This window comes from Salvelinus alpinus, chromosome 26 (assembly GCF_045679555.1).
Source record: "Salvelinus alpinus chromosome 26, SLU_Salpinus.1, whole genome shotgun sequence".
Taxonomy (NCBI): domain Eukaryota; kingdom Metazoa; phylum Chordata; class Actinopteri; order Salmoniformes; family Salmonidae; genus Salvelinus; species Salvelinus alpinus.
The window spans coordinates 18,640,806-18,770,924 of NC_092111.1; the positions used below are offsets into that span (position 1 = coordinate 18,640,806).

At 47.0% G+C, this 130,119-nt stretch overlaps 1 protein-coding gene across 2 annotated transcripts; it reads right to left on the bottom strand.

The window, feature by feature from the left end:
- Positions 1–1,363: 1,363 nt before the first annotated feature.
- Positions 1,364–78,601, bottom strand: LOC139554866 (collagen alpha-1(XXII) chain-like). Of its 2 annotated transcripts, none has more exons than XM_071368086.1 (63): positions 78,295–78,601; positions 73,613–73,767; positions 72,770–73,336; positions 66,940–67,020; positions 49,484–49,595; positions 47,723–47,846; positions 43,863–44,138; positions 43,231–43,311; positions 42,834–42,953; positions 42,605–42,649; positions 42,418–42,480; positions 41,785–41,823; positions 38,037–38,090; positions 37,770–37,823; positions 37,610–37,663; positions 34,776–34,829; positions 34,601–34,645; positions 32,728–32,781; positions 32,551–32,604; positions 31,848–31,883; positions 31,627–31,656; positions 31,278–31,331; positions 31,060–31,113; positions 26,052–26,105; positions 22,842–22,895; positions 22,640–22,693; positions 22,454–22,507; positions 22,116–22,169; positions 21,615–21,659; positions 21,279–21,341; positions 21,099–21,152; positions 20,694–20,735; positions 20,228–20,260; positions 19,691–19,744; positions 18,800–18,853; positions 17,016–17,069; positions 16,873–16,926; positions 16,674–16,727; positions 16,380–16,484; positions 15,541–15,585; positions 14,840–14,917; positions 14,513–14,548; positions 14,295–14,393; positions 14,044–14,079; positions 13,815–13,928; positions 12,280–12,333; positions 11,997–12,104; positions 11,775–11,828; positions 11,516–11,569; positions 11,264–11,317; positions 10,995–11,048; positions 10,844–10,888; positions 10,113–10,166; positions 9,964–10,017; positions 9,648–9,701; positions 6,065–6,136; positions 5,825–5,860; positions 5,597–5,641; positions 5,327–5,506; positions 5,074–5,140; positions 4,766–4,948; positions 4,422–4,499; positions 1,364–4,209 (listed from the first exon to the last, which is right to left on the bottom strand). In XM_071368086.1, exons 2-63 carry the CDS (start codon positions 73,704–73,706, stop codon positions 4,016–4,018), a joined length of 4,875 nt encoding a protein of 1,624 aa, XP_071224187.1. In that variant the 5' UTR covers positions 73,707–73,767; positions 78,295–78,601; the 3' UTR covers positions 1,364–4,015. The 2 variants fall into 2 exon arrangements, with proteins under 2 accessions (XP_071224187.1, XP_071224188.1); XM_071368087.1 differs by lacking the exon at positions 78,295–78,601 and adding an exon at positions 73,986–74,044.
- Between the last annotated feature and the right edge of the window lie 51,518 nt (positions 78,602–130,119).

A 130,119-nucleotide genomic window follows, 5' to 3' on the forward strand; every position in this document is an offset into this window, starting at 1 on the left:
TCCCCTAAGCCGGACGGCACTGGGCCAATTGTGTGCCACCTCATGGGTCTCCCAGTCGCGGCTGGCTGCGCCACAGCCCGGGATCGAACCCGGATCTGTAGTGACGCCTCTGGTGTATAGACTCAGAGAATGGGATGTTGACTCTCCTCTCTCAGTAACTAGGCAACGGTGGACTGGAAGACCCTGCTGACGTTTGTAACAAAAACTGATCAAACTGGTCCCCTGGAGGTCTTGGTCCATCCCCTGGATGCCTTAGACCGCTGCGCCACCTGGGAGGCCCAAAATACTATGTATTGACAGCTTTGTGACTTTCAGCATTACGATTTGAGAGATGTTTTGTGACATCATGATTACCACTGGAGAGTTCTATCTGTTGAAGCTGTTACATCCAGGGGATGGACCAAGACCTCCTGGGTACCAGTTTGATCAGTTTTTGTTACAAACGTCAACAGGGTCTTCCAGTCCACCGTTGCCTAGTTACTGAGAGAGGAGAGCCAACATCCCATTCTCTGAGTCTATACACCAGAGATTCATTTATTGAGTCAATATGACCTTTAGAAGGTTGCTGGCCGCTGGCTGAAACTGGAGATTGGGCTACTGTAGGCTAGAACTAGCCTCCTCCTCCTCCCCCTCTTCCTCCACCTCCCTCCTCCTCCTCCACCTCCCCATTCCCCTCCTCCACCTCCTCCTCCCCCTCTTCCGCCTTCACCTCCTCCCCATCCCCCTCCTCCTTTTCCTCCTCCCCCTACTTCCCATCCCCCTCCCCCTTCCACCCCCTCCTCCACCTCCTCCTCCCCCTCCTCCTCCTCACCCTCCTTCTCCTCCTCCTCCTCTTCCCCCTCCTCCCCCTCACCCTCCTTCTCCTCCTCCTCCTCTTCCCCCTCCTCCCCATCCCCCTACTCTTCCTCCTCCCCCTCCAATCACCCCCCTCCTCCTCCGCCTCTCAACGGCATCTATTTGTCCTCATCCCTTAGAATAATAGGCGATAGGTTGTCCATAAAACACTAACATACCAACGACGGATCGTTTCAGAAAAATTACAATTCTGATTAACAATAAAAATTGGTTAGATATTTTACAGAACTGCCAATTGTGCATGCTATGCAAATGATAACGGGAGAACATTTTAAACTGAGCGATTACTGTTCATTTCAATGGGGCTGTAGAAGTTGCGATTGACATTCAAAAGAAGCAATGAACTTGTCACATGCCTGCAGGGTCTACCGGTAAATTAGCTGGTAGTATTAGACATTGAGCAAAGAGGTTAAGTAGGAAACTTAACAATTGAGAATTAAATTCATACCAGCACTTATAAGAGGACACAGAAAGACTACTCACAAAGAAAAGGAAAAGCCTTTTTCTAAAAAAAATGATCTGTTCCAGTCTTTATTACAACATGATACAGTACATAATACACCTTTCCAATACGTACAAGCATACCAGCCACTAATTTAGGATATTTTAGCACCAATATTTTAGGATAAACAGGTAAGGATTACCATCGTAAAAACATTTTTTACATTCCACATACGGTAAGCTACTGGTATTTCAAACTGTGAATAATTTAACAGTATAATTCACAAAAACTCTAAATCAGTTACATACAGTTGTTTGGTTTGAATTATCACAAATGTATATGAAATGAGGAAACAAGCCAAACATTATTAGAAACTTGCACCTTCTGCATTATTTTCTATGGGGAGCACTGGCAGCAAACATCAGACATTCTAATGCTCATATCAATGGGCTAACAAGCGTTTTCCATTTAATAAACCGTTATGTTACTATTATATTTCTCCTATTTGGCATTCTGAAATGTAATTCATAACGAAGTCCACACATCTCCACTGTGATGTGGTAGTAAAGTGTATGCAAGTCAGTGAAGAGTATACTGTCTCTGTTCCTTTGACTGCCATGGATCATGAGACACAGTTTTATAGGCTACAGTACAGTGGGCAATGTAGACACTGTATATTTAGCTATAAATATTCAGGAGAGCACTTTGGACGACCTTCAGTGAAGTGACCTGAGGTGCAGATGGCCAAACAGTGTTTTCACTGTGGCTGTTGGCTTAGGTTCTGGAACCCTGTGGCTGTTGGCCTGGGTTCTGGAACACTGTGGCTGTTGGCCTGGGTTCTGGAACACTGTGGGTGTTCTTACTGTGTTCTAGAAATACATGCTGGATCCAGGCTCACATCCATATAAGGAAGGCCTAAAAGACAATATATCTATTTTACTTTATTGGTGACCTGATGAACATTTCGGAACCTCAATGTTGATGTCTTAAATTTCTTCTCATTTTTCAAGCCAAAATAATTCCCCTCGAGTGAGCAGTGAATAATCTATTGTATTTTTTTTCACTGACTCTCCCTCGACTCATCTTGTGAGTTTTAGAGAGGGTATAATTGGTCCACCAGGGACGTGGGATGAGCGATGAGAGACATCCTTCAGACAGAATACTCACTGACTTTACCAATCACTAAACAGGGAAGAAGGAACTCATGTTGTATAGCACTTAACGATTTAGTTAAAACAATGTCTTTATTTGAGTCACTGTGTCCCTGGCCTGCCTGTGCCACAGGGGGAGTGGCTAATAAGCAGGAGGAAGTGACACGTTACAGAGAGCGTAGCGTGAAGCCAGGAAACAAGCAATGTTTGAGGAACGAGTGGAACAAAAGCTGTGGTTTTAATACCTTCTCTCTCCAGACGGGTTACTGGCAGACTCTGTGGAATCACCAGAGAAATGGGAAATGTAGTTTTCCTTTTGTAGTTTCCATTTCCTTTTGAAAGTCTTATGGGTCTACTTATGGGTCTACTTAAGGGCCTTACGCACATTCATGAAGTTGGATTCCCTTTGGAGGAATAATGAACAAACACTGTACAATATTCAATTAAAGCTGTCACCAATGGTTTTGTTGTTGACACACTATCTTAGATTGTAATAAAGGTCAAGATAGTCATTCTACAGATACCCAGAGAATGTGAAAGTTCAGTATTCACCATGTCCTGTACTGGTGGCCCGGCTCTCATTATTCAAGACAATTGCACTATTAGAAGCTTACAAGCAAGGCAAAACAAAGCATGTAGTTGTTCACCACCATCCACAGCCTCATTAAAGATCCGTCCATGAAACTTAATATTGACATTTCAGATTGTGCCTCATTCAGGCTAATGTTCCCTTCCCATCAATAGCAATAACTTGACTGGATCACTACCAGTTGACTCCAGAGGAGCTGACTACTGCTGGATCAATGATGTGGCTACTGACTGATGGGTTGAATCTAATGTTAAACCCATACCAGACTGACGACTGTGTACGTTGGGAGACTGACAACGCTATTATGGTATAAATGGCCGTTCTGTAACTGTGGCTCCATCTTTTACCAGACATGGGTACAGATGGTATTTGTTTTCTTTGAAATAGTTTTGAGCGTTTGATTGAGCCTGCCTAAAGTGCCAGATCAGCAGGGTTTGCACTTTTGACGACTATTCCATTGGTTCCATTGTGCCAGGCAAGCTCAATCAAGCGAAAACAAATCTTATTTGAACCCAGGCCCAGTAAGCCCAGTAAGCATGACTGTAGTCGGTGGTCTTATACATGGTCCTTCGAGCCGGATAGGAACAATGTCAGTCCGTCTAAGTTGAACAAATTACTTAATTCTTGATGATAACATTACCAAATATCAGACACTAACCAACCCTCCACACCCACTTCCCCTGGTCATTTCACCCTCAACCCCCACAACAAAAACAAAAACAAACTCATTCTGACCGGCAGGCAGGCAGAACACTTCTCTCGAGCTCCCTCCAAACTAAGGAGATATATTTTTATAGAAAGAAAAGTTCTTGGTTCATCCTGACACATCCCAGTTCATAAAACGCTGGACTTGTAGCTCTCTAACTGCATCCGAAATGGCATCCTATTCCCTTTATAGTGCACTACTTTTGACCAAAGTAGTGCACTATACAAGGAATTGGTTGCCATTTCGGAAGCAGTTAGTGTGTCTCTGTCTCTTTAAGTCCCCTTGACGTTCTTGGTGTGGGGTCGTGATCCCAGACTAGCGTAGTAGGCACACTGGGAGGGGTCACACTGTCCTGGGGGTCCGCTGGGGCCTGGCTGGCCATGGGGGCCAGGATTCCCTGCTTCTCCCTGAGCTCCAGCCACCCCGGGCTGCCCATCCTTACCATAGCCTGGCATACCTGCTGGACCTGGGGGGTGGAGTAGCAAAGTCACACTGAAGCAACTGCTGCTTTCTTAGGAAGTTCAAGTGTCAGTCACTCACCCCACTCGTGCTGGATAGTGCACAGTTTAGCAACTACGGATCTCAAGATGGACACAAACAATCATCCATTTAGAATGATATTGTAGTAATAGAGACATTTCATTGATATATTGCTGTAATAGATCAACAGTAGTGTACCTATAGGACCTGATGGTCCAGTCTCTCCTCTCTGTCCAACTCCGTTTTCTCCTTTGTCTCCTCTTGATCCTCTCTCACCTGGACGGCACAGAGATGACAGACAACACTCACATGACGTTCTTACAGACAGTGTCTGAATCAAGACTACCTAAATCAAGACCACCAAAGGCAACTAATATCAATGGTTGGCAAAAATGTGTTTTGTGGAAACCTGAAACCTCTCATGTAGTGGTTTAACAATATTACACCTTTTAGTAGTATGCTCTCACAGTGTCTGTATATCTGAATCAAGAAATACAGTACGTGTGACCAATAACAATGGGTCTTCACTTTGGATCAGTTACCTTTAGGACCCATGGGTCCCCTCATGCCGTCTCCTCCATTCTGCCCAGGCATGCCAGGCTCCCCTGGAGGTCCGGGGCGACCGTGGCTCCCGTCTTTCCCCGAGGGGCCTGGAGATCCTGGCCGACCTGCCGTGCTCTTCACATGGGCCGGCTGGATCTGGGCCATCAGGTACGCCATTTTTTCTGGAGGTGGAACACACGGACACACACGATTAGGACTTGCACAGCTCATATGAGGTCAAACATACATTGCATACATTGCAGATTGCACTAATGTCCCATTGTCCCTAACAATACGCCAGTCTCACCATCTAACGCTTTAGCTAGTTCCTCCTGGATCAGCCTTCTCATTGTTTCCAGTGATGTTGACTCTCCCTGTTGGAAGGAGAAATTAGCATGTTTACATCATCGAGTTGTAGATGTCTGTACTATTTTCTATAGCACTTTGACTGTGACTGGATATGAACCAGAGTATTCTGTAAACAACAAGACTGTGTTCGCCTGCTGAGCTAAAACCTGGCGGCTAACTCTGGGGAGTTAAGTACTCAAGTCACTACTCACCCGTGGTCCTGGTTGTCCGGGGTTTCCAGGTGTTCCCTGAGGCCCGGTAAGTCCCACCTCTCCTGGGGGCCCGGACATACCCATCATCCCTGTGTGGCCCTTATGGCCTGGGGGCCCCAGGTTACCAGGCATACCTGGATCTCCAACAGATCCCTTATCTCCCTTCCCACCTGAGTCGCCCTACAAAGACATCCAACAAAACACACTCAGAGACAATTTAAACAATGTTGTTTATGGTCTTTGGTTGGGCATGCTCCTGTATGTACTCACCCTCTCTCCTTTGACTCCACGTTCTCCTGCTCTGCCTGACATACCCTGTGAAACAGACAAGGAGTTTGTTTAATGTGTCGTTGGCAAGACATCTCCCAATCCATGTTCCACATCATATCCATTTCATAGTGAAAGATACTAAAAGTAGCTGATGAAAATTGAAATATGTCTCCAAAAATCTATCAACAAACGAACCAATCAATCAATCAATCACTCAATGGTTCTTACCTGTTTTCCCTCTGGGCCGACAGGACCAGCAGGACCCTAGATAGATAGAGAGACGGAAGGAAGGAAGAGACGTTTAAGTAGAAATACATTTGATCAAATCAGAAATGCTTGCATCACAACTTGAAATCCTCTTATGGCTGAACATCAACTCAGACTGTTCCAACATGAAGGACTAGGAGGTGTAGCAACAGTAGCTTAGCACACTAGTAATGACGTTGAGGAGCAGGAATCCGTATTTACCAAAGGTCCCTTTGGACCACTAAAGCCTGGTAATCCTGGGTTCCCAGGGTCTCCCTTGGCTCCAGCCGGACCCTGTAATACACACAGAGACACGGGGACTTATGACTTTCACATGGCGTAGTCATACTGTAGTTGAACACTCAAATCAAATCAAATTGTATTTGTCACATGCGCCGAATACAACAGGTGTAGACCTTACAGTGAAATGCATACTTGCAAGCCCTTAACTAAGAACGCAGTTTTAAGAAAAATGCACATAAAAACAAAAAACAAAGAAAGAGCAGTAGTAAAATGACAATAGCGAGGCTATATACAGGGGGTACCGGTAAAGAGTCAATGTGTGGGGGCATTTATGGCCTTCCTCTGACGCCGCCTAGTATAGAGGTCCTGGATGGCAGGAAGCTTGGCCCAGTGATGTAATGGGCCGTACACACTACCCTCTGTGGTGCCCTGCGGTCGGAGGCCGAGCAGTTGCTTTACCAGGCAGTGATGCAACCCGTCAGGATGCTCTCGATGGTGCAGCTGTAGAACCTTTTGAGGATCTGAGGACCCATGCCAAATCTCGAAGCTCTCAACCTGCTCCACTATAGCCCCGTCAATGAGAATGGGGGCGTACTCAGTCCTCCTTATCCTATAGTCCACAATCATCTCCTTTGTCTTGATCACGTTGAGGGAGAGGTTGTTGTCCTTGCACCACACGGTCAGGTCTCTGACCTCCTCCCTATAGGCTGTCTCATCGTTGTCGGTGATCAGGCCTACAACTGTGTCATTGGCAAACTTAATGATGGTGTTGGAGTTGTGCCTGGCCGTACAGTCATGAGTGTACAGGTGGGGACTGAGCATGCACCCCTGAGGGGCCCCCGTGTTGAGGATCAGCGTGGCGGATGTGTTGTTATCTACCTTTACCACCTGCGGGCAGCCCGTCAGGAAGTCCAGGATCCAGTTGCAGAGGGGGGTGTTTAGTCCCCAGGGCCCTTAGCTTAGTGATGAGCTCTGGAGGCACTATGGTGTTGAACGCTGAGCTGTAGTCAACAAAAAGCATTCTAACTTAGGTGTTCCTTTTGTCCAGGTGGGAAAGGGCAGTGTGGAGTGCAATAGAGATTGCATCATCTGTGGATCTGTTACGGCGGTATGCAAATTGGAATGGGGCTAGGGTTTCTGGGATAATGGGATAATGGTGTTGATGTGAACCATGACCAGCCTTTCAAAGCACTTCATGGCTACAGACGTGAGTACTACGGGCCGGTAGTCATTTAAGCAGGTTACCTTGGTGTTCTTGGGCACAGGGACAATGGTGGTCTGCTTGAAACATGTTGGTATTTCAGAATCAGACAGGGAGACGTTGAAAATGTCAGTGAAGACACTTGCCAGTTGGTCAGCGCGTGCTCAGAGTACACGTCCTGGTAATAAGTCTGGCCCTGCGGCCTTGTGAATGTTTCCTGTTTGCTTATGGTTGTATACAGCTCATTGAGTGCAGTCTTAGTGCCATCATCAGTTTGTGGTGGTAAATAGACAGCTACAAAGAATATAGATGAAAACTCTCTTGGTAGATAGTGTGGTCTACAGCTTATCATGAGATACTTTACCTCAGGCGAACAAAACCTCAAAACTTCCTTAGATATCATGCACCAGCTGTTGTTTTTCAAATATACTAGGACGCCACCCCTTGTCTTACTAGAGGCTGCTGTTCTATCCTGCCGGTACAGTGTATAACCCGCCAGCTGTATGTTATTCATGTCGTCGTTCAGCCACGACTCGGTGAAACATAAGATATCACAGTTTTTAATGTCCCGTTGGTAGGGTATATGCGCTTTTAGTTCGTCCATTTTATTATCCAGCGATTTTACGTTGGCCAATAGTACTGATGGCAAAGGCAGATTAGCCACTCATCGCCTGATCCTCACAAGGCACCCCGATCTCCTTCTGTGAAATCCTGTCTCTTTTCCTTCGAATGACGGGGATGAGGGCCTGTTTGGGTGTCTGAAGTAACTCCTTCTCGTCCGACTCATTAAAATTTCTCTAGGGTAGGGGGCAGCATTCGGAATTTTGGATGAAATGCATGCCCAAATTAAACTGCCTGCATCTCGGGCCCAGAAGATATGATATGCATATAACTGGTAGATTTGGATAGAAAACACTCTAAAGTTTCCAAAACTGTTAAAATAGTGTCTGTGAATATAACAGAACTGATTTGGCATTCGCAAAAACCTGAGAATTCAGGAAGTAGTTTTTTTTGTTGTTGTTGTTGTTTTCTATTCAATGCCATTACAGTATCCATTGACTTAGGACACAAATTGCAGTTTCTATGCCTTCCACTAGATGTCAACAGTCTTTAGAAATTGTTTCAGGCTTGTATTCTGAAAAATTAGGAAGTAAGAGCAGTCTGAATGAGTGGACCCTAAAGTGTCACAGAGCTTTTTCATGCGCACGACCGAGAGAGTGCCTTTCTTGTTTACCTTTTAAATTGACGACGTTATTGTCCGGTTGAAATATTATCGATTATTTAGGCTAAAAACAACCTGAGGATTGAATATAAACATCGTTTGACATGTTTCTATGAACTTTACGGATACAATTTTGATTTTTTGGTCTGCCTGTTTTGACTGCATTTGAGCCTGTGGATTACTGAAGAAAACGCACAAACAAAACGGAGGTGTTTGGATATAAAGAGACTTTATCGAACAAAAGGAACATTTATTGAGTAAATGAATGTCTGCTGAGTGCAACCATATGAAGATCATCAAAGGTAAGGAATTAATTTTATCTCTATTTCTGACTTGTGTAACTGTTCTACTTGGCTGGTTACTGTTTGTAATGATTTGTCAGCTGGGCTATGTTCTCAAATAATCGTAAGGTATGCTTTCGCCGTTTGGCATTTTAAAATCTGACACCGTGGTTGGATTCACAAGAAGTTCATCTTTAAACCTGTGTAAAATATGTTTTGTTTTCTGAATTTTTATAATGAGTATTTCTGTATTTGAATTTGGCGCCCAGCAGTTTCACTGGCTGTTGAAGAGGTGGGACGCTAACGTCTCACATACCCAAGAGAGGTTAAAGAAAAATTCTTCATCCAATTCAAGGTGAGTAATCGCTGTTCTGATGTCCAGAAGCTCTTTTTGGTCATAAGAGACAGTAGCAGCAACATTGTGTACAAAATAAGTTACAAACAATGCAAAAAAAATTATAATAATTGCACGGTTGGTTAAGATCCCATAAAACGGCAGCCATCCTTTCCGGGGCCATTATCTCACAGGCAGCACTACTCGTTATAAGGGACTAGGTGAGATTAACTTAACGTTTTGCTTTCTGACGTTCTTATGAACGTTGCTATTGTTGGAGGTAAATCTCCTAAAAGATCTTGCGGTGGAAGACTAAACAGCTGCAAGTGATTAATATTCATATTTACAAGGGCTTGGTGGGGCTTGATCTAGCTGGCTGTGGAGTACCAGATACATGGTAGAGGGAAGCTGCTGTGTTCGCGAAATACAAACAGCATTTCACTGTATGTGCATGTTTCTGTTTTCACAGAAGCAACGTCTGCAATGTTAAGAGCAGTTACTGCTGTATATAAATAATCACTCACAGGAGTACCAGGGGCTCCTGGCTTTCCTGAAGGTCCTGGTTCACCAGGTTTACCCTTGAGAGAGGTTGAGAGGTAGAGATGGAAGGAGGGAGGGAGAAAGAGAGAGGGCGAGAGAGCGAGAGAGCGAGAGAGGTAGAGAGTGAGAGAGAGAGGTAGAGAGGGAGAGTGAGAGAGAGTGAGAGAGGTAGAGAGGGAGAGAGAAATACAGACAGACATTAGTGTCACTTTCTATCAACCAGGTTGTCATCGTGCTAAGTCTGGTGTACTAAGTGTCAGCAGATAAAGGCTTGTCTACTGCAGTGTAAAGGTGACTTACATTCTCCCCTCTCCGGCCAGCAAGGCCCTCTGGTCCAAGTGGTCCAATATTACCCTTCAAAAACAAACACAACGCATATATTAGTGACACATTCCCTGTATGTTGATAATTACAGAGTTATGATTGGCTAAATTGGTGTTCTTACTCACGTCTTGGCCAGGTTTACCCACTGGTCCACTACGGCCTTCCTTTCCATCTTCACCCTGATTGGTTAAGGACAGAAATATATTAATTAATGCAATCAATCAATTCACAGTAGGCCTCTCTTTTCCTAATTTAGTTCTATAGAAAATGTTTTGATTACAGCTATAGAAAGGGGCTCCAATGGTCAAATCTATGGGGATTAGAGCAAAAGTCCAATGCCTTGACCTTGACGGTCTGGATGTACGAGTCTGGGGTCAAGGCGAGACACTCTTATACAGTACATCCAATGTGTTCTTTAAAATACATAGGTTGACGTGGAGGTAGAGAGGAGTCAATCCAACATAATCCAACATAATCCTCTGTTTTAAGAGAGGTGTTCTGGTGATGCACTTGGGCACTTGGTCCATCTCGGTCAGAGAAAAGGCTGGAGGGGATGTGAGCCTGGCACTGCGTTTCAGTGCCTCAGTGGTGTCTGTAATGAGGCATCCCATTGGTCACACTATAAAGGTCACACTATACTGAGACATGCTATTTGTCACACTGCTGTGGCAGATATCGTATCCTCGAGCTGAGAGCTGAGTGAGATTTAATGAGAGCAGTCGTGTCACAATTTTGAGAGAGAGATAATTTCATCTTGACAGACCAGGGAAGACATAAGCCCACGTTCATATTCAACACTTTATGGCCTAATCATCTAACGTGCTGACTATTGTGACATGGGAGTCAATGGACTGACCTTTGACCCTGGTGGTCCAGGCTCTCCTCTGTGACCCTTGAAGCCCTGCATGGAGATAAGCAGTAACATGAATACAGCAATATTACTAGTGTAATTATATTTTCATTAACCACACAGTTAAATAATCATCCCCATAGTTTTAGTTACTCACAGGCATTCCCCTGAGTCCTTGTTGTCCTGGTGGTCCTGGCTCTCCTTGTTTACCCTGAGATCACACCACATGGTTAGATTACACACACCAAGGGAATGATGTGCAGGTAAATATGCAGGGGACACATATTGTGCCATGTATAACCAGAGACCATTATGACTGATTATGTACAGAATGTATCCCTGGAAATGAAGCCCTAATTAGATATACAGTACAGGACATACAGAACATGTTGGGAATAATATCTTGGCCATATCATGTGTACTCACAGATTCTCCTTGTTCTCCTTGGCGGCCATCTTTGCCAATTTTGCCCATTTGACCCTGTGGAACAATCAGCTTTTAGAATTTAGACTTAATTTTCAAACTGTTTATTTACAGTCCACTCCATAAGTTCCACGTATGTTATCATGGTAAGCTTGAGATAGAGGTTGTACTAGTATTGTTACTATCAATAATATTTTATGTCTTCAGCAGGTAATTTCTACTCCTTCACAAAAGTTTATCAACAGCGTTTCTCACCATTAAGCCAGGTAGACCTGGTGGCCCCTGGATTCCCTTCATCCCCTCCTTGCCCTGCAGGGTGAAAACAGACACAAGATAGTTCCACAGATTCAACCATGATAAATCAACAACACTATGATGATTAATGACCTCTGCCAAAACAACACTCAGCCCAGTTGACCTATATGGCCAGCCAGTGGGACGAGGCCAATAGAAAACTGATGACATGTAGTGCAATATGTGGTCTGAAAATAAAACACATTGACAACATCCTGACTTTTTCTCCAGGGGCTCCTGGGGGACCGATGGGGCCGGGTTGACCGTTGTTACCCTACAGAGAGACGAAGAGGGAAGAGTCAGAAAGAACATTCATTCTACTGTAATGACCATAGGAGTTGGGGATACAGCACACAGGGATATGAGACTAGGCTACTAAATAGCAAAGATGATGGCCTATGGTAGGCACCGGTAGTACCACCAGGCAGGTATAGGTACTCACAGGATTCCCCATGATGCCAGCAGCACCGGGGTGGCCGGGGGGTCCGGTGTGGCCTATTTCACCTTTGTCTCCAGGCCCTCCTTGGGGTCCTCTATCACCTTTCACACCCTGTAGGACAAACAGTAAATAAATAATGCATATCACCTCTGGCCACTGTGTTGTATGGCAAGGGACATAACAGACACAAACCACTGGATGTTTCAGGTATTCAACTCAATAATTTATGTTCTATGGAAGGTAAAAGTGTGCGGGTGATAATCGGGTGTAGTTGAGGAGGACTTGCCTTTTCTCCGTTAGCTCCTGGGGGTCCAGTGGGTCCGGCCGGGCCTGCCTGGCCCTGCAATGATAATGACACAGACATCATCAGGTTCTGGCTAGCTAAAGGCTATCTCTCTATATCTCTCTTTCAGGTCTGTCTGTCTTTGTCTCTCCCCCTGGTTCTCCCTCTCTCTCCCTCTCCAAAAATACCATCAGCAGCCCTGTCTCCACGTCCTGATCATTCACTATACCCCCCAGAGGACAGGAAGCCTAACGATGCTGAGAGAGCCAGCCTGATACCTTCCCGCCACTTCAGTCAAACACAGTGTGATGAATACAGGAGACTCCTCGCTATTCTCCCAGGCCACTGTCTGAGGTATGCTACTTCTATGAAGTTAATAAATCTTCTTCAGGATAGGGTCTATTTTTCTCCACTTCCTGTCTGACTGACGTGCCCAATGTAAACTGCCTGTTACTCAGGCCCTGAAGCCAGGATATGCATATAATTGGTACCACTGGAAAGAAAACACTCTGAAGTTTGTAGAAATGTAAAAATAATGTAGGAGACTATAACACAATAGATATGGTAGTAGAAAATCCAAAAGAAAAACCAACCCGGAAATTATTTTTGGGAGAGGCCATGCTCTTCCATTCGAACATATAGGGAAAAAGTTCAATCAAGCTCCCAGATTGCAATTCCTATGGCTTCCACTAGATATCAACAGTCTTTGTTCAAGGTTTCAGGTGTGTTTCTTCCAAAACGAGGAAGAATTCTGAGTTTTGTACAGGAACACAGAGTTGGAAATCAGTCTGTGCGCACGCGATGAAGATGACGCGCACCTGCTAATATCACTTTTCTATTGAACATACTTCTTTCCGTATGAAATATTATAGTTTAATTACATTTTAGGGTACCTGAGGATTAAATATAAATCTATTTTGGCTTGTTTTAACAAAGTTTAGCGGTAGCTTTTTGGATTCCTTTCTATGCATGTTGAACGAGTGGATTACTCAAATCGATGGCGCCAACTAGACTTTTTGGGATATAAAGAAGGATTTTATTTAACAAAACAACACTACATGTTGTAGTTGGGACCCTTTGGATTGCAAATCAGAGGAAGATTTTCAAAAAGTAAGTGAATATTTAATCGCTATTTGTGAATTTATGAAACCTGTGCTGGTTGTAAAATATTTTGATGTGGGGCACCGTCCTCAAACAATCACATGGCATGCTTTCGCTGTAAAGCCTATTGTAAATCGGACAATGCAGTTAGATTAACAAGAATTATAAGATATAAAGATATAAGATACTTGTATGTACCTAAATGTTTAATATCCATAATTGTTATGATTATTTATTTGATTTGCGCGCCCTCCAATTTCACCGGAAGTTGCAGACAGGTGTTCCGCTGGCGGGCCGCCTAGCCGTAAGTTCTCTTTGTAGTGTTTAGAGTATGAAGAAGTGCTATGGAGAGGATCATATTATTCCTATTAACGATTCAGGATGTGCCTTTATCATACAACAGATGGAATAGCATGGTGCTCTGACTTTGCCCTTACTTGGTAACCGTCTTGTCCGTTCTTCCCTGGGGGTCCAGCTTGTCCCTTGTCCCCTGGTGTCCCTGGCAGACCAGGCTGTCCCGGGGCTCCGGCTGGGCAGTCTGAACACACATCCTGAAGGACAAGGAGAAACACTGAGTGATGAAAGAATCCTTCTGTCTCAGAATACACTGTATCATTGAACAAGAGGGAGGAAACAGTACTATGGTAATAGCGCTCTCCTCCTTACCTTCAGATTCAAATCCGACAAGTCTGCTGCTGCTCCCTGAAAGAGATGGTTTATATTAGTTTGATCTATTATTATACAAAGGTTGATTGGACTGAATTTCACATTATTTGTTTGAATACATCCCCATAGGTGTTCCATCATATCAGTGCAGTGATAACGAAGGTACAGTATAGTGAACGTACAGTATTTGGTCTGAGTTTGCAGTGTTGTTGGGATGTTTCCAACCCCATGTACTGTACTGGTCAACTTACTGGCTCTCCTGGGGATCCCTTCTCTCCTGGTCTTCCTGGTAAACCATTGTGTCCTGCAGGTCCCTGTGTACCAGCAACGCCTGACAGACCTCTCATGCCCTGAACCAGGAAACAAACAGCAGTCAGTTGAACTTTTCTTTGAACATTACTCAGTTCATGTTTTCACATTGACTTTGTCACTCTAAGACTGAGCATAATTATGACAAAAATGTTTTTACCGGCGGTCCAACTGCACCATTTGGCCCTGAAGGTCCCTGTAAAAGATAAAGATGTTCTCAATGTTCAAAATATGCTGCAAGATTGAATGTGTGTGTGTGTGGCGTGGTTATGTGTGTGTGTGTGGCGTGGTTATGTGTGTGTGTGTGGCGTGGTTATGTGTGTGTGTGGCGTGGCGTGGTTATGTGTGTGTGTGTGCCATGGTTATGTGTGTGTGTGTGGCGTGGTTATGTGTGTGTGTGTGGCGTGGTTATGTGTGTGTGTGTGGCGTGGTTATGTGTGTGTGTGTGGCGTGGTTATGTGTGTGTGTGTGGCGTGGTTGTCTATACCGGGGGTCCAACTTTGCCTTCTCCTGGAGGACCCCTGTTCCCTGGAACCCCCTGAAGTCCCTGGGATCCGGGTTGGCCCTGGAACACACAGACGCAACCTTGGTTATCATCCAATAAGACACCAACAGAACCTTGGTCACCATCCAACCAGCGGACACTGTGTCCTCTTAATGCAATCGCCAATACTCTCTGATGACATTCCTGCACTATCGTAATGTTTGGCTCAGAGAGTTCTGCTGTGCTGAGCAGAGTGGTTGTTGATCTTTGCAGGTCTTGGCTGCTCAGGCAAGATACATCACATTTGTGTTTATTTCTAACAACAGAGAATCCAATCTGAACTTTTAGTATTCAGTGTGGTGGTTGTAAAGGTGACCATGGAGGATGGTTTAACAACTACAGAGATGGAATCAACAGAATGTACATGCAAGGCCTCTACCTTGCATTATCCTCAATTAATTACTCTCTCTACCCCCCCCACTAATCTCCTGCTCCCAAAAAAGTTGTTGTTAAATCAGTGTGTCAGTCACGGTATGGTGGTCAAAGAAAATTGCTTTTGTCCAACCAAAATGGATTGTTTTCTTCCTAAACTAGAGAAAAAGAAAACATTTTTGTCACCAGAATCACCCCTGGCTTCAAGGCACTAATGTTTCTCTCTACCCCTCCCTCCCTTCCACCCCAACCCAACTTTAAAATTACATTACCTTCTGGCCAGGCGGTCCTTCAATTCCCTGCTGTCCAGGATCACCCTGTAATATAATATCACACATAACACTATTATGAGCCCACTGGCTGGTCAAATCAAACACTTGGCATTTAAAGTCTTATAGCATAAAATACATGGTCCTACAGTTCCCTGGACTAGGGTAATAGAAACCAATGTAACACATAGGAGAATAATCACTATGTATTTGTGCAAATAGTGTACTGTACTGGTGTATGCATGAGGGTTATATGTTATGTGTTATAGAGCAGCAGCTGACAGTAGTAAAATGGACACACACACACACACAGCACATGTCCCGCTGGGTTCATTCATTAGTTTAATGTGATAAAGCAGAACCTGTGTATGTTCTGTTTGTTTGCTTTCTCAGCATTATCACCATATGTTTGTGGTGTAGAAAATGAGTAAAAAGGTTCTAGGTCAAACCGTTGGCATAACTGTATAATGCGGGTTGTACCGCACTAACATAACCAGTCATACTGTAGTATGGTTGTATTTAAATGCATGTTGATTTATGTACATGTGCAGCCAATACCCGTACAGGATGTGAATGGCTTTTAATTTGAAACCCCAGAGCCTGAGCTCTTAATTTCCTGATTGGATATGTGCCAACAAACTCTGGTTCATATTTCTTAGAGTCTGGATAACAAGTTAGATGTGTGTTAATTCTGTAGTCAGGACTTTTTCCTGACTATGCCACAAGACCATGCAAAACTCTTGACCTTGGTTATAGTGGTCACACAGACAGGAGAAACTCGAGGTTTGAACGTAACAATGAGGTTTGAACGTCTTATACAGAGTGATGTTTCTGTGTCTTACGTTCTGTCCGTCTTTGCCCTTCCCTGGTAGGCCAGGGGGTCCTTGTATGCCTGCATCTCCAGGAGGGCCTGGGGCGCCACCACGACCCTCCTTACCCATCTCTCCCTGGAACACACCACACACAGGGAGATGAGCATAGTGTTGCATAGCATAGCTTAGTCATTCACACAGCACGAGTTACAATAGAAGGTCCCTAGAACACACGAGTTACGAGTTACAATATGATGTCCCTAGAACAACACATTTGAGATCACCTGTTCTTCCATATAGCAAAGCAGTGATACGGTTACTGACCCTCTCTCCTCTCTGTCCAGCTATTCCAGGTGGTCCAATGGTTCCAGGGATGCCCTGTGTCATAGACAGAGAGAGAAGTTCAGGGCACACATTAGGTGAAAGGTTAGTTTTAAAAATTAGGGATGTCCTCGAGCACCAACACACAAATTCCATATGTTTAAAATATTTGGGGGCTGTCATTTTCACAAAATGAACATACCACATTGCCAGGCAGTCCACGGGTGCCCTGTGTACCCTGCAATCCTGGAGGACCCTGGAATAGAAACAAGGCTTCATTCACAACTGTTTTATATGTAATAGTATTATCAGACAAATATACAGCAGTAAGGACCCAGAACTTACAGGCTCTCCTTGTCTCCCAGTCTCTCCTTTAGGGCCAATGTCACCTTTAGGTCCCTGAATTGAAGGGGATAACAAACAAGGCTATGAAAGGAAGCGGAAATCATTCAGTATAATATGTCAAATTATGTCGAGGTTTGATTTCTATTTTCCAATGGAGGACACCTTATGTAGGTTCTTATACAATCCGCGATGAAATTCGACAATATAAAAACAATGATTGAGCTCATAGGGAATCAACTAAATGTATTGAAAATGTATTAATTTGTCTAAGTTTATCATTAGACATGAACAGAATACATCAGCGATTCATATTTCCTGCAACTTTCTGAAGACCAGAATGCCCCTGTCTGTGTGCGTGCAGTCTACCACTTTTTATAAACTGGGTAGTTTGAGCCCTGAATTCTGATTGGCTGAAAGTCATGGTATATCAGACCGTATACCACGCGTATGACAAAACGTTTAGTTTTACTGCTCTAATTTCGTTGGTAACCAGTTTATAATAGCAATAAGGCTCCTCTGGGTTTGTGATATATGGCCTATATATATTTTTTTAATTATTTTAAATTTAACCTTTATTTAACTAAGCAATTCAGTTAAGAACAAATTCTTATTTATAATGACAGACAAACCCGGACGACGCTGGGCCAATTTTTGTGCGCCGCCCTATGAGACTCCCAATCACAGCCGGATGTGATACTGCCTGGATATATACCGCGTTGCGTCATGCACAAGAACAGTAGCCGTGGTATATTGGCCGTATACTACACCTCCTCGGGCCTTATTGCTTCAGTCTATCCGTTAGCGATGATGCCAAGGAAAACCGTCTTCTCAATTAAATGTTAACTACAAAGTTGGCTATGCTTTCCTGGCAAAATGCATTCATGATTATTTGCATAAATTCAGGGTATTTGTTTTGCAAACTCTACCATCACATGTGCGCTACAAAAACACAGCTAAACAACAGCCTCTTGCTAGGCTCGCACTTTAATTAAAGGGTCACTAAAATGTCTTAGAATTTTTCCCTGACCTCAAAAATGATCTCCTGATGTGGTTTAAAAAGCAACTTAACATATTGATTGCCATGTGTTTTTCTGTTGCTCATTAGAAAAATTAGATTTCAGTCTTAAATGAGTGTTTCCTGACCAATTAATGAAGTTTGTCCCCTATGAGACTCTGTAGATGCAGAAGTCTATTTCACTTCCTCAAAATCCCAAGAATGAATCTAAGATAACTCAAGAAATATGTAATTGATTTTGACGTTTTTGCCGAGGATGTTTTAGTTGCGCAATATTACATTAACTAAGGTGTTTGGTGCAGTATTTCTCAAGTAAAGAAATGGTGACGTGTTGCCTTATGTAAACAGTCGGAGCTGCTGGACAGGTCTGTCTCAATGTCTATGCTATTGGATAGAGAGCAATCACCGCAGCTGTTCACCCCATGTTATTGGGCGAATGGACAGACCTTAATTTACCCTTTGTGACACATGGTTGTTCCAAACTTTGTTTTAGACGAGACTGACTTTATGACCAAAATTATCCTATTTGCACTTTGTAGTCAATTTTGACGCTCAAATAACTTTTTATGACTGCTATTGATGCCACATAGGCCGCTTCAAATGGATTCTGTGCTTTTTAAAAGCAGTCATTCTTTAAGCGTTGTACAAAATGGTATCAGGCCAAAATATTCTACGGATTTTATAGGACCCTTATGTAATTGTCTCTACATGGGTTGTGAATAGATGAGTGTCCAATTATAAATACCATTTGATTGACTGAAGTCCTTACCTGTGGTCCGGGCAGTCCCGTAAAGCCTTGTTCACCAGGCACTCCTCGTTGACCCTTCAGACAACACGCAGGTTAGTAACATCCCCAGAATGATGTTCAACATCAAACAAATGATACCGTATTATGCAATGCCATATGATTCCTTTCAAAGCAAACCGTGTCCGTCCTAGTGGTAGAGCACTGTAACTGCAGCGGTGGTGTAAAGTACTTAAATAAAAATACTTTGAAGTACTACTTAAGTAATTTCTGGGGGTATCTGTACATTACTATAAATATTTTTGACAACTTTTACTTTTACTTCACCCCATTCCTAATGAAAATATGTACTTTTTACTCCCATACATTTTCCCTGACACCAAAAAGTCCTCACTACATTTTGAGTGCTCAGACAGGACAGCATTATGGTCCAATACACTCACCTATCAATATAACTCATTGTCATCTGATCTGCCTCAGATCTGGCGGACTCACTAAACACAAATACTGTGTTTGTAAATTATGTCTAAGTGTGGGAATTTGATGTATAGAATATACTTTGACTTATGACAATTGAATACTTTTTCCACCACTGTGCATAAGTACATTTTAAACCAGAACTTTTAGACTTTTACTCAGGTAGTATTTTCCTGGGTGACTTTCACTTTTACTTGAGTCATTTTCCATTAAGGTATCTTTACTTTTACTCAAGTATGACAGTTAAGTACTTTTTCCACCACGGAACTGCAGCATAGTTGATGTCCATCTGACTCTACCAAATAAAGGAGACACTTTCATCGACTCGCATCTCTTTTTGCATCCAGTGGAGAGTTTGGAGCACTGCTGATTTCCCCTAAATGCAGCCTAATGTTACTCCATTGGAACTGTAGAAGGTTCCCTCTATTCTGAACTCACAATATCTCCTGGATTCCCCTGCTCTCCCTTTTCTCCTCTCTCTCCAGGTGTTCCCTGGGGAGAAAGAAACAGGAGAGATGCACGTCCAGGTTGTGTAATATTTCTGTATAGTAATACGTGTTGTGTACAGTTTCTAGGACTGGCGACAATCAACTAAAGCCTACATAAAAAATGCCTAGACATGCATTAGGCCTGGAGAAAATGTCTAACACAGAGCAGTTTCTAACCAGCAAGGTTACACCAGATCGACTTCAGTATTCATTGTTTCTCCTGGTCCCCAGGATGTCGAGAAATGCCTTCAATAACCATCCGCTAGGGGCTACACGTGACCCAATTATATCTAGTAGGCTCACCGCCTTAAACCACACGCTCCGGCTCTGAGGATTGTGGGTTCAATCCCAGTGCTGGGTACTTATTTTTTCTGTTTTAACCCTATCCCAACCCGGAATCAATGCCTAAACTTAACCCTATCTCCCCGGACAAACGTTGAATACTGAAGTGAGACTGTGAGATCTTGTTGGTTTCTACAGTACTTACAGGCTCACCAGGCTCAGGGATAACATTGGCCACCTGAGAGAAAAACAGTGACAAGTTAGCCAACAAGCATCCTCAAATTGCAATGCATTTTTCCAGGAAGTTTTTGTTTGCTTAGTTGTACATGGATCCAAATGTTTTATTGTTTTGATATATGCATGACAAAAAGATGATTCGGTTCACAGACATGTCAATTTCCACTGTTCGAATTTACTCCAATACATCGTGTCCTTCCCTGAGCTATTTTTGCAGTGTATTAATATCAGTGGATGCTGCTGAGGGGAGGACGGCTCATAATAATGGAGCAAATAGAATGGCACCAAACACCTGGAAACCATGTATTTGATACCATTCCATCAATTTCGCTCCAGCCATTAGCATAAGCCCGTCCTCCCCAATTAAGGCGCCACTAACCTCCTGTGGTTGATATGGTCATTTGCACCAATCAACATCCCTTTACTTTACTCACATTTCCTGGTATTCCTGGAGTTCCCTTGGGTCCCGTGTCACCCTGAGGCGAGACACACACACACACAGAGAGTGTGTGAATGTTAATTAACTCATTACAAAACACTAGTCCCCTGGTGGTCCTTAGTGAGACAAAGTGAAGAGGAAGTCTCTGTGACAAACACACTCTCTGATACAAGCAGCAAACATCTTTCATGCAGCTAACATAGCTTTTATGCTAATAACCATGCTTATCCAATTACTCGTCAAACAAAACACACAGTAACAGGAATCTTGTTCATTGTTACTGACTGTCTAGTAATGGTAAAGGTAAGAGACTGTACAGCTTTTAGATGATGTTGTGACATACAGTAGCTAGCTGCTTACATGAGTCTTTGTGAATCAATGTCTCATATCTCTGTCTTACCTTGTCACCTTTGTCACCCTTTGGCCCGAGAGAGCCGCCTTGTCCCCGGTCACCCTAAAAATGAAAACACAAGACACAAACAGGAGCATAGTACACAAGGAGATTTAGATCCAAGCTGTCATTGGGCTGATGCACAATTCAGGAGTGTAGCTTTAATTATGCTCATGAGATCAAACTCACCTGTCCTCCTTTCTCTCCTTTTGGTCCAACAACACCTGGTTGTCCAGTTAAACCAACTTGTCCCTGTAAGACACACACACACACACACACACACACACACACACACACACACACACACACACACACACACACACACACACACACACACACACACACACACACACACACACACACACACACACACACACACACACACACACACACACACACACACACACACACACACACACACACACACACACACACACACAGAGAGAAATATGAAGAGCATGTGAGATGGGGAACTTTTAGTTGAGTATAATGATTTAAGGTCATAGCCAGGTATTAGTAACTCACCCCCTCTCCTCCAGGTCCTCTTGGTCCCGGTGGTCCTTCTTCACCCTATAGCAGGGACACATTCAGTCATCATGAGATCATAAGATTCCTCAGACCACGATTGACATTTCTGTCACACTGTCTGTTAACTACGTCTGCATTCAAGTGGGGGGGGGGGGGTTGTAAGGAGCCATGCGCAATGAAAAATGATTGTCTATAAACGCAGAGGTATATCTCAGATGGTTTCTATCCAACAAATCCAGCTCCTATTTAATGATCATTCCAGCTTAGGTGAACGGGATACTTTAAAAGTCACCTTTATAGACTCCATATAAACTTTAGTCTGTTGCATCACTTTTATGAAGTGCCATTGATATGGCCTGGGTGTCCAGACAGAGGTTGCATCTGAAATGCCACCCTACTCTAATTCCTATGAGGTTCACTACTTTTGACCAGAGCTCTATGGAGTGTTCTATATAGGAAAAGGCGTGCCATTTTGGACAAAGAGTAGTATCACTGTACCTTAGGACCAGGTTTACCAGAGAAGCCATCCAATCCAGACTCTCCTCTAGGCCCCTATGGAGATGAATGAATAACACAGCTTAGTACATTTATGGTATTGTATCAGATATTATCCTAACGAACACATAACGTTGTCACAACGCTGCAAATAGGTTGGTCATGGCATTACCATGTGACAACATTCTGAGAACCTAAACATCTCGGTAAGGATACCATCCTCTATAACTCTGGAATGTTACATGTTATTAGATGTTTCCTTGCTGTTTTGTGATTAATAAAAACCTGAAACATTCAGTTGGTTATGAAACATGAATCACTACTTCTACCAATACACTGACCTTGGCTCCGTCATTTCCTGGAAGTCCGTCCAGCCCATCGTTTCCAGGTAAACCCTTCCAACAATAAATATTGGGATAAGTCTGGGACATGAGTGCTTTGACAACTCAATGTTACTTTAGTGAATCATATTATAACATGTCAAACATGTTACATGTAAATGTGGAAAAAATATACAGTAAACTTACTGCTTTGCCTGACTCTCCTGGTTTCCCTGAAAATCCAATCTCGCCAGGTAGACCCTGAGCAAAGAAAATGGAACATATGACATTTTCTATTATTTCCATTTCCTCTATGTGGGTTACATTTGCTGTGGATGAGCTTTTGGGATGACTGCTGACAGTAAACTGCTGTACAGCCTTCAATGGATTGTTGGTGCACCAAACTCACAGGAGGTCCAGTTTGTCCAGGGTTTCCTTGCCCTCCAGGAGGCCCCTGGGAACCCTATAAAGAGACACAGCATCATCAACCAAAACGGTCATCAACCTCAGTCCAACAGGCAAGACATACAGTACCAGCATCAGCCACTAGAGGGGAGAGTATTGTGATGTACAGTATTGTATTCTAGGTTGGCCTGTTTGGGTTGGCGCCCCCCCCTTGGGTTGTGCCGTGGCGGAGATCTTTGTGGGCTATACTCGGCCTTGTCTCAGGATGGTAAGTTGGTGGTTGAAGATATCCCTCTAGTGGTGTGGGGGCTGTGCTTTGGCAAAGTGGGTGAGGTTATATCCTGCCTGTTTGGCCCTGTCCGGGGGTATCATCGGATGGAGCCACAGTGTCTCCTGACCCCTCCTGTCTCAGCCTCCAGTATTTATGCTGCAGTAGTTTATGTGTCGGGGGGCTAGGGTCAGTCTGTTATATCTGGAGTACTTCTCCTGTCTTATCCGGTGTCCTGTGGGAATTTAAGTATGCTCTCTCTAATTCTCTCTTTCTTTCTCTCTCTCGGAGGACCTGAGCCCTAGGACCATGCCTCAGGACTACCTGGCATGATGACTCCTTGCTGTCCCCAGGCCACCTGGCCGTGCTGCTGCTCCAGTTTCAACTGTTCTGCCTGCGGCTATGGAACCCTGACCTGTTCACCGGACGTGCTACCTGTCCCAGACCTGCTGTTTTCAACTCTCTAGAGACAGCAGGAGCGGTAGAGATACTCTTAATGATCGGCTATGAAAAGCCAACTGACATTTACTCCTGAGGTTCTGACTTGTTGCACCCTCGACAACTACTGTGATTATTATTATTTGACCATGCTGGTCATTTATGAATATTTGAACATCTTGGCCATGTTCTGTTATATTCTCCACCCGGCACAGCCAGAAGAGGACTGGCCACCCCTCATAGCCTGGTTCCTCTCTAGGTTTCTTCCTAGGTTTTGGCCTTTCTAGGGAGTTTTTCCTAGCCACCGTGCTTCTACACCTGCATTGCTTGCTGTTTGGGGTTTTAGGCTGGGGTTCTGTACAGCACTTTGAGATATCAGCTGATGTAAGAGGGCTATATAAATACATTTGATTTGATTTGATTCTGTCAGTTATTCCTGGTAGGTACTGTAGTGGTGTAAAGTAACTAAGTAAAAATACTTTGAAGTACTACTTAAGTAATTTTTGGGGGGTATCTGTACTTTACTATTTATATGTTTGACAACTTTTACTTTTACTTCACTACATTCCTAAAGAAAATAATGTACTTTTTACACCATACGTTTTCCCTGACACTCAAAGGTACTGCTTACATTTCAAATGCTTAGCAGGACAAGACCATTTTCCAATTCACACACTTATCAAGAGAACATCCCTGGTCATCCCTAATGCCTCTGATCTGGTGCTCACTAAACACAAATGCTTTGTCTGTAAATTATGTCTGTGTTAGTGTGCCCCTGGCTATCTGAAGAAAAAAAAAACGGAAAGAGAAAATGTGCCGTTTGGTTTGTTTAATATAAGGAATTTGAAATAATTTATAATTGTACTTTTGATAATTAACTATATTTTAGCAATGACATTTACTTTTGATACTTAAAGTATATTTATCACCAAGTACTTTTAGACTTTTACTCAAGTAGTATTTTACTGTGAGACATTCACTTTTACTTGAGTCATTTTCTGTTAAGGTATCTTTACTTTTACTCAAGTATGACAATTCGGTACTTTTTCCACCCCTGCTGGTAGGGTGGTCACCTTGTCTAAAGAAATTCCAGGCCCTAAGGCGCTAATTATTGCTTTTAAGAGTGATATTGAATATTAATTAATTTATGCAATGTGGATGAGTTCTGAAGAGGCCGAGAATACAGTATTTTCCGTCCAGTGGAAGTGTTTAGTGACGCTAGTACTGAGAGAGAAGTAGTGTCAGGTAGGCAGTCCATGGTGAGTAGTTAACATCCAGAATGAAATGTCATTGAATGAGCCCAAGGTTTAAGAGCTGTGATGATAACTGACACATACTCCATTCATTGTGTCAAAAGAGTTCTTGTGAAAGGTTGGTAATGACTCACATCAACACCATTATCCCAGAAACCCTAGACCCACTCCAATTTGCATACCGCCCAAACAGATCCACAGATGATGCAATCTCTATTGCACTCCACACTGCCCTTTCCCACCTGGACAAAAGGAACACTTATGTGAGAATGCTATTCATTGACTACAGCTCAGTGTTCAACAGCTGCAACATCGAGAGCATCCTGACTGGTTGCATCACTGCCTGGTACGGCAATTGCTCGGCCTCTGACTGCAAGGCACTACAGAGGGTAGTGCGTATGGCCCAGTACATCACTGGTGCTAAGCTGCCTGCCATCCAGGACCTCTACACCAAGCGGTGTCAGAGGAAGGCCCTCAAAATTGTCAAAGACCCCAGCCACCCCAGTCATAGACTGTTCTCTCTACTACCGCATGGCAAGCGGCACCAGAGTGCCAAGTCTAGGACACAAAGGCTTCTCAACAGTTTTTACCCCCAAGCCGTAAGACTCCTGAACAGGTAATCAAATGGCTATTTGCATTGTGCCCCCCCCCCCCCAACCCCTCTTTTACACTGCTGCTACTCTCTGTTTATCATATATGCATAGTCACTTTAACTATACATGCACATACTACCTCAATTGGGCCGACCAACCAGTGCTCCCGCACATTGGCTAACCGGGCTATCTGCATTGTGTCCCGCCACCCACCACCCGCCAACCCCTCTTTTACGCTACTGCTACTCTCTGTTTATCATATATGCATAGTCACTTTAACCATATCTACATGTACATACTACCTCAATCAGCCCGACTAACCGGTGCCTGTATGTAGCCTCGCTACTGTATATCGCCTCGCTACTGTTATTTTTCATTGTCTTTTTACTGTTGTTTTTATTTCTTTACTTACCTATTCTTCACCTAATACCTTTTTTGCACTATTGGCATTTCTCTGTAAAGTCTACACATGTTGTATTCGGCGCACGTGACAAATAAACTTTGATTTGATTATGATGCCGGGAATCATACTGTTACACATAGCCTTCATGTTACAGCGGATGCTTTTGTCATGGAATATATCTGTAAATGATCTGATACTGTAGGACACAATAAAGAGTGCCTGCAATGGATGGCACACAGAAATAAAATGGTATTCTTACAGGTGGTCCGGGTAGCCCGTCAACACCAGGTAATCCACTTTCACCTTTCTTGCCCTGAAAAAGGAAGACACAAAATCAACCATCATACATCCAAAAAAGTAACGTTGGGAGAAAATAAACCTGTGCTGGAAAACATGTTTTTTCACTTAGTAAAATCAACCCTTTAAAACCTCTGCTGCTTTGGCAACTCCTGTACTTGAATCCGACTCTCTCTCATTGTATGCACTGTGATATACTGCCCTCTGCAGGATTCTTTAAGATACTGCGTCATGTTTCACGTGACACAGCCCTACTGCTGCGACTGATAATGTTAACGTAAAGTATGGGCGGGTGGACAATTCTTTGAGGCTTGTCAGGGAAACAGATGACTGATGATGGCTGCGGTGTGGACTATGAAGCGTGTGAGGAGCCAGGGAAGGTCCACTACACGGCTGATCAACCATGTGACTGGTCCTGTCGGCCATGACAGCACCATTATCACAGCAGAAATCCCTCAGTGACTTCACATCCTCAATAAACACACACACACACACACACACACACACACACACACACACACACACACACACACACACACACACACACACACACACACACACACACACACACACACACACACACACCTCAAGCACCGTATGAAAAGTTAAACTTCAGTTAACACTACATCCCAGAAACTACTATATCCCTTGTCATTTAAATTATTCATGGCTCTGGGCCAGCCCCCATCCCACCAAAGTGAAGGTCTCAGCAACAGTAAAAACACACTGAGGTACAGTTAAGTGCTTCAAGCCATGACGGAACAGCCCAAAAGGTCAAAGGGAAAATAGACCAAGCTGTAACTAGCTGTTGTGTTGCTCAGAACAGAACAGAGTAGACTAGGCCAGGGGATCCACTCTGAATACTCCACAGTGAACAGGTTAGACTTAGCGCTCCAGTAGAGGTAGTAAGGAGGACAAAGTAGATCCTAGCAGTTACGAGAGTTTGGTTAGTAACTAAAAGGTTGATGGTTTGACTCCCCAAGCCAAATAGGTGAAAAATTGACCTATGTGTCATTGAGAAAGGCATTTAGCACTAATTACTTCTGTAAGTCTGTAAGGCTGTAAGACTTCCGACTCTGTCAATCACCATATTCTTATAGGCAGACTCAACAGCCTTGGATTCTCTAATGACTGCCCCGCCTGGTTCAATAACTACTTCTCAGATAGAGTTCAGTGTGTAAAATCGGAGGGCCTGTTGTCCGGACCTCTGGCAGTCTCTATGGGGGTGCCACAGGGTTAAACTCTCGGGCCGACTCTTTTCTCTGTATATATCAATGATGTCGCTCTTGCTGCTGGTGATTATCTGATCCACCTCTACGCAGACGACACCATTCTGTATACTTCTGGCCCTTCTTTGGACACTGTGTTAACATACCTCCAAACAAGCTTCAACGCCATAAAACACTCCTTCCGTGGCCTCCAACTGCTCTTAAATGCAAGTAAAACTAAATGAATGCTTTTCAACCGTTCGCTGCCCACACCTGCCCGCCCGACTAGCATCACTACTCCGGACGGTTCTGACTTAGAATATATGGACAACTATAAATACCTAGGTGTCTGGCTAGACTGTAAACTCTCCTTCCAAACTCAAATTAAGCATCTTCAATCCAAAATCAAATCTAGAATCAGCTTCCTATTTTGCAACAAAGCATCCTTCACTCATACTGCCAAACATAGCATCGTTAAACTCACGTATCCTACCGATCCTCGACTTCGGCGATGTCATTTACAAAATAGCCTAAAACACTCTACTCAGCAAATTGGATGCAGTCTATCACAGTGCCATCCGTTTTGTCACCAAAGCCCCATATACTATCCACCACTGCGACCTGTATGCTCTCGTTGGCTGGCCCTCGCTACATATTCATCGCCAAACCCATATTCAAACGCCAAACCCAACATTTTAGTGAATGTTAGGAGAACATTCCAAGGATATTTCATTTAAAACACTTTCTGGAAAAACAGTTTTACAATTTTGGGGGGGATGTTATCATCGTAATGTTAGATAAAACCCTAACTAGAACTTAATAGGAATGTTAGCTAATGTCCTGGGATTGTCCCCAGTTTGCTGGGTAGTCACTGCTATCAGAACAAGGCTTCCTGTCTCCGTTACATCCTGCTGTGGTGTTTTGTAGTGTTCCTGGGGTAGAGCTGTTGACAGGTTTGAAGCGGTGGATCTACTACTCGTAAGTCAATCTGATAATAGTCTGCTATATGACTAGAATGTAAATACAGTAGGGGAATGTGACTGTTGAATGGTTTGAGATATTGAAGGTACAGGAGTATATACAGTGCAGTCGGAAAGTATTCAGACCCCTTGACTTTTTCCACATTTTATAACGTTACAGACTTATTCTAAAATGGATGAAACAATGTTTTATCCATCATCAATCGTGTTGATTGTTTCATCCAATTGTTTCATCCACAATACCCCATAATGGCAAAGCGAAAACAGGTTTTTAGAAATGTTTGCACATTTTTAAAATATATATAAAAAATATCTTATTTACATAAGTAGTCAGACCCTTTGCTATGAGCCTTGAAATTGAGCTCACGTGCATCCTGTTTCTATTGATCATCCTTCAGATGTTTCTTCAACTTGATTGGAGTCCACCTGTGGTAAATTCAATTGGTTGGACATGGTTTGGAAAGGCACACCTGTCTAATTAAGGTCCCATAGTAGACAGTTCATGTCAGAGCAAAAACCAAGCCACGAGGTCAAAAAAATTGTCCGTTAGGGCTCTGAGACAGGATTGTGTCGAGGCACAGATCTGGGGAAGGCTACCAAAAAATTGTCTGCAGCATTGAAGGTCCCCAAGAACACAGTGGCCTCCATCATTCTTAAATGGAAGAAGTTTGGAACCACCAAGACTCTTCCTAGAGCTGGCCACCCAATCGGGGGAGAAGGGCCTTGGTCAGGGAGGTGACCAAGAACATGATGGTCACTCTGACAGAGCTCCCGAGTTCCTCTATGGATATGGGAAAACCTTCCAGAAGGACAACCATCTCTGCAACACTCCACCAATCAGGCCTTTATGGTAGAGTGGCCAGATAGAAGCCGCTCCTCAGTAAAAGGCACATGACAGCCCTCTTGGAGTTTGCCAAAAGGCACCTAAATACTCTCAGAACATGAAAAACAAGATTCTCTGGTCTGATGAAACCAAGATTGAACTCTTTGGCCTGAGTGCTAAGTGTCACGTCTGGAGGAAACCTGGCACCATCCATATGTTGAAGAATGGTGGTGGCAACATCATGTTGTGGGATGTTTTTCAGCCGCATGGACTGGGAGACCACTCAGGATTGAGGCAAAGATGAACGGAGCAAAGTACAAAGAGATCCTTGATGAAAACCTGCTCCAGAGCGCTCAGGACCTCCGACTGGGTCAAAGTTTCACCTTCCAACAGGACAACGACCCTAAGCACACAGCCAAGACAATGCAGGAGTGACTCCGGGACAATTCTCTGAATATCCTTGAGTGGCCCAGCCAGACCCTGGACTTGAACCCAAATTTAGCATCTCTGGAGAGACCTGAAAATAGCTGGGCAGCGAGAGAGGATCAGCGGAGAAGAATGGGAGAAACTTCCCAAATACAGGTGTGCCAAGCTTGTAGCGTCATACCCAAGAAGACTCAGGGCTGTAATCGCTGCCCAAGGTGCTTCAGCAAAGTACTGAGTAAAGGGTCAGAAATACTTATGTAAATGTGATATTTCCGTTTTTTATTTGTAATAAATGTACTAACATTTCTAAAAAACAGTCTTTGCTTTGTCATTATGTTGTATTGTGTGTAAATTGATGAGGGAAAAAAATAATGTAATCAATTTTAGAATATCGTTGTAACTGTCACACCCTGATCTGTTTCACCTGTCTTTGTGGTTGTCTCCACCCCCCTCCAGGTGTCGCCCATCTTCCCCATTATCCCCTGTGTATTTATACCTGTGTTCTCCGTTTGTCTGTTGCCAGTTGGTTTTGTTCTTCAAACCTACCAGCGTTTTTCCACTTGCTCCTGTCTTGTCTATATTAATGCTTTCTGCCCTGAGTCTGCCTGATGTCCGGTACCTTTGCCCCACTACTCTGGAATACCGACCTCTGCCTGCCCTGAACCTGAGCCTGCCTGCCGTCCTGTACCTTTGCCCCACTACTCTGGATTACCAAACTCTGCCTGCCCTGACCCTGAGCCTGCCTGCCGTCTGGTACCTTTGCCTGCGTGTGTTCAAATTAATAAACTGTTGTTACTTCGACATTGTCTGCACCTGGGTCTTACCTTCAAACGTGATAGTAACGTAACAGAATGTGGAAAAAGTCAAGGGGTCTGAATACTTTCCGAATGCACTGTAGGCAGTTTCACGACAACAGGAGGCAAGAGAGTAGCCAGCTGCTCATGAACCCATTAGATATATCCAGAGATATGTGCAAAAATGACCAAATCGACAACGGCCATACACAAAATGATGGTTTAATGTTATCATGGGGATTTGCTTGCCTAGAATAGAATATAACTTTATTTATTGTTAGGATATCAACATGGATGTTATGGTTCTTAAATCTTTTGATACAGTTGACTTCCTTAACTGTCCCTGTAGAAAACAAGGGGAGGAATCCAACAGCAGTCCAACAGCTCATCTCTGTTTCCGTGAGACAGTTGACTTCCTAAACTGTCCCTGTAGAAAACAAAGGGAGGAATCCAACAGCAGTCCAATGGCTTTGTACTGCTGTAATACAGATGACTGTGTACCGTCAACATCCAGTCACTATGACTACAGTGCTTTGGTACCGAGAGAAAAAAAATAAACCTTTGAGTGCCATACAGAAAAAGTTAACTGTGGTTTTGAGAGGTTTGGAAGAAACATACTGTTTGTGCCACTCCTAAACACCTTATGACTAAAGTACCAGTGAAGTCAGATTCAGGCCTACAGTACTACTGTAATCAAAGGCATGTACTGTAAATCCTATAACAAATATTAGACTCTTACCCTTTGGCCAAACTCTCCAGGTTCGCCAGGTAAACCAAGTTGACCAGTTGCACCCTGGGGGGAAAAGCGCTTGTCATTTTTCTACTTCAGCTCTGACTGGTAAGACTACAGAGCTAGTGGGCCTTTTTGCATTTATCTGTTATCTATACAGAGACATGTAATTGGGTCAAATATGAAGGTGGAGTCTACAGAGGAAGTAATAAATCGTGGTTCCTTACAGGGGGTCCTGGGGGACCATCAGGTCCTGGAGGGCCACGAGGTCCTGGCGGTCCCTGGAACACAGAACAGACAGAAAGACATAACAGAGTCAGAGTCCAGGAGAGACAATCGTCACTTAGTAACAATATACTGTACGTCATAGGAACGTTATACTGTCCATGTTACTGTAGCCATTATTGTGTAGTAACTCAACCTCTGTACTTTCTAGTGTACAAACCTTCATGACCTTACTTGACACACTGTATGACTACAGATGGAGACTTGGCAATAGTGTTAAAGATACAGACCCATGCTCAAAATACTGAACAGAAAAATATGAAAATAAAATGACTATATCCATGTACTCACAGCCTCTCCTTTCAAGCCCTCTCTTTGAACCTGACAAAATAAAGGTGTAGTTTAAAGCACTTTTAAACAGGACTAACAAACAGTAATCTACATCAAATTTGAAATTAGTTTTTTTACTATCACTCTATGTTGTTGTATCAGGTTGGCACTTGGCATCCATGCTAGTGGAGTACACAGTACCTGACATTAAACTATACTGCATACTATGTTCAGGAACTCACCATATCCCCAGGCATTCCAGCAGGGCCCGTCTCTCCCTGCAAGACAGTGAAACCACACAGGAAATTAAACACTTTCGAAAAGTTGTCTCTTTAAATCATCTGTGTGGTTTATGGGGTAAGGCCCCTTTATGGGGTGTGTGTGTGTGTGTGTGTGTGTGTGTGTGTGTGTGTGTGTGTGTGTGTGTGTGTGTGTGTGTGTGTGTGTGTGTGTGTGTGTGTGTGTGTGTGTGTGTGTGTGTGTGTGTGTGTGTGTGTGTGTGTGTGTGTGTGTGTGTGTGTGTGTGTGTGTGTGTGTGTGTGTGTGTGTGGTAATTATAGTCAGACAAGAGAAAAGTGTTATCAAGACAGATAGAGAAGTGGGCTGCCTTCGATGGTTAAAAAGAGGGAAAACAGAGGAATGTCTGGAACACAGACAGTAACTTAACAGTTCAGTCTGACTAAGGCTTTTGCAGATAACGTCTCTTTTTTAAAGGTTTACCTGCAATGATTCTGATATTATGTGGTTGTTTTACCTGCTAATGCACTGAGAGTCACTCTGGATAAGAGTGTCGGCTTATCAATCCTAAAATGATGCATAGCACATCACCTCATGTTTGATGTGTTTTCTTGAGTGTTCTTTGAGGAAAGTTTTACTCCAATTCATATGTTGTATTGTTCATGATCATGTGTTGTATTACGGTGTTTAATAGAGAGAAAACCATACCTTTTCCCCTTTCACTCCAGCGGCTCCAGGTGCGCCAATCAGTCCTCCCAAACCCTAGACAGTGATTCGAAACAAACAGCTTTCAGAAATGAGACGTAGACTACCAGCGAAAGGAACTTTCTCTCATGTAAACATCGGTATGCCCCTGCAAAACATTATCAGAAAACGATAACTCACATCTTTCCCTGTGACACCAGGTTTTCCAGGGAATCCGTCAAGACCTTTGTCACCCTGTGAGGATCAAGGAACAGTGTTCAATGGAACACAGAAAGGATCTTCTAGGTCCATAAGAAATTAGATTCAAAAGTAGCCTGCTATGACTAACAATAACCTAGCCACAGCTTCCCAGCTGTACTGCATTCTATCCAAGGCCTTTTTGTTGCAAAAGAACACCAGGGCTCCCGAGTGGCGCAGCGGTCTAAGGCACTGCATCTCTGTGCTAAAGGCGTCACTACAGACCCTGGTTCGATCCCAGGCTGTATCACAGCTGGACGTGATTGGGAGTCCCATAGAGCGGCACACAATTGGCCCAGCGTCGTCCGGGTTATGGGAGGATTTGGCCGGGGTAGGCCGTCATTGTAAAATAAGAATTTGTTCTTAACTGACTTACCTAGTTAAATATATATATTTTTTTTTTAATTGTCAATACCAGCAGGTGCTGAATACATTACACATGTCTCACATGTCTGTCAGGCTTTGTGACTGTTCCATCTGCCAACAACATGGATACCCCTGACCCCCAGCTGACCGCCAGAAGCCTCTCCTAACCACCACTTCCTATTCTGGACCACCACTTCCTGTTCCGAACACCAGTTCCTCAGTCACCTCCAGAGAAGTAAATGCTTCTCCAGATGTCAATTCTCGCCGAAAACAGAATAACTGGCTGACTGATGGCTTTAACATGACAGCTCAGAAGCACAGAAAACATAGCCACCATCATCATCATTGTATTCCTACAGGACCCCACTGTTAAGCTGTCAGAACCTGCTTCATGCTGGTATGTTTTTCAAACCTGCTGCATGGCTTTGGGTCAGGGTTGGTGGGAAAAAGCCATGTGCTAAATATATAGACAGTACTGTACACGGTTTATTATTCTGAACTTTATGTGCTGACAGAGACGTACAGTATGTCAACGACCAACGGATGCGGTACAGGTATACATGGGTTACAAGTGTGTAATGAAGTCCTTATGTACTCTAGGTGTTACCGTTTTCATCTCGGTTGGCAGTTCATTTCACACAACCCACCATGTAAATAATCTTCTACTCTCGCTGTCTAAAACCCCTCTCCTTTAACCCCATTCTATCTCTATGACACTGACCAGCACCTCTAAATCCTATCATCTCACATCATCACCCAACGCCGAGGACAGTCTGTATCTCAAAAGCCTAATAACAATCATAGTCCTCAACGACCCATTTGACATACTGTGTGAAGCCCAGTAGGCCAGGAATCATATAAACTACTCCATTCTGGGTGCTACTTCAGTATAATCATTATAATCATCGGCCACAATCACTCTGAGGGATTGACTAGTGTGTTACATCCTAGTCAATGGCCATCCGCAGCAGTGAAAGTCTATATTTCAGGAACCCTTAAAGGAGGCATTGACACACAGTACTGTGGGCAGCTATCCTTGAATGAGTGTATTAGGATCCGCCCCCTCAAGCCCAGGACAGGAAGTGTGGAGAGTGCATCAGGGAAGCCAGTTCACATCTGTCTGCACCATTACTCCCTTCTGAGATGGAGGTCTATATTCCTTCTCAGAAATGATGGACTTAACCCTTAAATAGGAAAAAATTCTGTCAATTGTTAAACATTTAATTACCTTTATTTAAATTGGTATACCTACATGGAATTGGTATACACACATTTGCACATTCCAGCTAGGTGTGTCTGCTATTTTTAAAGTTAACCAAACCTGGTGGAGCTTTCTATTCTCAACTCTGTACATGCAGTTATATTTGATTTCTTAACCAGTCATGCTTGTGATGACCTATGACACTTGATGATCATTTGAATCAAATATAGGACATGTAATAATACTTACCCTTAAGCCTGCAGATCCTTTATCTCCTTTCAAACCTTTTTCACCCTAACATAGTACAACACAGACATTCAGTAACATCCAAAGACTCTTTTAGAAAACATAGGTTTGTCTGAGACAAAAGCATTAATTTCTTTGGCTTATATATGTGCTATTTTTTACTGTAACTTCTACTCACACCGACACCTTTGGGTCCAGATGAACCAGGAAGTCCTGAGTCTCCTTGAATTCCCTGTAGGAACAAAAGGACCAGACATTATATTGACGGATAACAGACGCAATGTTATTACCCAATCATTTCAAGTTGAGCAGTAATATTGCCCATTCGGTCATATGAGGGGCAAGAGATTAAAATGGGTGAAAAAAGCATTTTGCTGTGTCTAACTTTGAGGAATATGGATTCTGTAGAGGCCAATTAACACCCAGAACAGCAACAACACTGGTTAGCATTGTGACTCTCTTGGGGAACCCTGACCCCTGACCTCTGTTCTGACTGAGCCAAATGTGGGAGACTCAAAGTGCAATGGAAAGCCACCAATGGCCTATGCTAGGCTCCCTGAGGAGCAATGGGTTTAGCTAGGAAGTACAGTAACAGTCAAAGGTTTGGACACACCTACTCATTCAATGGTTTTGTAGAATAATAGTGAAGACATCAGAACTATGAAATAACACATATGGAATCATGTAGTAACCAAAAAAGTGATCATCAAAATATATTTTATATTTGAGATTCTTCAAAGTAAATACCCTTAGCCTTGTTGACAGCTTTGCACACTCTTGGCATTCTCTCAACCAGCTTTGTGAGGTAGTCACCTGGAATGCATTTCAATTAACATGTGTGCCTTGTTAAAAGTTAATTTGTGTAATTTCTTTCCTTCTTAATGCGTTTGAGCCAATCAGTTGTGTTGTACCGAGGTAGGGTTGGTATACAGAACAGCCCTATTTGGTAAAAGACCAAGTCCATATTATTGCCAGAACAGCTCAAATAAGCAAAGCGAAACGACAGTTCATCAATACTTTAAGACATGGTCAGTCAATGCGTAAAATTTCAAGAACATTGAACGTTTCTTCAAGTGGAGTCAAGTGCTATGATGAAACAAGCTCTCATGAGGACCGCCACAGGAAAGGAAGACCCAGAGGTACCTCTGCTGCAGAGAATAAGTTCATTAGAGTTACCATCCTCAGAAATTGCAGCCCAATTAAATGCTTCACGGTTCAAGTAACAGACACATCTCAACATCAACTGTTCAGAGGAGACTGCGTGAATCAGGCCTTTATGGTCGAATTGTTGCAAAGAAGCCACTACTAAAGGACACCAATAATAAGAAGAGACTTGCTTGGGCCAAGAAACACGAGCAATGGACATTAGACCGGTGGAAATCTGTCCTTTGGTCTGATGAATCCAAATTTAAGATTTTTGGTTCCAACCGCCGTGTCTCTGTGAGACGCAGAGTAGGTGAACGGATGATCTCTGCATATGTGGTTCCCACTGTGAAGCATGGAGGAGGAGGAGTGATGGTGTGGGGGTGCTTTGCTGGTGAGACTGTAAGTGATTTATTTAGAATTCAAGGCACAATTAATCAGCATGGCTACCACAGCATTCTGCAGCAATATGCCATCGCATCAGGTTTGCACTTAGTGGGACTATAATTTGTTTTTCAACAGGACAGTGACCCAACATACCTCCAGGCGTGGGGCTATTTGACCAAGAATGAGAGTGATGGAGTGCTGCATCAGATGACCTGACCTCCACAATCACCCAACCTCAACCCAATTGAGATGGTTTGGGAAAAGTTGGACCGCAGAGTGAAGGAAAAGCAACCAACAAGTGCTCAGCATATGTGGGAACTCCTTGAAGACTGTTGGAAAATATTTCCAGGTGAAGCTGGTTGAGAGAATGCCAAGAGTGTGCAATGCTGTCATCAAGGGCTCCTATGTGGCACAGGGTTCTGAGGCACTGCATCTCAGTGCAAGAGGCATCACTACAGTCCCTGGGTCGAATCCAGGCTGTATCACATCCGGCCGTGATTGGGAGTCCAATAGGGCGGTGCAAAATTGGGCCAGGTTTGGTCATTGTAAATAATAATTTGTTCTTAACTAACTTGCCTAGTTAAATAAATGTGCAAATTAAAAAAGGCAAAGGGTGGCTACTTTGAAGAATCTCAAATATATTTTGATTTGTTTAGCACTTTTTTGCTTCCTATATAATTCAATTTGTGTTATTTCATAGTTTTGATGTCTTCTCTATTATTCCACAATGTAGAAAATAGTAAAAATAAAGAAAAACCCTTGATTGAGTAGGTGTGTCCAAACTTTTGACTGGTACTGTAGGTAGTGAGTAAACTCACCACAATACAAAAGTATTAGTATCATCAAGGAATTCACAGTTACAAGGACATGCTATGTTCAGGATTTTGTTTGATATAACTGACTCATTTCCCTGGTGTACAGTCTAAAAAACATTAACTTTCCAAAGTTCTGTCAACAGGGGGCTCTTGTCCCCGCTAGTCTGAGCTGAGATCTTCTTTTTGGCTGGGAGTCTGGGACTGAGTGGTCACACAGCACATTGGCCAAACCTAACCACTCTTTCTCTCCCCCTCATCCCCTCCCTCTCTTTCCTCTCTCTCTTCCCCCACTTTCCCTCTTGCTTTCTCTCGCCCTTCTCTCCCTCCCTCTCCAGCTGCCTCAGACAAGGGAAGTCAGCCAACCAAGTCACAGTAAATCAATAGCAAGCATAGAGGTAATTGTCTATCAAATGTCAAACGCCCACCAAGACACAGAACACAAAGAACAAGGCTGTCTTTGATATCAGAGTAGACAACACCAAATACAACTCTTAACTTTAAACTCTGACTTAACCTGCCACAAATCTAACTTAACCTGCCACAAATCCAAACACAAGACAAGGGTTTGCAAAGAGCAGATTGCATGTAGTCATGAGAGTACATTGGCTATTGTATACTGTCCGAGACCTATATGGAATCAACAAAGAGAACTAGAACGATCACCCACCTTTGGTCCCAGAGGTCCAGGTAATCCCTGATCGCCTGCCAGCCCAGATTCACCCTGTCACAATAAAGCAGAAACATTCAGAAGTTAATCAGAAATGTTTACATCATAATAACAGTCACTTATTGTAGGAAAATCTTATTGTGAGGTGGTTGTCTCATACCCTTTCTCCTTTAGATCCATCTTTCCCAGCAAGACCTGCCGCTCCACTGGTTCCCTGGAAGTGGTTTTAAAACAAAATCATCTAAAAAGTATATTATTGCTGTCTACTGTACGTGTCCAAATGTAGAGTCTGCTTGCAGACAAGCAGCAGAACAGATACTAGCCTCACCATTACTAGCCTGTTCTGTACCTCTCATGACAGACATGTCATGAGAGGTACAGAACAGGGGAAAAGCATCCGTATCACAACTCTTTAGGATCATCTCACCTTCTCCCCATTGGATCCTTTGTCACCGGATGTCCCCTGGCTACCGGGATCCCCCTGTAGCGAGAGGAGAGGAGGTTAGAGTGGCTTGACACCGGTGATGCGTAGGCGTAATAGTGTAACAACAGATGCAGACAGCGACGAGGTGCTGTGAGACAACATGGTCGGGTTCATTTCCTGAACAGGGATTAGTAGATTACTGTTAGAACATGTAGTACACAATAAACACATAAAAACAGACTTCGGGACAAAACAGAGAGTTTTTCACATAAAGAATGCACACACTGTACGTAAACAAGCAAGGGCAAACAGATAGAACAGATTCAACTTTGAGCAATGGCGTTGGGGGCCAAACTATGTTAACAGCGGTCCAGTCCGGTTCTCAAAGCCCTGCGGTGTTCTCCACGCAGAGGTCAGTTCATACACACAGGCAAACTCAACCCCAACCTCAATCTCATTGAAAAAAATTGCTTTTAAAATGTTCTATAGCCTTTCAACATCCTAGTTTTGGTTTGTGCTCTGATGTCGTTCTTTGTGCCAAGGAATCCCTCCAAAGAATTAGAAGAAACCAAAAAAAAACACATGAATGTTTAATTACATAGTGCCAATAAGCCTTCAACCAGCAGAAAGACTTTGCTTCATAAACCAATGTACCCTTTCATTACTCTCAGAGCTTGTACCACTTTGACGCATTCTTCATCAAAAGAGAGAAACATTGCAACAAAACGTCTTCATACAACCGCCTATAATAAAAATACATTATACACAAAATACTTTAAATTGCTTTTGTACAATTGTCTAGTCTAGTCTGTTGAGTATACCAAACATTAGGAACACCTTCCTAATATTGAGGCAACCTCTCCTTTTTGCCCTCAGAACAGCCTCAATTCATTGGGACATGGACTCTACAAGGTGTCGAAAGCGTTCCACAGGGATGCTGGCCTATGTTGACTCCAATGCTTCCCACAGTTGTATCAAGTTAACAAGTTGGTTGGTTGTCCTTTGGGTGGTGGACCATTCTTGATACACATGGGAAACTGTTGAGCGTGAAAAATCCAGCAGCGTTGCAGGTCTTGACACAAACCGGTGTGCCTGGCACCTACTACCATACCCTGTTTAAAGGCACTTACATATTTTGTCTTGCCCATTCCCCCTTTGAATGGCACACATACACAATCCATGTCTCAATTGTCTCAAGGCTTAAACATCATTCTTTAGCATGTCTCCTCCCCAGTGGTGGAAAGTACTTACTGTAAGTACAAATACTTTAATGTACTACTTAAGTAATTTTAGGGGGGTATCTGTACTAAACTACTTATATTTTTGACAACTTTTACTTTTACTTCACTACATTCCTAAAGAAAATAATGTACTTTTTACTCCATACTGTCACGGCCGTCGTAGGGAGGAGACCATGGCACAGCGTGATAAGCATACATTCTTCTTTATTTAAAGAATGAACACTCAACAAAACAACAAAATGAACCGTGAAGCTAATATGGCTAGTGCAGACAGTCAACTAAACATAGAATAAGAACCCACAAATACCCAAGGGAAAATGGCAACCTAAATATGATCCCCAATCAGAGACAACGGTAAACAGCTGCCTCCTCTGATTGGGAACAAATTCAGGCCACCATAGACCTACATATGCCTAGACTTACAAACAACCCTAGACATACCAAAACCCTAGACAATACAAAACAAGCATACCCACCCTCGTCACACCCTGACCTAACCAAAATAATAAAGAAATCATAGATAACTAAGGTCAGGGCGTGACACATGCATTTTTCCTGATATCCAAAAGTAATCGTTACATTTTGATTGCTTAGCAGGACAGGAAAATGGTCCAATTCCCACACTTATAAAGAGAACATCCCTGCTCATTCCTGCTGCCTCTGATCTGGTAGACACACTAAACACAAATGCTTCATCTGTAAATTATGTCTGAGGGTTAGAGTGTGCCCCTGGCTATCCGCAAATTAAAAAAAGAAAATTGTGCCGTCTGGTTTGCTTATAAGAAATTTTACTTTCACTTTTGATTCTTCAGTATATTTAAAACCACATGCTTTTAGACTTTTACTAAATCAGTATTTTACTGGGTGACTTTCACTTTTACTTGAGTCATTTTCTATTAAGGTTACTTTTATTCAAGTGCAACAATTGAGTTCTCAGACATTAGGCGGGTGTTCTTCTCCAACTCGCCCTGGAAATTCCACCACCACGCCATGTCTGCAAATAAATAAATTGCCAGGATTCAGGCATGCATCTTTTTTTAGCTAAGGGCTGCTTGTGTTGTGAGTCGACATGGCTGGAATGTGATTCTATGACGTTGAGACTGTTAACCTGATCTTGGTGTCGGAACCTAATATTTCCAAGTCCTAACACTGTGGATATCAAAGCAGGAAGTTACACTGCCTACATATTGCCTACATGTTGAAATTACAGCACACTCGCTAAAGGTGCAGCTGTCAAAACCATAACATAACTTTAAGTGCATTTCAACCAGAGATGCGAGAAGTGTGGCCTTGCTTTCCAGCCTACACTGTGGCCATCTTAAGTATCCTCCTCAGCACTAGACCTGGGTTCACATAGTATTTCAAATATTTCAAATACTTTGAGCACTTGATTGAGCCCTGCCTGGAGCGTCAGATGGTTTTGGAACTACCCACCAGGCAAGCTCATTTAAGCACAGCAAAAGCATAAAAAAGGACAAAAATCTTATTTGAACCCAGATTTAGTGTGGTCTGGACTGGCTGTATGCTACATGCCTGGCCTGGTCTGGCCTGAGGGGGAAATTATAACCTATAGCTCCCAGCTGGCAATGCCACGTAGGGCCGACCCAGTGTGTGTGTGTGTGTGTGTGTGTGTGTGTGTGTGTGTGTGTGTGTGTGTGTGTGTGTGTGTGTGTGTGTGTGTGTGTGTGTGTGTGTGTGTGTGTGTGTGTGTGTGTGTGTGTGTGTGTGTGTGTGTGTGTGTGTGTGTGTGTGTGTGTGTGTGTGCGAGTGTGTTTAATACATAGTCCATCTGTAAACTACCCACCCAATTTACCTACCTCACCCCCCATACTGCTTTTATTTATTTACTTTTCTGCTCTTTTGCACACCAGTATCTCTTCTTGCACATGATCATCTGATGATTTATCACTCCAGTGTTAATCTGCTAAATTGTAATTATTCGATTTATTGCCTACCTCATGCCTTTTGCACACATTGTATATAGATTCTCTTTTTTTTCTACCATGTTATTGACTTGTTTATTGTTTACTCCATGTGTAACTCTGTGTTGTCTGTTCACACTGCTATGCTTTATCTTGGCCAGGTCGCAGTTGCAAATGAGAACTTGTTCTCAACTAGCCTACCTGGTTAAATAAAGGTGAAATAAAAATAAAATAAAATAACAGACCCAAAGTGTGTGTTTCTAACGGAGCGGGTGGGCGTCTGCGTGGGCTTGTCCTCTGTGCTACACTTCCTCTGCGGCCAACAGTCCTGTAATTCTATTTATGACATGTAGGACCATTTTCCTACTCCTAAAGAATGGTATGGTATTCCTAAAAAATATATAGCTTCTCTACACTGCTACTGCACTTTAGGAGATGTAATTCTGTCTTTGTTAAATGTGTGTGATAGATCCAATGAGACAGACATCTTTGGTTGAAGAGGGTTAGGATATGATGATGCCCATGCACTGTTATTGTTATTATTATTATGACATGTGAGGAGTTTGACTGTCAAAACCATGACCTTACCTTCTCACCTCTGTCTCCCTTGACAGTTATTACTTTGCCCTGCAAATAATCAATCAACATGGATCAATTATTATCGAGGCTGGAGAAAGAAAAGACAGCAGAAAAGATAAAAGAGGTGCATGCCACTTAGGATAACAGAAACTTCTAAGTCTAATATCTATGTAGATGAACACATCATCTAGCAGGAACTTTTTCATCATATCCTTCACACAATACAATAAAAAAACTTAAATATGAGGTAAACAAGCTATGTGCTACTATGACTGTTTACTATGTTTACTATCAAGTGCTTATCCTTAAAATGTGAGGCCCATACAGATCTGCTATCTTAATTCGATATTCTGTTGTCAGAGAATTTTCCAGCTCAGCAGGAAATGCAAATTGTAGCGTATTCAACGTTTAAAAGGGCTTATAAAGTTGGCAATTTCCAATTGATTTGACTTGATTTACCCTAACGAAAATGTTTATCAACCCCTACAAAATTCTCAATTAATTATAAACTACATAACAATTCACATTTCCTATTGCTGCTGGATTATTTTCCTGCTGTGAGAAACAGGGTCAAATGAAGATAGCAGATCTTGTAAATGAGGCATTAGTATGTTTGACATTATCACAGTAAGGTTTTCATACAGTTTCTCCTTTGGCTCCCTTGAGGCCAGTAGGTCCAGCTGCTCCCAGAGCACCAGTATCACCCTGTAAGAGTAGGCATGGGACATTGTGACAGAGCACAACACGGAGCCCAGAGAAATAGATACAGGAATAGGGAATATTGTTGTATCACACATGATAAATGGATTAAAGATGAGCGTTAGATGACCTTTTCACCCTTGGGACCTGCAACGCCAGGTATACCGATCTCTCCCTGTGGGAAGGAACGTTTATTGATCCATTATTTCATCAGCTGGTCACATTGAATATGAGATCTCTTTTGCATATCAGTAAAACATGAATACATAAACAGACCTTTGGAAACCATCAAACAACATTTCCATTGTAAGTATAGAGGAGCCACGGCCTATGATTGAATTTTGACCTATGCATCTTACCCTCTCTCCAGCGGGACAGGAGCAGTTGACCGCCTGGGGTCCTCTCTGCTGCTCCACACCTGCAGGGGTGGGGGTGGGGATCTCTATGGGAGGGGCCTCCGTCACCACCTTCTTGGGGCACTGGAATTAAAAAACTGTGTTATCGTCTGAAGGTGAGCCAGGTAACTGTGCAGGACAGAGAAAAAGAGAAAAAGGAAAGATGTCTCTCAGGAAGCAGTGAAGTATGATAGGCATTCTGTCCAGCAGAGTGGCCCAGGCCCACCACAGTGACAGACGATTGGCTGACTCACTGGAGTGGCTCACCACTGTAAGGTGAGTATGAGAACCATGGCAGACATGCTCCTGGAGTGGCCTACCACAAAGACAGGTGCCCTGTCTGGCTGACTGTCTGACTCACCGGCCCGGTGGGCAGATCACAACAGGTCTCCAGCTCAGCGTGTTTGGAATCACAGTAGATGATCATTCTCTGAAGGTCAAACTGCAGGGACAGAAAGTCACAAAGTTAGCTAAATGTACACTACAGTACAGTAAATGAACACAGAATCACAAGATGGACACTAGTCTAAAAATTCAATATAAACAGTACTTCCTTAAAGATGCACTATGCAGAAATCGCTCCGCCATTTCCTAGTTGCTAAAAATCGAATAGTTCTCCTAATTTGAGTTTATGTGACAAAACAAGCAAGTATAGTGTAGAGAATCATTGTACCATCTAAATTGCTGTGAAATATCTTTCCCATAAACAAAAATATTGTATTTTCAGCTGTTTGACACAAAAACGAAACTTAAGAATGGGTAGCATAGAAATGGGGCACATAGAACAAATCTACTGCAACTTAGACTGCTTTCAATGAGATTGATCTATAGCACAGATTTCGATGTGAATTCGGTTGGGTTGCCCAAAAAGTTACATATTGCACCTTTAATCAACCATGTTGTTCCACCACCTGCTGTAGCATACTTCCAACCCCCTGACCTTCCCACTGCTCTTAACCTCAACCCTAATATTTGTAACCCCCAGCCACTCACATCAATGGGCACGCTGTCGTACAGCCTCTTTCCGATCACAGTCTTCCCGTGGATATCGATGTCCTCCCTGTCCCCGATGGGCAGGGTCTGGATGAATTTACAGTCCAGGTAGAGAGACACCGCCTTGGCCTCGACGCTCAGGGCGATCTTGTGCCAGTTCCTGTCGAACAGGTTGTCCACCTCCTCGTTCTTGAACACAGCTCTCACTGCGTCTTTGGTCAGCCCCACTGCGTTGTATTCCACGGCCTTGTTCTCACCGTCCAGACGGATAGACACCTGGGTAGGAGCGACAGTGGAAGGATCAAGTGAATAAACTTGAATATGTTAATAATGAAAGGATTCTCTTAAACATGTTCTATGCTATCAAATAAAATAAAATGTTATTGGTCACATACCATGATTTAGCATATGTTATTGTGGGTGCAGCAAAGTGCTTGTGTTCCTAGCTGTGCACTAGTATCTAACAATTCACAACAACACACACAAATCTAAAAGTAAAAGAATGGAATTAAGAAATATGCAAATATTAGGATGAGCAGTGGCATTGGAGTGGCATTGAATAAAATACAGTAGAATACAGTGTATACACATGAAATTAGTAAAACAGTATGTAAACATTATTAATGTGACTAGTGTTCCATTATTAAAGTGACCAGTGATTCCATGTCTCCAGTATGTACATTGGGCAGCAGCCTCTAAGGGGCAGGGTTGAGTAACTGGGTGGTAGCCGGCTAGTGATGGCTATTTAATAGTCTGATGGCCTTGAGATAGAAGCTGTTTTTCAGTCGCTCGGTCCCAGCTTTGATGCACCTCATACTGCCTTCGCCTTCTGGATGATAGCAGGGTGAACAGGCAGTGGCTCAGGTGGTTGATGTCTTTATGATCTTTTTGACCTTCCTGTGACATCGGGTGCTGTAGGTGTCCTGGAGAGCAGGCAGTGTGCCCCCGGTAATGCGTTGGGCTGACTCTGGAGGGCCCTGCGGTTGCGGGCGGTGCAATTGCCGTACCAGGTGGTCATACAGCCCGACAGGATGCTCTCAATTATGCATCTGTAAAAGTTTGTGAGGGTCTTAGGGGCCAAGCCGAATTTCTTCAGCCTCTTGAGGTTGAAGATGCACTGTTGTTCCTTCTTCACCACACTGTCTGTGTGGGTGGACCATTTCAGACTTTCAGTGATGTGTACGCCGAGAAACTTGAAGCTCTTCACCTTCTCCACTGCGGTTCAGTCGATGTGGATAGGGGCGTGCTCCTTCTGCTGTCTCCTGAAGTCCACGATCAGCTCCTTCATTTTGTTGACGTTGAGTGAGAGGTTATGTTTCTGGCACCACTCCACCAGAGCCCTCACCTCCTCCCTGTAGGCTGTCTCGTCATTGTTGGTAATCAGGCATACGGTACTACTGTTGTGTTGTCTGCAAACTTGCTTATTGAGTTGGAGGCGTGCATGGCCATGCAGTCATGGGTGAACAGGGAGTACAGGAGGGGGCTGAGCATACACCCTTGTGGGGCCCCTGGGTTGAGGATCAGCGTAGTGGAGGTGTTGTTTCCTACCTTCACCACCTGGGGGCGGCCCGTCAGGAAGTCAAGGACCCAGTTGCACAGGGCGGGGTTCAGACCCAGGGCCCCGAGCTTAATGATGAGCTTGGAGGGTACTTTGGTGTTGAAGGCTGAGCTATAGTCAATGAACAGCATTCTTACATAGCTATTCCTCTTGTCCAGATGTGATAGGGCAGTGTTAGTGTGACAGTGATTGCATCATCTGTGGATCTATTGGGGCGGTATGCTAATAGAAGTGGGTCTAGGGTGTCAGGTAAGGTAGAGATGATATGATCCTTAACTAGCCTCTCAAAGCACTTCAGGATGACAGAAGAGAGTGCTACAGGGAGATAGTCATTTAGTTCAGTTTCCTTTGCTTTCTTGGGTACAGGAGCAATGGTGGACATCTTCAAGCAAGTGGGGACAGCAGATAGTCAAATCAAATCAAATCACATTGTATTTGTCACACACACACCAAAGGTGTAGAGCTTACAGTGAAATGCTTACTTACAAGCCCTTAACCAAAAATGCAGTTTTAAGAAAAAATAAGTGTTAAGAAAGTATTTACTAAAAAAATGAAGTAAAACCATTTTTAATTAAAACCATTTACAATTAAAAAAAGAAAATTGAAGAAAAAAAAGCAACAATAAAATAACAGTAATGAGGCTATATACAGGAGGTACCGGTACAGAGTCAATGTGCGGGGGAACAGGTTAGTCGAGGTATCGATAATAAACAGAGAGTAGCAACAGTGTAAAAATGGGGGGGGTCAATGCAAATAATCAGGGTAGCCATTTGGTTAGCTGTTCAGGAGTCTTTTGGCATGTGGGTAGTTGCTGTTAAGAAGCCTGGAACTAGACTTGGCAATCCGATACCGCTTGCCGTGCGGTAGCAGAGAGAACGGTCTATGACTGGGGTGGCTGGAGTCTTAGACAATGTTTAGGGCCTTCCTCTGACATCGCCTGGTATAGAAGTCCTGGATGGCAGGAAGCTTGGCCCCAGTGATGTACTGGGCCGTACGCACTACCCTCTGTAGTGCCTTGCGGTTGGAGGCCGAGCAGTTACCATACCAGGCAGTGATGCAACCAGTCAGGATGCTCTTGTTGGTGCAGCTGTAGAACCTTTTGAGGATCTGAGGACACATGCCAAATCTTTTCAGTCTCCTGAGGGGGAATAGTTGTTGTCATGCCCTGTTCACGACTGTCTTGGTCTCTCAACCTGCTCCACTACAGCCCCGTCGATGAGAATGGGGCATGCTCGGCCCTGATTTTCCTGTAGTCCTCGATCATCTCCTTTGTCTTGATCATGTTGAGGGAGAGGTTGTTATCTTGGCACCACACGGCCAGGTCTCTGACCTCCTCCCTATAGGCTATCTCATCGTTGTCAGTGATCAGGCCTACAACTGTTGTGTCGTCTGCAAACTTAATGATGGTGTTGGAGTTGTGCTTGGCCATGTCGTTGGGGGTGAACAGGGAGTACAGGAGGGGACTAAGCGCACTCCCCTAAGGGGCCCCGTGTTGAGGATCAGCGTGGCAGTTGTGTTGTTACCTACCCTTACCACCTGGGGGCGCCCCGTCAGGAAGTCCAGGATCCAGTTGCAGAGGGAGGTGTTTAGTCCCAGGGTCCTTAGCTTGGTGAGGAGCTTTGAGGGCACTATGGTGTTGAACGCTGAGCTGTAGTCAATGCATAGTATTCTCACATAGGTGTTCATTTTGTCCAGGTGGGAAAGGGCAGTGTGGAGTGCAATAGAGATTGCGTCATCTGTGGATCTGTTGCGGCAGTATGCAAATTGTAGTGGGTCTAGGGTTTCTGGGATAATGGTGTTGATGTGAGACATGACCAGCCTTACATAGCACATCATGACTACAGATGTGAGTGCTACGGGTCGGTAGTCATTTAGGCAGGTTACCTCCGCTACAGTTCTGCCCGCTCTGACTCTGGTCCCTGTCTCCAGTCGCACGTCTCGTCATCCTGCTACTCTGTCCTGGATTCCCCACTCTACTACTCCCTTGGATTCCCCTCCAGACCTGCTTACCCTGTTTCCAGCAACCCGCCCGAGCTTCCCCTGACCTGCACTCCATCTCCCCTCTGTGTGTCAATAAATATCTTGGTTACTTCATCCCAGTGTCCTCGTCTGAGCCCGCTCTTGGGTTCCCCTGTTCCACTCAGTATAACACAACATCCCCAATGCTATTCAATGGTACAACTGATCAGGAAAATAATCATCATGCCTCTCTGTCGACATGCCAGCACTGCAATTGGCAATACAATAGACTCAGCATGTGATCTGTTGATGAACACACACACACACCACTATGATAACCCACCTGTGGAATTCCATACTTGTCAAAGATCTGCCAGAGGTACCAGTCCTCCCGTCTCGAGGTTTTCCTGAACTTGAAAGTCGTCACAAAGGCATATTCATCTGGCAGACCTTGAGGGAACACGTCTCTGGAAACATCAAAAGCACAGATGGTTACCATTCAATCATCACATCCACACTACATGCATTATCACTGGATTGTTGACATAGCTCACTGTAGTATATCTACTGCTACAGGACTACATATCATTCTGACTATATGACTAGATTGTATTTGGATTACTGAGACAGTTGTATTTGGGTTGTTAATTGGATTCGTTCTGACATTCTTGCTTTCTTGTTTCTTGACTGTTCATTATTTATGAACTTGTTTGACATTTTACTGCACAGGTAGGAGCTAGTAACACAAGCATTTCACTGCACCCGCTATAACATCTTCTAAACTGTGTACGCCACCAATACACTTTGATTTGATTTGATCAATCAGCTTCCAACTGAGATTTTCATCACAAACGGGTGTTGTTGGTTTACCTGTTCAACTCTCATAAAACATTTGGGGTCAACAATAACGTTATAATTGATGAGAAAGAAAAATACTTTTACTTCGATTGAACGCCGTCGAAGAACTGGCACAATGGCCAACACATAGCCTCAGCAATTCTGTGTTTATGGTTGGATCTTCACAGAGTACAGCAACAACTGGAAGTGACTTTTCGTAGCAGCTTAACCTGCTTGGTAAATTCTTCTAACCTGATACAAAAAAAAACTAACTTCCAGTCATAGCTGTACTCCCTCTAGCCAGAACCAGGGTTTAGATTCCTCATTGGTATAGACGGGTTGGCTGACAACGGCATTAAAATGATGTGTGCATCGATGAGGCAGAAGACTGTGTGGTGTTATGATTCTGAACAGTCAGATCTTTAGCAACAATGACAAGCTATGTGGGGAATCGATTGTGGCATCGTTGCATCTTGTTATTGATAATTGTTTTGAGGTGTTTTGACTCATTTATATGCTAATATGGCAAAAATTCACTAGCTAGCTAACCAACAACTGTAATGATGTATTTGAGAGACAGACAGTGCTCATCGTGCAAATGTGATTATGTTTTCAATAAACATTTGGATATTAAATATAGTTTACATGTTGTCAACAATCTAAGCCAATTCCAGTCTTTTTCCCTATAGTTGAACACGGGTGGTTTTATTGCTAATTAACAACTGGTGGGTCTTATCCTGAATGCTGATTTGTTAAAACCGCATTCCATCCGGTGTCTATTCCACAAGTTACCACTGGCTAAATCTATGATGTTAAAATGCCTATTTAAATCCACTGTCTAATCAGCCCAGCCAGGCAATTTATAAACTTGAACTCCACTATAAAAAGCATTTGGACGTTATCTCAGATTTCTTTTAGACTAACAATGAGTTTTCTACAGCGGAAATTTGTATAAACCTTGCCTTCTGTCTCTCCGACATTTGCAACTTTATTTCAATATTCAAATTCGATCTCCAGATATCCCATAGTAATGAACGTGTCGGGAGTCAGGATGAGACAGACAGGCAGGCAGCTTTTCTCAGCTTCGACTCAGGCCTAACAACACCCGTGCCAATATTTCTCTGGCATTATCACTTAAACTACCAACCCATGTATGCACACGGCCAAATATCACACCTGTGCCATGACTTCCATCGCCTTGTGGCCTGCGCCACTGGCGCAATCTCACATGGTATTTGTCACGGTAAATACAAAATAGTTCACTCACTCTGTCTGTTGTACAATAGGCATGGTCCCAAGTCGAACATAGGAGCTCTGGCCCTCATCAAACCTTGATCCCAGTATGTTTTCCACTTTGAAGTATTCCATCAGGTCGAACCCTGCAACAGACGGGACAGAAGATAACATGATTAGCCTAGAGTTGTAGCCGAGTAAATCAAATACATAAAGTGGTTTGTAGAACTTTCTTCTGATCACCAATAGAGAGAGCACAGATCATGAAAAGGCCAGAGCAACACACAAAAAAACATAAAATATACCTATAGGTTGAAAATGACTGACAGAGAGATACCAATTACCCAAGTAATTAGGATGATATTTATACCGTTTCTCACAATATATAAACTAACGTTAAAAAGTTTGGGGTCACTTAGAAATGTCCTTGTTTTTTAAAGAAAAGCACACCGGGTCCTCCCACTCCTCTTTCTATTCTGGTTAGAGCCAGTTTGCGCTGTTCTGTGAAGGGAGTGGCACACAGCACTGTATGAGATCTTCAGTTTCTTGGCAATTTCTCACATGGAATAGCCTTCATTTCTCAGAACAAGAATAGACTGATGAGTTTCAGAAGAAAGTTATTTGTTTCTGGCCATTTTGAGCCTGTAATCGAACCCACAAATGCTGATGCTCCAGACACTCAACTAGTCTAAAGAAGGCCAGTTTTATTGCTTCTTTAATCAGGACAACAGTTTTCAGCTCAGCTAACATAATTGCAAAAGGGTTTTCTAATGATCAATTAGCCTTTTAAAATGATAAACTTGGATTAGCTAACACAACGTGCCATTGGAACACAGGAGTGATGGTTGCTGATAATGGGCCTCTGTACGCCTATGTAGATATTCCATTAAAAATCTGTAGTTTCCAGCTACAATAGTAATTTGCAACATTAACAATGTCTACACTGTATTTATCAATTTGATGTTATTTTAATGGACAAAAATGTGCTTTTCTTTCAAAAACAAGGGCATGTCCAAGTGACCCCAAACCTTTGAATGGTAGTGTATATGCATTTATTAAAAATACAAAAACAGAAATACCTTACTTACATAAATATTCAGACCCTTTGTTATGAGAATCAAAATTGAGCTCAGGTACATCCTGTTTCCATTGATCACCCTTGAGATGTTTCTACAACTTGATTGGAGTCCACTTGTGGTAAATTCAATTGATTGGACATGATTTGGAAAGGCACACACCTGTCTATATGAGGACTCACAGTTGACAATGCATGACAGAGCAAAAACCAAGCCATGAGTTCGAAGGAATGTGTCCGTAGATTATGTCGAGGCACAGATCTGGGGAAGGCTACCAAAAATATTCTGCAACATTGAAGGTCCCCAAGAACACAGTGGCCTCCATCATTCTTAAGTGGAAAAAGTTTGGAACTACCAAGACTCTTCCTAGAGCTGGCCGCCCGGCAAAACTTAGCAATCGGGGGAGAAGGGCCTTGGTCAGGGGGTTGACCAAGATCCCGATGGTCACTCTGACAGAGCTCCTGGAGAGCTCTGTGGATATGGGAGAACCTTTCAGAAGGCCAACCATGTCTGCAGCATTCCACCAATCAGGCCTTTATGGTTGACAGCCTGCATGGAGTTTTCCAAAAGTCACCTAAAGGACTCAGACCATGAGAAAAAAGATATCTGGTCTGACGAAACTAGATTGAACTCTTTGGCCTGAATGCCAAGCATCACATCTGGCACCATCCCTATGGTGAAGCATGGTGGTGGCAGCATCATACTGTGGGGATGTTTTTCAGAGGCAGGGACTGGGAGACTAGTCAGGATCGAGGTGAAGATGAAAGGAGCAAAGTACAGAGAGTTCCTTGATGAAAACCTGCTCCAGAGCGCTCAGGACCTTAGACTGGGGCGAAGGTTAATCTTCCAACAGAACAACAACCCTAGGCACACAGCCAAGACAACGCATGAGTGGCTTCGGGACAAGTCTCTGAATGTCATTGAGTGGCCCAGCCAGATCCCAGACTTGAACCCGATCTAACATCTCTGGAGAGACCTGAAAATAGCTGTGCAGCGACGCTCCCCACCCAACCTGACAGAGCTTGAGAGAATCTGCTGAGAAGAATTGGAGAAATTTCCCAAATACAGGTGTGCCAAGCTTGCAGTGTCACACCCAAAAAGCCAAAGGTGCTTCAACAAGTACTGAGAAAAGGGTCTGAATACTTATTTAAATGTGATATTTCCTTATTTGTATAAATTTGCTAAAAAATCTAAATACTTGTTTTTGCTTTGTCAATTTTGGGTATTGTGTGTATATTGATGAGGGGGAAAATATATTTTATCAATTTATGAACAAGGCTGTAACATCGCAAAATGTGGAAAAAGTCAAGGGGTCTGAATACTTTCTGAATGCACTGTATATCGTTATTATCACATCGAGACAGATACATTTTAATTTAGGGGGGTGGGGGGAGAGAGCGAGAGAGAGAGAGAAAGAGGGATCCCAAGGTATTGTATAGCAGTAATATTCGTGATTCTGGAGTTAGCAAATAGGCATTTGTCATCCCAGCATAAAACATGCAATGATCACTCAAAATACCAAACAGTTCTCACCCCCTAAAGTGACGTAGAACTATGCATATTTTGGATTTCCACCCTACAGTATGTCATCACCTGAGAAAATAATAGTTACAGACAGAAGGAAATTATCTTTGTAGTTTGTGGTTACCTACTAATTGACCATCAAAGTAGCTATTAAACTGGTTTGATTGAAAACGTCCCAGACTGGTGTAGGAATAGGGTCTCATCCAGATCCTATTGAACAAGTGGCGAGATTGACTGGTGACATCACCATTCAGAGCCAGAGGAAACCTTTAAGTCACTCAGTAATCATCATGCCTAACTCATTTACATCTGAGTGTTGAAAGATAGACCCAACATGTTGAATAAATACTGAAAAGAGTCAGTAGAGAACCATTGAACCATAGACTGGCGGCCATGATGTCCCCACTGTGTGTAATGATGTACCGGCAGCCTAGCCCCGCGCTCCGATGTTGCCATCTGTCCGGATCAAATGAATGCAGCGTGTCTTTCCTTTTCCTAGTCACTGCACTCTTTTGGCGTTCCCCACAGAGCCAGGTTGCCCCATTGGCCGTCTGTTCTTTGGCTGTTCAGAATAACTTTTTGGAGGATGATGATTATACAGCATCCTCTGCCAATCCAAATTACAGGTCTGTGCTACAGCCATGGCTCGTCCCTAAAGCCATGGGACTCAGCGAGCCAATGGAGCACGGAGAGTATTTGCATAGTGCAGTACGGTGACAGAAGAGAAAACAGAGGTATTAAAAAACTCACAGCTGGATTATGGGTGGTTTGGTACCTCCTTCGACCACTCCCCACCCAGATGACATCTGATCTCAAAGTCTCTGTTAAAGAACCAACAGGCTAGTTACCCCAGTGTTTCCCCTACCATCATTTTCTTGGCGGGGTGGGGCGAGACGTGTCTGTCTGTCCGAGTAGTTGTCACTTCCCTGCTGTGAGATGAAGTAGATGGATGCAGCAGGTCAGAGTAATGTTGATCAGCTATCCAGCAGCGTGGTATGACACGGCTATGGGGCCCCGGTATATTTTAGGGTTATTTTTTCCTCTGTTGCTAATGTGTGTTTCAAGGCTGTTTCTACAGAACCAGAGTAGGTTTCAGCAGCACTCTCACATTACCGCCTCCATAATGAAACTTAACTGCCCCTTGAACAATGTTAAGTATACCGTATTGACAATCGCAAAGGCATATTTCTTCTGAATTACGTACACATGGTGAATGTGATTCAAATCTAACTGAGAAAATGTGTACTGTAGCCTGATTAAAACTCTCTTCAGAGTGATTCTCTGTTGCATGAAGAGCAGTCTGCAGTCTGGACTGAAACTTATGAAGGAACTCAGCATAGCAGGGTATTCAAGATGCCTGTACTACCAGATACACAGTTGCTGTAAGAAACATTTACAGCAGACAAAAACTACAAATATAATTCAACCCACTTTTCTCATGAATTATGCCAGACTGGCTGTGTATTTATAGGCATTGGCATTGGTAATCAGATCAGATGGATAACTGGCAACATTAGTAAACACCCTGCCCTTGGCCCTGCTGGCATTGCCATAGTGACTTGTTTGTTGTTTAAAAGGGTGTGTTTTCTTCAAACCACGTTAATATGGTGGGTGACTAACCCTGGAAACCTCAGTCCTGTCACACACACTCACACTCGCACGCACACTCGCATACACAACTGTTCCATTGGAGCACCATGACATAACTGCATACAAAAGCTAATTTTAGGCTTCTGACTTTAAACAAGTGGAGTTTGATCCCAGCCAACACATAATGTTCTGAGAACCATATGTTTCTTAGAGATCGGTAAGAACATGGTTGTCCTATGGTTATTTTGCATACAACCCTCACACAACTTTCTGGGAATGATGCAGGAAAGATGCTTGGCTTTGGAACATTCTCAGCACATTTAGGGAACTTGACAAAAAACGTTATTTTCTTGGTATTTCATTACTTTAACAGAATGTTTCCTAAAAGTTCAAACATGGTTACATTTCATTTCAATTTTGGTAATGTTCTAGGAACATTCTCTAACTGGTTTGACACTGGGAATGTTCTCAAATAGTTAAGAGAATGTTCAGAAACAATGTTCTTCTGTGGAATTTTCAGTACTTCAGCATAACGTTTCTTTGGTGTGACTTTCCACCATATATGGCCATACAAATGTATAAAGGCAAGCTGATTACCTCGTTTCAAGATGGCTGCTACTTTCATTCTGGTTAGCGTTGTGAAGCATAAACAAAATAAACATGGAATGCGTTGATTCACACCGAAAGCCGAGACTCCACAGATCATGAGGATGTCTTATTTGTCTAACTCTGACCTACCACCAGCTCCGAGAGTCAATATTTTTTATTTTACTCAACATTTTCACCAAACAGCAAACATCTTGCAAGGTAAGCTTCAATTTGGTCTGTGTTTGAGCTATAGATACATAGAGGATATTAAATTCATCGTTAGGTTGGTAAGAATAAATCTAGCCTATTGTCAATGTTATCTGATGATGTATGACTTAATGGCAAAATCGAATGAACACCAAGTGACTGTATCTTTGCGCATCAAAAATATGACGTCGCATCCATTACACAGGGGATTGGCTACAATGGCACCTTGGCAGTATTGTGGCCAATGATATAAGCTTTCCAGGGATATACAGTTGACCTGGGTGGGACAAAGCAAGGCCTTGAACCTTTTATGCATAATTCAAACTATTGCTACCTGGCTCAGAGACGTGACTCACCGAGCATAATACATTACATTGTAAAACAGATTTCATCGCTCTAATTTCATCGATTTAGCATAAAAGATGGCTTCTCAAGAAAATTGGCACGCCCTGACCATAGAGAGCCCTTGGTTCTCTATGGTGTAGTGGGTGACTAGGGGGTGTTCTAGTATATCTATTTCTATGTTGGTGCTAATATGGGTCCCAATTAGAGGCAGCTGTTTATCGTTGCCTCTGATTGGGGATCATATTTAGGTAGCCATTTCCCCACCTGTGTTTTGTGGGATATTGTTTGTGTTTAGTTGCCTGTGTGCTGTTTATTGTTTTGTTTGTTTTGTTTGTTTTGTTTGTTTTGTTTGTTTTGTTTGTTTTGTTTGTTTTGTTTGTTTTGTTTGTTTTGTTTGTTTTGTTTGTTTGTTTGTTTGATGGAGATTAATAATATGTGGAACTATACTCACACCTTGGTCCGCTCATTACGACGATCGTGACAAAAATAAAAATGTAGTAACTAAGAATATCGAACAGGAAGCTAATAAGAAGGCAGCTATGAATAAGTATACCGACATAGAAGCTTGAATCAAATACTGGTTGGACTCGGATTAGGGGAGCGATTTGGACAACGAGGATTTCGACTTGGCTGACAAAGATTGTTTCTATAAGGATTGGATACACTTTTAGATCTGTGAGTAAATAATTTTCATGACTTTATATTGCTAAATTACTATATGTATTTCGTTTTTTATAATTTGCCTGCTTTTGATGCTTTGGATTTAGTTTACATAGGGCTATGTAATATGTCACTTCAATGTTATATACTGTAATTCCAAGGTAGTTATTGTTTATGTTTCACATTAGTTCACTGTTTGCGGTTTTAAGTGTCATCCTTGTCAGTTATGAGAGGCCACTAAACTCTCATGGCCATTGTTTATTTGTGGTTCTCACCTCTGCCTTTGTCTCCAATGTATTACTGTTTGCATTGTGTGTGTGCTTCACACCTTCTATGTGAGTCTCTGTACAGATAAAGTTTGGGCTTGGTGTTTTTACTCTACAGTAATGTAGTTTTGTAAATTTAGTCAACTAATTCTGTGTGTCTTACAACAATATATCCCTTTATTTTATTCACCACAGAGTGGAGGATGTAAAGGATTTTGATGATTTGAGAGCCACCCCTCCCCAGCAAGCGCCCCCGTCGGTCAAGGTCTTCACCCCCCACTGTTATGTCAATCACCCCATCTGATGGTTCTACATCCATTCGTAATAGGCCTCATGAAAAAGAAAATAAGAAACTAACAAGCTGCTTTTTGTGAAATGGAAGGACACTAGGGAAGTAACCATGCTCACCACACAGCATAAGGCATTCAATAACAACCATGTCTCAAGGAGGGTGAAAAGGGAAGAATGTCCCCGTTTCTGTGAAGGACTACAATGCCAGCATGGGGGGTGTCGACCTATCTGTTGCTCTTTCAGGTCCTCCACAAGACCAGGAAGTGGTGTAAGATTTTTTTTTCCACTTTGTGGACATTGCTACAGTAAATGCTTTCATTCTCCACAAGCAAATGGCCAAAGCAAAAGGTCAAACTACTCTCTCCCAGTTGGCCTTCCGAGAGCAGCTGGTGTTGGCAATGGCTGAATTGGGGAACCAAAGCAACATCACAACCATCACAAGGCCCCCCACTCAAGGTGAGCGCCACTATCCAACATGCATGCCAAAAGAGAAAAGGAAGAACTGCAAGCATTGCACAAAACACAAGGGGGGGTGAAATGCCAGATCTTCTGTCTTAAATGCCAGTTCGCTTTTGGTTTCCTGGCAGAGAGGGACTGCTTCAAAGACTATCACTACATGCACAAGCTACGGTGAAAGTGAAATCTTATCATCTACACCTGGGATGTAAAATGAACACGAATGCTATTTGTAAATAGTTCCGCTTATTTCTATTTTTGCGCCTTTTTTAGTGAAAGACACGTACGTGTGTAACCAAGTTTGTGTTTTATAAACATTTTAATGTATTTTTTATGTATAGCTGTTGCTTTTATATTGTTTTTGTAAACAGTTCATTTGTGTGTGGAACCAATACATTGGATAAGCCTAGGCTAAACATTCAGAGAGGTTGAAAAAACACTTGGATATCCCCTGTATGTCCCGACACCACCACAATGTTTGAGAGAGGTTGGTTTTGTAGACATTTTGTTTTTATAGTGAACAATAACTTTTAGGCACATCCAGTGTGCAAAAACAGTGACATTACCACATTCTGACGCTTTGGTGAGGTTGAAAGGACACTTGAATGTACCCTGGATAACCCATAACACCACCACATGTTTGAGTGAGGTTGATATGGTAGAAATTGTGTTTTTATACAGAAAAAAATGCATTTAGGAAATACAAATGTGTATTAGCACTGGAATTATCTCATTTACAGACATACGCCACTTTGGAGAGGTTTAGGGACACTTGGAAACGTCCCGTGACCACACCTGACACCACTTACTAAAACATCTGCCCATTTCTAGTTGTTAGGTCTATCAATCCCATTTTTTATCTGATGATGTGGAAGCCGTCTGTGTTTCCAGCTCTGGGTATCAACAATTCACTTATAGCTTGCCAATGAAAGGGGTGGTATACAGAAGATAGCCCTATTTGGTAAAGACCAAGTCGCTCCGCTTTTCAGTTTGCTGCAGATAACAACTGGAACGAGTTGCAAAAAATAAATCTAACTGGACCGTTTTATCTCCATCTTTTCATTCAAAGACTCAATCATGGACCCTCTTATTGACAGTTGTGGCTGTGTCGCGTGATATATTGTTGCCTCTACCTTCTTGCCCTTTGTGCTGTTGTCTGTGCCCAATAATGTTTGTACCATGTTTTGTGTTGTTGCCATGTTGTGTTGCTACCATGCTGTGTTTTCATGTGTTGCTGCCATGCTATGTTGTCTAAGGTCTCTCTTTATGTAGTGTTGTGGTGTCTCTGTTGTCACGATGTGTGTTTTGTACTATATTTTTATTTTATTTTTAATCCCAGCCCCTGTCCCCGCAGGAGGCCTTTTGCCTTTTGGTAGGCCGGTATTCTACAGTGAGGGAAAAAAGTATTTGATCCCCTGCTGATTTTGTACGTTTGCCCACTGACAAAGAAATTATCAGTCTATAATTTTAATGGTAGGTTTATTTGAACAGTGAGAGACAGAATAACAACAAAAATATCCAGAAAAATGCATGTCAAAAATTTTATAAATTGATTTGCATTTTAATGAGGGAAATAAGTATTTGACCCCTTCTCAATCAAAAAGATTTCTGGCTCCCAGGTGTCTTTCATACAGGTAACGAACGGAGATTAGGAGCACACTCTTAAAGGGAGTGCTCCTAATCTCAGTTTCTTACCTGTATAAAAGATACCTGTCCACAGAAGCAATCAATCAATCAGATTCCAAACTCTCCACCATGGCCAAGACAAAAGAGCTCTCCAAGGATGTCAGGGACAAGATTGTAGACCTACACAAGGCTGGAATGGGCTACAAGACCATCGCCAAGCAGCTTGGTGAGAAGGTGACAACAGTTTCTGTGATTATTCGCAAATGGAAGAAACACAAAAGAACTGTCAATCTCCCTCAGCCTGGGGCTCCATGCAAGATCTCACCTCGTGGAGTTGCAATGATCATGAGAACGGTGAGGAATCAGCCCAGAACTACACAGGAGGATCTTGTCAATGATCTCAAGGCAGCTGGGACCATAGTCATCAAGAAAACAATTGGTAACACACTATGCCGTGAAGGACTGAAATCCTGCAGCGCCCGCAAGGTCCCCCTGCTCAAGAAAGCACATATACATGCCCGTCTGAAGTTTGCCAATGAACATCTGAATGATTCAGAGGACAACTGGGTGAACGTGTTGTGGTCAGATGAGACCAAAATGGAGTTCTTTGGCATCAACCCAACTTGCCGTGTTTGGAGGAGGAGGAATGCTGCCTATGACCCCAAGAAACCATCCCCACCGTCAAACATGGAGGTGGAAACATTATGCTTTGGGGGTGTTTTTCTGCTAAAGGGACAGGACAACTTCACCGCATCAAAGGGACGATGGACGGGGCCATGTACCGTCAAATCTTGGGTGAAAACCTCCTTCCCTCAGCCAGGGTATTGAAAATGGGTCGTGGATGGGTATTCCAGCATGACAATGACCCAAAACACACGGCCAAGGCAACAAAGGAGTGGCTCAAGAAGAAGCACATTAAGGTCCTGGAGTGGCCTAGCCAGTCTCCAGACCTTAATCCCATAGAAAATCTGTGGAGGGAGCTGAAGGTTCGAGTTGCCAAACGTCAGCCTCGAAACCTTAATGACTTGAAGAAGATCTGCAAAGAGGAGTGGGACAAAATCCCTCCTGAGATGTGTGCAAACCTGGTGGCCAACTACAAGAAACGTCTGACCTCTGTGATTGCCAACAAGGGTTTTGCCACCAAGTACTAAGTCATGTTTTGCAGAGGGGTCAAATACTTATTTCCCTCATTAAAATGCAAATCAATTCATAACATTTTTGACATGCGTTTTTCTGGATTTTTTTGTTGATATTCTGTCTCTCACTGTTCAAATAAACCTACCATTAAAATTATAGACTGATCATTTCTTTGTCAGTGGGCAAATGTACAAAATCAGCAGGGGATCAAATACTTTTTTCCCTCACTGTAAATAAGAATTTGTTATTAACTGACTTGCCTAGTTAAATAAAGGTTAAATAAATAAAATGTTAAAAAAATATTTTAAAATATATATATATATATATATAATGGCAAGAACAGCTTCAATAAATAAAGAGAAACGACAGTCCATCATTACGTTAAGACACGAAGGTCAGTCAATACGGAACATTTCAAGAACTTTTAAAGTTTCTTCATGTGCAGCTGCAAAAAACATCAAGCGTTATGATGAAACTGGCTCTCATGAGAACAGCCACAGGAAAGGAAGACCCAGAGTTCATAGAGTTACCGGCCTCAGAATTTTCAGCCCAAATAAATGCTTCACAGAGTTCAAGTAACATCTCAACATCAACTGTTAAGAGGAGACTTGGTGAATCAGGCCTTCGTGGTCGAATTGCTGCAAAGAAACCACTACTAAAGGACCCTAATAAGAAAAAGAGACTTGCTTGGTCCCAGAAACACTAGCAATGAACATTAGACTGGTGAAAATCTGTCCTTTGGTCTGATGAGAGCACATTTGAGATTTTTGGTTCCAACCGCCGTGCCTTTGTGAGACGCAGAGTAGGTGAACGGAAGATCTCCGCATGTGTGGTTCCCACCGTGAAGCATGTAGGAGGAGGTGTGGGGGTGCTTTGCTGGTGAGACTGTCTGTGATTTATTTAGAATTCAAGGCACAATTAACCAGCATGGCTACCACAGCATTCTGCAGTGATACGCCATCCCATTTGATTTGTGCTTAGTGGGACTATCATTTTGTTTTTCAACAGGACAATGACCCAAAACATCTCCAGGCTGTGTAAGGGCTATTTAACCAAGGAGGAGAGTGATGGAGTGCTGCATCAGATGACTTGGCCTCCACAATCACCTGACCTCAACACATTTGAGATTGTTTGGGATGAGTTGGACCGCAGAGTGAAGGAAAAGCATCCAACAAGTGCTCAGCATATGCCAACAAGTGCTCCTTCAAGACTGTTGGAAAAGCACTCCAGGTGAAGCTGGCTGAGAGAATGCCAAGCGTGTGCAGAGCTGTCATCAAGGCAAAGGGTGGCTACTTTCAAGAATCTCAAATATAAAATATATTTTGATTTGATTAACACTTTTGTGGTTACTACATGATTCCATATATGTGTTATTTCATAGTTTTGATGTCTTCACTATTAATAGTAAAAATAAAGAAATAGTAAAAATAAAGAAAAACCCATGAATGAGTTTGTGTGTCCAAACTTTTGACTGGTACTGTATATATTCAAGGAATACCAGTACCTAATCAATGTGCAGGGGTACGAGGTAATTTAGGTACAGTTGAAGTCGGAAGTTTACATACACTTAGGTTGGAGTCATTAAAACTCCTTTTTCAACCACTCCACAAATTTCTTGTTAAAAAACTATAGTTTTTTTCTACTTTGTGCATGACACAAGTCATTTTTCCAACAATTCTTTACAGATAGATTATTTCTCTTTTAATTCACTCTATCACAATTCCAGTGGGTCAGAAGTTTACTGTTACTTTAAACAGCTTGGAAAATTCCAGAAAATTATGCCATAGCTTTAGAAGATTCAGATAGGCTAATTGACATGATTTGAGTCAATTGGAGGTGTACCTGTGGATGTATTTCAAGGCCTACCTTCAAACTCAGTGCCTCTTTGCTTGACATCATGGGATAAAGGAAATCAGCCAAGAGCTCAGAAAAAAAATTGTACACCTCCACAAGTCTAGTTCATCCTTGGGAGCAATTTACAAATGCCTGAAGGTACCACGTTCATCTGTACAAACAATAGAACGCAAGTATAAACACCATGGGACCACGCAGCCGTCATACCACTCAGGAAGGAGACTTGTTCTGTCTCCTAGAGATGAATGTACTTTGGTGCGAAAAGTGCAAATCAATCCCAGAACAACAGAACAAGGACCATGTGAAGATGCTGGAGGAAACAGGTACAAAAGTATCAATATCCACAGTAAAACAAGTTCTATATCGACATAACCTGAAAGGCCGCTCAGCAAGGAAGAGGCCACTGCTTCAAAACCGCCATAAAAAAGCCAGACTACGGTTTGCAACTGCACATGGGGACAAAGATCGTATTTTTTGGAGAAATGTCCTCTGGTCTGATGAAACAAAAACAGAACTGTTTGGCCATGATGACCATTTTTATGTTTGGAGGAAAAAGGGGGACGCTTGCAAGCCGAAGAACACCATCCCAACCGTGAAGCACGGGGGTGGCAGCATCATGTTGTGGGGGTGCTTTGCTGCAGGAGGGACTGGTGCACGTCACAAAATAGATGGCACCATGAGCAGGGACAATGATATGGATATATTGAAGCAACATCTCAAGACATCAATCAATCAAATGTATTTATAAAGCCCTTCTTACATCAGCTGATGTCACAAAGTGCTCTCCAGAAACCCAGCCTCAAACCCCAAACAGCAAGCAATGCAGGTGTAGAATCACGGTGGCTAGGAAAAACTCCCTAGAAAGGCCAGAACCTAGGAAGAAACCTAGAGAGGAACCAGGCTATGAGGGGTGGCCAGTCCTCTTCTGGCTGTGCCGGGTGGAGATTATAACAGAACATGACATCAGTCAGGACGTTAATGCTTGGTCACAAATGGGTCTTCCAAATGGACAATGACCCCAAGCATACTTCCAAAGTTGTGGCAAAATGGTTTAAGGACAACTAAGTCAAGGTATTGGAGTGGCCATCACAAAGCCCTGACCTCAATCCTATAGAAAATATGTGGGCAGAACTAAAAAAGCATGTGCGAGCAAGGAGGCCTACAAACCTGACTCAGTTACACCAGCTCTGTCAGGAGAAATGGGCCAAAATTCACCCAACTTATTGTGGCCATCACAAAGCCCTGACCTCAATCCTGTAGAAAATATGTGGGCAGAACTAAAAAAGCGTGTGCGAGCAAGAAGACCTACAAACCTGACTCAGTTACACCAGCTCTGTCAGGAGGAATGGGCCAAAATTCACCCAACTTATTGTGGGAAGCTTGTGGAAGGCTACCTGAAACGTTTGACCCAAGTTAAGCTACAGGGGGTGCTGTTTCAACTTGGACATTTATCGTTCCCAAATTAAACTGCCTCGTACTCAATTCTTGCTCGTACAATATACATATTATTATTACTATTGGATAGAAAACAATCTCTAGTTTCTAAAACCGTTTGAATTATGTCTGTGGGTGGAACAGAACTCATTCTGCAGCGAAATTCATGACAGGAACTGCGAAGGTCTGAAAACGAGGCTCTGTTCTCAGATCAGTTTTAAGCTCTGTATGTATCCTATGGGTCGACATGAACTGCACGCGCCTTCCCCTGGATGTCAGTAACCAATGAGAATTGGAATGGAGTTTCTACGTAGATCTCAGACCTTATAAAAGGCCATGGCATGGGGGGTCCGCTCTTTTCGACGTTCGTCAAGACGCAAAGGAGGACCTCAGGATGGCATGCTCAAAAGCTCAAGTTATAGGCCCTAGATATATCCGTCTGTGATTTAATTCGATATAGGTGTTAGAAACATCATAACGAAGTTATTTTAAACCGAGTTATATCAGTTTATGCGAGTATATTGCTATTTTCGGAATTTCCTTAGTATTGCGTTTTGAACATTTGGGCATGTCTGCGCCACATAGCTATTGTTAGATGCTAATTCCAAAGTTGAAGAGGACGTTTTACAACCGAGCAAAGATTATTTTGGACAAAGGACAACTTGCCCAAGATTCTGATGGAAGCTCGTCCAAAAGTAAGAGCTATTTATGATGTTATTCCATATTTATGTGGAAAAATGTAAAAGGATTTGTCCGCCATTATTGCGGCACTGGTCTGGCTGTAACGCACACTGTATGTCTACTAACGTTCATTTTAAAAATCTAACACAGCGGTTGCATTAATAACTAATGCATCTTTCATTTGCTGTCCAACCTGTATTTTTTAGTCAAGTTTACGATTATTTATCGATTAGATTAGGTGCCTCTCCAAGATGGCGCCGGCCAGAATGCATGAAATGTTGCTACTGGTCACATTGTATAACCACGATTTGTGCTGCTAAATATGCAAATTTTCGAACAAAACCTATATGCATTGTGTAATATGATGTTACAGGACTGTCATCTGATGAAGTTTATCAAGGTTAGTCAAATTATATATCTTTTGCTGGATTGTTACGATCGCTAACATTTGCTGCTGGTAAATGCGGTAGTGTTTCTGGCTATTGTGGTAAGCTAATATAATGCTATATTGTGTTTTCGCTGTAAAACACTTAAAAAATCTGACATATTGGCTGGATTCACAAGATGTTGGGCTTTCATTTGCTGTACGCTGTGTATTTTTCAGAAATGTTTTATGATGAGTAATTAGGTATTTGACGTTGGTCTCTGTAATTATTCTGCCTGCATCGACGCTATTTCAGATTGCAGCTGCAATGTAGAACTGTGATTTATACCTGAAATATGCACATTTTTCTAACAAAACACATGCTATACAATAAATATGTTATCAGACTGTCATCTGATGAAGTTTTTTCTTGGTTAGTGGCTATTTATATCTTTATTTGGTCGAATTAGTGATGGCTACCTATGCAGGAAAAAAATTGTGGAAAAAAGTTGTGTCTTTTGCTATGGTGGTTAGCTAATAGAAATACATATTGTGTCTTCCCTGTAAAACATTTTAAAAAATCGGAAATGATGGCTGGATTCACAAGATCTGTATCTTTCATCTGGTGTCTTGGACTTGTGATTTCATGAACATTTGATTATATGATATCCCTGTAGCTTTAGGCTAGGCTATGCTAGTCTGCTTTTTTGATGGGGGGGATCCCGGATCCGGGTTTGTGGCTAGTTAGAGGTTAAACAATTGAAAGGCAATGCTACCAAATACTAATTGAGTGTATGTAAACTTCTGACCCACTGGGAATGTGATGAAAGAAATAAAAGCTGAAATAAAAAATTGTCTCTACTTTTATTCTAACATTTCACAATCTTAAAATAAAGTGGTGATCCTAACTGACCTAAGACAGGGAATTCTTACTAGGATTAAATGTCAGGAATTGTGAAAAACTGAGTTTAAATGTATTTGGCTAAGATGTATGTAAACTTCCGACTTCAACTGTATGTACATATAAATTAGGTAGGTAGGGGTGAAGTGTCTAGGCCACAGGATAGATAATGAACAGTAACAGGTGTGTGTCAGCTTCTCAGACAGGTTTACAACCAACATTGTTAAACCTCTGTTCTCCCCCGGATAGGGTTTACCTGAACTTGGCTGAAAAGCTGTTTCAATATGCAGCTACACATGACTGAGTTAGGACTTAGTCCCACAATGCCCTAGAGGACTCCCCCAGCGGTCTTATCTGCTAAGGGCTTGTGTGGGTGCAGGCTTTTGTTCCAGCCAAGCAGTATCACACCTGATTCAGCTAATCAGTCTTATTTGAAACATATTATTAGTTAAATATTTGAATCTGGTGTTACTGCTTGTCTAGATGAAATTGGCCACCCTGCCTTTTGCACTACATGGTGGTGTCAAAACTTAGACTTTTGAGTGAAGAGATTGACGTTTTGGCAGTTAAAATTGTGACCCTAAATCCGTGAATATCCTAATACTCAGGAGCAGTAAAGGAAAAAGGATTAAGCAGTAAAACTCTGAAGTATGTTATTATTCATATCGCTTTGATACACTAGCTTGCGAGGCTAAAGAAAGATTTTTAAGCCTTGAGACAATTGAGACATGGATTGTGTGTGTGTGCCATTTCTGAGGTTGAATGGGCAAGACAAAAGATTGAAGCATTGGAGTCAACATGGGCCAGGATCCCTGTGAAAATTAGCATTTTGAACAGCCTGTAAAGCTAGCATTTCTCACTGCTAGATGTTCTCTGTGATTTAGATATCTCCGTGTCGTGACTCCAATACTCGTTCTCTGATCTGCTTTCATGATACTGTAAGCGTTTCAAACTAGATTTGACAGTTTCCTCTCCCCAGGTACAGAGGCTGTAGCAGGAGTCAGACATCCCATCCCTGTCTGTTTTTCCTCTTAGCGTGGTGAATTTGAGTGGGAGGCATAGACAGGAACTTAGATCCCTTAAGACTGTAAGACAACATCCTACCTATCTGGTTAAGCACTACTGCTCCACTTTTCTCAAACTCAGAAACACAGCCACTGAAAATAGAGACCACAAGAAGAACCTGAACCTGCTTAGGTTCCTTTAATATAACTAGTAAATAGAGAACTAAACCATAATTACAATTTTTAAGTTGTCATAGATAGTGATATAGTTTCTGTTCATTTAGCAAAACGCCCCACATTTACATTTAAGTCATTTAGCAGACGCTCTTATCCAGAGCGACTTACAAGTTGGTGCATTCACCTTATGATATCCAGTGGAACAACCACTTTACAATAGTGCATCTAACACTTTTAAGGGGGGGGGGGGGGGGGGTTAGAAGGATTACTTTATCCTATCCTAGGTATTCCTTAAAGAGGTGGGGTTTCAGGTGTTTCCGGAAGGTGGTGATTGACTCCGCTGACCTGGCGTCGTGGGGGAGTTTGTTCCACCATTGGGGTGCCAGAGCAGCGAACAGTTTTGACTGGGCTGAGCGGGAGCTGTACTTCCTCAGAGGTAGGGAGGCGAGCAGGCCAGAGGTGGATGAACGCAGTGCCCTTGTTTGGGTGTAGGGCCTGATCAGAGCCTGAAGGTACGGAGGTGCCGTTCCCCTCACAGCTCCGTAGGCAAGCACCATGGTCTTGTAGCGGATGCGAGCTTCAACTGGAAGCCAGTGGAGAGAGCGGAGGAGCGGGGTGACGTGAGAGAACTTGGGAAGGTTGAACACCAGACGGGCTGCGGCGTTCTGGATGAGTTGTAGGGGTTTAATGGCACAGGCAGGGAGCCCAGCCAACAGCGAGTTGCAGTAATCCAGACGGGAGATGACAAGTGCCTGGATTAGGACCTGCGCCGCTTCCTGTGTGAGGCAGGGTCGTACTCTGCGAATGTTGTAGAGCATGAACCTACAGGAACGGGTCACCGCCTTGATGTTAGTTGAGAACACCTTCTCTTGTAGTCGAATGGAAAGTCTGTAGGTCAACTCTAGGGAAGTAGGCTACTTCAGGAGCAAGCTTTGATACTTTTTGTAACATTATAGCAATGGAAAACTGCCCCAGCGAATGGATAAATGAATCGATATGTTTTAGCTTGTCTCAAATACTTTTTCCTTTGTGTTCTCGAAGGAAGGTCTTTAGTGATAGAGGAGAAGGTATAGAAAGTCATTTAGCAATTCATTTACCATGTGGTCTTACATTTTTAAAGAATAATGAAAAACAAACAGGTATTTGTGTAGCAGGCCTATTGTCAGATGCTGTTATTTACCATGATTGCATAGATCCAATTATCCTTTCAGTCAGACCCAAGATACATTGCATTTGACCATTCTGTTTGATGAATGTGAAACATTGAGAAAAGTTTCTAGTGAAAAAAGAGAAGAAAAGTTGTATTTACCTGGAACTTCTTCCAATCCATAGCTGGTGCTGTTGGGCTTGAAGCGGTCTGGTTGGACCTTCATATTGGGGCATAGCACATCTGAGAGAGCAGAATTAGATTGGGGTAAGAGAAAATCTTATAGTTTATGCCTTCCATATACAGTAATTCAAGGTAGCACTTTGTATTATAATTTGTCTTACGCCGCAAGAGTACATGCTTGGATTCATGCAGTCAACAAATCAATGTTTACAGTGTGAAATGAAAAAATATATATTTTACAGAATGCTATCTTGGACCTATCCTAGAAACCTTGTTAGCTACATAGTTGTCATTGAATAGGCTTATTAGTTTTAACTAGATGATCAGAGTTAAAAAGGCAGTGTCCCATTGAAATGGGATCCTTCATTGAAACTACCTGTAGATCTGAGACAGTCTATTTGACACAGACACACTGCACCCAGACAGAAGATACATTCCCTCTGGCTCCAGTAGGAGTAGGGCTACATGCACCAACCCCAGCGGTGACTGTGTTAGACTCTCTCACACACACACACACACACACACACACACACACACACACACACACACACACACACACACACACACACACACACACACACACACACACACACACACACACACACACACACACACACACACACACACACACACACACACACACACACACACACACACACAACCAAATGTATTGTTAAACATAAGTGTGTAAGTGCAGTAAGTTCCTCTGATGCCGACTTATCATACAGTAGCATCACGGTTCAAAGCCAATAATGTGAGTTAAAACTGAATTCCTCTGGTCTTAGCACAACTATGTTGAGGAATTTAAATAACTACACCGTCAACACCATTTAGTGCTAGTGCGTCTGCTCTCCTCTCAATCGTCATAGCTGACAAGTGTTTCAGAGATTTGATCAATAGAGATCAAAGGAATGAGAGTTGAGGTCTCTAATATGCCTGTTTTTGCACATGATATCATACAACAGACCATACAGTGTTCCAGGAAAGTAGAGTGAGGTGGGCAAAGAAATGTACAGTACATTTACATTATACTGTACCCCCTCTCCAACTGAGCCACTAGTCTCCATCCCAGGTTGAACATCATACAAAGAACCCCATCCCATTGTGCCAGCAGCATTGATACCTGTTACTTCAGCAACAACACATGGAACATTCAGGATGGGGTATTCCCTCTTACAAATAGAAAATACTTCTCTGCCAATGTAAACTAACCCTGAGTGGGGGTGTCTCTTCTCTTCTCTGTCACCACTGGCATCACTTGGCTGTCCCAGGCCTCTGAGGTGTGTGTGTGTGTGTGTGTGTGTGTGTGTGTGTGTGTGTGTGTGTGTGTGTGTGTGTGTGTGTGTGTGTGTGTGTGTGTGTGTGTGTGTGTGTGTGTGTGTGTGTGTGTGTGTGTGTGTGTGTGTGTGTGTGTGTGTGTGTGTGTGTGTGTGTGTGTGTGTGTGCGTGCGTGCGTGCGTGCGTGCGTGCGTGCGTGCGTGCGTGCGTGCGTGCGTGCGTGCGTAAAGCAGCCAGACACCCAAACCGCGCAGCAGATTGTGTCTCTGACAATCATGTACTATCAGACTCTGTAATTTTCTTTAATCGCAGCTATAAAAAGGACTTTGTTGAGTTAGGAAGGCTTTAACTTAACTATGGTTTCCATTTTACAGGGATGGCTCAGACTCTTGGCATGTCTTGTTCTTTGTAAATGCAGAGTCAAGTGCATAATTGGAAAATCCAGGTAGACAGGTTATCCTTGGTAGACTGTTAGTGTGTCACGGTGTTCATGTCTAGTAATAAGTTGTTTACTGTGGCAGAAAAGGAAATAAGCAAACGATCATTTCTACATGTGATGTGGTCTCTCTCTCTGAGATGCGCTTCATGTTGTGTGATTGTTTGTGTCCTTGCTTGTTCAGTTTGCATTAACTTGTTAGACTACGTCTTTCTTCTAACTTTTATTTGTATTTTTACATGTGATGCATCGTACTGTACGTATTTCTGTGTTTTGAAAACGATATATCTTAAACTTTCTGACACGCAAAACAGTTTGGGACCATATTAACAATGGACTAATGAAACAACAAATACCAAAAGATAGTTTTTGGGTTGAGTTTTCCTTTATTTAAGCATTTCCAAACTTATAAATGGAAGAGGATTTGCTGGTGGTTATAGGAGGTCTTTAATTCAGTTTTTAGTAATACTACATACCTATTGTGGCCAACAATTACAATGCTAGCTTAGAAAAGATAGTTATGTGGCAGGTTGCCTAGTGGTCAGAGTGTTGGACCAGTAACGGAAAGGTCGCAAGATTGAATCCCCGAGCTGACAAGGTAAACATCTGTCGTTCTGCCCCTGAACAAGGCAGTTAACCCACTGTTCCTAGGCTGTCATTGTAAATAAGAATTTGCTCTTAACGAACTTGCCTAGTTAAATAAAGGTTAAATATTTTTTTTAAATTGCGTCAACGAACTTGCCTAGTTAAATAAAGGTTAAATATTTTAAAAAAATTGCGTCAATGTGTTTTAAGATGCAGCCGTAACTGAAGGTCTGAGACTGAGCTCACTGCAGAGCTAGCTGCTCCCTCTCCTTGTGGCCCAACATCTATAATTTAGAGATTCACCTCAGAGTTATTAAAATGGAAGCAATGCAGGGCAGAGCTCTTTGCTTTTGGGGCCCAGTGGTATCTCATAGGTCTAATACACCAGCAGTAACATACAATGCAACAGCAACTTGAGCTGAATCTGCATTTTGAGGCTCATTAACTACTGGGTTATTTTCTGAATGCATCTCTCTCTTGAATTCAGCCACGCTGCTCTTTTGTATCACCACTGGGAAAGAGATATCTGCTGAGAGTGGAAATGCCATGTCATGGGTGGAATGGGAGGTCATGCAAGGTCAAGTGTGTCCATGCTCTTGTATCTTGTAGTGGAGCAGGTGATGTGTGTGTGTGTGTGTGTGTGTGTGTGTGTGTGTGTGTGTGTGTGTGTGTGTGTGTGTGTGTGTGTGTGTGTGTGTGTGTGTGTGTGTGTGTGTGTGTGTGTGTGTGTGTGTGTGTGTGTGTGTGTGTGTGTGTGTGTGTGTGTGTGTGTGTGTGTGTGTGTGTGTGTGTGTGTGTGTGTGTGTGTATGTATATATATATATATATATATATATATATATATATATATATATATATATATGTATATATATACACTGACTATACAAATAATTAAGAACACCTGCTCTTTCCATGACATAGACTGACCAGGTGATTCCAGGTGAAAGCTATGATCCCTTATTGATGTCACTTGTTAAATCCACTTCAATCAGTATAGATGAAGGGGAGGAGACAGGTTAAAGAAAGATTTTTAAGCCTTGAGACAATTGAGACATGGATTGTGTGTGTGTGCCATTTCTGAGGTTGAATGGGCAAGACAAAAGATTGAAGCATTGGAGTCAACATGGGCCAGGATCCCTGTGGAAAGCTTTCAACGCCTTGTAGATTCCATTCCCCGACTCAATATTAGGACGGTGTTCCTAATGTTTGGTATACTCAGTGTATATGAAATTGAAGATTAAGTTTAATTAAATACAAAAACCTTTTTCATCTAAGTCCTATGGGCCTTGGGTCTCCTTGGGTTTCCAGACTAGAAAGCCATTCATCAACAACATCCTCTGAAGCCAAAGCACTGGAATAGCCAAACCTACAGTTGTGTTGCACTTTGATCAAATCGTGTGTACTGTATTTTTTTTATTTAACCTTTATTTAACAAGGCAAGTCAGTTAATAACGAATTCTTATTTACAATGACGGCCTACCTCGACTCCCAATCACGGACGGATGTGATACAGCCTGGATTCGAACCAGGGACTGTAGTGACGCCTCAGACCGGCTAATCAGTAAAAAGATGATGGCAGTTAAATAGTCTTTGATTTAGCTAACACGCCTTTCACATTTAGTTAAGTTAAAATGTTTCTGTTTTTATATATATCTATATATTCTCCCAGCACTTTGTTTAACAGTGGTGGGCTGGTAACATTTGATGAAAAGGTGAAAACATACAATGTAGAAGTCCTGCTCTTTAGGACCTACTTGAAACATTAGAACTGTAATTTTCAGAGCAAAAATAACTTGGGCCACTCTGTGCGGTGCCCACTGATATTCTTAGATACACTAGCATGGTGATCCTAGAGATTACAGAAGGAAAAATGTTGGATGGCCATGAACTTGTGGCCAGGGCAAAATATGTTCTGTGTAGTGACCCCTGAGTACACTTATCCTCATATCATAATAGATTGCATTTCTGAAAGCATTATGACTAGTGAGGAATTTATAGATTGAGTCCAAGGTGGGTATATGAACATTGGAATCTGTGGTCTCAAAGGGAAGGCTCAGGGTTAAGAGCTTCCAAATTAATCTCTGTGCGCCTTGCCAAACTCAAGTGGTTAAAGTATCACTAACTACACAAGGATGCCTGTCTGACTTAAGTAAAGAATAGAGAGTCTGCTTACAGTATGATTATGAGTTAACACTAAACACAGCTCTGAATATTGTAGTGTTGCTGTTCTGTTGTTCTCTAACAGCAGTGAGTGAATCAATGAGTGCATCTATAATGGCACCCTATTCCCTTCGTAGTGCACTACTTTTGACCAGTTCCCAATGGAGTGGCATTTCAGAGACAGCCTATGTTAAAATGATGGTCCAACACTTATCTCGTGACGAGGCCCTAATCGTCAGGTACAGCCGTGTGACCGCGGAATCCTTGGGACGTCCCTAACCTAAACCCTAACCACAAAGTTTCTAAAACATGCTGTGCTGCCTTTTTCCTAGCCCTAACCTTTTTAACCTTTTTAATTAGCCATTGTAAATGTAAACTTTGACGTCAGAGCATGGCGGTCCCAAGGATCCCGTTTAGATTTTTCCGTTTCAGGCATACACTGCTTTCCAGTGCAGCTAGTTTTAGTGGGGAATGCAAACTGTGGAGTGTGAAGCATCCAACCAACCATCTTCCACCTCCTGTCCTGTATGTACAGTACACACTCACTCCTCCACTTTCCTCACCTGCCCAGAGCCACCCCAGGCCACATACCTCACTGTTTTAGCATTTATAAATGTTTCTTGTCAAGGCATTTTAAATAAATATTTGTTGTTATTTATAATGACTAACAAAAATATTGCAACAAATTTGCACTGAAAGTGTCCCTGTCAGAGGATGTGTAGTACTGTAACTGGGTCCTAGAAAAGACATTGAGGTTAGAGTAATTCAGGCTATCCAGCGTTCCGAAAACCTTAACCAAACGTTTACCCAGTAGTCACTGGGGCAGGCGGCCACAAAAATGTATCTGTTGCAAAAATTATAATTCACTAGTCGATCTCTGCTTAACGCCCACACCTCACACATATCATGTTACATCCAGTCAGAGACGAGGAAGCACAGAAAGGAGCGGGCTTGGTCGAGGGGAAAGGCCTATTCGAGAGGAAAGACGTTTGTTTTGGAGTGTATGGTTAAGGAGATAATTGCAGTGTGTTTTAAGGGTACATACGTTCAGAGTGATATAGATTTAGCTATCTTTAAAGTGCATTTTAAAGGCACCGGTTATATATTAAGAAGGTGTAGGCTTTTGATTAATAGAAGTAGCGGCATTTTCAACAGAATTTGGAACCCAATTCTGTCATCCTGATTGTGTATGTAATGTAGACATCTTGCTGGAATCTGTTTCCTGACAAACTAAAGAGTAAAGGCAGTCACAGAAAAATCATACACCTGATAACCTACTCTCACAGAGCCTCCTTCTCAGGCTGTTATTGGTTGCTTACTCTCACAGAGCCTGTGTGATTGGTTACTTACTTTCACAGAGCCGTCTCCTCAGCCGCCCTCTGATCTTGTCGATGGCATTGAAGTCTGTCACATGGAACACGTGAGCGTTCTTAGGTTCTGCAACGATCTCCTCCAGCTCCACCTTCAGAGCCTCCCCGATGCCCACAGCGAACATCCTCACCCCGGCCTTCGCCGCCGCCTTTGACGGTTCCAACACGTAATCCTGGCTCCTCCCGTCTGTCAGGAGGATAGCCACCTTCTGGATGCCCCTGGCTGCAGGCCTGGCCCCGGCCTGCTCTGAGAAGATGTTGGTGGTGGTGTAGCTGATGGCGTCCCCGGTCATGGTGTTCCCTCCCAGGTAGCGGATGTTCCTGGCGGCCCTCTTCACCTCGTCCATGGTGCGGTAGCGTCCCAGGTTGAACTCGGTGGTGGGCCGGTCGCTGTAGCGTACCACGGCCACACGCGTCTTGTCCGGGCCCACGTCGAACGACTCCACCAGGTTGGAGACCCACTGGCGGATCTTCTCAAAGTTCTCCTTCCCCACACTGGACGATGTGTCCAGGATGAACACCAGGTCATAGTGCACATTCTTACAGCCTGAGAGGAAGTGGAAGGTAACATGTTAGAATTCAGACCTGAGGAATTCCTAGTACTGTACATAAAGATAGTAAGAACCAGGCTTGGGTTCAAATAGTATTTATTTTCTTTCTAACTCTTGAGGATTGAGCTAGTGTGGAGTGCCAGGTGGGCAGGGTTTCTTCTTTTAGGGCTACTCCATTGGTTCCTTTCAGCCAGACAAGCTCAGTGTTGTTTAAAGTATATGAAAGAAAACAAATACTATTTGAACCAGCTAGTTACAGCTGATGCCCTTACCTGCCCTGCTTTGAGCATCAACCCTCTGTCCTGAGAGAGTCAGGGCCAGTATGACCAGGACTAGGGAAGCCCTGCATGCCAGTCGCAGCTCCATATCGGCCTCTGGTCTGGTTATGTTTTGATCTTAGGATGGGATCACCATCAACGTTTCCAACCTGGAGATGGGCAATTCCACAGTAACGGAAGTACGCTAGAGTTTTCACTTTAGAATGTATGCCAAACAAAAACCGTTGATTTCAAATTTTAACAGATCATATGATTCTATGCACAAAGACTACTTAGAAAATGTACACAGAACATTTCACATGAACACATTTACCGGAAGAACTGTGCAGATGCAAAGTTTGGTAACAAAATGATGGTAAAATCTTACCACGTTTTCCAAAGAACTCTGCTAAATATCTGCTCCGAATTAATATTCAAAGATGTCTGCAGAAACAATGGGGTGTCAGCTTTGAAAAATGTATTTTGGTTATTGAACTACAGCAGGTGAACATAATTATGGTAAGGGAATTACATTATGGTTCCCTGATCTGCACTACACAGAAATGCATAATTATGGATATGAATGTCATTCTCTTCACGGTGATGTATCCTGAATAGGTACACAAAGGCAGAAATATACAATATCCTTCTTTTGCATATTTGGGTATTATTATACATACGGGCTATTATTGTAATATGCTCCGCCTCCAAGCAAAACCGCATTTGGCTAGTCCGGACCAAGTCTGAACCAATCATAGACGTCTATGTTTCACTAGTTTGTACATCACAGCAAGGCAGTGTAGAGTTCAGTAGAGTACAGTAAAGTAGATATGTTCAGTACATTATACTGTACTGTACTTTACTGTTCTCTACTATGCTCGACTGTACTGCGCTGTCCAAACATGTGAAACATATACATCTATGATTGGTTAATATTTGGTCCGGCCAGGGCGGACTGATCAAATTTCAACTACTTTTCAACGTCCATGGACGTCCGGTGTCGGTCGGTACTCAGTGGGTGAGGATGCTTGTTACAGTAAATGGAAAGAGGTTAGGTGGTAAGTGTCTATAAGAGCCGGGAGAGGTGACATTACCTGTAGAGAGATCACAGAGAGCGGCAGAGAGAGAGAGAGGGTCATTTCAAATGTATTTCTAAAGCCCTTGTTACGTCATTGGTGCTCATGGGAATGCCCAGACATCAACAGATCATCATCGCAAACTACCAAGAAGCAGACAGGTGCGAGAGACAACTGGACATTTCCTGTTGCCTTAGCCACAATATCCTAAACCACAATATTCTCCTTAAACCACAATACTGGAATGCAATATGATGTTAAATGTCTTATGATTCAGATAAGCAGCTGTTATTTTGGGAATATTGATTTTACAACCAGCTAACATTCATTTAATCATTGAGGATTATTCTAAAGGTATGCATCTCTTCTGGAAGTAGATTAATTGAGGAATGTGCCAGTTGAGCAGGCCAATTGAAAGTAACCCAGTGACTGGACGGATTGGGAGTAAAACCACTGAGTGGTTTGTCATGGGAAAGTTATCAGTGACAGTGCTCCTGGAGTAACATAGTGTTAATATAGAAGTGGGTCACGCACACACACACATCAACTCCGCTAGCACTTACTGAGTGACCATAGAGAGGTTACAATGCCTGTGTCATCAAACGTATCTATATCTTACAGCAAGTGTGTCTGTGTGATTTAGCAGCAATGACCTAGGCCCAACGACCAGAGCCAAATATAAGGCTGTGGGCCCAATGCTACTCTGTCATCAGAGGGCTAGACTAGTGTTGTGTGGGGAAAGCTCTGTGTGGCTTTGGTGTATGGAAGCCTGATGATGTGGCAATGTCTTACCATTCTCCTTGAGCTGTCATAATGCTTTGACCTTTTTCCCCCTTTTTTTTTTACAGCGAATGTTGTACATACAGTGCATTCGGAAAGTATTCAAACCCCTTGACTTTTACAAATTTTGATACGTTACAGCCTTAACCTAAAATGGATTAAGTTTGATTTTTTCCCCCCTCATCAATCTACACACAATACCCCACAAAGCAAATACAGGTTTTTAGATTTTTTTGCAAATCTATAAAAAAATTAAAAATGTAATATCAAATTTATATATGTATTCAGACCCTTTACTCAATTCTTTGTTGAAGCACCTTTGGCAGTGATTACAGTCTCGAATCTTCTTGGGAATGACGCTACAAGCTTGGCACACCTCTATTTGGGGAGTTTCTCCCATTCTTCTCAGCGGATCCTCTCAAGCTTGCTCAGGTTGAATGGGGAGCGTCACTGGACAGCTATTTTCAGGTCTCTCCAGAAATGTTTGATCGGGTTCAAGTCCGGGCTCTGGCTGGGACACTCAAAGACATTCAGAGACTTGTCTCGATGCCACTCCTGCATTGTGTGCTTAGGGTTGTTGTCCTGTTGGAAGGTGAACCTTCGAACGCACTCTGAGTTCCTGAGTGCTCTGGAGCAGGTTTTTAGTCAAGGATCTCTCTGTACTTTTCTCTGTTCACCTTTCCCTTGATCCTGACTAGTCTCCTGGTCCCTGCCGCTGAAAAACATCCCCACAGCATGATGCTGCCACCACCATGCTTCACCGTAGGGATGGTGCCAGATTTCCTCCAGACGTGACGCTTGGCATTCAGGCCAAAGAGTTCAATCTTGGTTTCATCAGAGTCTTTTACCTGCCTTTTTGTAAACTCAGAGGGTTGTCATGGCTTTTACTGAGGAATGTCTTCTGTCAGGCCACTCTACCATAACGCCCTGATTGGTGGAGTGCTGCAGAGATGGTTGTCCTTCTGGAAGGTTCTCCCATCTCCACAGAGGAACTCTGGAACTCTGTCAGAGTGATCATCGGGTTCTTGGTCACCTCCCTGTCCATGGCCCTTCTCCCCCCGATTGCTCAGTTTGGCCGAGCGGCCATCTCTCGGAAAAGTCTTGGTGGTTCCAAACTTTTTCAATTTAAGAATGATGGAGGCCACTGTGTTTTTGGGGACCTTCAATGCTGCAGAAATCCTGTTTCTGAGCTCTATGGACAATTCCTTCGACCTCATGGATTGGTGTTTGCTCTGACATGCACTGTAAACTGTGGGACCTTTATATAGACAGATGTGTGCCTTTCCAAATCATGGCCAATCAATTGACTTTACCACAGGTGGACTCCAATCAAGTTGTTGAAACATCTCAATGATTATCAATGGAAACAGGATTCACCTGAGCTCAATTATGAGTCTCATAGCGAAGGGTCTGAATAGTTATGTAAATGAGATGTTTCTGTTTAATTTTTTTTATGAATTTACAAAAATCTCTAAAACCTGTTTTCGCTTTGTCATTATGGAGTATTGTGTGTAGATTGATGAGAAAAAAAACATTTATTCAATCCATTTTAGAATAAGGCTGTAATGTAACAAAACGTGGAAAAAGTCAAGGGGTCTGAATACTTTCCGAATGCACTGTATCTATGGACATATGTATCTTACATAGCAGTGACAGGATAATCAAATCAAGAGTTAGAGCTATGTGAATGTTTTAGTAAAGTAAAATGGAGGGAAATAGTGGAACCCGTTTAAAATGTGTTGTGTGAATGTGATTCCTACTGAGAACTTGGAACTTAATAGTAGAACATGACCAAGTTTAAATTCTCCTCTCCTCTCTTGCATTCTACAGTTACAGTACATCATAGGGGAGTGCCCACAGCCACATAACAATTGTGTGATGTCCTACACTTTGCTTATTGTTCATTATCCTCCAGGACCATGGTCATCATGATATTAGGTTTAACCTCTAGTCTGGTTAGTTTGGCATTAGCTTACGTTATCTGATATACCACAGAGCTATTTATGCCCTGGAACCTTCTTAGGTTTTAACTGCCATTATTAAGAAGCTCAAGGCCTATTAGTGAAATCGCTGCAATTGCAGTAATTAGTGTGTATTTAAAGCTGACGAAAATGAAAGTATAGTCTATCTCAAACGCCCGCTCAAAGCATATTGCCTACTGGGAAACTTTTCATTCTTTTAAAAACTATCCACTCATCTACCCGCAAGACACATTATAGGCCTACATCTTGACTAACTAACTATTCAACAGATTTCTCATCTTAGAGATCAAATTGTGAAACTTAACACTAATTTAGTGCTACTTTGCATTTCGCATAACTTTGTCCCATCAGATAAAGCATTTTACACCATAGGCACCAGTTGTCACCACACTTTTTCCCTATATCACGCTTTCAACTCAGTTTCAATATGTTGACTTTGAAATAATTGACTAAAAAGATAAAAACATGGTGATTTTACTTAGTCAGCTCAGCAGCCCAATCCTGAGCCCAGATCTCCCTCGTACAAAGTGTGGTCTGTATCCTGCATGGGGCCTGTGTGTTTCCACCTCCTTTCTCAATGGCAGACCAGGGACTAAAATGTAGATGTCTATTCCAGAAACTAGACTTCCATCATCCGGCAAATGATGTAAAAAACAGCACCAGTTTTCCAGTTCAAAAGGAAAAGATGGACCTGGATCCGGTAGCTACTCCTGATGAAGAATCGAACATGTGGCTCCTCTGAGCAATTCATCGCAAACACACAAATCCAAATGCACAAACACATAAAACTACCCTCCAAATTAACTATCAATTGTCAGAAATAAAACAATTTATATGAGACAGATTGATTTAATCCTACCTGGATTGTTGATCACTTAGTTTCACTGGAGGTCTCTCTGTGTGGTTCCTATCCTCCAAGTCTCACATGTGCACTTGTCCCTTAGCTCAGCATAAAGGCACCATCCCCCATCCAATGATAAACCCCCCAAGGAACCTCCTTTACAGGTGTGAAGAAATTAGGATCAAGTTATCCTAAAATCCACAACGATGTCAATCCAGTGTAGTGTTGATAAAAAGTCAAAGTGAGATTCTGCTTCAACCTCTTGGATAGGTGGATAGTGGGAGGGAGGAACTGACTGAAGGGGAAAGTGTAGGGTTTCACTAGGGGATGAGCTTGTACTGCTCTGGCTAGCTGCTCAGCTCACAGACATAAAGAACCATGACAAGCCTGGCCAATTATAGACCAATTTTCTGGTTATATTTTTGTCTGTTTTTTGTTTTTTTTACGGCTGCCGGGGCTGCGACCATCTGAAGTGTTGCTGCCCTCAGAGACAGGAGGCACACAGCTTCTCTTTCAGCCACTGCCTCCTCTTTCCAACCCCTCCAACCCTCCAGCCATAACCCTGCCTCAGAGATAGCCACAACAGAGCTGCCCTAGCTGCCTGCGGAGGACCGTGGTGGGCTGGGTCTACTGTATCAGGGGACTTGCTGTATGATGGGGAAGGGTGTATTTGAGTCGGGGAAATGATTAGCAAGGAACACGTGTGCTTGAAGCTTTATCTTGTCTTGTGCTCCTCATGTCAGCTGACTCTTGTGTAGTAGAACACCAGTTGTACATTCAGAAAAGGGCGAAATTATTTAAAACAATTTAAGAAAATCTCTGTTAACCACATTGAGAAGTAATGTTTACTAGATTGCGTGTTGTCAGCCATGTTCCCTGCAGGAGGGGGAAAGAAAGGGGAAGCAGTGGTCTTGTTCTCCAATGGTTTGGTTTTCTCTGTCCATAACTTTCCCTCTCTCTTACTGAAGTTGTCACCTAGCCTGTCAGAATGGCATGTGTCCCTTCCCCCAATAGCTGTCTCAGAACCCCTCTCCCTCGCCTAGTCGGGCCCCTTTGTGGTTTAGATGTCTCTCAGGTCGAGGTGCCTTGCTGATTTCACATGCTTCATTCACTACACCCCCCCCCCCCCCCCCCCCCCCTCGCACTTCAACAGGTTTCTTTACCCCCCTCTACTGCAAGAGGAATGCATTGATACCAGATACCGGTAAGTACATTTAAAGTACACAACAGAGTAAACATTAAAACAACATTATGTGGTGGTTGTGTGTTTGCTCAGGGGGAATTGAGATATGCAAAAAACACATTTCCAATTCACACATGCGTATACGCACTAGTACCGTGCCTTCAGAAACTATTCACTCCCTTTGACTTTTTCAACATTTTGTTGTGTTACAGCCTGAGTTTAAAATGTGGTTTTTGGTCACTGGCCTACACCCAATTCCAAATAATGTCAAAGTGTAATTATATATTTTTACACATTTTAACAAATATATAAAAAATTTAAAGCTGAAATGTCTTGAGTAAATACAGTTGATGTCGGAAGTTTACATACACCTTGTCACGCCCTGACCGTAGAGAGCGTTTTTTGTCTCTATTTTGGTTTGGTCAGGGTGTGATTTGGGTGGGCAGTCTAGGTTCTATGTTCTATGATTTTCTATTTCTATGTGTTTGGCCGGGTGTGGTTCTCAATCAGAGGCAGCTGTCTATCGTTGTCTCTGATTGAGAACCATACTTAGGTTCAGTGGCGTGCCGTGGGCCTGGGGCCTGGGCCTTCAGTGAGGTACTACACAGTCCCGCCCGAATTAATCCACCTCTTATTATCATCATGATGATGCCATGGCTCTAGACACTATACATTTAGACAGAAACGCAGTATAACCAGGCGTTGCGTCACCTTGAAATTGACAAATTGACATTTTTGGGTAAACAGTGTTTACCCAAAAACATGACACAATCAATGAGTCTTTTCAATATTTCCCTTCACCTTTTCATTGTGCAGCTCCGTTGCCCTGTGCGCTTGTTTTTTGAGCTGTAGATCCACTCCGGTGTCCCCAAAAGTTTTCAAAAGCACAATTGCTTGTAAGTGCCCAGCCGTACTTTGGAGTCTCGTTGCTGCCTTGGTTAGACAACTCAAGTTTGCAAAGCCAGTGTGGCTCCAAACACCAAATCGATCACTTGCAAATAATAGGCATTCCCAGCAGTACAGTTTGCAGTGCTTCTCGGAGCCTGTGAGCCATTGACAGCGCTCGTAGTTGAAACTTTGAAAGTGGCTTTCCCGCCTGTGACAGGCTTTGTGGCGTCGGGCGACCTCTCCTTACAATGTCTAACTTTTCTTGAAAAGTTCGTCTTGAGAATGGCGTTATAATTATATCCTCGACCAAATCGATATCTTCTCCTCCTTCCGCCATTGTGGGTTGAAAAAACAGCTTAGTAGTACGTGAATTAATTTGTTTATCAAATTCAGTTTCCTAGATCTGCATAGACCTGCCCATAGGACCTGCCTCTCAATATTGGTAATCCAATCAAAAGACGTGCACGCACTACGCCTGCTAGCTGGCTCCTGTGTAACACTGGAGCCAGCTAGCAGGCGTACATTAGCCAACTCTAAAGCTGATTGGTTGACACAAAATTTTCATTTCTATTCACTATAAGCTACAAGCGCCCGCACTGTTGATTCTGAAGGCCTGAGGGCAGATTTTAGACCCCTGGCAACACATGATGGCTGAATATGATTGGATAAAAGACCTAACATAAAGACCAGCCCTCCAAATCTCAACCTGGGGCTGGAAGCAGTGCAACCAAGAGGAAAGCTATGAAATGAAGAGTATAACTCTTACTCTGGGGAATAATTTAATACATATTTGTGGGAAAATATATTTAAAAAAAAAAATTATATTCTGATGATGTTTAGGCCAGCAGAGAAGGCCTTGCAGGCCCTGACGGCCCACCACTGCTTAGGTTGCCTTTTCCCACCTGTCTGTGTGGGTAGTTGTCTATGTGAGGTTGCATGTCTGCACTCAGTGTTTATAGCGTTCACGTTCGTTTGTTATTTTGTGTAGTTTGTTCAGTGTTATTTCTTTATTAAAAGAAGATTATCATCACGCTGCGCCTTGGTCTCCTCTCTACGACGTTCGTGACACACCTTAGCCAAATACATTTATTAAACTCAGTTTTTCACAATTCCTGACATTTAATCCTCGTAAAAATTCCCTGTCTTGGGTCAGTAAGATCACCACTTTATTTTAAGAATGTGAAATGTCAGAATAATAGTAGAGAGATTTATTTCAGCTTTTATTTCTTTCATCACTTTCCCAGTAGGTCAGAAGTTCACATACACTCACTTAGTATTTGGTAGCATTGCCTTTAAATTGTTTGAGGAGTCATCTGACTCCTAATAGTCATAGGTTCAATTCCCGCAGGGTTCACATATACATGAAAAATGATATGTATTCACTGTCAGAATGCAGCATGACTCAAAGCAGGAAGTTGTGTGTTTGAAGGCTCTTGTTGTCTTCTATATCCTGATTTGGGGTTCATGGGGCAAGTCTGTCAATTAAACTTGCCTAATACGACTCACTTGATCAGAAGTTTTTAAAACAATGTTGAATGGCTGTGATGTGGTTTTGCATGTGTTTTCTCATTGTCAGTTCACTTTGACATACCTGCAAAAACAATTGACCTTTAAATCTCAAATATGTTTTGGGAGACTTTACTTTTCTCTATGATGAACTACCTGATTTAGCCAAGGGTCAACATACATAACTACTGTCTGGAATGTCTAAGTCTAGAATTAGGGAATAATGGATAATCTCAAGGCTTTTATGTCTAGAGTAGCATCCTCTGTTCCGATTGGCAGAACGTAGACCTTTTTATGTGCGTGTTCTTCAGTCATTCTTTCAGAGTGGAAGAAGGGGAATCTGGAGATTCACTTGTTGCAGTGAGGGATAGGGTTTGTTCTGTTGCCCAACCCACACAGAGCTGTAATGCATTTTGATAGGAGGAAAAACACTGCCTAAAGCAACTAGCTCTCACAGTCTCATGTCAGAATTAGACATTCATCCATGTTTCTCAAAACTCTGAATTTGTAAGGTTCGCGTTAAATTTAGGGATTAACTCAGAAATCTTCAGGTTAGGCATTAACTCTGAATGCTGAAGGTAAGTGTTAAGGTTTGAGATAGAAAGTAGTTTTTTTAGCCTATCGCTGGATTGGAACTCTGATTTGGAATCAGAGGCAGATGCTTAAGCCCATCCACCAGCCCCATCTATAATTCCTGAAACCTACTTGAAGGTAACAGCGCTCGCTGTCCTCAGACATGGATGGACGTTGAATACTGACTTGTATCACGGGTTGACCTGGCTGGCTTAAAGACTCTGAAAGATTTCACTTATGCATTCTTCCAGTGGTGTGTATTCATGGATGACAAAGGAAGCCAGACTTCCCCCCAAAAATTGACCAAGAAAAAAAGAAAAACAGTTATAAAGAAAATGCATCTTTCGTCTCTGTGTTCCGTCATTTTCCTTCAATTCGCAAGAGGCTGAATGTATCTCACTGGAGGAAGCATCCGAGCGAGCGTAGCAGCACACGTCTGCCTCTGTATGTGTCGGACATCTGTTTGATGCTGTCTGGTCCAAAAGAGTATGACATTGTTTCTGCCCCATAGCATTGAATGCAAGGGAAGCCAGCGAGCATTTGGCCTCCCTTGATAAAAAAAAACAGATAAAATAATAGCCAATCAGTGTGGAGATAAACTGAATGAGCTCAACTTTGAATGGTTCTGGCGCACCAAAAAAGTGTCAAGGGATGCCAATTTGGATTTGACATCTCTCCTATCAAATCACATTGAGCGCATACTTCATTGACAGAAACAACTTGAATTGTTGCATCTCGTTGTGTTGTTGTGCACCGGTGGCTAGCTAGCTTAAATTGGCAATTTCCCCTAATTAGCGATGGGTAGAGATACGGATTTGGACGTGTCGTTTTACTTAATTCTCCTTGCTGGCCTGTGATTATATTGGCCATTCATTCATCGTTGTGCCTCTGGCCTGAGAGGATGGCAGTTCAATATGCAGCTAGATGTAGAAGGCTAATGTAACTAACGCAACTAGTTAACGTTGCCCATGAATGGAATTTAGGCTAGCGAGCAAGCATTTTTGCCAGGTACAGTACCCTAGGACAACAAAAACGAAAAGCGTGTAACTGAGTGATAGTAACAGAGTGGTAGACCGTTTCGTCAACATGAAAGAGAGGAGGATGGCATTGGCATTTCTCTACAAGTAGGGTGAGTCAACATGTTTTTGTACTTGTGCACGCGCGCACACACACACACACAGAAATCAGTTTCATGGACAGCCACATCATATTCAGCTTACGTTGATTGGACTAAATTGTTTTATTTTAATTGTCACAGTATTAGACTAAGCATAGTTGATTTGATGATGTTGAAATGTTGAAGTTGAAATGGTGCTGGAACAGCTCCTGTTTTCTTTGCGACTTGTGGTAACTCTCCGTGGTTCTAAATCAATAGTTTATTATGTCGGAAACATGAACTCCCTTGACCATGCTGCAGTTAACTGGTTGTTACATGCAATATGATTTGTACATTTCCCCGGACAGAGGTTGCTCTCCGGGTTTGTGATGAAACAAAGGTGTGGTTGAATTTATTCTTCCATTGTGTCTTCTTATTGCCTCGTCCTTAGGCCTGTGTATCACGGTTGCAAGGCATATGAACTAACAGGTTATAGAGCACACAACCCAATTATCACAACACATAGGTTTCCCCTGTGTTTTTACCCATGCACCACTACTGCATTCTTCTGAGATTACATTACACTACGGGAAGTAGCTAAGGCGAAGAAAGATGAGAAAATTAACTGAAGGACTTAAACACACAGTACCCAATCTATGGTGGCTGATTCAGAAAAGACATGAAAATGGCATATTTCAAATGTCATGAACTTTATTTGCTGTTGTCAATGTAAACATCCGATTACTGTTGCGGCTCTGTTTGGTGAGTTCTGATATGTTACTACTCAATGCCATTGTTTGGTGTAGATGGAGCTGTTTCGGTGGTCATAGATGAAACCAATGTATCGGTCTGATCCAAAATATGAGATTGAATAGCCAATGTCAGAATATCTACGATGGTTAAATGTCACTATTTTTTACATATTCTAATGGTACCATGTTGGCATGCAAACATTTTTATTACAGTCATCTTTCTACAAAATAATAAATACATATCGTTCATAATATACTTCTATATTTATCCTGTTTTATATACTATACATACTGCCTGCCAGGGTACTTGGCAAATGTATGAATACCAGATGCTGTGTGTGTCACGACTTCCACCGAAGGTGGCTCCTCTTCCTGTTCGGGCGGCGCTCGGCGGTCGTCGTCACCGGTCTACTAGCTGCCACCGATTCCCTTTTCTTTTTCTGTTGGTAATGTCTGTATTGGTTTCACCTGTTTCTTGTTTGGGGGTTGTTTCAGGGCTATTTAAGCCTTTTATGCCCGCCTGCTTTTGTGCGGGCTTGTTTCTCTGTCTTTGTTTGTGGCACTATTGCCTTAAGCTTCACGGTCGTTTTTGTATTGTTTATTGTTCTTGTCGGCGTCATCCTAAATAAAAGGAGTATGTACGCTCAACACGCTGCGCTTTGGTCTAGTTCTCTAGGTCTCTTGGTCAGGCTTCGGAGACGGGCACATCGCGCTCCACTCCCTAGCATACTACTCGCCAATGTCCAGTCTCTTGACAATAAGGTTGATGAAATCCGAGCACGGGTAACATTCCAGAGAGACATCAGGGATTGCAACGTGCTCTGCTTCACGGAAACATGGCTAACTCAAGAGACGCTAACGGAGTCGGTGCAGCCAGCTGGTTTCTTCACGCATCGCGCCGACAGAAACATACATCTTTCTGGTAAGAAGAGGGGCGGGGGGGTATGCCTTATGATTAACGAGACGTGGTGTGATCATCATAACAACACACAGGAACTCAAGTCATTCTGTTCACCTGATCTAGAACTCCTCACAATCAAATGTCGACCGCATTATCTACCAAGGGAATTCTCTTCGATCATAATCACAGCCGTATATATTCCCCCCCAAGCAGACACATCGATGGCCCTGAACGAACTTTATCTGACTCTTTGTAAACTGGAAACCACACACCCTGAGGCTGCATTCATCGTAGCTGGGGATTTTAACAAGGCTAATCTAAAAACAAAACTCCCTAAATTCTATCAGCATATCGATTGTGCTACCAGGGCTGGTAAAACCCTGGATCATTGTTATACTAACTTCCGCGACGCATATAAGGCCCTCCCCCGCCCTCCTTTCGGAAAAGCTGACCACGACTCCATTTTGTTGATTCCAGCCTACAAACAGAAACTAAAACAACAAGCTCCCGCGCTCAGGTCTGTTCAACGCTGGTCCGACCAATCTGATTCCACGCTTCAAGACTGCTTCGATCACGCGGATTGGAATATGTTCCGCATTGCGTCCAACAACAACATGGACAAATATGCTGATTCGGTGAGCGAGTTCATTAGGAAGTGCATTGACGATGTCGTACCCACAGCAACGATTAAAACATTCCCAAACCAGAAACCGTGGATTGACGGCAGCATTCGCGTGAAACTGAAAGCGCGAACCACTGCTTTTAACCAGGGCAAGGTGACCGGAAACATGACCGAATACAAACAGTGTAGCTATTCTCTCCGCAAGGCAATCAAACAGGCTAAGTCCCAGTACAGAGACAAAATAGAGTCGCAATTCAACAGCTCAGACACAAGAGGTATGTGGCAGGGTCTACAGTCTATCACGGATTACAAAAAGAAAACCAGCCCCGTCGCGGACCAGGATGTCTTGCTCCCAGACAGGCTAAATAACTTTTTTGCCCGCTTTGAGGACAATACAGTGCCACTGACACGGCCCGCTACCAAAACCTGCGGGCTCTCCTTCACTGCAGCCGAGGTGAGTAAAACATTTAAACGTGTTAACCCTCGCAAGGCTGCAGGCCCAGACGGCATTCCCAGCCGCGTCCTCAGAGCATGCGCAGACCAGCTGGCTGGTGTGTTTACGGACATATTCAATCAATCCTTATCCCAGTCTGCTGTTCCCACATGCTTCAAGAGGGCCACCATTGGTAGCTAAGGTAACTGAGCTAAACGACTACCGCCCCGTAGCACTCACTTCCGTCATCATGAAGTGCTTTGAGAGACTAGTCAAGGACCATATCACCTCCACCCTACCGGACACCCTAGACCCACTCCAATTTGCTTACCGACCCAATAGGTCCACAGACGACGCAATCGCAACCACACTGCACACTGCCCTAACCCATCTGGACAAGAGGAATACCTATGTGAGAATGCTGTTCATCGATTACAGCTCAGCATTTAACACCATAGTACCCTCCAAACTCGTCATCAAGCTCGAGACCCTGGGTCTCGACCCCGCCCTGTGCAACTGGGTCCTGGACTTCCTGACGGGCCGCCCCCAGGTGGTGAGGGTAGGTAACAACATCTCCACCCCGCTGATCCTCAACACTGGGGCCCCACAAGGGTGCGTTCTGAGCCCTCTCCTGTACTTCCTGTTCACCCACGACTGCGTGGCCATGCACGCCTCCAACTCAATCATCAAGTTTGCGGATGACACTACAGTGGTAGGCTTGATTACCAACAACGACGAGACGGCCTACAGGGAGGAGGTGAGGGCCCTCGGAGTGTGGTGTCAGGAAAATAACCTCACACTCAACGTCAACAAAACAAAGGAGATGATTGTGGACTTCAGGAAACAGCAGAGGGAGCACCCCCCTATCCACATCGACGGGTCAGTAGTGGAGAAGGTGGAAAGTTTTAAGTTCCTCGGTGTACACATCACGGACAAACTGAATTGGTCCACCCACACAGACAGCGTTGTGAAGAAGGCGCAGCAGCGCCTCTTCAACCTCAGGAGGCTGAAGAAATTCGGCTTGTCACCAAAAGCACTCACAAACTTCTACAGATGCACAATCGAGAGCATCCTGTCGGGCTGTATCACCGCCTGGTACGGCAACTGCTCCGCCCACAACCGTAAGGCTCTCCAGAGGGTAGTGAGGTCTGCAGAACGCATCACCGGGGGCAAACTACCTGCCCTCCAGGACACCTACACCACCCGATGTCACAGGAAGGCCATAAAGATCATCAAGGACAACAACCACCCAAGCCACTGCCTGTTCACCCCGCTATCATCCAGAAGGCGAGGTCAGTACAGGTGCATCAAAGCAGGGACCGAGAGACTGAAAAACAGCTTCTATCTCAAGGCCATCAGACTGTTAAACAGCCACCACTAACATTTAGCGGCCGCTGCCAACATACTGACTCAACTCCAGCCACTTTAAAAATGGGAATTGATGGAAATTATGTAAAAATGTACCACTAGCCACTTTAAACAATGCCACTTAATATAATGTTTACATACCCTACATTACCCATCTCATATGTATATGTATATACTGTACTCTATATCATCTACTGCATCTTGCCATCTTTATGTAATACATGTACCACTAGCCACTTTAAACTATGCCACTTTATGTTTACATACCCTACAGTACTCATCTCATATGTATACCGTACTCTATGCCGTTCTGTACCATCACTCATTCATATATCTTTATGTACATATTCTTTATCCCTTTACACTTGTGTGTATAAGGTAGTAGTTGTGGAATTGTTAGGTTAAATTACTTGTTGTTATTACTGCATTGTCGGAACTAGAAGCACAAGCATTTCGCTACACTCGCATTAACATCTGCTAACCATGTGTATGTGACTAATAAAATTTGATTTGATTTGATTTGATAGTTCTTTCGACGGCCGTGACAGTGTGAAGTAAGATGTAGGGGTTTTTCTATAGTCATTTCCAGGTGATAAGCACAAATAAACACACGGTATAACACTGTCAAGTCTGTTTTCACGACTTCCTGGGCTGGTCAAAAGGAGTCAGGGGTTAAGAGGTCAAAGATCCTGGGTCAGCGGTCAAAGGACAGCGTCCTGGAGGTTGCTCACTGCCATCCTCCTGAGGGCCTTTCCGGACACTTCCAGCGGGTTCTCCAGTGATTCCGGCCTGACGTTCTTCCTGGAAGCCTTCTCCAGCATGTGACTGGCCTCCCTCAGGGCTTTCTCTGTCCTCCGAGCCTTCTCTGTCTTCTCTACCCTCAGGGCTTTTCCCTGCTGGAACCCTTGGGTCAGCTTGGCCTCTTCCCCAAGTAATCCTCCTGTTGACATGTTAGATTTGCTCTGATCCTCTTCGAGGCACTCTGCCCTCCTCAGACGCAGCCTCTTTTTGCCGGTCTCCTGCTGGAACGGGCCGGCCGCTTGGCATACGCTCTCCTCGCCATGTGGTGCTAGCGCCTGCTGGGCCTGAGCTTTGGCACTGATGGGAAAAGAGGCAGAGGGAGAGACTGGTTTGCTTCTAGGAGGAGGATGGAGGTCTTTAATGGTAGAGCCAATATTTTCTGAGGGCCTGCCTCCTGTGTATCTCTGGATTGGGTTGGCATGAGCAAGCTCCGCTCTCAGAACCTTCTGCTGCCGCTGGACTCTGGGTGCTGTTTCAGTCAGGGGCAGGGGACGTGGGGCTGGGGTGGAGACACACTCTGCCGCACCCTTAACCAGTTCTGGTCTCTCTCCTCTCACCCCACAGGCCTTCACCTTCCTGGGGCAGGGTTGGTCCCCCACCGTAGTGTCCAGTTTGCGGGAAGTAGCCTTGGTCTCCAGCCCAATCCTCTTCATCTTCTGTCTCTGGGCCTTCTGTACCTCCCTGGGCAGCTCCAGAGGGGCCAGCTTCAGAGGCCGCCGATGGGGCAGGTTCTCCCCCTCCCTTGCTCTGGACGAGCCAGGCAGGGAAGACCTGGACAGGAAGGAAGGAAGGAAGGAAGGAAGGAAGGAAGGAAGGAAGGAAGGAAGGAAGGAAGGAAGGAAGGAAGGAAGGAAGGAAGGAAGGAAGGAAGGAAGGAAGGAAGGAAGGAAGGAAGGAAGGAAGGAAGGAAGGAAGTTAGGAAGGAAAGAAGGAATGAAGGAACGAACAAATGAACGATTGTGTTAATGAATTTTTTTTTTTTTTACAAATGTAAAATACATGTATAGCTGCCTCAGCCAAGTGAGCCAACAGTACACAATACATACCTGACTAGGAGCGAGGAGTCTCTCTGGGTGGCAGGGCACTCTTGGCCGAGCGTTGGCAGCATGGCAGAGACAGTCTTAAGCGGACCCACCATCACCACCTCCTCTTCCCCTCCCTGTGTGGCTGACAGATGGAGTTTAGGTGTTTTGGAATTACATACATTTTTAGAGGCTAGCCGGTGGTTCTGGCCGGTGAGATTCATCATGGTATTTTTAGCCTGAGAGGTCAGCAGGTCTTCTGGTCGGGGCAAGACCTGTGACAAAACACACATAGCTCACAAATTAATATCACTCACTCGCTTACATTACATGAATATCTAACATTGCCAGGCAACACTGAAAAGCCAACAGATGAAATTATAGCATAGTATTGAATACTTATAAAGTAGACCCATCAATTTTATAGTCCCGTACCCCTTCAAACATTCAACCTCCAGCTGCGTAGCCCCTCTAGCACCAGGGCACTCTCAAATGTTGTTTTTTGCCATCATTGTAAGCCTGTAAACAACACACTATACTATACATTTATTAAACATAAGAATGAGTGTGTGTTTTTTTCACATCCCGGCTCGTGGGAAGTGACAAAGATCTCTTATAGAAACAGGGCACAAATAATAATAATCAATAATTTTTCTCTTTATTTAACCATCTTACATATTAAACCTTATATGAAAATTGTGAATAACTCACCACAGGTTAATGAGAAGGGTGTGCTTGAAAGGATGCACATAACTCTGCAATGTTGAGTTGTATTGGAGAGTCTCAGTCCTAAATAATTTTCCACACACAGTCTGTGTCTGTATTTAGTTTTCATGCTAGTGAGGGCCGAGAATCCACTCTCACATAGGTACGTGGTTGCAAAGGACATCAGTGTCTTAACAGCGCAATTTGCCAAGGCAGGATACTCTGAGCGCAGCCCAATCCAGAAATCTGGCAGTGGCTTCTGATTAAATTCAATTTTCACAGAACCGCTTGTTGAAATTTTGATGAGGCTCTCTTGTTCAGATATCGGTAAGTGGACTGGAGGCAGGGCATGAAAGGGATAACAAATCCAGTTGTTTGTGTCATCCGTTTCGGGAAAGTACCTGCGTAATTGCACACCAAACTCACTCAGGTTCTTCGCTATATCACATTTGACATTGTCCGTAAGCTTGAGTTCAATTGCACACAAAAAAATCATACAATGATGGAAAGACCTGTGTGTTGTCCTTGTTAATGCAGACAGAGAAGAGCTCCAACTTCTTAATCATAGCCTCAATTTTCCGCACATGGAGTATAGTTGTAGAGAGTCCCTGTAATCCTAGATTCAGATCATTCAGGTGAGAAAAAGCATCACCCAGATAGGCCAGTCATGTGAGAAACTCGTCATCATGCACGCGGTCAGACAAGTGAAAATGATGGTCAGTTAAGGAAACTTTAAGCGTGTCTCTCAATTTAAAAAAATGTGACAATACTTTGCCCCGTGATAACCAGCGCACTTCTGTATGTAAAATACACGAGAGTTCAGGGGCCTTGCTTTAACAAAGTTAACAACAATTTTCACTGTAGTGTCCAAAACGTCTTTCAAGCTGGCAGGCATTCCCTTGGCAGCAAGAGCCTCTCGGTGGATGCTGCAGTGTACCCAAGTGGCGTCGGGAGCAACTGCTTGCATGCCACTCCACTGTGTCTCCCTGTCATGGCTTTTGCGCCAACAGTCCAGATACAAACATGAGCAGCAGCTACGTTTGGACCATTAATGGAATTCCCGCGAGAGTGTAATGGTTTCGAATTGGATGTTAATTATTTGACTAGGCTACCTGTATTTGACATTGTGTTGTTATTTCGCTGAACACTAGATAGTTTAATTTTATTTTGGGCAGTGAAACGAGGCTACTCAGGCGAGAAAAAAACATCACTCAAATGTATAGCCCCGTAAAAATATATTCATAAATTGAAAATGTGAAGAAAAAAAGTGGAAAAAATATATATTAATGATAATATGTTGTTATTTTTAAATGTGAATCACATTTTGATTTGGCATACCCCCGACGGCATTGTGCGTACCCCTTGGTACTCCCAGGTATTCCCAGTTTGGGAATACCTGCCTTAGAGGTATTGTCATACTGTCTGCTTTGTATACTCGTTGTAAATGTCTTTCCACAAAGATAACCAATTTAACGCTTCAACTCATTCAAAACCATTGGCATAGGAATGGAACATTCAAAATGGAATGATTGTTCAATAAAAAAAACTCTATATCAATAATGAGACCTCAATATTCGCATTAGTTTTATGTGGAAAATGTGATATTCTTAGTTGATTTCTCATAAAGACTGTTAAAGTATAGCTCATAAATAATTTGTATAACATTAAACAAATTAATCAGCAAATTAATCAGAATAGCCATCTCCTGAAGATAGTAGTTAAATCTAAACCTAGAATATAACTGAATATCACAGGAACTGATGCAAACATTGTACACATTTAACCAATCATTTCTGCCTCTTCTACATAGTGTCATTCACTCCTGAGAAGGTTATAGACCGCATATAACAAGCAATGCCTGATCATTTCACTGCATGTGTAGACTAATAAGCATCATACAATGCGTCCTACTGCCAATAAACACTGAGTGTACAAAACATTATATACACTGAGCTCTTTCCATGACATAGACTGACCAGGTGAATCCAGGTGAAAGCTATGACCCCTTATTGATGTCGCTTGTTAAATCCACTTCAATCAGTGTAGATGAAGGGGAGGAGACAGGTTAAAGAAGGATTTTCAAGCCTTGAGACAATTGAAACATGGATTGTGTGTGTGTGCCATCCAGAGGGTGAATGGGCAAGACAAAAGATTTAAGTGTCTTTAAAATGGGTATGGTAGTAGGTGCCAGGCGCAACGGTTGTGTCAAGAACTGCAACGCTGATGGGTTTTTCACGCTCAACAGTTTCCCGTGTGTATCAAGAATGGTCCCCCACCCAAAGGTCATCCAGCCAACTTGATACAACTGTGGGAAGCATTTGAATCAACATGGGCCAGCATCCCTGTGGAACACTTTCAAAACCTTGTAGAGTCCATGCCCCGATGAATTGAGGCTGTTCAGAGTGCAAAAGGGGGGAGTGCCTCAATATTAGGAAGGAGGTCCTAATGTTTGGTATACTCAGTGTATATGTTTAATCCCAATAAGACACAACTAGGACGGAGGAAGTGATGATGATATACATCTATAATACTCACAGGTTTGACAAATTCCTCTAGCTTGAATTGTTGCCGAATCATTTCTTCCCTGAGAGAGTCCAGGAGGAAAGGCTGTTGTTGTTTTCACTTCCCGTGCTATGTCCAGCACTGGGCTGAAAGCAGGGGTTGGGATAACACTACAGTAAAAGGCAGGGCAGGCAGGTAGGCTTTAGTTGCTTGCTGACTGGCTATAAGATCATTAGGAGGATTAGGGTCAGCGGGCAGCAGGGTCATCTGTAATGATCCCAAATCCAGCTCAGGGACACCTGGAGAGAACCATGAAGGTAGTGGTTTAATACAGAGTCAGGGTGATGGTACTAGACAGCAGTTTGCAATCCAGCCTGGGGACTGGTACTGGTTTGATCGTTGATAACAGTTAGTCAACATGTAGCAGACCGGGGTAGTGTGCCAATGGCTCCTCATGCAGGGTAGTTTATCAAGTGCAGTTTTCACTCTTTAATAACTTATTGATTAAAGCCTATTGATTAGAACAAGACATGAGATCTTATGGCATTTTGTTCAAATCAAATTCATTTAGGAGTGAATCATAATGAATGGGGACTGTTAGTGTGGTGTTATCACCACTAGATGTTGCCAGAGGCTACTGAAGTTGATCTGAATTGCGGATCTCTCTGTGTGATTTATCTCACTGCATCACTGGATAGAAGTGTAGTCGTGATTCCAGAGATATGGGTTTGGAGAACTTCAGAGGAAGCTCGGGACGTGTACGTGATGTAGTCTGTCAGTATATAAAATATCCTAGCGCTTGATTCAATCTGTATCGTTATAGTGCAAAGAAAATGTAAAGGTAATTTCCCATTGAGCCGACATACGCAGAGCTTACCATGAATGCAGTCTCTGCTAACACGGGAACATTGCCTTTACGTATCAATCATGCTGTAACGCAGAACTTCAGTGCAACGGATTGAATCGAGAATGAATTTCTATATAATCTGATAGAGGGAGATGAGTTTTCTCTCTGACAGCAGGCTACAGTGTATTGTGTGTGTGCCACTATGCATGGTAGTAATATAGGTTCGAACAGTGAAAGTGTCTGTGATCCTGTTGTAATCGGTAGCCTATTGCATATGGCATGCAGTTACCTACTCACATTCCTGTGTAAATCTATTTGGACAGGTTAGATTAGACGTGAGACTCTAGTGTGCTGCCTGCAGGAGTTCCTGTATCTCTACATCAGTCTCAAACAGCAGTAAGTTTGTACATTATTTTCCTCCAGTTTACCTAAATGTCACTTTTATTAATTGTCAACAAGGGGGTGTAGATCTTTGCAGGGGCGTGGTCATGGGTGGACGTAGACCCACACACTCGGGAGCAAGGCCCACCCAATCAGATTGGGCAAAAAAGACATGTATGCTCTACTTGTCAGTGTTCCATACAGGGCAAGAGTTGTCTTTTTACCTGTGCACAGCACTTGACTTGGGCAGGAGCTCACAAGAACTGAGTACCGGCACCTAAAATGTTCCTGCACCTCTTATAGAATATTTGCTAAAAAGTATTGAGCATTTCCAGCATCTAAATATAAAAGGTGCCGGCACCTCTGTCAGTCCAAGTCAAGCCCTGGCCTGAACATGCATACACCATCAGATAGAATTCATATTTAAGCAGCAGGGAGGGGGTAGAAAACTAAAGGGATATACACTCAGTATACCAAACATTAGGAACACCTTCCTAATATTGAGTTGTACCCCCCACCCCTTTTAGCCCTCAGAACAGCCTCAATTCATCAGGGCCTCGAAAGCGTTCCACAGGGATCCTGGCCCATGTTGACTCCAATGCTTCCCACAGTCGTGTCAAGTTGGCTGGATGTCCTTTGGGTGGTGGACCATTCTTGATACACAAGGGAAACTGTTGAGCGTGAAAAACCCAGCAGCGTTGCAGTTCTTGACACAAACTGGTGCGCCTCGCACCTATTACCATACCCCGTTCAAAGGCACTTACATTTGTTGCGTTGCCCATTCACCCTCTGAATGGCAGATATACACAATCCAAGTCTCAATTGTCTCAAGGCTTAAAAATCCTTCTTTAACCTGTCTCCTCCCCTTCATCTGCACTGATTGAAGTGGCATCAATATGGAATAATAGCTTTCACCTGGATCCACCTGGTCAGTCTTTGTCATGGAAAGAGCAGGTGTTCTTAATGTTTGTATACTCAGTAATAAAAGTAGTTATAATAATACATTTTATTTGTCAGATGTCTTTCAGGACACTCAAGGATGTCTTACATAAAATATAGTGCTGTACATTATATCTATTTAATTTAGGCCTATGTAAATGAATTTGAATTATGCTTCATTATTTACCGAGAAAAAAAAACTATAAAAACAGAATTACTCATCAATTCCAAAATAATGGGCAGGTTGTGGCACGTGTCACTTCGCTCTGATACCATGTGCAGTAAACCGTAGCTATCGCTGTGTAGACTAGATTACACTTCGTAGGCTACTCACCATTAGCTAACTAGTGAGCGGTGAGCTAAGTGGAAAATCATTTTTTCAAGAGACACTGTATAGAGGATGCTGGAGCATTTGCCAAGTTATTTGATATCAGTGATTTCGCCATGAAGGATCTCCAGTCCCCCTCTATCAATCACTGATTGCATTGATATAATCGAGGGCCTTAAAGACAGTTTCAGTACATTCAGATTCAATGATCACCACTACATTTATATTCAACACTTTTAGACATCATGAAACGCGCTTCTCCACTTCGACCATCAGTCCAGTGAAATTAATAAAGTTATTTCAATTTATGCTCCGATGTGCCTCACAAGTAATAGGCTACAACAATTGACCTCTGACCAGTCTTATCATATACATTACCGGTCAAAAGTTTTAGAACACCTGCTCAATCAAGGGTTTTCTTTATTTTTACTATTTTCTACATTGCAGAATAATAGTGAATACATCAAAACTATGAAATAACACATATGGAATCATGTAGTAACCAAAAAAGTGTTAAACATATCAAAATATATTTTAGATTTGAGATTCTTCAAATAGCCACCATTTGCCTTGACAGCATTGCACACTCTTGGCATTCTCTCAACCAGCTTCACCTGGAATTATTTTCTAACAGTCTTGAAGGAGTTCCCACATATGCTGAGCACTTGTTGGCTGCTTTTCCTTCACTCTGCGGTCCGACTCATCCCAAACCATCTCAGTTTGGTTGAGGTCGGGGGATTGTGGAGGACAGGTCATCTGATCCAGCACTCCATCACTCTTCTTCTCAGTAAAATAGCCCTTACACAGCCTGGAGGTGTGTTGGGTCATTGTCCTGTTGAAAAACAAATGACAGTCCCACTAAGCCCAAACCAGATGGGATGGCGTATTTCTGCAGAATGCTGTGGTAGCCATGCTGGTTAAGTGTGCCTTGAATTCAAAATAAATCACTGAGTGTCACCAGCAAAACACCCCCACACCATAATATCTCCTCCTCCATGCTTTACGGTGGGAACCACACATGCAGAGATCATCCATTCACCCACACCGCGTCACACAAAGACGGCGGTTGAACCAAAAATCTTACATTTGGACTCCAGACCAAAGGACAGATTTCCACCGGTCTAATGTCCATTGCTCGTGTATCTTGGCCCAAGCAAGTCTCTTCTTATTGGTGTCCTTTAGTAGTGGTTTCTTTGCTGCAATTCGACCTTGAAGGCCTGATTCACGCAGTCTCCTCTAAACAGTTGATGTTGAGATGTGTCTTGAACTCTGTGAAGCATTTATTTCGGCTGACATTTCTGAGGCTGGTAACTCTAATGAACGTATCCTCTGCAGCAGAGGTAACTCTGGGTCTCCTTTACTGTGGCGGTCCTCATGAGAGACAGTTTCATCATAGCGGTTGATGGTTTTTGTGACTGCGCAAATTTCTTGACATTTTCTGAATTGACTGACCATGTCTTAAAGTAATGATGGACTATTGTTTCTCTTTGCTTATTTGAGCTGTTCTTGCCATAATATGGAATTGGTCTTTTACCAAATAGGTCTGTCTTGTCATGTCACAACCTCCTACCTTGTCACAACACAACTTATTGGCTCAAACGCATTAAGAAGGAAAGAAATTCCACAAATGAACTTTTAACAAGGCACACCTGTTAATTGAAACGCATTCCAGGTGACTACCTCATGAAGCTGGTTGAGAGAATGCCAAGAGTGTGCAAAGCTGTCATAAGACAAAGGGAAAGGGGGATACCTAGTCAGTTGTACAACTGGATGCCTTCAACTGAAATGTGTCTTCCGCATTAAACCCAACCCCTCTGAATCAGAGAGGTGCGGGGGGGCTGCCTTAATCGACATCCACGCCTTCGGCACCCGGGGAACAGTGGAAGGGTGGTTTTTTGAAGAATCTCAAATATAAAATATATTTAGATTTGTTTAACACTTTTTTTGATTACTACATGATTACATATGTGTTATTTCATAGTTTTGATGTCTTCACTATTCTACAATGTAGAAAATAGTAAAAATTAAGAAAAACCCTTGAACGAGTAGGTGTTCTAAAACTTTTGACTGGTAGAATAGCCTAGCTGGAGAGTTTTGGAAATAGATCTTTGCCCTGTGCTTCTCCACCCATTTGCTATAGTTAGGCCCTATAAACTATTGTTCATTGCACTCGATTTGCATTTTGACTCATAAAGTGATCTCGAGCAAGAAAAGGTTGGTGACCACGGTTCTAGTCTTAATAGGCTACAGCTGCCTATTGTGATTATTACTGTTATATCAGAGCATTATGTTCTAGTCTCATAATCTATTCATTATAGGCCTATGGGGTATTATGTGTAGATCTATGTGAGTCGCATGTTAAATGCAAAATTTGTACAATTTGATTTACATACAGACATGACTATTTGGTCTGTATTGCGAAGTCACACGTTAGTTGTGTGTGTGATCAATTACAGTAGGGTATAGAGTAGGCTTTTATGGTAATTTAATGAGTGCCCAAATTTTGTCCCACCAAGATTTTTGCTGGCCTTGCCATCATTGTATGTCTGCCTACGCCACAGATTTTTGTTTTCATGAATTCTCACATTCCGGTGGTTTTCTGCCAGCTGGTAGAGTCAGTTTTGCTCCCAAACCTTGTCATTCATGCGCCACACACATCCTCCACCTTCCCTGTTAGTCATTCATGTATTCACTAATTTCCCAAATAATCCTACTTAAATTAACATTTGTCTCTGTTGCACCATCAGCACCTGCTTGCTGGTATATAAAAACCCCTCCTCCATCCAGAGGAAACATGGCTCTGCTTAGATGATCATTTGAGCTGTGGTGAAATGACAGGCTTGATGTTGAACAGAGAGCATCACCACCGCCCCACCAGGCTTTGAACAGAGGGCCACGATGCAATGCCACTCCAACGCCCCTCCACCCAGGCTGTTGTTATTGTCCTCCTCCATCCATAACGTCCGTGGCTCTGGCAGTGTAATTATCATGGTGTGGGATGAGGAGGAAGACACAATAAGAACAGGGGCTGGATAAATAGGACTGCAGTGATCACCACGCTCTGCACTGCAGAGATCCCACCTGCTGAAAAAGGGCATGGGAACATCCAGTGGTAGAACACAGGCCTCTTTCTTGAGCACTGCTCATTTCTCTGTCTGTCAGCGTCCTCTTTCCGGCACCCCCTCCTGCATCTCAATGCCTAGACTTTGGCTTAGCGGGCTAATGTGCTCTTCTAGTGTGTGGGAGACCTGGGTTTGAACCCCTTCTGTAAACACCACACACATAAGCACACACACACACACACATAAGCACACACACACACAGAGAGCACAGTATACATTCATGCGCATCTTCCCCAGACATTGACAGCTACGTCCAGATATAGACCTATAGTGCAATTTACAGCCTGTGTCTGTATTTCCCCGTCATTACACACACCTTCACTGAGGCAGGACGAGTTCTCAGTCTGTCTCTGTGGGTCATTTACATTTCACACCACGCTTGGGGAACTTTGCTCCTGATTTCTTTCTGTGTAATAAGGTGACTTTCTCAATACTTTTCCACCCATCTCCTCTGCACCCAGACGTTGTATTAGACAAGTATCGGCCTCCTGTGGCATTTCAGCACAACAGTTAATCTCTTTAGTGTTTGGTGTGAATTAAAATCAATTCGATAGTTGTCTTGTGCTTTAATTACGAGCACACACAGGTTTATTCCAGTTTCTCTTTATAATCACAGAAAGGATAGAGAGGAACAGAGGATTAAGTCAGTGAGTAAGATCCCCACTCACATTTTTATCCAGTCGAAATCAGATTCCTCTAGGTCATTCTGAATCTTACTTGGCTCAAAGTGTCTTGTATTTTGATCAGTGTAGACGTCTGGGGTCAATCTCTCTTGGCTAGAGATGTTCTAACTCTCTTCACATCTCCATTAGCCAACACTAAAATTACTTTTTAAGCCCCACTATCTATCTGGAAGCCTTAAATAAATATGAGCTTCAGTTTGTTTTTGAGCTTCAAATGAGATACCGATCACAAGATTAATTAATTAATAACTTCTTCTTGGAGTAAAATGTAACCCCACTGTGGTGGAGTGGGGTTAGGGTAGTGGTGTGGAAGGGTTAGAGTGGTGGTGGGGTGGGGTTAGAGTAGTGGTGTGGTGGGGTTTGTTTAGTGATGGGGTGGGGTTAGAGTAGTGGTGGGGTGGGGTTAGAGTAGTGGTGGGTGGGGTTAGAGTGGTGGTGGGGTGGGGTTAGAGTGGTGGCGGGGTGGGGTTAGAGTGGTGGCGGGGTGGGGTTAGAGTGGTGGTGGGTGGGGTTAGAGTAGTGGTGGGGTGGGGTTAGAGTGGTGGTGGGGTGGGGTGGTGTGGGGTTAGAGTGGTGGTGGGGTGGGGTTAGAGTGGTGGTGGGGTGGGGTTACCGTGAGTGTGGGGTGGGGTTAGAGTGGTGGTGGGGTTAGAGTGGGGGGTGGGGTGGGGTTAGAGTGGTGGTGGGGTTAGAGTGTGGGGTGGGGTGGGGTTAGAGTGGTGGTGGGGATAGAGTGGGGGGTGGGGTTAGAGTGGTGGTGGGGTGGGGTTTGAGTGGTGGTGTGGTGGGGTTAGAGTAGCGTTGGGGTGGGGTTAGAGTGGCGTTGGGATTGGGTTAGAGTGGCGTTGGGGTGGGGTTAGAGTTGTGGTGTGGTGGGGTGGGGTTAGAGTGGTGGTGGTGTGGGGTTAGAGTGGTGGTGGGGTTAGAGTAGTGATGGAGTGGGGTTAGATTAGTGGGGGGGTTATGGGGTTATATTAGTGGTGGAGTGTGGTTAGATTAGGGGTGGGGTTAGAGTGGTGTTGTGGTGGTGGAGTGGGGTTAGGGTAGTGGTGTGGAAGGGTTAGAGTGGTGGTGGGGTGGGGTTAGAGTAGTGGTGTGGTGGGGTTTGTTTAGTGATGGGGTGGGGTTAGAGTGGTGGTGGGGTGGGGTTAGAGTGGTGGCGGGGTGGGGTTAGCGTGGTGGTGGGGTGGGGTTAGAGTGGTGGTGGGGTGGGGTTAGAGTGGTGGCGGGGTGGGGTTAGAGTGGTGGTGGGTGGGGTTAGAGTAGTGGTGGGGTGGGGTTAGAGTGGTGGTGGGGTGGGGTGGTGTGGGGTTAGAGTAGTGGTGGGGTGGGGTTAGAGTGGTGGTGGGGTGGGGTTACCGTGAGTGTGGGGTGGGGTTAGAGTGGTGGTGGGGTTAGAGTGGGGGGTGGGGTGGGGTTAGAGTGGTGGTGGGGTTAGAGGGTGGGGTGGGGTGGGGTTAGAGTGGTGGTGGGGTTAAAGTGGGGGGTGGGGTTAGAGTGGTGGTGGGGTGGGGTTAGAGTAGCGTTGGGGTGGGGTTAGAGTGGCGTTGGGATTGGGTTAGAGTGGCGTTGGGGTGGGGTTAGAGTTGTGGTGTGGTGGGGTTAGAGTGGTGGAATGGTGGGGTTACAGTAGTGGTGGGTTTAGAGTAGTGTTGGGTGGGGTTAGAGTGGTGGTGGGGTGGGGTTAGAGTAGTGGTGGGGTGGGGTTAGAGTGGTGGTGGGGTGGGGTTAGAGTGGTGGTGGGGTGGGGTTAGAGTAGTGGTGGGTGGGGTTAGAGTGGTGGTGGGGTGGGGTTAGAGTGGTGGTGGGGTGGGGTTAGAGTGGCGGTGGTGTGGTGTGGGGTTAGAGTGGTGGTGGGGTTAGAGTGGTGGTGTGGAAGGGTTAGAGTAGTGATGGAGTGGGGTTAGATTCGTGGGGGGGTTATGGGGTTATATTAGTGGTGGAGTGTGGTTAGATTAGGGGTGGGGTTAGAGTGGTGTTGTGGTGGTGGAGTGGGGTTAGGGTAGTGGTGTGGAAGGGTTAGAGTGGTGGTGGGGTGGGGTTAGAGTAGTGGTGGGGTGGGGTTAGAGTAGTGGTGGGTGGGGTTAGAGTGGTGGTGGGGTGGGGTGGTGTGGGGTTAGAGGGGTGGTGGGGTGGGGTTAGAGTGGTGGTGGGTGGGGTTAGAGTAGTGGTGGGGTGGGGTTAGAGTGGTGGTGGGGTGGGGTGGTGTGGGGTTAGAAGAGTGGTGGGGTGGGGTTAGAGTGGTGGTGGGGTGGGGTTACCGTGAGTGTGGGGTGGGGTTAGAGTGGTGGTGGGGTTAGAGTGGGGGGTGGGGTGGGGTTAGAGTGGTGGTGGGGTTAGAGGGTGGGGTGGGGTTAGAGTGGTGGTGGGGTTAGAGTGGGGGGTGGGGTTAGAGTGGTGGTGGGGTGGGGTTTGAGTGGTGGTGTGGTGGGGTTAGAGTAGCGTTGGGGTGGGGTTAGAATGGCGTTGGGATTGGGTTAGAGTGGCATTGGGGTGGGGTTAGAGTTGTGGTGTGGTGGGGTTAGAGTGGTGGTGGTGTGGGGTTAGAGTGGTGGTGGGGTTAGAGTAGTGATGGAGTGGGGTTAGATTAGTGGGGGGGTTATGGGGTTATATTAGTGGTGGAGTGTGGTTAGATTAGGGGTGGGGTTAGAGTGGTGTTGTGGTGGTGGAATGGGGTTAGGGTAGTGGTCTGGAAGGGTTAGAGTGGTGGTGGGGTGGGGTTAGAGTAGTGGTGTGGTGGGGTTTGTTTAGTGATGGGGTGGGGTTAGAGTGGTGGTGGGGTGGGGTTAGAGTGGTGGCGGGGTGGGGTTAGCGTGGTGGTGGGGTGGGGTTAGAGTGGTGGTGGGGTGGGGTTAGAGTGGTGGCGGGGTGGGGTTAGAGTGGTGGTGGGTGGGGTTAGAGTAGTGGTGGGGTGGGGTTAGAGTGGTGGTGGGGTGGGGTGGTGTGGGGTTAGAAGAGTGGTGGGGTGGGGTTAGAGTGGTGGTGGGGTGGGGTTACCGTGAGTGTGGGGTGGGGTTAGAGTGGTGGTGGGGTTAGAGTGGGGGGTGGGGTGGGGTTAGAGTGGTGGTGGGGTTAGAGTGTGGGGTGGGGTGGGGTTAGAGTGGGGGGTGGGGTTAGAGTGGTGGTGGGGTGGGGTTTGAGTGGTGGTGTGGTGGGGTTAGAGTAGCGTTGGGGTGGGGTTAGAGTGGCGTTGGGATTGGGTTAGAGTGGCGTTGGGGTGGGGTTAGAGTTGTGGTGTGGTGGGGTTAGAGTGGTGGTGGGGTGGGGTTAGAGTAGTGGTGGGGTGGGTTTAGAGTAGTAGTGGGGTGGGGTTATAATAGTGTTTGGGTGGGGTTAGAGTGGGGGTGGTGTGGGGTGGTGTTAGAGTGGTGGTGGGTGGGGTTAGAGTAGTGGTGGGGTGGGGTTAGAGTGGTGGTGGGGTGGGGTTAGAGTGGTGGCGGGGTGGGGTTAGAGTGGTGGTGGGTGGGGTTAGAGTAGTGGTGGGGTGGGGTTAGAGTGGTGGTGGGGTGGGGTTAGAGTAGTGGTGGGGTGGGTTTAGAGTAGTAGTGGGGTGGGGTTATAATAGTGTTTGGGTGGGGTTAGAGTGGGGGTGGTGTGGGGTGGTGTTAGAGTGGTGGTGGGTGGGGTTAGAGTAGTGGTGGGGTGGGGTTAGAGGGGTGGTGGGGTGGGGTTAGAGTGGTGGCGGGGTGGGGTTAGAGTGGTGGTGGGTGGGGTTAGAGTAGTGGTGGGGTGGGGTTAGAGTGGTGGTGGGGTGGGGTGGTGTGGGGTTAGAGTAGTGGTGGGGTGGGGTTAGAGTGGTGGTGGGGTGGGGTTACCGTGAGTGTGGGGTGGGGTTAGAGTGGTGGTGGGGTTAGAGTGGGGGGTGGGGTGGGGTTAGAGTGGTGGTGGGGTTAGAGTGTGGGGTGGAGATGGGGTTAGAGTGGGGGGTGGGGTTAGAGTGGTGGTGGGGTGGGGTTTGAGTGGTGGTGTGGTGGGGTTAGAGTAGCGTTGGGGTGGGGTTAGAGTGGCGTTGGGATTGGGTTAGAGTGGCGTTGGGGTGGGGTTAGAGTTGTGGTGTGGTGGGGTTAGAGTGGTGGTGGGGTGGGGTTAGAGTAGTGGTGGGGTGGGTTTAGAGTAGTAGTGGGGTGGGGTTATAATAGTGTTTGGGTGGGGTTAGAGTGGGGGTGGTGTGGGGTGGTGTTAGAGTGGTGGTGGAGTGGGGTTGGAGTGGTGGTGGGGTGGGGTTAGAGTAGTGGTGGGTGGGGTTAGAGTGGTGGTGGGGTGGGGTTAGAGTGGTGGTGGTGTGGGGTTAGAGTGGTGGTGGGGTTAGAGTGGTGGTGGGGTTAGAGTGGTGGTGGGGTGGGGTTACCGTGAGTGTGGGGTGGGGTTAGAGTGGTGGTGGGGTTAGAGTGGGGGGTGGGGTGGGGTTAGAGTGGTGGTGGGGTTAGAGGGTGGGGTGGGGTGGGGTTAGAGTGGTGGTGGGGTTAAAGTGGGGGGTGGGGTTAGAGTGGTGGTGGGGTGGGGTTAGAGTAGCGTTGGGGTGGGGTTAGAGTGGCGTTGGGATTGGGTTAGAGTGGCGTTGGGGTGGGGTTAGAGTTGTGGTGTGGTGGGGTTAGAGTGGTGGAATGGTGGGGTTACAGTAGTGGTGGGTTTAGAGTAGTGTTGGGTGGGGTTAGAGTGGTGGTGGGGTGGGGTTAGAGTAGTGGTGGGGTGGGGTTAGAGTGGTGGTGGGGTGGGGTTAGAGTGGTGGTGGGGTGGGGTTAGAGTAGTGGTGGGTGGGGTTAGAGTGGTGGTGGGGTGGGGTTAGAGTGGTGGTGGGGTGGGGTTAGAGTGGCGGTGGTGTGGTGTGGGGTTAGAGTGGTGGTGGGGTTAGAGTGGTGGTGTGGAAGGGTTAGAGTAGTGATGGAGTGGGGTTAGATTCGTGGGGGGGTTATGGGGTTATATTAGTGGTGGAGTGTGGTTAGATTAGGGGTGGGGTTAGAGTGGTGTTGTGGTGGTGGAGTGGGGTTAGGGTAGTGGTGTGGAAGGGTTAGAGTGGTGGTGGGGTGGGGTTAGAGTAGTGGTGGGGTGGGGTTAGAGTAGTGGTGGGTGGGGTTAGAGTGGTGGTGGGGTGGGGTGGTGTGGGGTTAGAGGGGTGGTGGGGTGGGGTTAGAGTGGTGGTGGGTGGGGTTAGAGTAGTGGTGGGGTGGGGTTAGAGTGGTGGTGGGGTGGGGTGGTGTGGGGTTAGAAGAGTGGTGGGGTGGGGTTAGAGTGGTGGTGGGGTGGGGTTACCGTGAGTGTGGGGTGGGGTTAGAGTGGTGGTGGGGTTAGAGTGGGGGGTGGGGTGGGGTTAGAGTGGTGGTGGGGTTAGAGGGTGGGGTGGGGTTAGAGTGGTGGTGGGGTTAGAGTGGGGGGTGGGGTTAGAGTGGTGGTGGGGTGGGGTTTGAGTGGTGGTGTGGTGGGGTTAGAGTAGCGTTGGGGTGGGGTTAGAATGGCGTTGGGATTGGGTTAGAGTGGCATTGGGGTGGGGTTAGAGTTGTGGTGTGGTGGGGTTAGAGTGGTGGTGGTGTGGGGTTAGAGTGGTGGTGGGGTTAGAGTAGTGATGGAGTGGGGTTAGATTAGTGGGGGGGTTATGGGGTTATATTAGTGGTGGAGTGTGGTTAGATTAGGGGTGGGGTTAGAGTGGTGTTGTGGTGGTGGAATGGGGTTAGGGTAGTGGTCTGGAAGGGTTAGAGTGGTGGTGGGGTGGGGTTAGAGTAGTGGTGTGGTGGGGTTTGTTTAGTGATGGGGTGGGGTTAGAGTGGTGGTGGGGTGGGGTTAGAGTGGTGGCGGGGTGGGGTTAGCGTGGTGGTGGGGTGGGGTTAGAGTGGTGGTGGGGTGGGGTTAGAGTGGTGGCGGGGTGGGGTTAGAGTGGTGGTGGGTGGGGTTAGAGTAGTGGTGGGGTGGGGTTAGAGTGGTGGTGGGGTGGGGTGGTGTGGGGTTAGAAGAGTGGTGGGGTGGGGTTAGAGTGGTGGTGGGGTGGGGTTACCGTGAGTGTGGGGTGGGGTTAGAGTGGTGGTGGGGTTAGAGTGGGGGGTGGGGTGGGGTTAGAGTGGTGGTGGGGTTAGAGTGTGGGGTGGGGTGGGGTTAGAGTGGGGGGTGGGGTTAGAGTGGTGGTGGGGTGGGGTTTGAGTGGTGGTGTGGTGGGGTTAGAGTAGCGTTGGGGTGGGGTTAGAGTGGCGTTGGGATTGGGTTAGAGTGGCGTTGGGGTGGGGTTAGAGTTGTGGTGTGGTGGGGTTAGAGTGGTGGTGGGGTGGGGTTAGAGTAGTGGTGGGGTGGGTTTAGAGTAGTAGTGGGGTGGGGTTATAATAGTGTTTGGGTGGGGTTAGAGTGGGGGTGGTGTGGGGTGGTGTTAGAGTGGTGGTGGGTGGGGTTAGAGTAGTGGTGGGGTGGGGTTAGAGTGGTGGTGGGGTGGGGTTAGAGTGGTGGCGGGGTGGGGTTAGAGTGGTGGTGGGTGGGGTTAGAGTAGTGGTGGGGTGGGGTTAGAGTGGTGGTGGGGTGGGGTTAGAGTAGTGGTGGGGTGGGTTTAGAGTAGTAGTGGGGTGGGGTTATAATAGTGTTTGGGTGGGGTTAGAGTGGGGGTGGTGTGGGGTGGTGTTAGAGTGGTGGTGGGTGGGGTTAGAGTAGTGGTGGGGTGGGGTTAGAGGGGTGGTGGGGTGGGGTTAGAGTGGTGGCGGGGTGGGGTTAGAGTGGTGGTGGGTGGGGTTAGAGTAGTGGTGGGGTGGGGTTAGAGTGGTGGTGGGGTGGGGTGGTGTGGGGTTAGAGTAGTGGTGGGGTGGGGTTAGAGTGGTGGTGGGGTGGGGTTACCGTGAGTGTGGGGTGGGGTTAGAGTGGTGGTGGGGTTAGAGTGGGGGGTGGGGTGGGGTTAGAGTGGTGGTGGGGTTAGAGTGTGGGGTGGAGATGGGGTTAGAGTGGGGGGTGGGGTTAGAGTGGTGGTGGGGTGGGGTTTGAGTGGTGGTGTGGTGGGGTTAGAGTAGCGTTGGGGTGGGGTTAGAGTGGCGTTGGGATTGGGTTAGAGTGGCGTTGGGGTGGGGTTAGAGTTGTGGTGTGGTGGGGTTAGAGTGGTGGTGGGGTGGGGTTAGAGTAGTGGTGGGGTGGGTTTAGAGTAGTAGTGGGGTGGGGTTATAATAGTGTTTGGGTGGGGTTAGAGTGGGGGTGGTGTGGGGTGGTGTTAGAGTGGTGGTGGAGTGGGGTTGGAGTGGTGGTGGGGTGGGGTTAGAGTAGTGGTGGGTGGGGTTAGAGTGGTGGTGGGGTGGGGTTAGAGTGGTGGTGGTGTGGGGTTAGAGTGGTGGTGGGGTTAGAGTGGTGGTGGGGTTAGAGTGGTGGTGTGGTGGTGGGGTTAGAGTAGTGATGGAGTGGGGTTAGATTAGTGGGGGGGTTATGGGGTTATATTAGTGGTGGAGTGTGGTTAGATTAGGGGTGGGGTTAGAGTGGTGTTGTGGTGGTGGAGTGGGGTTAGGGTAGTGGTGTGGAAGGGTTAGAGTGGTGGTGGGGTGGGGTTAGAGTAGTGGTGTGGTGGGGTTTGTTTAGTGATGGGGTGGGGTTAGAGTAGTGGTGGGGTGGGGTTAGAGTGGTGGTGGGGTGGGGTTAGCGTGGTGGTGGGGTGGGGTTAGAGTGGTGGTGGGGTGGGGTTAGAGTGGTGGCGGGGTGGGGTTAGAGTGGTGGTGGGTGGGGTTAGAGTAGTGGTGGGGTGGGGTTAGAGTGGTGGCGGGGTGGGGTTAGAGTGGTGGTGGGTGGGATTAGAGTAGTGGTGGGGTGGGGTTAGAGTGGTGGTGGGGTGGGGTGGTGTGGGGTTAGAGGGGTGGGGTGGTGTGGGGTTAGAGGGGTGGTGGGGTGGAGTTAGAGTGGTGGTGGGGTGGGGTTACCGTGAGTGTGGGGTGGGGTTAGAGTGGTGGTGGGGTTAGAGTGGGGGGTGGTGTGGGGTTAGAGTGGTGGTGGGGTTAGAGTGTGGTGGGTGGGGTTAGAGTGGTGGTGGGGTGGGGTTAGAGTGGTGGTGGGGTGGGGTGGTGTTAGAGTGGTGGTGGAGTGGGGTTGGAGTGGTGGTGGGGTGGGGTTAGAGTAGTGGTGGGTGGGGTTATAATAGTGTTTGGGTGGGGTTAGAGTGGGGGTGGTGTGGGGTGGTGTTAGAGTGGTGGTGGAGTGGGGTTGGAGTGGTGGTGGGGTGGGGTTAGAGTAGTGGTGGGTGGGGTTAGAGTGGTGGTGGGGTGGGGTTAGAGTGGTGGTGGTGTGGGGTTAGAGTGGTGGTGGGGTTAGAGTGGTGGTGGGGTTAGAGTGGTGGTGTGGTGGTGGGGTTAGAGTAGTGATGGAGTGGGGTTAGATTAGTGGGGGGGTTATGGGGTTATATTAGTGGTGGAGTGTGGTTAGATTAGGGGTGGGGTTAGAGTGGTGTTGTGGTGGTGGAGTGGGGTTAGGGTAGTGGTGTGGAAGGGTTAGAGTGGTGGTGGGGTGGGGTTAGAGTAGTGGTGTGGTGGGGTTTGTTTAGTGATGGGGTGGGGTTAGAGTAGTGGTGGGGTGGGGTTAGAGTGGTGGTGGGGTGGGGTTAGCGTGGTGGTGGGGTGGGGTTAGAGTGGTGGTGGGGTGGGGTTAGAGTGGTGGCGGGGTGGGGTTAGAGTGGTGGTGGGTGGGGTTAGAGTAGTGGTGGGGTGGGGTTAGAGTGGTGGCGGGGTGGGGTTAGAGTGGTGGTGGGTGGGATTAGAGTAGTGGTGGGGTGGGGTTAGAGTGGTGGTGGGGTGGGGTGGTGTGGGGTTAGAGGGGTGGGGTGGTGTGGGGTTAGAGGGGTGGTGGGGTGGAGTTAGAGTGGTGGTGGGGTGGGGTTACCGTGAGTGTGGGGTGGGGTTAGAGTGGTGGTGGGGTTAGAGTGGGGGGTGGTGTGGGGTTAGAGTGGTGGTGGGGTTAGAGTGTGGTGGGTGGGGTTAGAGTGGTGGTGGGGTGGGGTTAGAGTGGTGGTGGGGTGGGGTGGGGTTAGAGTGGCGGTGGTGTGGTGTGGGGTTAGAGTGGTGGTGGGGTTAGAGTGGTGGTGTGGTGGTGGGGTTAGAGTAGTGATGGATTGGGGTTAGACTCGTGGGGGGGGTTATGGGGTTATATTAGTGGTGGAGTGTGGTTAGATTAGGGGTGGGGTTAGAGTGGTGTTGTGGTGGTGGAGTGGGGTTAGGGTAGTGGTGTGGAAGGGTTAGAGTGGTGGTGGGGTGGGGTTAGAGTAGTGGTGTGGTGGGGTTTGTTTAGTGATGGGGTGGGGTTAGAGTGGTGGTGGGGTGGGGTTAGAGTGGTGGCGGGGTGGGGGGGTGGGGTTAGCGTGGTGGTGGGGTGGGGTTAGAGTGGTGGTGGGGTGGGGTTAGAGTGGTGGCGGGGTGGGGTTAGAGTGGTGGTGGGTGGGGTTAGAGTAGTGGTGGGGTGGGGTTAGAGTGGTGGTGGGGTGGGGTGGTGTGGGGTTAGAGTAGTGGTGGGGTGGGGTTAGAGTGGTGGTGGGGTGGGGTTACCGTGAGTGTGGGGTGGGGTTAGAGTGGTGGTGGGGTTAGAGTGGGGGGTGGGGTGGGGTTAGAGTGGTGGTGGGGTTAGAGTGTGGGGTGGGGTGGGGTTAGAGTGGTGGTGGGGTTAGAGTGGGGGGTGGGGTTAGAGTGGTGGTGGGGTGGGGTTTGAGTGGTGGTGTGGTGGGGTTAGAGTAGCGTTGGGGTGGGGTTAGAGTGGCGTTGGGATTGGGTTAGAGTGGCGTTGGGGTGGGGTTAGAGTTGTGGTGTGGTGGGGTTAGAGTGGTGGAATGGTGGGGTTACAGTAGTGGTGGGTTTAGAGTAGTGTTGGGTTGGGTTAGAGTGGTGGTGGTGGTGGGGTTAGAGTAGTGGTGGGGTGGGGTTAGAGTGGTGGTGGGGTGGGGTTAGAGTGGTGGTGAGGTGGGGTTTGAGTGGTGGTGTGGTTAGAGTAGCGTTGGGGTGGGGTTAGAGTTGCGTTGGGGTGGGGTTAGAGTGGTGGTGGGGTGGGGTTAGAGTAGTGGTGGGGTGGGGTTAGAGTGGTGGTGGGGTGGGGTTAGAGTGGTGGTGAGGTGGGGTTTGAGTGGTGGTGTGGTTAGAGTAGCGTTGGGGTGGGGTTAGAGTTGCGTTGGGATTGGGTTAGAGTGGCGTTGGGGTGGGGTTAGAGTTGTGGTGTGGTGGGGTTAGAGTGGTGGTGGGGTGGGGTTAGAGTAGTGGTGGGGTGGGTTTAGAGTAGTGGTGGGGTGGGGTTATAATAGTGTTTGGGTGGGGTTAGAGTGGGGGTGGTGTGGGGTGGTGTTAGAGTGGTGGTGGGGTTAGAGTGGTGGTGTGGTGGTGGGGTTAGAGTAGTGATGGAGTGGGGTTAGATTCGTGGGGGGGTTATGGGGTTATATTAGTGGTGGAGTGTGGTTAGATTAGGGGTGGGGTTAGAGTGGTGTTGTGGTGGTGGAGTGGGGTTAGGGTAGTGGTGTGGAAGGGTTAGAGTAGTGGTGGGGTGGGGTTAGAGTAGTGGTGGGTGGGGTTAGAGTGGTGGTGGGGTGGGGTTAGAGTGGTGGCGGGGTGGGGTTAGAGTGGTGGCGGGGTGGGGTTAGAGTGGTGGTGGGTGGGGTTAGAGTAGTGGTGGGGTGGGGTTAGAGTGGTGGTGGGGTGGGGTGGTGTGGGGTTAGAGGGGTGGTGGGGTGGGGTTAGAGTGGTGGTGGGGTGGGGTTACCGTGAGTGTGGGGTGGGGTTAGAGTGGTGGTGGGGTTAGAGTGGGGGGTGGGGTGGGGTTAGAGTGGTGGTGGGGTTAGAGTGGTGGGGTGGGGTTAGAGTGGTGGTGGGGTTAGAGTGGGGGGTGGGGTTAGAGTGGTGGTGGGGTGGGGTTTGAGTGGTGGTGTGGTGGGGTTAGAGTAGCGTTGGGGTGGGGTTAGAATGGCGTTGGGATTGGGTTAGAGTGGCGTTGGGGTGGGGTTAGAGTTGTGGTGTGGTGGGGTTAGAGTGGTGGTGGGGTGGGGTTGGAGTGGTGGTGGGGTTAGAGTAGTGATGGAGTGGGGTTAGATTAGTGGGGGGGTTATGGGGTTATATTAGTGGTGGAGTGTGGTTAGATTAGGGGTGGGGTTAGAGTGGTGTTGTGGTGGTGGAATGGGGTTAGGGTAGTGGTGTGGAAGGGTTAGAGTGGTGGTGGGGTGGGGTTAGAGTAGTGGTGTGGTGGGGTTTGTTTAGTGATGGGGTGGGGTTAGCGTGGTGGTGGGGTGGGGTTAGAGTGGTGGTGGGGTGGTGGGGTGGGGTTAGAGTGGTGGCGGGGTGGGGTTAGAGTGGTGGTGGGTGGGGTTAGAGTAGTGGTGGGGTGGGGTTAGAGTGGTGGTGGGGTGGGGTGGTGTGGGGTTAGAAGAGTGGTGGGGTGGGGTTAGAGTGGTGGTGGGGTGGGGTTACCGTGAGTGTGGGGTGGGGTTAGAGTGGTGGTGGGGTTAGAGTGGGGGGTGGGGTGGGGTTAGAGTGGTGGTGGGGTTAGAGTGTGGGGTGGGGTGGGGTTAGAGTGGGGGGTGGGGTTAGAGTGGTGGTGGGGTGGGGTTTGAGTGGTGGTGTGGTGGGGTTAGAGTAGCGTTGGGGTGGGGTTAGAGTGGCGTTGGGATTGGGTTAGAGTGGCGTTGGGGTGGGGTTAGAGTTGTGGTGTGGTGGGGTTAGAGTGGTGGTGGGGTGGGGTTAGAGTAGTGGTGGGGTGGGTTTAGAGTAGTAGTGGGGTGGGGTTATAATAGTGTTTGGGTGGGGTTAGAGTGGGGGTGGTGTGGGGTGGTGTTAGAGTGGTGGTGGGTGGGGTTAGAGTAGTGGTGGGGTGGGGTTAGAGTGGTGGTGGGGTGGGGTTAGAGTGGTGGCGGGGTGGGGTTAGAGTGGTGGTGGGTGGGGTTAGAGTAGTGGTGGGGTGGGGTTAGAGTGGTGGTGGGGTGGGGTTAGAGTAGTGGTGGGGTGGGTTTAGAGTAGTAGTGGGGTGGGGTTATAATAGTGTTTGGGTGGGGTTAGAGTGGGGGTGGTGTGGGGTGGTGTTAGAGTGGTGGTGGGTGGGGTTAGAGTAGTGGTGGGGTGGGGTTAGAGGGGTGGTGGGGTGGGGTTAGAGTGGTGGCGGGGTGGGGTTAGAGTGGTGGTGGGTGGGGTTAGAGTAGTGGTGGGGTGGGGTTAGAGTGGTGGTGGGGTGGGGTGGTGTGGGGTTAGAGTAGTGGTGGGGTGGGGTTAGAGTGGTGGTGGGGTGGGGTTACCGTGAGTGTGGGGTGGGGTTAGAGTGGTGGTGGGGTTAGAGTGGGGGGTGGGGTGGGGTTAGAGTGGTGGTGGGGTTAGAGTGTGGGGTGGAGATGGGGTTAGAGTGGGGGGTGGGGTTAGAGTGGTGGTGGGGTGGGGTTTGAGTGGTGGTGTGGTGGGGTTAGAGTAGCGTTGGGGTGGGGTTAGAGTGGCGTTGGGATTGGGTTAGAGTGGCGTTGGGGTGGGGTTAGAGTTGTGGTGTGGTGGGGTTAGAGTGGTGGTGGGGTGGGGTTAGAGTAGTGGTGGGGTGGGTTTAGAGGAGTAGTGGGGTGGGGTTATAATAGTGTTTGGGTGGGGTTAGAGTGGGGGTGGTGTGGGGTGGTGTTAGAGTGTTGGTGGAGTGGGGTTGGAGTGGTGGTGGGGTGGGGTTAGAGTAGTGGTGGGTGGGGTTAGAGTGGTGGTGGGGTGGGGTTAGAGTGGTGGTGGTGTGGGGTTAGAGTGGTGGTGGGGTTAGAGTAGTGGTGTGGTGGTGGGGTTAGAGTAGTGATGGAGTGGGGTTAGATTAGTGGGGGGGTTATGGGGTTATATTAGTGGTGGAGTGTGGTTAGATTAGGGGTGGGGTTAGAGTGGTGTTGTGGTGGTGGAGTGGGGTTAGGGTAGTGGTGTGGTGGGGTTTGTTTAGTGATGGGGTGGGGTTAGAGTAGTGGTGGGGTGGGGTTAGAGTGGTGGTGGGGTGGGGTTAGCGTGGTGGTGTGGAAGGGTTAGAGTGGTGGTGGGGTGGGGTTAGAGTAGTGGTGTGGTGGGGTTTGTTTAGTGATGGGGTGGGGTTAGAGTAGTGGTGGGGTGGGGTTAGAGTGGTGGTGGGGTGGGGTTAGCGTGGTGGTGGGGTGGGGTTAGAGTGGTGGTGGGGTGGGGTTAGAGTGGTGGCGGGGTGGGGTTAGAGTGGTGGTGGGTGGGGTTAGAGTAGTGGTGGGGTGGGTTTAGAGTGGTGGCGGGGTGGGGTTAGAGTGGTGGTGGGTGGGATTAGAGTAGTGGTGTGGTGGGGTTAGAGTGGTGGTGGGGTGGGGTTAGAGTAGTGGTGGGGTGGGTTTAGAGTAGTAGTGGGGTGGGGTTATAATAGTGTTTGGGTGGGGTTAGAGTTGGGGTGGTGTGGGGTGGTGTTAGATTGGTGGTGGGTGGGGTTAGAGTAGTGGTGGGGTGGGGTTAGAGTGGTGGTGGGGTGGGGTTAGAGTGGTGGCGTTGGGGTGGGGTTAGAGTAGTGGTGGGTGGGGTTAGAGTAGTGGTGGGGTGGGGTTAGAGTGGTGGTGGGGTGGGGTTAGAGTAGTGGTGGGGTGGGTTTAGAGTAGTAGTGGGGTGGGGTTATAATAGTGTTTGGGTGGGGTTAGAGTGGGGGTGGTGTGGTGTGGTGTTAGAGTGGTGGTGGGTGGGGTTAGAGTAGTGGTGGGGTGGGGTTCGAGGGGTGGTGGGGTGGGGTTAGAGTGGTGGCGGGGTGGGGTTAGAGTGGTGGTGGGTGGGTTGAGATTAGTGGTGGGGTGGGGTTAGGGGGGTGGTGGGGTGGGGTGGGGTGGGGTTAGAGTAGTGGTGGGGTGGGGTTAGAGTGGTGGTGGGGTGGGGTTACCGTGAGTGTGGGGTGGGGTTAGAGTGGTGGTGGGGTTAGAGTGGGGGGTGGGGTGGGGTTAGAGTGGTGGTGGGGTTAGAGTGTGGGGTGGAGATGGGGTTAGAGTGGGGGGTGGGGTTAGAGTGGTGGTGGGGTGGGGTTTGAGTGGTGCTGTGGTGGGGTTAGAGTAGCGTTGGGGTGGGGTTAGAGTGGCGTTGGGATTGGGTTAGAGTGGCGTTGGGGTGGGGTTAGAGTTGTGGTGTGGTGGGGTTAGAGTGGTGGTGGGGTGGGTTTAGAGTAGTAGTGGGGTGGGGTTATAATAGTGTTTGGGTGGGGTTAGAGTGGGGGTGGTGTGGGGTGGTGTTAGAGTGGTGGTGGAGTGGGGTTGGAGTGGTGGTGGGGTGGGGTTAGAGTAGTGGTGGGTGGGGTTAGAGTGGTGGTGGGGTGGGGTTAGAGTGGTGGTGGTGTGGGGTTAGAGTGGTGGTGGGGTTAGAGTGGTGGTGTGGGGGCGGGGTTAGAGTAGTGATGGAGTGGGGTTAGATTAGTGGGGGGGTTATGGGGTTATATTAGTGGTGGAGTGTTGTTAGATTAGGGGTGGGGTTAGAGTGGTGTTGTGGTGGTGGAGTGGGGTTCGGGTAGTGGTGTGGAAGGGTTAGAGTGGTGGTGGGGTGGGGTTAGAGTAGTGGTGTGGTGGGGTTTGTTTAGTGATGGGGTGGGGTTAGAGTAGTGGTGGGGTGGGGTTAGAGTGGTGGTGGGGTGGGGTTAGCGTGGTGGTGGGGTGGGGTTAGAGTGGTGGTGGGGTGGGGTTAGAGTGGTGGCGGGGTGGGGTTAGAGTGGTGGTGGGTGGGGTTAGAGTAGTGGTGGGGTGGGGTTAGAGTGGTGGCGGGGTGGGGTTAGAGTGGTGGTGGGTGGGATTAGAGTAGTGGTGGGGTGGGGTTAGAGTGGTGGTGGGGTGGGGTGGTGTGGGGTTAGAGGGGTGGGGTGGTGTGGGGTTAGAGGGGTGGTGGGGTGGGGTTAGAGTGGTGGTGGGGTGGGGTTACCGTGAGTGTGGGGTGGGGTTAGAGTGGTGGTGGGGTTAGAGTGGGGGGTGGTGTGGGGTTAGAGTGGTGGTGGGGTGGGGTGGGGTTAGAGTGGCGGTGGTGTGGTGTGGGGTTAGAGTGGTGGTGGGGTTAGAGTGGTGGTGTGGTGGTGGGGTTAGAGTAGTGATGGAGTGGGGTTAGACTCGTGGGGGGGTTATGGGGTTATATTAGTGGTGGAGTGTGGTTAGATTAGGGGTGGGGTTAGAGTGGTGTTGTGGTGGTGGAGTGGGGTTAGGGTAGTGGTGTGGAAGGGTTAGAGTGGTGGTGGGGTGGGGTTAGAGTAGTGGTGTGGTGGGGTTTGTTTAGTGATGGGGTGGGGTTAGAGTGGTGGTGGGGTGGGGTTAGAGTGGTGGCGGGGTGGGGTTAGCGTGGTGGTGGGGTGGGGTTAGAGTGGTGGTGGGGTGGGGTTAGAGTGGTGGCGGGGTGGGGTTAGAGTGGTGGTGGGTGGGGTTAGAGTAGTGGTGGGGTGGGGTTAGAGTGGTGGTGGGGTGGGGTGGTGTGGGGTTAGAGTAGTGGTGGGGTGGGGTTAGAGTGGTGGTGGGGTTAGAGTGTGGGGTGGGGTGGGGTTAGAGTGGTGGTGGGGTTAGAGTGGGGGGTGGGGTTAGAGTGGTGGTGGGGTGGGGTTTGAGTGGTGGTGTGGTGGGGTTAGAGTAGCGTTGGGGTGGGGTTAGAGTGGCGTTGGGATTGGGTTAGAGTGGCGTTGGGGTGGGGTTAGAGTTGTGGTGTGGTGGGGTTAGAGTGGTGGAATGGTGGGGTTACAGTAGTGGTGGGTTTAGAGTAGTGTTGGGTGGGGTTAGAGTGGTGGTGGGGTGGGGTTAGAGTAGTGGTGGGGTGGGGTTAGAGTGGTGGTGGGGTGGGGTTAGAGTGGTGGTGAGGTGGGGTTTGAGTGGTGGTGTGGTTAGAGTAGCGTTGGGGTGGGGTTAGAGTTGCGTTGGGATTGGGTTAGAGTGGCGTTGGGGTGGGGTTAGAGTTGTGGTGTGGTGGGGTTAGAGTGGTGGTGGGGTGGGGTTAGAGTAGTGGTGGGGTTATAATAGTGTTTGGGTGGGGTTAGAGTGGGGGTGGTGTGGGGTGGTGTTAGAGTGGTGGTGGAGTGGGGTTGGAGTGGTGGTGGGGTGGGGTTAGAGTAGTGGTGGGTGGGGTTAGAGTGGTGGTGGGGTGGGGTTAGAGTGGCGGTGGTGTGGTGTGGGGTTAGAGTGGTGGTGGGGTTAGAGTGGTGGTGTGGTGGTGGGGTTAGAGTAGTGATGGAGTGGGGTTAGATTCGTGGGGGGATTATGGGGTTATATTAGTGGTGGAGTGTGGTTAGATTAGGGGTGGGGTTAGAGTGGTGTTGTGGTGGTGGAGTGGGGTTAGGGTAGTGGTGTGGAAGGGTTAGAGTGGTGGTGGGGTGGGGTTAGAGTAGTGGTGTGGTGGGGTTTGTTTAGTGATGGGGTGGGGTTAGAGTAGTGGTGGGGTGGGGTTAGAGTAGTGGTGGGTGGGGTTAGAGTGGTGGTGGGGTGGGGTTAGAGTGGTGGCGGGGTGGGGTTAGAGTGGTGGCGGGGTGGGGTTAGAGTGGTGGTGGGTGGGGTTAGAGTAGTGGTGGGGTGGGGTTAGAGTGGTGGTGGGGTGGGGTGGTGTGGGGTTAGAGGGGTGGTGGGGTGGGGTTAGAGTGGTGGTGGGGTGGGGTTACCGTGAGTGTGGGGTGGGGTTAGAGTGGTGGTGGGGTTAGAGTGGGGGGTGGGGTGGGGTTAGAGTGGTGGTGGGGTTAGAGTGTGGGGTGGGGTGGGGTTAGAGTGGGGGGTGGGGTTAGAGTGGTGGTGGGGTGGGGTTTGAGTGGTGGTGTGGTGGGGTTAGAGTAGCGTTGGGGTGGGGTTAGAGTGGCGTTGGGATTGGGTTAGAGTGGCGTTGGGGTGGGGTTAGAGTTGTGGTGTGGTGGGGTGGGGTTAGAGTGGTGGTGGGGTGGGGTTAGAGTAGTGGTGGGGTGGGTTTAGAGTAGTAGTGGGGTGGGGTTATAATAGTGTTTGGGTGGGGTTAGAGTGGGGGTGGTGTGGGGTGGTGTTAGAGTGGTGGTGGGTGGGGTTAGAGTAGTGGTGGGGTGGGGTTAGAGTGGTGGTGGGGTGGGGTTAGAGTGGTGGCGGGGTGGGGTTAGAGTGGTGGTGGGTGGGGTTAGAGTAGTGGTGGGGTGGGGTTAGAGTGGTGGTGGGGTGGAGTTAGAGTAGTGGTGGGGTGGGTTTAGAGTAGTAGTGGGGTGGGGTTATAATAGTGTTTGGGTGGGGTTAGAGTGGGGGTGGTGTGGGGTGGTGTTAGAGTGGTGGTGGGTGGGGTTAGAGTAGTGGTGGGGTGGGGTTAGAGGGGTGGTGGGGTGGGGTGGGGTTAGAGTGGTGGCGGGGTGGGGTTAGAGTGGTGGTGGGTGGGGTTAGAGTAGTGGTGGGGTGGGGTTTAGAGTGGTGGTGGGGTGGGGTGGTGTTGGGTTAGAGTAGTGGTGGGGTGGGGTTAGAGTGGTGGTGGGGTGGGGTTACCGTGAGTGTGGGGTGGGGTTAGAGTGGTGGTGGGGTTAGAGTGGGGGGTGGGGTGGGGTTAGAGTGGTGGTGGGGTTAGAGTGTGGGGTGGGGTGGGGTTAGAGTGGGGGGTGGGGTTAGAGTGGTGGTGGGGTGGGGTTTGAGTGGTGGTGTGGTGGGGTTAGAGTAGCGTTGGGGTGGGGTTAGAGTGGCGTTGGGATTGGGTTAGAGTGGCGTTGGGGTGGGGTTAGAGTTGTGGTGTGGTGGGGTTAGAGTGGTGGTGGGGTGGGGTTAGAGTAGTGGTGGGGTGGGTTTAGAGTAGTAATGGGGTGGGGTTATAATAGTGTTTGGGTGGGGGTGGTGTGGGGTGGTGTTAGAGTGGTGGTGGAGTGGGGTTGGAGTGGTGGTGGGGTGGGGTTAGAGTAGTGGTGGGTGAGGTTAGAGTGGTGGTGGGGTGGGGTTAGAGTGGTGGTGGTGTGGGGTTAGAGTGGTGGTGGGGTTAGAGTGGTGGTGTGGTGGTGGGGTTAGATTAGTGGGGGGGTTATGGGGTTATATTAGTGGTGGAGTGTGGTTAGATTAGGGGTGGGGTTAGAGTGGTGTTGTGGTGGTGGAGTGGGGTTAGGGTAGTGGTGTGGAAGGGTTAGAGTGGTGGTGGGGTGGGGTTAGAGTAGTGGTGTGGTGGGGTTTGTTTAGTGATGGGGTGGGGTTAGAGTAGTGGTTGGGTGGGGTTAGAGTGGTGGTGGGGTGGGGTTAGCGTGGTGGTGGGGTGGGGTTAGAGTGGTGGTGGGGTGGGGTTAGAGTGGTGGCGGGGTGGGGTTAGAGTGGTGGTGGGTGGGGTTAGAGTAGTGGTGGGGTGGGGTTAGAGTGGTGGCGGGGTGGGGTTAGAGTGGTGGTGGGTGGGATTAGAGTAGTGGTGGGGTGGGGTTAGAGTGGTGGTGGGGTGGGGTGGTGTGGGGTTAGAGGGGTGGGGTGGTGTGGGGTTAGAGGGGTGGTGGGGTGGGGTTAGAGTGGTGGTGGGGTTACCGTGAGTGTGGGGTGGGGTTAGAGTGGTGGTGGGGTTAGAGTGGGGGGTAGTGTGGGGTTAGAGTGGTGGTGGGGTTAGAGTGTGGTGGGTGGGGTTAGAGTAGTGATGGAGTGGGGTTAGATTCGTGGGGGGTTATGGGGTTATATTAGTGGTGGAGTGTGGTTAGATTAGGGGTGGGGTTAGAGTGGTGTTGTGGTGGTGGAGTGGGGTTAGGGTAGTGGTGTGGAAGGGTTAGAGTGGTGGTGGGGTGGGGTTAGAGTAGTGGTGTGGTGGGGTTTGTTTAGTGATGGGGTGGGGTTAGAGTAGTGGTGGGGTTAGAGTAGTGGTGGGTGGGGTTAGAGTGGTGGTGGGGTGGGGTTAGAGTGGTGGCGGGGTGGGGTTAGAGTGGTGGCGGGGTGGGGTTAGAGTGGTGGTGGGTGGGGTTAGAGTAGTGGTGGGGTGGGGTTAGAGTGGTGGTGGGGTGGGGTGGTGTGGGGTTAGAGGGGTGGGGTTAGAGTGGTGGTGGGGTGGGGTTACCGTGAGTGTGGGGTGGGGTTAGAGTGGTGGTGGGGTTAGAGTGGGGGGTGGGGTGGGGTTAGAGTGGTGGTGGGGTTAGAGGGTGGGGTGGGGTTAGAGTGGTGGTGGGGTTAGAGTGGGGGGTGGGGTTAGAGTGGTGGTGGGGTGGGGTTTGAGTGGTGGTGTGGTGGGGTTAGAGTAGCGTTGGGGTGGGGTTAGAATGGCGTTGGGATTGGGTTAGAGTGGCGTTGGGGTGGGGTTAGAGTTGTGGTGTGGTGGGGTTAGAGTGGTGGTGGTGTGGGGTTAGAGTGGTGGTGGGGTTAGAGTAGTGATGGAGTGGGGTTAGATTAGTGGGGGGGTTATGGGGTTATATTAGTGGTGGAGTGTGGTTAGATTAGGGGTGGGGTTAGAGTGGTGTTGTGGTGGTGGGGTGGGGTTAGAGTAGTGGTGTGGTGGGGTTTGTTTAGTGATGGGGTGGGGTTAGAGTGGTGGTGGGGTGGGGTTAGAGTGGTGGCGGGGTGGGGTTAGCGTGGTGGTGGGGTGGGGTTAGAGTGGTGGTGGGGTGGGGTTAGAGTTGTGGTGTGGTGGGGTTAGAGTGGTGGTGGGGTGGGGTTAGAGTAGTGGTGGGGTGGGTTTAGAGTAGTGGTGGGGTGGGGTTATAATAGTGTTTGGGTGGGGTTAGAGTGGGGGTGGTGTGGGGTGGTGTTAGAGTGGTGGTGGAGTGGGGTTGGAGTGGTGGTGGGGTGGGGTTAGAGTAGTGGTGGGTGGGGTTAGAGTGGTGGTGGGGTGGGGTTAGAGTGGCGGTGGTGTGGTGTGGGGTTAGAGTGGTGGTGGGGTTAGAGTGGTGGTGTGGTGGTGGGGTTAGAGTAGTGATGGAGTGGGGTTAGATTCGTGGGGGGATTATGGGGTTATATTAGTGGTGGAGTGTGGTTAGATTAGGGGTGGGGTTAGAGTGGTGTTGTGGTGGTGGAGTGGGGTTAGGGTAGTGGTGTGGAAGGGTTAGAGTGGTGGTGGGGTGGGGTTAGAGTAGTGGTGTGGTGGGGTTTGTTTAGTGATGGGGTGGGGTTAGAGTAGTGGTGGGGTGGGGTTAGAGTAGTGGTGGGTGGGGTTAGAGTGGTGGTGGGGTGGGGTTAGAGTGGTGGCGGGGTGGGGTTAGAGTGGTGGCGTGGTGGGGTTAGAGTGGTGGTGGGTGGGGTTAGAGTAGTGGTGGGGTGGGGTTAGAGTGGTGGTGGGGTGGGGTGGTGTGGGGTTAGAGGGGTGGTGGGGTGGGGTTAGAGTGGTGGTGGGGTGGGGTTACCGTGAGTGTGGGGTGGGGTTAGAGTGGTGGTGGGGTTAGAGTGGGGGGTGGGGTGGGGTTAGAGTGGTGGTGGGGTTAGAGTGTGGGGTGGGGTGGGGTTAGAGTGGGGGGTGGGGTTAGAGTGGTGGTGGGGTGGGGTTTGAGTGGTGGTGTGGTGGGGTTAGAGTAGCGTTGGGGTGGGGTTAGAGTGGCGTTGGGATTGGGTTAGAGTGGCGTTGGGGTGGGGTTAGAGTTGTGGTGTGGTGGGGTGGGGTTAGAGTGGTGGTGGGGTGGGGTTAGAGTAGTGGTGGGGTGGGTTTAGAGTAGTAGTGGGGTGGGGTTATAATAGTGTTTGGGTGGGGTTAGAGTGGGGGTGGTGTGGGGTGGTGTTAGAGTGGTGGTGGGTGGGGTTAGAGTAGTGGTGGGGTGGGGTTAAAGTGGTGGTGGGGTGGGGTTAGAGTGGTGGCGGGGTGGGGTTAGAGTGGTGGTGGGTGGGGTTAGAGTAGTGGTGGGGTGGGGTTAGAGTGGTGGTGGGGTGGAGTTAGAGTAGTGTTGGGGTGGGTTTAGAGTAGTAGTGGGGTGGGGTTATAATAGTGTTTGGGTGGGGTTAGAGTGGGGGTGGTGTGGGGTGGTGTTAGAGTGGTGGTGGGTGGGGTTAGAGTAGTGGTGGGGTGGGGTTAGAGGGGTGGTGGGGTGGGGTGGGGTTAGAGTGGTGGCGGGGTGGGGTTAGAGTGGTGGTGGGTGGGGTTAGAGTAGTGGTGGGGTGGGGTTAGAGTGGTGGTGGGGTGGGGTGGTGTGGGGTTAGAGTAGTGGTGGGGTGGGGTTAGAGTGGTGGTGGGGTGGGGTTACCGTGAGTGTGGGGTGGGGTTAGAGTGGGGGGTGGGGTGGGGTTAGAGTGGTGGTGGGGTTAGAGTGTGGGGTGGGGTGGGGTTAGAGTGGTGGCGGGGTGGGGTTAGAGTGGTGGTGGGTGGGGTTAGAGTAGTGGTGGGGTGGGGTTAGAGTGGTGGCGGGGTGGGGTTAGAGTGGTGGCGGGGTGGGGTTAGAGTGGTGGTGGGTGGGGTTAGAGTAGTGGTGGGGTGGGGTTAGAGTGGTGGCGGGGTGGGGTTAGAGTGGTGGTGGGTGGGATTAGAGTAGTGGTGGGGTGGGGTTAGAGTGGTGGTGGGGTGGGGTGGTTTAGGGTTAGAGGGGTGGGGTGGTGTGGGGTTAGAGGGGTGGTGGGGTGGTGGGGTGGGGTTAGAGTGGTGGTGGGGTGGGGTTACCGTGAGTGTGGGGTGGGGTTAGAGTGGTGGTAGGGTTAGAGTGGGGGGTGGTGTGGGGTTAGAGTGGTGGTGGGGTTAGAGTGTGGTGGGTGGGGTTAGAGTGGTGGTGGGGTGGGGTTGGAGTGGTGGTGGGGTGGGGTGGGGTTAGAGTGGCGGTGGTGTGGTGTGGGGTTAGAGTGGTGGTGGGGTTAGAGTGGTGGTGTGGTGGTGGGGTTAGAGTAGTGATGGAGTGGGGTTAGATTCGTGGGGGGTTATGGGGTTATATTAGTGGTGGAGTGTGGTTAGATTAGGGGTGGGGTTAGAGTGGTGTTGTGGTGGTGGAGTGGGGTTAGGGTAGTGGTGTGGAAGGGTTAGAGTGGTGGTGGGGTGGGGTTAGAGTAGTGGTGTGGTGGGGTTTGTTTAGTGATGGGGTGGGGTTAGAGTAGTGGTGGGGTTAGAGTAGTGGTGGGTGGGGTTAGAGTGGTGGTGGGGTGGGGTTAGAGTGGTGGCGGGGTGGGGTTAGAGTGGTGGCGGGGTGGGGTTAGAGTGGTGGTGGGTGGGGTTAGAGTAGTGGTGGGGTGGGGTTAGAGTGGTAGTGGGGTGGGGTGGTGTGGGGTTAGAGGGGTGGTGGGGTGGGGTTAGAGTGGTGGTGGGGTGGGGTTACCGTGAGTGTGGGGTGGGGTTAGAGTGGTGGTGGGGTTAGAGTGGGGGGTGGGGTGGGGTTAGAGTGGTGGTGGGGTTAGAGGGTGGGGTGGGGTTAGAGTGGTGGTGGGGTTAGAGTGGGGGGTGGGGTTAGAGTGGTGGTGGGGTGGGGTTTGAGTGGTGGTGTGGTGGGGTTAGAGTAGCGTTGGGGTGGGGTTAGAATGGCGTTGGGATTGGGTTAGAGTGGCGTTGGGGTGGGGTTAGAGTTGTGGTGTGGTGGGGTTAGAGTGGTGGTGGTGTGGGGTTAGAGTGGTGGTGGGGTTAGAGTAGTGATGGAGTGGGGTTAGATTAGTGGGGGGGTTATGGGGTTATATTAGTGGTGGAGTGTGGTTAGATTAGGGGTGGGGTTAGAGTGGTGTTGTGGTGGTGGGGTGGGGTTAGAGTAGTGGTGTGGTGGGGTTTGTTTAGTGATGGGGTGGGGTTAGAGTGGTGGTGGGGTGGGGTTAGAGTGGTGGCGGGGTGGGGTTAGCGTGGTGGTGGGGTGGGGTTAGAGTGGTGGTGGGGTGGGGTTAGAGTGGTGGCGGGTGGGGTTAGAGTGGTGGTGGGTGGGGTTAGAGTAGTGGTGGGGTGGGGTTAGAGTGGTGGTGGGGTGGGGTGGTGTGGGGTTAGAGTAGTGGTGGGGTGGGGTTAGAGTGGAGGTGGGGTGGGGTTACCGTGAGTGTTGGGTGGGGTTAGAGTGGTGGTGGGGTTAGAGTGGGGGGTGGGGTGGGGTTAGAGTGGTGGTGGGGTTAGAGTGTGGGGTGGGGTGGGGTTAGAGTGGTGGTGGGGTTAGAGTGGGGGGTGGGGTGGGGTTTGAGTGGTGGTGTGGTGGGGTTAGAGTAGCGTTGGGGTGGGGTTAGAGTGGCGTTGGGATTGGGTTAGAGTGGCGTTGGGGTGGGGTTAGAGTTGTGGTGTGGTGGGGTTAGAGTGGTGGTGGGGTGGGGTTAGAGTAGTGGTGGGGTGGGTTTAGAGTAGTAGTGGGGTGGGGTTATAATAGTGTTTGGGTGGGGTTAGAGTGGTGGTGGAGTGGGGTTGGAGTGGTGGTGGGGTGGGGTTAGAGTAGTGGTGGGTGGGGTTAGAGTGGTGGTGGGGTGGGGTTAGAGTGGTGGTGGGGTGGGGTTAGAGTGGTGGTGGTGTGGGGTTAGAGTGGTGGTGGGGTTAGAGTGGTGGTGTGGTGGTGGGGTTAGATTAGTGGGGGGGTTATGGGGTTATATTAGTGGTGGAGTGTGGTTAGATTAGGGGTGGGGTTAGAGTGGTGTTGTGGTGGTGGAGTGGGGTTAGGGTAGTGGTGTGGAAGGGTTAGAGTGGTGGTGGGGTGGGGTTAGAGTAGTGGTGTGGTGGGGTTTGTTTAGTGATGGGGTGGGGTTAGAGTAGTGGTGGGGTGGGGTTAGAGTAGTGGTGGGTGGGGTTAGAGTGGTGGTGGGGTGGGGTTAGAGTGGTGGCGGGGTGGGGTTAGAGTGGTGGCGGGGTGGGGTTAGAGTGGTGGTGGGTGGGGTTAGAGTAGTGGTGGGGTGGGGTTAGAGTGGTGGTGGGGTGGGTGGTGTGGGGTTAGAGGGGTGGTGGGGTGGGGTTAGAGTGGTGGTGGGGTGGGGTTACCGTGAGTGTGGGGTGGGGTTAGAGTGGTGGTGGGGTTAGAGTGGGGGGTGGGGTGGGGTTAGAGTGGTGGTGGGGTTAGAGTGTGGGGTGGGGTGGGGTTAGAGTGGGGGGTGGGGTTAGAGTGGTGGTGGGGTGGGGTTTGAGTGGTGGTGTGGTGGGGTTAGAGTAGCGTTGGGGTGGGGTTAGAGTGGCGTTGGGATTGGGTTAGAGTGGCGTTGGGGTGGGGTTAGAGTTGTGGTGTGGTGGGGTGGGGTTAGAGTGGTGGTGGGGTGGGGTTAGAGTAGTGGTGGGGTGGGTTTAGAGTAGTAGTGGGGTGGGGTTATAATAGTGTTTGGGTGGGGTTAGAGTGGGGGTGGTGTGGGGTGGTGTTAGAGTGGTGGTGGGTGGGGTTAGAGTAGTGGTGGGGTGGGGTTAGAGTGGTGGTGGGGTGGGGTTAGAGTGGTGGCGGGGTGGGGTTAGAGTGGTGGTGGGTGGGGTTAGAGTAGTGGTGGGGTGGGGTTAGAGTGGTGGTGGGGTGGAGTTAGAGTAGTGGTGGGGTGGGTTTAGAGTAGTAGTGGGGTGGGGTTATAATAGTGTTTGGGTGGGGTTAGAGTGGGGGTGGTGTGGGGTGGTGTTAGAGTGGTGGTGGGTGGGGTTAGAGTAGTGGTGGGGTGGGGTTAGAGGGGTGGTGGGGTGGGGTGGGGTTAGAGTGGTGGCGGGGTGGGGTTAGAGTGGTGGTGGGTGGGGTTAGAGTAGTGGTGGGGTGGGGTTAGAGTGGTGGTGGGGTGGGGTGGTGTGGGGTTAGAGTAGTGGTGGGGTGGGGTTAGAGTGGGGGGTGGGGTGGGGTTAGAGTGGTGGTGGGGTTAGAGTGTGGGGTGGGGTGGGGTTAGAGTGGTGGCGGGGTGGGGTTAGAGTGGTGGTGGGTGGGGTTAGAGTAGTGGTGGGGTGGGGTTAGAGTGGTGGCGGGGTGGGGTTAGAGTGGTGGCGGGGTGGGGTTAGAGTGGTGGTGGGTGGGGTTAGAGTAGTGTTGGGGTGGGGTTAGAGTGGTGGCGGGGTGGGGTTAGAGTGGTGGTGGGTGGGATTAGAGTAGTGGTGGGGTGGGGTTAGAGTGGTGGTGGGGTGGGGTGGTGTAGGGTTAGAGGGGTGGGGTGGTGTGGGGTTAGAGGGGTGGTGGGGTGGTGGGGTGGGGTTAGAGTGGTGGTGGGGTGGGGTTACCGTGAGTGTGGGGTGGGGTTAGAGTGGTGGTAGGGTTAGAGTGGGGGGTGGTGTGGGGTTAGAGTGGTGGTGGGGTTAGAGTGTGGTGGGTGGGGTTAGAGTGGTGGTGGGGTGGGGTTGGAGTGGTGGTGGGGTGGGGTGGGGTTAGAGTGGCGGTGGTGTGGTGTGGGGTTAGAGTGGTGGTGGGGTTAGAGTGGTGGTGTGGTGGTGGGGTTAGAGTAGTGATGGAGTGGGGTTAGATTCGTGGGGGGTTATGGGGTTATATTAGTGGTGGAGTGTGGTTAGATTAGGGGTGGGGTTACAGTGGTGTTGTGGTGGTGGAGTGGGGTTAGGGTAGTGGTGTGGAAGGGTTAGAGTGGTGGTGGGGTGGGGTTAGAGTAGTGGTGTGGTGGGGTTTGTTTAGTGATGGGGTGGGGTTAGAGTAGTGGTGGGGTTAGAGTAGTGGTGGGTGGGGTTAGAGTGGTGGTGGGGTGGGGTTAGAGTGGTGGCGGGGTGGGGTTAGAGTGGTGGCGGGGTGGGGTTAGAGTGGTGGTGGGTGGGGTTAGAGTAGTGGTGGGGTGGGGTTAGAGTGGTGGTGGGGTGGGGTGGTGTGGGGTTAGAGGGGTGGTGGGGTGGGGTTAGAGTGGTGGTGGGGTGGGGTTACCGTGAGTGTGGGGTGGGGTTAGAGTGGTGGTGGGGTTAGAGTGGGGGGTGGGGTGGGGTTAGAGTGGTGGTGGGGTTAGAGGTTGGGGTGGGGTTAGAGTGGTGGTGGGGTTAGAGTGGGGGGTGGGGTTAGAGTGGTGGTGGGGTGGGGTTTGAGTGGTGGTGTGGTGGGGTTAGAGTAGCGTTGGGGTGGGGTTAGAATGGCGTTGGGATTGGGTTAGAGTGGCGTTGGGGTGGGGTTAGAGTTGTGGTGTGGTGGGGTTAGAGTGGTGGTGGTGTGGGGTTAGAGTGGTGGTGGGGTTAGAGTAGTGATGGAGTGGGGTTAGATTAGTGGGGGGGTTATGGGGTTATATTAGTGGTGGAGTGTGGTTAGATTAGGGGTGGGGTTAGAGTGGTGTTGTGGTGGTGGGGTGGGGTTAGAGTAGTGGTGTGGTGGGGTTTGTTTAGTGATGGGGTGGGGTTAGAGTGGTGGTGGGGTGGGGTTAGAGTGGTGGCGGGGTGGGGTTAGCGTGGTGGTGGGGTGGGGTTAGAGTGGTGGTGGGGTGGGGTTAGAGTGGTGGCGGGTGGGGTTAGAGTGGTGGTGGGTGGGGTTAGAGTAGTGGTGGGGTGGGGTTAGAGTGGTGGTGGGGTGGGGTGGTGTGGGGTTAGAGTAGTGGTGGGGTGGGGTTAGAGTGGTGGTGGGGTGGGGTTACCGTGAGTGTTGGGTGGGGTTAGAGTGGTGGTGGGGTTAGAGTGGGGGGTGGGGTGGGGTTAGAGTGGTGGTGGGGTTAGAGTGTGGGGTGGGGTGGGGTTAGAGTAGTGGTGGGGTGGGGTTAGAGTGGTGGTGGGGTGGGGTTAGAGTGGTGGCGGGGTGGGGTTAGAGTGGTGGTGGGGTGGGGTTAGAGTGGTGGCGGGGTGGGGTTACCGTGAGTGTGGGGTGGGGTTAGAGTGGTGGTGGGGTTAGAGTGGGGGGTGGGGTGGGGTTAGAGTGGTGGTGGGGTTAGAGGGTGGGGTGGGGTTAGAGTGGTGGTGGGGTTAGAGTGGGGGGTGGGGTTAGAGTGGTGGTGGGGTGGGGTTTGAGTGGTGGTGTGGTGGGGTTAGAGTAGCGTTGGGGTGGGGTTAGAATGGCGTTGGGATTGGGTTAGAGTGGCGTTGGGGTGGGGTTAGAGTTGTGGTGTGGTGGGGTTAGAGTGGTGGTGGTGTGGGGTTAGAGTGGTGGTGGGGTTAGAGTAGTGATGGAGTGGGGTTAGATTAGTGGGGGGGTTATGGGGTTATATTAGTGGTGGAGTGTGGTTAGATTAGGGGTGGGGTTAGAGTGGTGTTGTGGTGGTGGGGTGGGGTTAGAGTAGTGGTGTGGTGGGGTTTGTTTAGTGATGGGGTGGGGTTAGAGTGGTGGTGGGGTGGGGTTAGAGTGGTGGCGGGGTGGGGTTAGCGTGGTGGTGGGGTGGGGTTAGAGTGGTGGTGGGGTGGGGTTAGAGTGGTGGCGGGTGGGGTTAGAGTGGTGGTGGGTGGGGTTAGAGTAGTGGTGGGGTGGGGTTAGAGTGGTGGTGGGGTGGGGTGGTGTGGGGTTAGAGTAGTGGTGGGGTGGGGTTAGAGTGGTGGTGGGGTGGGGTTACCGTGAGTGTTGGGTGGGGTTAGAGTGGTGGTGGGGTTAGAGTGGGGGGTGGGGTGGGGTTAGAGTGGTGGTGGGGTTAGAGTGTGGGGTGGGGTGGGGTTAGAGTAGTGGTGGGGTGGGGTTAGAGTGGTGGTGGGGTGGGGTTAGAGTGGTGGCGGGGTGGGGTTAGAGTGGTGGTGGGGTGGGGTTAGAGTGGTGGCGGGGTGGGGTTAGAGTGGTGGTGGGTGGGGTTAGAGTGGTGGTGGGGTGGGGTTAGAGTGGTGGTGGGGTGGAGTTAGAGTAGTGGTGGGGTGGGTTTAGAGTAGTAGTGGGGTGGGGTTATAATAGTGTTTGGGTGGGGTTAGAGTGGGGGTGGTGTGGGGTGGTGTTAGAGTGGTGGTGGGTGGGGTTAGAGTAGTGGTGGGGTGGGGTTAGAGTGGTGGTGGGGTGGGGTTAGAGTGGTGGCGGGGTGGGGTTAGAGTGGTGGTGGGTGGGGTTAGAGTAGTGGTGGGGTGGGGTTAGAGTGGTGGTGGGGTGGAGTTAGAGTAGTGGTGGGGTGGGTTTAGAGTAGTAGTGGGGTGGGGTTATAATAGTGTTTGGGTGGGGTTAGAGTGGGGGTGGTGTGGGGTGGTGTTAGAGTGGTGGTGGGTGGGGTTAGAGTAGTGGTGGGGTGGGGTTAGAGGGGTGGTGGGGTGGGGTGGGGTTAGAGTGGTGGCGGGGTGGGGTTAGAGTGGTGGTGGGTGGGGTTAGAGTAGTGGTGGGGTGGGGTTAGAGTGGTGGTGGGGTGGGGTGGTGTGGGGTTAGAGTAGTGGTGGGGTGGGGTTAGAGTGGTGGTGGGGTGGGGTTACCGTGAGTGTGGGGTGGGGTTAGAGTGGGGGGTGGGGTGGGGTTAGAGTGGTGGTGGGGTTAGAGTGTGGGGTGGGGTGGGGTTAGAGTGGTGGCGGGGTGGGTTTAGAGTGGTGGTGGGTGGGGTTAGAGTAGTGGTGGGGTGGGGTTAGAGTGGTGGCGGGGTGGGGTTAGAGTGGTGGCGGGGTGGGGTTAGAGTGGTGGTGGGTGGGGTTAGAGTAGTGTTGGGGTGGGGTTAGAGTGGTGGCGGGGTGGGGTTAGAGTGGTGGTGGGTGGGATTAGAGTAGTGGTGGGGTGGGGTTAGAGTGGTGGTGGGGTGGGGTGGTGTAGGGTTAGAGGGGTGGGGTGGTGTGGGGTTAGAGGGGTGGTGGGGTGGTGGGGTGGGGTTAGAGTGGTGGTGGGGTGGGGTTACCGTGAGTGTGGGGTGGGGTTAGAGTGGTGGTAGGGTTAGAGTGGGGGGTGGTGTGGGGTTAGAGTGGTGGTGGGGTTAGAGTGTGGTGGGTGGGGTTAGAGTGGTGGTGGGGTGGGGTTGGAGTGGTGGTGGGGTGGGGTGGGGTTAGAGTGGCGGTGGTGTGGTGTGGGGTTAGAGTGGTGGTGGGGTTAGAGTGGTGGTGTGGTGGTGGGGTTAGAGTAGTGATGGAGTGGGGTTAGATTCGTGGGGGGTTATGGGGTTATATTAGTGGTGGAGTGTGGTTAGATTAGGGGTGGGGTTAGAGTGGTGTTGTGGTGGTGGAGTGGGGTTAGGGTAGTGGTGTGGAAGGGTTAGAGTGGTGGTGGGGTGGGGTTAGAGTAGTGGTGTGGTGGGGTTTGTTTAGTGATGGGGTGGGGTTAGAGTAGTGGTGGGGTTAGAGTAGTGGTGGGTGGGGTTAGAGTGGTGGTGGGGTGGGGTTAGAGTGGTGGCGGGGTGGGGTTAGAGTGGTGGCGGGGTGGGGTTAGAGTGGTGGTGGGTGGGGTTAGAGTAGTGGTGGGGTGGGGTTAGAGTGGTGGTGGGGTGGGGTGGTGTGGGGTTAGAGGGGTGGTGGGGTGGGGTTAGAGTGGTGGTGGGGTGGGGTTACCGTGAGTGTGGGGTGGGGTTAGAGTGGTGGTGGGGTTAGAGTGGGGGGTGGGGTGGGGTTAGAGTGGTGGTGGGGTTAGAGGGTGGGGTGGGGTTAGAGTGGTGGTGGGGTTAGAGTGGGGGGTGGGGTTAGAGTGGTGGTGGGGTGGGGTTTGAGTGGTGGTGTGGTGGGGTTAGAGTAGCGTTGGGGTGGGGTTAGAATGGCGTTGGGATTGGGTTAGAGTGGCGTTGGGGTGGGGTTAGAGTTGTGGTGTGGTGGGGTTAGAGTGGTGGTGGTGTGGGGTTAGAGTGGTGGTGGGGTTAGAGTAGTGATGGAGTGGGGTTAGATTAGTGGGGGGGTTATGGGGTTATATTAGTGGTGGAGTGTGGTTAGATTAGGGGTGGGGTTAGAGTGGTGTTGTGGTGGTGGGGTGGGGTTAGAGTAGTGGTGTGGTGGGGTTTGTTTAGTGATGGGGTGGGGTTAGAGTGGTGGTGGGGTGGGGTTAGAGTGGTGGCGGGGTGGGGTTAGCGTGGTGGTGGGGTGGGGTTAGAGTGGTGGTGGGGTGGGGTGGGGTTAGAGTGGTGGCGGGTGGGGTTAGAGTGGTGGTGGGTGGGGTTAGAGTAGTGGTGGGGTGGGGTTAGAGTGGTGGTGGGGTGGGGTGGTGTGGGGTTAGAGTAGTGGTGGGGTGGGGTTAGAGTGGTGGTGGGGTGGGGTTACCGTGAGTGTTGGGTGGGGTTAGAGTGGTGGTGGGGTTAGAGTGGGGGGTGGGGTGGGGTTAGAGTGGTGGTGGGGTTAGAGTGTGGGGTGGGGTGGGGTTAGAGTGGTGGTGGGGTTAGAGTGGGGGGTGGGGTTAGAGTGGTGGTGGGGTGGGGTTTGAGTGGTGGTGTGGTGGGGTTAGAGTAGCGTTGGGGTGGGGTTAGAGTGGCGTTGGGATTGGGTTAGAGTGGCGTTGGGGTGGGGTTAGAGTTGTGGTGTGGTGGGGTTAGAGTGGTGGTGGGGTGGGGTTAGAGTAGTGGTGGGGTGGGTTTAGAGTAGTAGTGGGGTGGGGTTATAATAGTGTTTGGGTGGGGTTAGAGTGGGGGTGGTGTGGGGTGGTGTTAGAGTGGTGGTGGAGTGGGGTTGGAGTGGTGGTGGGGTGGGGTTAGAGTAGTGGTGGGTGGGGTTAGAGTGGTGGTGGGGTGGGGTTAGAGTGGTGGTGGTGTGGGGTTAGAGTGGTGGTGGGGTTAGAGTGGTGGTGTGGTGGTGGGGTTAGAGTAGTGATGGAGTGGGGTTAGATTAGTGGGGGGGTTATGGGGTTATATTAGTGGTGGAGTGTGGTTAGATTAGGGGTGGGGTTAGAGTGGTGTTGTGGTGGTGGAGTTGGGTTAGGGTAGTGGTGTGGAAGGGTTAGAGTGGTGGTGGGGTGGGGTTAGAGTAGTGGTGTGGTGGGGTTTGTTTAGTGATGGGGTGGGGTTAGAGTAGTGGTGGGGTGGGGTTAGAGTGGTGGTGGGGTGGGGTTAGCGTGGTGGTGGGGTGGGGTTAGAGTGGTGGTGGGGTGGGGTTAGAGTGGTGGCGGGGTGGGGTTAGAGTGGTGGTGGGTGGGGTTAGAGTAGTGGTGGGGTGGGGTTAGAGTGGTGGCGGGGTGGGGTTAGAGTGGTGGTGGGTGGAATTAGAGTAGTGGTGGGGTGGGGTTAGAGTGGTGGTGGGGTGGGGTGGTGTGGGGTTAGAGGGGTGGGGTGGTGTGGGGTTAGAGGGGTGGTGGGGTGGGGTTAGAGTGGTGGTGGGGTGGGGTTACCGTGAGTGTGGGGTGGGGTTAGATTGGTGGTGGGGTTAGAGTGGGGGGTGGGGTGGGGTTAGAGTGGTGGTGGGGTTAGAGTGTGGGGTGGGGTGGGGTTAGAGTGGTGATGGGGTTAGAGTGGGGGGTGGGGTTAGAGTGGTGGTGGGGTGGGGTTTGAGTGGTGGTGTGGTGGGGTTAGAGTAGCGTTGGGGTGGGGTTAGAGTTGTGGTGTGGTGGGGTTAGAGTGGTGGTGGGGTGGGGTTAGAGTAGTGGTGGGGTGGGTTTAGAGTAGTAGTGGGGTGGGGTTATAATAGTGTTAGAGTGGTGGTGGAGTGGGGTTGGAGTGGTGGTGGGGTGGGGTTAGAGTAGTGGTGGGTGGGGTTAGAGTGGTGGTGGGGTGGGGTTAGAGTGGTGGTGGGGTTAGAGTGGTGGTGGGGTTAGAGTAGTGATGGAGTGGGGTTAGATTAGTGGGGGGGGTTATGGGGTTATATTAGTGGTGGAGTGTGGTTAGATTAGGGG

What these genes read in the sequence shown, in the direction of transcription:
- LOC139554866 (XM_071368086.1), bottom strand. Translation starts at nt 73,706, where the DNA reads ATGGAGCTGCGACTGGCATGCAGGGCTTCCCTAGTCCTGGTCATACTG. An exon ending in TGGATTGGAAGAAGTTCCAG is followed by an intron (nt 49,596 to 66,939) that starts GTAAATACAACT and finishes CGTCTGTTGCAG; the next exon opens with GGTTCGACCTGATGGAATAC. An exon ending in CCGGACAACCAGGACCACGG is followed by an intron (nt 5,141 to 5,326) that starts GTGAGTAGTGAC and finishes TCCTTCCAACAG; the next exon opens with GGAGAGTCAACATCACTGGA.